Below are 144,179 nucleotides of genomic sequence, written 5' to 3' on the forward strand. Positions count from 1 at the left end.
TCTATCTCTTCCCGATTAAAAAAAAAAAATGTTTATACCTTCCGGAAACCTGCCTCACCCAATGTGATACGGAATTGCTATTATTTTAAATTTTTAGAACACACTCAAGAACCTCCAGAAGCTAACTAGCTAACTAGCTACAAGCTATTTAGTCATTGTTAGTTTTTTAACCTGGATAACACTCGCCAGTCCAGCTCCCCTGCCCCATCCACCGCTGCCCCCGGACACTGATCACTTGGCTACATAGCTGATGCACGCTGGACTGTCCATTAATCACGGTACTCCATTCTGCTTGTTTGTTTTATCTGTTGGCCCCGTTGCCTAGTCAACGCCATTTTACCTGCTGTTGTTGTGCTAGCTGATTAGCTGTTGTCTCACCTACTGTTTTAGCTAGCTTTCCAAATTCAACACCTGTGATTACTGTATGCCTCGCTGTGTCTCTCTCAAATGTCAATATGCCTTGTATACTGTTGCTCAGGTTAGTTATCATTGTTTTAGTTCACAATGGAGCCCCTAGTCCCACTCCTCATACCCCTGATACCTCCTTTGTCCCACCTCCCACATATGCGGTGACCTCACCCATTACAACCAGCATGTCCAGAGATACAACCTCTCTCATCATCACCCAGTGCCTGGGCTTACCTCCGCTGTACCCGCACCCCACCATACCCCTGTCTGCGCATTATGCCCTGAATATATTCTACCATGCCCAGAAACCTGCTCCTCTTATTCTCTGTCCCCAACGCTCTAGGCGACCAGTTTTGGTAGCATTTAGCCGCACCCTCATACTACTCCTTCTCTGTTCCGCGGTTGATGTGGAGGTAAACCCAGGCCTTGCATGTCCCCAGGCACCCTCATTTGTTGACTTCTGTGATCGGAAAAGCCTTGGTTTCATGCATGTCAACATCAGAATCCTCCTCCCTAAGTTTGTTTTACTCACTGCTTTAGCACACTCTGCTAACCCTGATGTCCTTGCCGTGTCTGAATCCTGGCTCAGGAAGGCCACCAAAAATTCAGAGATTTCCATACCCAACTATAACACCTTCCGTCAAGATAGAACTGCCAAAGGGGGAGGAGTTGCAATCTACTGCAGAGATAGCCTGCAAAGTAATGTCATACTTTCCAGGTCCATAACCAAACAGTTCGAACTACTAATTCTGAAAATTACTCTCTCCAGAAATAAGTCTCTCACTGTTGCCGCCTGCTACCGACCCCCCTCAGCTCCCAGCTGTGCCCTGGACACCATTTGTGAATTGATTGCCCCCCATCTAGCTTCAGAGTTTGTTCTGTTAGGTGACCTAAACTGGGATATGCTTAACACCCCGGCAGTCCTACAATCTAAGCTAGATGCCCTCAATCTCACACAAATCATCAAGGAACCCACCAGGTACAACCCTAACTCTGTAAGCAAGGGCACCCTCATAGACGTCATCCTGACCAACTGGCCCTCCAAATACACCTCCGCTGTCTTCAACCAGGATCTCAGCGATCACTGCCTCATTGCCTGTATCCGCTACGGTGCCGCAGTCAAACGACCACCCCTCATCACTGTCAAACGCTCCCTAAAACACTTCTGTGAGCAGGCCTTTCTAATCGACCTGGCCCGGGTATCCTGGAAGGACATTGACCTTATCCCGTCAGTTGAGGATGCCTGGTCATTCTTTAAGAGTAACTTCCTCACCATTTTAGATAAGCATGCTCCGTTCAAAAAATGCAGAACTAAGAACAGATACAGCCCTTGGTTCACTCCAGACCTGACTGCCCTCGACCAGCACAAAAACATCCTGTGGCGGACTGCAATAGCATTGAAAACTTCAACAAGCATTTCTCAACGGCTGGCCATGCCTTCCGCCTGGCTACTCCTACCTCGGCCAACAGCTCCGCCCCCCCCCCTGCAGCTCCTCGCCCAAGCCTCTCCAGGTTCTCCTTTACCCAAATCCAGATTGCAGATGTTCTGAAAGAGCTGCAAAACCTGGACCCGTACAAATCAGCTGGGCTTGACAATCTGGACCCTCTATTTCTGAAACTATCCGCCGCCATTGTTGCAACCCCTATTACCAGCCTGTTCAACCTCTCTTTCATATCGTCTGAGATCCCCAAGGATTGGAAAGCTGCCGCAGTCATCCCCCTCTTCAAAGGGACCCAAACTGGACCCAAACTGTTACAGACCTATATCCATTCTGCCCTGCCTATCTAAGGTCTTCGAAAGCCAAGTCAACAAACAGGTCACTGACCATCTCGAATCCCACCGTACCTTCTCCGCTATGCAATCTGGTTTCCGAGCCGGTCACGGGTGCACCTCAGCCACACTCAAGGTACTAAACGATATCATAACCGCCATCGATAAAAGACAGTACTGTGCAGCTGTCTTCATCGACCTTGCCAAGGCTTTCGACTCTGTCAATCACCATATTCTTATCGGCAGACTTAGTAGCCTCGGTTTTTCGGATGACTGCCTTGCCTGGTTCACCAATTACTTCGCAGACAGAGTTCAGTGTGTCAAATCGGAGGGCATGCTGTCCGGTCCTCTGGCAGTCTCTATGGGAGTGCCACAGGGTTCAAATCTCGGGCCGACTCTTTTCTCTGTATATATCAATGATGTCGCTCTTGCTGCAGGCGATTCCCTGATCCACCTCTACGCAGACGACACCATTCTATATACTTTCGGCCCGTCATTGGACACTGTGCTATCTAACCTCCAAACGAGCTTCAATGCCATACAACACTCCTTCCGTGGCCTCCAACTGCTCTTAAACGCTAGTAAAACCAAATGCATGCTTTTCAACCGATCGCTGCCTGCACCCGCATGCCCGACTAGCATCACCACCCTGGATGGTTCCGACCTTGAATATGTGGACACCTATAAGTACCTAGGTGTCTGGCTAGACTGCAAACTCTCCTTCCAGACTCATATCAAACATCTCGAATCGAAAATCAAATCAAGAGTCTGCTTTCTATTCCGCAACAAAGCCTCCTTCACTCACGCTGCCAAGCTTACCCTAGTAAAACTGACTATCCTACCGATCCTCGACTTCGGCGATGTCATCTACAAAATTGCTTCCAACACTCTACTCAGCAAACTGGATGCAGTCTATCACAGTGCCATCCGTTTTGTCACTAAAGCACCTTATACTACCCACCACTGCGACTTGTATGCTCTAGTCGGCTGGCCCTCGCTACATATTCGTCGCCAGACCCACTGGCTCCGGGTGATCTACAAGGCCATGCTAGGTAAAGCTCCGCCTTATCTCAGTTCACTGGTCACGATGGCAACACCCATCCGTAGCACGCGCTCCAGCAGGTGTATCTCACTGATCATCCCTAAAGCCAACACCTCATTCGGCCGCCTTTCGTTCCAGTACTCTGCTGCCTGTGACTGGAACGAACTGCAAAAATCGCTGAAGTTGGAGACTTTTATCTCCCTCACCAACTTCAAACATCAGCTATCTGAGCAGCTAACCGATCGCTGCAGCTGTACATAGTCTATTGGTGAATAGCCCACCCATTTTCACCTACCTCATCCCCACAGTTTTTATTTATTTACTTTTCTGCTCTTTTGCACACCAATATCTCTACCTGTACATGATCATCTGATCATTTATCACTCCAGTGTTAATCTGCAATATTGTAATAATTCGCCTACCTCCTCATGCCTTTTGCACACATTGTATATAGACTCCCCTTTTTTTCTACTGTGTTATTGACTTGTTAATTGTTTACTCCATGTGTAACTCTGTGTTGTCTGTTCACACTGCTATGCTTTATCTTGGCCAGGTCGCAGTTGCAAATGAGAACTTGTTCTCAACTAGCCTACCTGGTTAAATAAAGGTGTTCTCAACTAGCCTATCTGGTTAAATAAAGGTGTACTCAACTAGCCTACCTGGTTAAATAAAGGTGTTCTCAACTAGCCTACCTGGTTAAATAAAGGTGTTCTCAACTAGCCTACCTGGTTAAATAAAGGTGTTCTCAACTAGCCTACCTGGTTAAATAAAGGTGTTCTCAACTAGCCTACCTGGTTAAATAAAGGTGTTCTCAACTAGCCTACCTGGTTAAATAAAGGTGTTCTCAACTAGCCTACCTGGTTAAATAAAGGTGTTCTCAACTAGCCTACCTGGTTAAATAAAGGTGAAAGAAAAAATGGAAAAAAATGGCCAGATCCAACAAAACCTGAGGAAACGATATTAGCCAGTTCCCCCTGAGCAAGCATGGCTTCGAGGGCTTTCTTTTGTGCTTGGAGTCATCTAGTACTCTCATATCACTCATTGGTTCAATGTATGAAGCAAAAAAAAACACTGTTTGTGAACCTGACAATCTGAAGCAGTGAAAGGTTTGCCTGACGACTCCAACTGAATTATTTAGCTGCTTTATCCTTCGCTACATGCTGTACTTCATTGCGGAGAAAACTAACGTTTGTGGGCGTGGCGTAGCGTTTGGCAGGAGCAAGAAGTTAAGGCAGGCAGGTAGGTAGGTAAAAAGTTGTCATAATAGGATCAGTCAGTTTAGGAATCAGTGGGACAGTGTCACTCAACAAAATATAAATACTAGTCACTGACATGAAGCCTTTCAAAAGTGCCCTAATCTATCCTCCTAGTGTTAAGATTGATTTTGTTCAGTAACTTATTTGTATTTAGGCTGATTTATTTCACATAGTAAGACAGATGGAGTTATGTTTGGCTTGACTGACAAACTTCCCAATGTCTCAAGTTACTTACCTCTTTAAAATAGCACATTCTTCTCTTTGGAAGCAATAATGATGGACAGTGGCATATCGCCTTGAGTGCACATCAGAATGCAGTATGTATTTAGAATTGTAGACCCCCTGTAGCTGCTGAAATGGTGGGAAGGCGTGTGATGTGTGGTTTCTTGGCATTTTGCGCTTCCCCCTTCAAACAAATATCTGAATGACAAAAACACAGTTGGAGTGTCAACTGAAGTTGTGATGATGTAAGGTCAGTCAGTGTTACTGTGGGGTTCAACATTACTGTTAAGAGTGTGGCAGGATTGTTTTCTTTTAGAATTAACTTCCACCTTTTCGTTGTATGAAATTAATGACTTTTGCCAAACTGCAGGCTTTCCAATGGATCTTGTGTGCAGGAGCATAAGGAAAGCCAAATTAACCTCAATGCCCTATGCACGTGTGGAGATCTGAGAGGATTTGAAAGGTGTAAGCAATATCATAATAGCTCTAACTTTTCCTCTGATAGGCTAGGTGGAAGTTTCACTATATTTCTTATACCAATCAAAGTGTATCAGATCTCCACAAGTGCATAGGGCATAGGGTCTAGTGGTTCATTTGGGATTGGGCCGTAGAATGAGTGGCCATAGCCTAAAGTTCCCAGGCCCTCCTTCATGCCACAGCCTGTTTCAGGACAGGTTGTTACTGGGTGGGAGCTCATCTTTGAAAAGTAGGCTAACAGATTTGGACCACTGCACTTGTTGTAACCTCACTAGGCCCTATCTAATCATAGATAAGGATACTCCATAGTAATGCCTTCATCCTTGCCAGGGCCGGCTTCAGGCATAAGCGACATAAGCAGTCGCTTTGGGCCTCCGGCCGCTAGGGGGCCCACATCCACAAAAATGAAATATGTCCCCCTTGATTTTGTTAGTCATTCTCACTCAGATATCATATTAACATGCCATAACCCACTGGGCAAAAACTGTTTGAACCAATGTTACTTCCACATCATTTCAACCCCCCAAAATCAATGTGATGACGTTGAAACAACGTGGGAAACTGATTGTATTTGCTAAAAGTCATCAACATAAGGGCATATCATATTATTTTCACCTAAATTTTACCCTAAATCCAATGACATGGCGACATTTGTTGTTGATTACACATTGAATTCACATTAGTTGACAACTCAACAAATGTAAATAAAAACTAGACTTTGAATGTTGAAGTCATGTCAAATGGATAAAATTGCATGAATTTAGCTTTAAAATGGCAAAATCGTAATTCCCAAACAAATCATGCTTAGGGCCCCCAAAAGGCTAGGGCCGGCCCTGATCCTTGCCAACTTTCCAAAACCTAAACAAACATTGGAGCACATGTCTTTACAATGATGAGAGAAGGCCTCTAACTTGAATTCTGTACCAGTGGTAGCCTATGCTTTTCGACTATGTCTACTGCCATAAAGACTGCCTGGTTTGGCATAATGCCAAGAGTATATGAATAGCAAATGATGAAGTGATAGTAAATCACGATATAAACAAATACTGAAATATGAATCTCGTCATGGACGTGGTATCTTGAATGTGGTTAGAAATACATACAGGTCTGTCTGACTGACAACAGAATCACAGTACCTGGTTGAGATTAGGTATTGTATATGATTTCAACCCATTCAATGAAAAGTTTCCAATATAATAAGGATATTATGTACTTTTAAAGATGTTTCCACTTCAATTGCTTGAATTGACATTGGGCTAGTGTAAAGACATTCTAATCAACTGTAATATTCTAATTTTGTACCCCAAATGGTTATTTTGTCATCATGACAAAAATGTGTGTTCAGGATTTTTTAAAACCTTTGTATTAATTTGAGCAATTTCTTGTCCTAACAGGTACGTACCAGGGGCAGTGGACAGGAGGGATGCGACACGGATATGGTGTGCGGCAAAGTGTACCTTACGGGATGGCTACGGTTATTCGCTCACCTCTTCGAACCTCGCTGGCCTCGCTCCGCAGCGAACAGAGCAACGGCACCGTCCTCCATGCCAACCTCGACCTGTCAGACAACCTTGCCGGCACCAGAGGAGGCTTTGTTCTCAACTTCCACAGCGAAGGCGAAGGTGAGAAGAAAAAAGGCCTGTTCCGAAGAGGGTCCCTGTTCGGCAGCCTCAGAAACCTCAGAAAGTCTGACTCCAGGTCGTCCATATCAAGCAAACGCAGCTCCGCCCGCAGCGATGCCGCCAGCTCCATCAGCCGAATCAGCTCCAGTGATGCCAATTCCACCATCAGCTTCGGAGATGGAGTTGATGAGTACATGCCCCTGGAGGACAATGTAGATGCCACCACCACTGAGTCCTACATGGGGGAGTGGAAGAACGACAAGCGGAACGGCTTTGGTGTCAGCGAGCGCACCAACGGGATGAAGTATGAGGGAGAGTGGATGAACAATAAACGCCACGGCTACGGATGCACATTGTTCCCAGATGGCACCAAAGAAGAGGGGAAATATAAAAACAATGTGTTGGCGCGAGGCATCAAGAAACAGCTCATTCCTCTCAAAAACACCAAAACTAAACAGAAAGTGGATCGGGCTGTGGAAGGAGCCATACGGGCAGCAGCTATTGCCAAAACAAAAGTAGAAATAGCCACTTCAAGGTATTCATTTTCTTAATGTGCATGCTTGTGTCTGAAATGACACCCTATTTCCTATGCAGTGGACTACTTTTGACCAGAGCTTTAAGGGCCCTGTTCAAAAGTAGTGCACTATTTTCGGAATAGGGTGCCATTTCGGACGCAGGCCATGTTGTGGTGGTGGTGTTGGTGGTGATGGATCCTACTGCTACGTGGGCTTCCAGTTCAGGTCTACTGATTGGGTTAGGTTGAATGGCTGACAGGTTGGGGTTCTCAACTAGGGTCAGGTTTTTATTGGTGTCACCTTATCCTACCTCTCTCCAACTTTCTCCAACGCTCTCTCCATCTTTCACTTTCTCTCTCTCACACACACACACACACACACACACACACACACACACACACACACACACACACACACACACACACACACACACACACACACACACACACACACACACACACACACACACACACACACACACACACACACACACACACACACACACACACACACACACACAGTAAAACATGTTTTGCACATACATGTGGCACACGTAACACATGGTACAGACTTAACGTTCAGATGATGAACTTCAGTACATTGTAAATTCAGACAGTTGCTCAATGACACAATGGAACAATTTGATACACACTGTAGTGATCCAAATAGTGAGGATCAAATCAAGACAAATCATGGTACAACCATATTGTTCACATCATTGTGAGGGTGTGACCCTGTGACACATGTAATTGTGAATATTGGCAGGTGAGAGACTGTCAACAATTGCAAGAGTTCTATAAAGAATTAGGTTATTAATCAGTGTTCATAGTCGATTGAGCCACATGCTCTTGTTTAAACATATTCAAGACATAAATCTCAGAGATAGCTCAGTCTTAAAAAAGATCTCTCAGACCAGAATACTGAGTGTGTATTATAAGCATGGAAATCTAGCTCGTCTGAAATACATTTGATTGCAATCAGGTGGAACACCGAAACCATACACAGCTACTTGTTGAACGAAGTCAAGCTCTTTGCTGGAAAACTACATAGAAAATATTGTTCTCCTCGTCTTAGGCCTACATTCTGTGCCTACTGCCTTTTCAAAAGCAAGGGGTGACAATGAGTAATTTGCCAGGGCATGGAATAGCAAGGAGAAAGCTGTTGAACTTTTGAAGTGGTAGTTCTCTTAGACACCCACATCAACTTGAGCCAGCCAAGTAATATCTCTGGTTCATGTTAGAACATGTGAGATAGCTAATATGAAGTACAAAGCCATGGTCTATGAAGTCCTTATGACATGGGTTGGACTTGGAATTATTCCAAATAAAGTTCAAGTTGAATCAGAAATAAAGACTCAAGAGAGAAAAAATTGCAACCATATTGTTAGTAGCCTTTCACTTCTTTCAACACTTCATTAAGCAATAATATTCATTAAACTGGGCTATTGTCCTTTGAATGCAATGCACAGAGATATACTACCATGTGAAACACCCACCCCCTATCTGTTTACAGTATCAAAATAGTCACTTCATTGCCATATCATGCCCACCCATCCCCCTTTCCTTGTAATCTTCTTGAATGAGAAACCATCATTAGCATGTTCTTTATCCTGATTTTCTGGCATCTGTATACATTTTAATGAGGGCTCTCATATCTAGGCTCACCATCACAGCAACTCCTCCTGTCATGAAATAGAAATATGTCCCTGCAGCGGCAGAATGTCTAAAATGAAGGCCTCTGCCTTTGAAGACTGTTGTGTGGCTGAGTTGATAAGTGTGGTAAGAGCTTTGGAACGTGCGGACCGGGTTCGGCTTGCGTCACTTTTCCCGTCATCTGGGTGGAAGCCCAGGGGAGCGAATGAGAGAGGGAGGGGGAGAGAGAGAGAAAGAGGGAGAAACGAAGGAGAGCAAGCAGTTCCTAGACCAGACCGGACGGTGTGTGCTTGCTCGGCTCTCCTCACATGTAAAGCCATCAGCCTCTAGTGTGTCAGTCAGCACTGAGCTCTGACTAAATAAGGCAAGGCAGGACTTGGCTTATCAACACCTGACAGGAATACAGCCTAGCAGCAGCAGCTGAGCTGATACTGTAGCCCTTCTCTGTCCCGCCATCCACTATCATCTGGTGAATTACTCAGTCAGTCTATCTGGCTGGGAATAGGTGTTGGGTAGGTGGTTTATTGCTCATCTTCCCTCCGAGCTCTCCTAGACTTGCTAACAAGCCCCCATTTAAGCTTCTTAAACTTGGTTCAAGACGCCTTTTTCAAATGTGCCCTCGTTCGCTCTCTTTTCTCCCCGGGCCATGTGATTTGGTGTAGCCTATGGCCCCAGGTTTGAAAGCTTTCGGGAAGCCTACATGAAAACGTATGATGATATAAGTATAACTTGTTGTACTCCTCATTGTACAGTACTGTAGCTATGTGAGCCCATGGGTGGGTTAGTGCACGATGACTCAATCAAATATTTGTCAAATCCTCCTGTACTCCTCTATAACAGATTAATGGCATGATTCATTCAACAGCACATCTGCACTATATGCATATGGAGTTCACATGGTTCACAGTGATTCACTGACTGCGAAACTGTCAGATGTCTACATGAGGCAAAGCCAATTGCACATAATGAAGACTTTCCTCAATGCACAATGTAAGCTTCTGTAGTCATGTGCCCCCTAAAGTTGTTAAAATGCAACTGCAGAGTCAGTCGTTGAAAAAAAAGAGAACGTCCACACTTCAAATTAAGGTTGAAAAAGCATACGTTTTATTCAATTGCAGACAAGGACCAGGTGTTTTGTACTTGTCAGCTTAATCGGTTTCAAACACTCCCTTTTATCCACCTGCATTTGAAAAGTTAAGACTTTCTTAAAGTTGTTGAAAGGATACATTCATTTCAAGAGACACCATGTAAATCCTCCTGTACTCCTCTGTATTCAGAGGCCCTGAATGACACTCGCACAGACAGTTGTAATACCAACTACCTCTTATTGGACTGTTTTTATAAAGAAACACTATTGAATTAATCTTGTACCATTGAAATACTGTACATCTTGATAAGTATAAAGAAGTATATCATGGTATTCTGTATGTTAATGCATGTAAATAGTTTGTTTTGAAAACAATTTTACTTGAGCGAAAGGAAGTAAATGCAACATAAATATCTAACTTGAAAAAAAGTTTAATCAGAAATGACAAAAATGATGGTTGTGATGAATGACACAATGCCTTCTATTGAATATCACACAGTGGATATGCATGTCAAGCCATTTAATGTTTGCAACATGCATTTTACTGCTAAGAGCATGAAACTGCACGATAACCATACTATTTTATTATTTAATTCTCTACTTCTAAAATTATTTAATGTTGGAAAAACCTTTGGCTCCAACAATATTTATTGGCAACACTGTAGCACCACTGAGCTCTCCAGTCTCAACCCTATAAGACACTAAAGACAGTGTCTATCTGGAAGGCCCAGAGCCATGTAGTGCTTCACCCTCCCAGACCTGGCTTCAAGTGGTATTAGATATATTTTGTATAATTTAGCTGTGTCTTATTGGGCTTGTCTGGAGAAATAAAAAACAATGGAACAGTCCCAAAAGTGTAAACTCTGTCGCTCTTGGACTCTCAATCAACATGCTCAAAGAAATGCTAAAAGTATTTAAAAGTAAACCAATTGTATTTGAACCCAGGTATGTACCCTTCCAAGTCTAACCGGCTATAATTCTGCTTTGCCTTCATCCAGAACGGCTCACGCCAGGACTAAAGGTGATGCTGCTGACCAAGCCGGTCAGTCAGCCAGTCAGGATTCAGACATCGCCAGGGCAGTGGCCAGGGAACTGTCTCCCAACTTCCATCAGCCAGGTAAACCAAAGTACCCAACCTACCCAACCAGACCCCAGCATCTATTTATCTCACAGCCCCTTGTTATAATCGCCTTTGTCCAATGCCTTTTGTGTCTGGGTTGTGTGTTTTTCTTTATTTTCCGTCTGGGGCAGATGTATATGCAAATGTTCCAAATGTAAATGAAAATCTGTTTAGGGAGGAATAAATTAGCATAATTTACCTTGGGGTCTTTTTCATCCTCAGAAAAATACAAGGTCAGTGTTTTTTGGGATAACAAGTGTCACATATTTATGAGTACAATATTTTATATTACAGTGAACATGTTTCTGCAGCATCGATGTACAGTCAAGTCCATAATTATTGTCCCCCTTAAGCAAAAAAGACTAAAGACTGTATAAAATAAATAAATAATAAAATAATACTGAAGTACTCTATAAGAAAAAGGGAAAGTATATGATTTTATACTCATAAAATTACTCAGAGGAAGAGATTTTGTTTCTAAGGTCATTTATTTAAATCTACAAAAGATAGGGTTAACAATGATTGGCACCTCTGTTTTCAATACTCCCAGCACCCTCCCCAACACTGAGCCTTTCTCTAAAATGTTTTATCAGATTGGAGAACACATTGGGAGGGATCTTAGACCATTCCTCCATACAGAATCTTTCCAGAGCCTTGATATCCCCAAATCCACCACTGGTGTGTGTGGCCAAAGAGCTCTATTTTTATGTCATCTGACCATAGCACCGCCTGGAGTTAAACTGCATGGCACTTGGAACTGGTGCAATGCTCAGATGACATAAAAATATTGCTCTTTGGCCACACATACCAGTGGTGTGTTTGGTGTTGAAAAACAGAAGCCTATGCAGTAAAGTACCTTATACCTACGGTAAAATATGGTGGTAGATCCTTGATGTTATTGGGCTATTTTGCTGCCTCTGGTCTCGGGGCCCATGTTAAGGTCAACGGGGTCATGAACTCCACCAAGAACCAGGAAATTTGAACCAAAAACCTGGTTGCCTCTGCTAGGAGGCTGAAACTTGGACACAATTGGTACTTCCAGCAAGACAATAACCCCAAGCACAAATCAAAATTGTTAACTGACCACAAAATCAACATTTTGCATCTCAGTCTCGGGACATGAACCCCATTGAAACCCTGTGGTTGGAATTGAAGAGGGCAGTTCATAAGCACAGACGAAGGATATCAAGGATCTGGAAAGATTCTGTATGGAAGAATGGTCTAAGATCCCTTCCAATGTCTTCTCCAATCTCATAAAACATTTAAGAAAAAGTCTCAGTGTAGCTATCCTCACAAGGGGAGGGTATTGAAAACAGGGATGCCAATAATTTTGACCCCTATCTTTTAAAGATTTTTTAAAATTACTTGTTAAACAAAATCTATTTCTCTGAGCAATTGTCAAATAAAATAATATAATTTCTAAATGTTCATATTCATCAAGGGTGCCAATAATTTTGGATCTGGCTGAATGTCTACATTGTACGGCACAACATATTCTTGTACAAAAAAACCCCCCCAAAAATTCAGCTTTTGTCAGCCTGCTTAGTTTTGTAAGAGGGTGGTTCTTCAGTGTGATCAGAGACTGTAGTGTTTGTGTTACGGTCTCATGCATGTTTAACTCCTGTATGCATGTAGGTTTCTGATCTTATGTCATCGCTGGGCATTCCTCTTTTTACCACATGGTCTTGCTCAGGTCTGGACCATATAGGCTCTTTAAACCTTATACACTTGACCTGACACCAGGATAGTGTATATCACCGACTATTAATAATCGTGTTCCATAGCCAGCCAGCTTGCAAGCTCACAGTTTACTATAGCATACTACAATACTTACTATTGAATTCTGTAGTAAACTGTACTATACTGTTGAATACTATACTACACACTGTAGTATCTCTCGATCATGTGTAATATTTAGTATATAATTTTGTAGTATACTGTAGAATACAATAGTAAATACTACAGTATTATCCCCGTCAGAAAAACTGCAGTAAATACTAAAGAAATATCAGCAAAATCACTACACTGTTTTTTTTACTATAGTAAATAGTACAGTATTTCCTTTGCATATATGCTGCCCTTTCCCCTTCCCCATATCCCAATTTGTGCCACCCATAAGTGAGAAACTTACATGCCACATATACACCACATGTTGTGTTCCCTATGGTTATAGAAAAATCTCCTTTCAGACTCCAGTCCTACCTACCTACAAAATGTGCCCCTTTAGTATTTCTCCAGTAGGTTTCTTCAAGGAGAAAGCCCCCCACTTCTATGTCAAAGATGATCAAACAAAAACACTTTAGTAAATACAGTAATGTCCCCCAAAACACTACAGTAAATACTAAAGTATACTACAGTCCGCAAGAACACTACACGAAAACACTACAGTCCACAAAAACAGAAGAGTAAAAACTACAGTATATTACAGTCCGCAAAAACACTACAGAAATTAGTATATTATATACTGCTACTTTTTTTACTACAGTATTTATACTATTGTATTCTGTAAACACTACAGTGACTACTACAGTAAAGCCAGCAAAAACACTACAGTGAATACTATAGCATTCCTACTATAGTATTTTTTCATGTGTGCTGTTCTCTTTTATTTCAATAATTTCTTATTACTGTTTGTTAATGCCATATAAATGTCTTATTAACAATGATTTATCTTTGTGATTTGATTGGCTTTTCACGAACAACTGCTGAGGATGTAGAGATTTAGTAAGGGATCATAGCACTTTGATGCTATTAATAGTATAATAAATATTATGAACCATGATTCCATTTGATAACACTGCTTGCGTCAGAAAGGTATCAACTTTGTTGGCTTGCGAACTCCACTTGTGTCAGCTGTGTGACAGTGTTGGCCTCACCAGTGGTCAGGAGAATGTCGAGAATCCTTCCAACCTTTAATAATAAACCAACTGGGACAGCTTTGAAACTTCATTAACCTCTGCAGGATCGGTGTCCCCCCGTGGGACGGTTGAGCTAACATAGGCTAATGTGATTAGCATGAGGTTGTAAGTAACAAAAAACATTCCCAGGACATAGACATATCTGATATGGGCAGAAAGATTAAATTGTTGTTAATCTAGCTGCACTGTCCAATTTACAGTAGGAATTAGAGTGAAAGAATACAATGCTATTGTTTGAAGAGAGTGCACAATCATGAACTTGACAATGTATTAATAAACCAATTAGGCATATTTGGACAGTTTTGATACAACATTTTGAACATATATGCAATGGTTCATTGGATCTGTATAAAACTTTGCACATACACTGCTGTCATCTAGTGGCCAAAATCTAAATTGCGCCTAGGCTGGCCTTTCTCTTGCATTTCAAAGATGATGGTACAAAAAAACCCCCACAAAAAAACGTGTTTTTTTCTTTGTCTTATCTTTTACCAGATCTAATGTGTTATATTCTCCTACATTAATTTCACATTTCCACAAACTCCAAAGTGTTTCCTTTCAAATGGTATCAAGAATATGCATATCCTTTCTTCAGGTCCTAAGCTACTGCAGTTAGATTTGGGTATGTAATTCTAGGCGGAAATTGAAAAAAAGGGTCAGATCCTTATTAAGGAACAAATATGTTAAATCATGGATGCAGAAAAGGCATCCTAACCATGATATAACTGATAGTGAATAAATGTGAATTTACGATTTACCAAAAACAACACAAAATAATATTTAGGTGTATGTTTATATCCGTATCTGAAATTGGGATTTAGCACTAAGTGCTTATTGAAGGGGGAAAAAAACAAATTTGTGTTGATTGTGATATAAACACATGGCATTAATTCAAACATTGTGATATATTAGATCACTGTTTACATGGACTTAGTATAGCTAAAGACTGTATGATAATAATGTCCTTCCATTTTCTAGGCCCTGATTATATAAAGCAGAGGTTCAATGAACCTATTGAACCTATTGTCCAAGAGGAGAAGAAAGAGAAGTCCTCCTCAAGCAGCCCTCATTTCTACCGTAAAGGCACAACCCCAGACCACTCTCCCACTGCGACTCCCCAGCCCTCTCCCCCACCAACACCCCCACCAGCGCCAGCCCCAGAGCCCAAGAAGAGCCTCTTCAGCAAGCTCACCCCCAAGCCAGGGAAAGAGAATAAAACCCCTTCAGCAGAGAGCCAGGCCCCGGTCATCACAAAGGCAGTCTCTAAGACATCGTTGAAACAGGAAGTAAGACAAGAAGTGCCTCCCCAACCGAAAACTTTCAAGATGGCGGAGTCGGTCCCCGTCAGCCCTGGCAATGGACAGCTGCACACTGACACTGAGTACCACGGCTACTACATGAAGGCAGACGTGAAGATCCCCCCAGATGAACCTGAGGGAGTAGAGGAGGAGCATGTTACCCCGTCCACCTTTGCCCAGATGCCACAGCCCGCAAAACCTATGACGCAATACAGGACACCCACCCCAAAACCTGGAGCGCCAAAGTCAGCAGCCAAAGAAAGCAAACCTGAGCTAACACTTAAGAAACAAGATTCGTATAAGCCAAAAAGCCTAGCGGAAACTAGGAAACAAGCCAGCTTGGAGATCACCACGGATTTCGTAGAGGAAGAGTCAGTAAGTAACTCATACTGTATGATGATGAAAATGGGAAAACTGAAGCAAAGAGAAAGAAAGGTGTCATTTCAGAACAACGTATGAAACATCAAAGGTAGTCTCATATTTTCTGTGATAATGCCTAGCTAACTTTCAAATGCTGTTATTGAAATGTTCTCCTGAAGCTTTGTCTTTCCTACTTCACAGGGTCCTAACTCAATACTGGTTGCCCTTGTAATGCTGTTGAATATTGGTCTAGCAATAATTTTTATCCATTTTTTAACCTGACGGAATCTGAACTGAGGTAAGAGTCAGCTTAATAACATTTATTCAGATGTTATGAACTGTAGAGCATTGTGATACAGTAGTTTTTTCCCATTACATTTTAGAGTGTAAATTGCAAGTTTTACATGACATTAAGATACAGATGAGCCTGAATGTGATTCAACATAACTATTAACCCTCTAACTGTTTTGACCCTTCAGTGAACTCATCAAAACTAGTGGCATAGGTCCCTAACTCTCTGCATTTGCGTCAACGGCCTTTAAAAATGGCACCGGTCAAGCACAGACACAGGCAAAGGAGGACTGTAAATAGTGTGAAACATTGGAGAAAGATGAGACCAGGACCATTCGGCCCAGACGCTGCCCAGTTTCGCTGGCGATGATTTGTGACTCGCTTTGGTTCTGTGAAAGCTGAAGCAAGCAGTCATTGGGAAAGCAACAAAAAAACAATCTGCTGATCCAAGCTGTTTACCAGTCAAGTGCGTTGCCACTTCATATGCCCTGACAGGGGGGATGTGGAGGGGGGTGGGCAGGGGGGATATGTTCAGAGATGCACTTTTAGTTGACAGAAGCTAGCAGCTGCCTTACTATTTTACCATCTGACGTTTTAGTGGGGAGATGCAGTGCACAAGGCTGCCAGAGGAATGTGTTTCGGCAGACTTTGCTGCCTTGGGAGTGCGTCTCGGTGTTCACTATACTATTCACTTGGTCGATAAGAAATCATACATGATTCGAAGTGGCACTCACCAGTCTTATTCCATTCCCCACTGCTAAAGCCTTGTCTAACTTCTCATGTTAGGACATGCTTGTGCATGGGGCTGTTTCAACTGCATCTGTTTTATGTATTAGTTAGTAACTGTTAGGTTTTCATAATTGTTTTCCCTTTGTCCGTTTATCCTTAGGTATTACAAATTATTAAGATAAGATAGTATTTATTTAAGTCTAGTCCTTGCATTTCTCAAACTTTTTGAAGATCCTTCAAATTCAAAGGAATTTCCATAAAGCCTATGTTACACAAATCAGTTCATTTGAGGACATATTTCTAAATAGTCAAATTTGAGAGTAATTTATATGCAATTGAAGTATCTTAGCAGTATACAGGCACAGATGTTTTTGACTAATCAGCTATTGGCTGGAGGCTGGCTACATATAACACAAACAAATAAGATGACATAGTTAACCAACACTGAGATAAAAAAAAGTATACTTTATTTGAAGATGTTAGTAATTTAGAGCTAAATTTGGGATATTGAATAATTTTCCGACTGATTCAATAAAACACATTTTTATCTATCTATCTATCTATCTATCTATCTATCTATCTATCTATCTATCTATCTATCTATCTATCTATCTATCTATCTATCCAGTGATAAAGTTTGTTAACATGGCTAGTCATTCACACAGTGTACTTTATGTATACTGACCCTACAGTATATTGCACCAAATTGGTTGCTTGTAATTTGATTGATTTTAAGGCAAAGGACTGTAGTTTTGGGTGTGGTTTGCACTTGCAGATAGATTTTGCCAGTTTTTCTTGTGCAATCAAGGATCAATGTGCAAACATTTTTTAGTCTAAAGTGTTTTGTTAAATAAAGGCATAATGCTTCATTTTCAAATGGAAGCATATGACTTTCCAATTTCTTATTTTTTTCCTATTTTGTAGGAAATATGGCGTCCAACATTGATTTATTGCCACATGAATATAACATACACAGTAGATTGGCACATGAAGATAATACATAAGAATAAAGTGATTTGTTTGGTTTGATTTTAATTAGAAAATATGCAGTTGCATCTTGTAGAATAATGTTGAGGAATTGTTAGATTTTAAATAAATAAAAACTGTGTGCACAGGTTGGTTGGTTGATGCATGTCAAATTGTTTCCTTAATAGTTTGGCGTCTTTAATTTGGCCAAGCCAACACCACAGCTAGCCTACCAACACTGGACCTCATACTTACTAACTTGCACGGTTGTGAAAGCAGCCCAATGCTCGAAACCTACTCCGCAATAACACCTTGTTATGTGTGTTGAATACATTCAGGTAGAGTAAATGGTTGGCTAAATGTCGTAACATTAGCATGACGTTCCCGTTTACTATGGATAAGACAGTAGAGAGAGAGTCATTGTCTTAAATATGTGAAAGTCTAATTACTGTATTCAATGTCATCAATATAATATTTTATTTTTGTTGTGACTAGTTAGCTAAGCATGCCTATTCGGTTTTATTTTTTGAATAATAAATATGTTCTGTTTGCTCAGTTAAAATAGAATTAAATGTATTATATTTATAAAACTACATTTTGGTAAACTGTTTGATAGGTGTAGGAGATGCATTTTCACTGGTTATGGTAACATTTCCATTTGCAACAATGCAGAGAGTATGGTATGAGGAGGATATGAAGGATGCATCAGTTGGAATTCAGGGCAGTAACATTGAGATGTTTTACAGAGGTTTGGTCAGACAGACTGCCACAGAGAGAATGTGAGATTGGAAGAAGAAAGCATCAGAAGGGGAAATGGCTCCAGATATGTTTATTACTACTTTTCTGCGTGTAAAGTAATAAAGAACATTTAGAGCACAGAGTTAAAGGGCAATTCCGGCACTTTATTCCCCCTCATATTCATGATCTCTTGCACCATACCACCCACTGGGCACAGATGTCAAGTCTGAGCACATAGGTTCAATGTAATTTCATTGAAATGACATGGAAACAACGTTGATTCAACCACTATGTGCTCAGTGGGCATTGTCTACATATATGAAAACGGTGCATTTCTATGATCCGTGGTTAAAAAGAGGAAATGCCTAAAAAAATGCCTCTCCATGACATCACAGGGTAGGACTAAAAGTAAGAAAAACTGTGATTTTCAAAAACTTGTAACGAGTTTGTAGCCAGAGGGAGGGTATTTTCTTGCTCCCAACGTCAACACAAATCTCATAGTGTTTGAAAATCACTGTTTTTAAACTGTCTTAACTTTTGATGTCATCAGGTGGAGCTTTTTACTTCATATTTTTTCTACTAAATATAGAAATGTGCCGTTTCCACATCTGTAGACACTGGTATTGTGCTGGAGATAATGAAAATGGGCTTGAAAAGTGGGTGGAGTTGCCCTTTAAAGAGCACAGGCAAAGTTCAAAGTTGAAAGAACCACAATGAATGATCAATAATTTATTTTTCTTGTCTAAACTGTATTTGCACACAGCTATGTATAAGGCTATTTTCTACTAATTGTACCTGATGCTACATACATTTTTTTGGCCAAAATTCTGAGCTGTTATTACTGTTTAAAGGCAAAGGAACAGTCTATTTATGTATGATTGTATTTTTCTAAAATGTTCTAAACTATATTTTGGAAAACTGGCCTGTAAACTTTTGGAAAATGTAACTTACAATTTGATAGATATTTTTAATTAGTGATTTTAATATCAATTCAATATTTGTGAACTGCTGCCAGGCTTACAAAGAATATAACTGAATACAAAATAAACAACATTAAGCTATATTGGGCAATTTGTTTGGATATTTATGATCTTCTGACAACAATGACTTTAATGGATTTTGGGACAGTTGTCTCTGTCCAATTTTGCGTGTGATCTTGTGTGAGTGGGGGCCAGGTTTTTTCTGTCCTTTATCAGAAGTCGGATCAGTGAAGGTAAGGAGGTTATCTGAAAAGAGGCACATCAGATTTGACCACAGATCTAAAGGTGTTAATACTCAAACGACAATGATATTCCAGTCAGTTGTTGACATTGTATGTTTTATAGTTCTCACTCCAACACCCTGACATAACACATTGAATTATCTCTAGTTTTCACTCAAGCATACTGATGTAATACTTCAAATGATTAAACTTCTTATTAAAACTGGTGGTCAGAGGAAAGGGGGAATTCCTCTTTGCTTAAATTGATTTGCCATAGCAGGAGCAGCATACTATTTAAATTAAGAGCAGTCTAACCTCCCTGAGTGTGAAAATTGGCCCTTGTCTGAGGGATTTCTGCAGTTATCCTGAGACTAAAATAGTGTACAACAGCTGCTGCTGGTAGTGTCACATTTGAAAGCCCTAGAAGAGGTTGTGGATTTCGTTCTGTATGTACTCTGCTCACATCGCAGTGTGTATGAGTGAATGGAAGGACTGACAAACTGATTTTTTCCCCATTATATTTGTGTTTCCAGACAACCTCTGTACGGGACAGTGGTTCAGAGGAAATGGCCCCAAATAATGAATATATTGCAGCCATGGCAACTCATACTGTTCTTCTAGGGGAGAGCGCCTACCGAGAGTCCATAAGCTTTTGAAGCACTACAACGTTTCCCACTTAAGAATAGTATTCTATTTTTCAATTTTTTTAAATGATGTCTCCAAATTTCTCAACCGTTATTACGCCATTACTCCAAGCATAAGCATGGACTGGTAGACCATACTGATATCACAACAGGAGTATTATTAAAAATACTTTTGTGCATACGCTAACCACAAGGAACACTTTAGAATGTGAAAATACACATGGAAACTGGAGAGAAAAAAACAAGTAGGATTCTAGCTGATTCTGGCATTGCATCAATGAACTTATGCCAGAAAACAGAATTGCGTATTGCACTTACACTTTGTTGTCGGAAGGAGACCTGTTTCAGACAATAAATCCTATGCGGGTGTTATATTTCTCCCCAATGCACTCCCAACCAACAATCTCTTAATGAATCTACTCTATGGTACTGCGCTCATCAGATATTTGGTCTCGACTGAGATCTCGTAATGTATAGTCGTAAATGTATAGCCCGTGCGCAATTTCAGATATATTTTTGTCAGAATAGACAAGGATAAACAGTGTTGGTTACAGGTATATTGCTGGCATGTGAACGGGAGACAGTGTCAAATCCCAATCATCCCAATACACACACTCATATTTCAAGTTAATATATACCTTCAAATCATATTAAAAGTCAATAAATCAATATCAACACACACATTTCATATGTATTCATTAGTTGAAGGTGTTCCACGCTCGGAAAAAGTTGCATCTACTATGCCCTGGTCAAAAGGGCAGCCGTTACACCTGTAATACACGCATTACAGGTGTAATAGAGCTAAATTGGGGGGGTCAGCGCTCTGAGGTCGTCCCGTCCGCCCAGTGGCACCTGCTCTTCCCCGTCAGAAGCGCAACATTGCACCCACCCAACGGCTGCTTGCGGGCTGTTTGCTGCCACTTCAAACCCAGCTAGACTGTCAAGTTCCTCACAGCCAAGGCCCACTTATATATAGACCACCTTGTTGGATTGCCACAACCAAGTACGTCATTCAGTTACATATGGTTTCACCTGGCAGGCAAGGGCTCTAGCATTGCAATTAAATAAACACAGGCTGAATATCATTATCATTGTTACTAAAAAGAGGAAGGAGCTGCAGCTACTACTTAAATCAAATCATGTCATATGAAAAGAGCAGAGATATGTTAAATCAGATCTCAAAAACATTGTTGAATTAAATCAATGACCCAAACATTTGTGGTAATGTTCCCTAGCAATCACACAAACATTTGCAGTAACATATACACAGCCAATTTATCTGATCATTACAATTATATCAAAAAGGTCCAAGACAGTATTGTGTCCTGGAGTTTTTTATATCTGAATATTGTTCCATCCTTTCATGTTTGGTTAGAGCAGTGCATACAGAAATCAGATCTGTATCAGGTCAGTTCCTCAATGAATGACAATACTCAGCAGCTGATAATGTGCATCCCCATGAGTCACAGCGGAGGACCAAAATGTTCGGCTGGCAGGCTTGGGTGGGGAGTTAGGGAGGAGGTAGTGTCTCAGGCTTTCCTGTCTGGCTGATCCTCACAGGCTGAAAATACAGTAACATATACACAGCCAATTTATCTGATCATTACAATTATATCAAAAAGGTCCAAGACAGTATTGTGTCCTGGAGTTTTTTATATCTGAATATTGTTCCATCCTTTCATGTTTGGTTAGAGCAGTGCATACAGAAATCAGATCTGTATCAGGTCAGTTCCTCAATGAATGACAATACTCAGCAGCTGATAATGTGCATCCCCATGAGTCACAGCGGAGGACCAAAATGTTCGGCTGGCAGGCTTGGGTGGGGAGTTAGGGAGGAGGTAGTGTCTCAGGCTTTCCTGTCTGGCTGATCCTCACAGGCTGAAAATACAGTGCATTCAGAAAGTATTCACATCCCTTGACTTTTTCCACATATTTTTAATGGCTACCTCCTCTCTGTACCCCACACATACAATTATTTACATTACATTACATTTAAGTCATTTAGCAGACGCTCTTATCCAGAGCGACTTACAAATTGGTGCATTCACCTTATGACATCGAGTGGAACAGTCACTTTACAATAGTGCATCTAAATCTTAAAGGGGGGGGGTGAGAGGGATTACTTATCCTATCCTAGGTATTCCTTAAAGAGGTGGGGTTTCAGGTGTCTCCGGAAGGTGGTGATTGACTCCGCTGTCCTGGCGTCGTGAGGGAGTTTGTTCCACCATTGGGGGGCCAGAGCAGCGAACAGTTTTGACTGGGCTGAGCGGGAGCTGTACTTCCTCAGTGGTAGGGAGGCGAGCAGGCCAGAGGTGGATGAACGCAGTGCCCTTGTTTGGGTGTAGGGCCTGATCAGAGCCTAAGGTCCGACACCTTAGTCCCCCCCCCCCACACAATTTACCGGTGCAATTAATGGTCAGCTGTGGCGCATGCCAAGGGTGGGACAGTTCTCCTGGTGAATGGGATTGTAAGGCATCCGACACGCGGTTAGACTGCTCCGAACGCATCCCAGCAATGTAAATATAACTTACCTGATCCACATAATGACAAGCACGTCACTCACACACACACACACACACACACACACGTGTACCACTCACTCACCACTCATTATCTGTAAGGTCCCTCAGTCGAGCAGTGAATTTCAAACACAGATTCAACCACAAAGACCAGGGAGGTTTTCCAAAGGACACCTATTGGTAGATGGGTGAAAATTTTAAAAAGAAGACATATAATTTTACTTTAAGCATGGTGAAGTTATTAATTACACTTTGGATGGTGAATCAATACACCCAGCCACTACAAAGATACAGGTGTCCTTCCTAACTCAGTTTTCTGAGAGGAAGAAAAACGCTCAGGGATTTCAACATGAGGCCAATGGTGACTTTCAAGCATAGTGGTGGCTGCATCATGTTATGGGTATGCTTATAATCTTTAAGGATTGGGGAGTTTTTCAGGATAAAAAAAGATACGAAATGGCGCAAAGCACAGGCAAAATCCTAGAGGGAAACCTGGTTCAGTCTGCTTTCCACCAGACATAAAACACAAGTAAAACTATATACTGGAGTTGCTTACTAAGACTGTTATGCAGGTGAATGAGGACCCAAAAGCGACTTGGCGAAAACAGAGTCTTTAATCCAGTTAAAGGAAATAGCAATACTCCTAGACAAATTGGAGCGGTAAATAAAGCATAAAAAACAATTCCACTCGTAATCACGAGAACTGACTGGAGACTCGATAATAAACTGCAGGTTGCCTCGGGAAGGCACTTGACCGTAGCAGACTCAGACACCTGCTCACCACGCAGCATCTGAGGGAAACACGACACGACAGGGCGATACAAAGACACAGCACGGTGAACAATATACAAGGATCCGACAGGGCAGAAACGGAAAACAAGGGGAGAAATAGGGACTCTAATCAGGGGAAAAGATAGGGAACAGGTGTGGGAAGACTAAATGATTGATTAGGGGAATAGGAACAGCTGGGAGCAGGAACGGAACGATAGAGAGAAGAGAGAGAGAGGGAGGGAGAGAGAAAAAGGGGAACGAACCTAAAAAGACCAGCAGGGGGAAAACGAACAGAAGGAAAAGCAAAATGACAAGACAATATAAGACAAAACATGACAAAGACAACATTGAATGTTCCTGAGTAGCTTAGTTAGTAGCTTAGTTACAATTTTGACTTAAATCAGTTTGAAAATCTATGGCAAGACTTGAAAATGTCTGTTTAGCAAATCAACAACCAACTTGACAGAGCTCGAAGAAATGTTTTAAGAATAATGTGCAAATATTGTACAATCCAGGTGTGCAAAGCATAGAGACTTACCCAGAAAGACTCACAGCTGTAATCGCTGCCAAATGTGATTCTAACATGTACTGACTCAGGGTCGTGAATACTTACGTAAATTTGACATTTCTGTATTTCATTTTCAATAAATTTGCAAAAATGTCTAAAAACATGTTTTCACTTTGTCATTATGGGGTATTGTGTGTAGATGTGTGAGAAAAAGGGATATGAATACTTTCTGAAGGCATTTTTTTATTAACAAGATGACATTTCCTGAATGACTAATTCCATAGCTACATAGTCCTATAAGATATTTTGTCATTTGTTTCATGAGTATGGGACACCACACTGGCTTGTTTCCATTTTCACTCCTTTTACTGGACTTACAGTGCACCCTAGTGGATTTAGTCATCACAAACATTTGTGACTCAATATTCTGACACAAGTACAGTATATGACGTTTGTTGGCATGTTAGGTTGGATTTGCCAAATTAGAACCTTTGAACGCTTGAGTTACTTTGTCTTAGTTATGTCTGATCAGGAATAGCATACATCGTAATGAAGTAGTATTTAAAAAGCTTAGCTGAATGCAAACCTAACTATACCTATTTTACACTACTCTAACAAAATGATGAGAATGTCCACTAACATGCATCCCCCTTCTTTCACTTCAGCTGTGATGTTGACTTTCAAGTTTTTCACAGATCGGGTGTTGTCTAAATTCCACAGTTCGAAGAAGACCTCATAATTCCCCTGTAATGATGATAATGGGACAACACAATAAGTCAGATCCTTATTAATGACATGTCGCAGAAACCCTTCACAGGGAGGTGTACCGTGGGAGGATGACTAACCATGGAGGCAAAGCTATTTGTGTCTGAGAAAATATGTACAATCAGGTAAAAAATTATTGGCACCCTTGACAAAGATGAAAAAAAAATACTGTATAAAATAAATAACACAAATACTGATCTATATTATATGCATTTTCATTTAATTATGATATTTTATGGGGATATTTTCTGCATATGCATCTATGTTTTGAGCCAAAACCCACCACTGGTGTGCATGGCCAAAGAGCTCTATTTTCTATTTTCATATCAACCAACAAATGCAAACACTTGTAGTATGCTAAATGGTATTTGCACTTGGATTAAAACCAGTGTTATCGTCAGATGACTTGAAAACACAGTGGTGGGTTTTGCGTCGAAAGAAAGATGCATACGCAGAAAATAACCCAATACCTACTTTAAATAATGTTTCTGCCACCATATTTTACTGCAAAAAGGAGCTTCTGGATATCAGGACAGCGAACACTCACCTCGGATTAGAGTAAGATTTTTTTCTTCAACAAGCAGGAAGCACAGGATATACTGCGAACACCCGACAAGGCCGACATCCCCGTTATTTGCAAGAGAAAGAGACACAGGTACAGAGTACACAGAGCGGGTGTCACGTTCTGACCTTAGTTATTTTATTATTTCATTGTTTTAGTATGGTCAGGGCGTGAGTTGGGTGGTTTGTCTATGTTAATTTTTATATGATTAGCTATTTCTGTGTTTGGCCTGGTATGGTTCTCAATCAGAGGTAGCTGTCAATCGTTGTCCCTGATTGAGAACCATATTTAGGTAGCCTGTTTTCTATTGTGTTTCATGGGTGATTGTTTTCTGTTGTGTGTCTTCACCAGCCAGAACTGTTTTCGGTTGTTTCTCTTTGTTATTCCCGTGTTCATTTGAATAAATATGGACACGTACCACGCTGCACCTTGACGAGGGGGGGGGGGGCGGTCTGTGCATATTTGTAAACAACCACTGAAACAACCAGCACGAAATCTACGGAATTCTCTAGATTTTGCTCGCCTGAAGCAGAGTATCTTATGATAAACTGTAGACCCCACTATTTGCCAAGAGAACTTTCATCTATACTTTTCGTGGCTGTTTATTAACCACCACAGACAGTCATTGGCACTAAGACCGTGCTCAGCTGTATTAGGAAATAAGCAAACAGGAAACCGCTCAGCCAGGGGTGGCGCTCCTAGTGGCCGGGGACTTTAATGCAGGGAAACTTAAATCAGTTTTACCTATTTTCTATCAGCATGTTAAATATGCAACCAGAGGGAAAAAATCATAGATCACCTGTACTCCACACACAGAGAGGCATACAAAGCCCTCCCTCACCCTCCATTTGGTAAATCTGACAACAATTCTATCCTCCTGATTCCTGCTTTCAAGCAAAAATGAAATCAGGAAGCACCAGTGACTCGGTCTATAAAAAGTGGTCAGATGAAGCAGATGCTAAACTACAGGACTGTTTTGCTGTCACAAACTGGAACATGTTCCGGGATTCTTACAATTGCATTGAGGAGTACACCACATCAGTCACTGGCTTTATCAATAAGTGCATCGAGGACGTCCCCACAGTGACTGTACGTACATACCCCAACCAAAAGCCATGGATTACAGGCAATATTCGCACTGAGCTAAAGGGTAGAGCTGCAGCTTTCAAGTGCGGGACTCTAACCCAGAAGCTTATAAGAAATCCTGCTATGCCCTCCGATGAACCATCAAACAGGCAAAGCGCCACTACAGGGCTAAGATTGAATCGTACTACACCGGTTCCGACACTCGTCTTATGTGGCAGGGCTGGTAAACTATTACAGACTACAAAGGGAAGCACAGCCGAGAGCTGCCCAGTGACACAAGCCTACCAGACGAGCTAAATCCCTTCTATGCTCGCTTCGAGGGAAGCAACACTAAGACATGCATGAGAGCATCAGCTTTTCCGGACGACTGTGTGATCACGCTCTCTGTAGCCAACGTGAGTAAGGCCTTTAAACAGGACAACATTCACAAGGCCGCGGGGCCAGGTGGATTACCAGGACGATTGCTCCGGGCATGTGCTGACCAACTGGTAGGTGTCTTCACTGAAATTTTCAACATGTTTCAAGCAGAGCACCATAGTCCCTGTGCCCAAGAACACTAAGGCAACCTGCCTAAATAACTACAGACCCGTAGCACTCATGTCCGTAACCATGAAGTGCTTTGAAAGGCTGGTAATGGCTCACATCAACACCATTATTCCAGAAACCAATTTGCATACCACCCAAACAGATTAACAGATGATGCAATCTCTATTGCACTCCAGACAGCCATTTCCCACCTGGACAAAAGGAACACCTACGTGAGAATGCTATTAATTGACTAAAGCTCAGCGTTCAACACCATAGTGCCCTCAAAGCTCATCACTAAGCTAAGGATCCTGGGACTAAACACCTCCCTCTGCAACTGGATCCTGGACTTCCCTACAGGCCGCCCCCAGGTGGTGAGGGTAGGTAGCAACACATCTGCCACGCTGATCCTCAACACTGGAGCTCCTCAGGGGTGCATTTTCAGTCCCCTCCTGTACTCCCTGTTCACCCACGACTGCGTGGCCAAGTTCCTTGGTGTCCAACACCATCATTAAGTTTGCAGACGACACAACAGTGGTAGGCCTGATCACCGACAACGACGAGACAGCCTATAGGGAGGTCGTCAGAGACCTGGCCGGGTGGTGCCAGAATAACAACCTATCCATCAACGTAACCAAGACTAAGGAGATGATTGTGGACTTCAGGAAAAGGAGGACCGAGCACGCTCCCATTCTCATCGTCGGGGCTGTAGTGGAGCAGGTTGAGAGCTTCAAGTTCCTTGGTGTCCACATCAAAAACAAACTAGAATGGTCCAATGGTCCATGGACCGCTACTTTGATGCAGACAAGAAACAGGGTTTACGTGAAATGTTGCATACACAGCTGGTCAATATGGAAACAGACAGTGACACTGCGCACCGAGGAAGAGAGGCCACGGACAGAGAGAGCTGAGAACAAGTTCTAATTTGCAACTGCTACCTGGCCAAGATAAAGCAAAGCAGTGTGACACAGACAACAACACAGAGTTACATATGGTGTCCCTATGGGGCTCCCAATCACGGCCGGATGTGATACATCCTGGCTTCAAACCAGGGACTGTAATGATGCTTCTTGCACTGAGATGCAGTGCTTTAGACCGCTGCATCCATGTGTGTGTGTTAACTATTTAACTGTACTAGAATGCTTGAAAGGCCACTACATTTTAAATATGGGTATTGTTTTTTTCGGCAAGGAAAATATCAGATATCGGTGCATCACTAGTCAACAGGTCACTAACTTTACCCAGTACCAGAATATTTTTACCAAAAACCTGGTTGCCTCTGCTAGGAGTCTGAAACTTGGCCACAAGTGGATCTTCCAGCAAGTTAATAACCACAAATCACAAATCAACATTTTGCAATGGCCATCTCAGTCTCGGGAGTTGAACCCCATTGAAAACCTATGGTTTGAATTGAACAGGCGAAAGATATCAAGGATCTGGAAAAAAAAAAATGTTTGAAGGAATGGTCTAAGGTCACTCCCAATGTGTTGTCCAATCTCATAAAATATTTTAGAAAAAGGCTCAGTGCGGTTATCCTCAGAAGATGATATTGAAAACAGAGGTGCCAATCGTTTTGACCCCTATATTTTTGGGAAAAAACAAATATTTCTCTGAGCAATTGTATTAGTATAAAATAATATAATTGTACTTTTTTGTTTGTTGCATAAAATATTGCTCAGTATTTGTCATATTTTATAGTCTTTTTTCCTCATCTTTCATTTTTTAAATGTATTTATTTAACTAGGCAAGTCAGTTAAGAACAAATTATTTTTTTCAATGACAACCTAAGAACAGTGGGTTAACTGCCGTATTCAAGGGCAGAACAGATTTGAATCTAGTCAGCTCAGGGATTTGATCTTGCAACCTTCCAGTTAGTAGTCCAACACTCTAACCACTAGGCTACCTGCAGCCTTTGAGTTATCAAGGGTGCCAATAATTTTGGACCCGACTATATTTTTTTACAATACATAAAATGTGGTTTTCCACAGTAAGAACAGTACTCACTTTTGGGAACCCACCATGGGCCCTGAGATAAAAGGGAACGGTATCATGCAGGGATCCTGCAAAGAGGTATGGAGTATCTCACACGCAATAACCAGAAGTTAAATTAAACAGCATACAATTTCTAAAAGCTGGACGAGAGGATCGATATAAATGTTAGTTTTCTGATACATACCTCCTTTGAGAATGTTACATATTTTCAGATTCCGGCAAAAGTAATCTGTCTCGGAAAATTCGATGTACTTCCAATTCCTATACCAGACACACACCCGGAAACCAATGTGGCTCAACTGGAAGTTAAACTAAAGGATAGTGTGTTAGCTATGGGTTAGGCCCAAGGCTGTTTGAACTGTCATGAATGCAACAAGACTAGAAAGTGTTTACAATGTATATTGAAAAATAAATCAACTTAAATTCTCACATAAAATCAGAGTAGGTAACTGCAAATATTGTCACTCCATTGTTGCAGGGTGACATTGTCAGAAGATTTATACATTGACCCTGGTAAAAGTGTGTCAGATTAAATATAGCAAACACAACTTCCAGACACCTAATAGTTCTGGTATTACCTTACTAGATTTATCTAAATGTTATAAAATGTTGTACATTCTTCTCTATTTGGTCACACGAGATAAGTATATGGAAAGTGCTGTCCTACCATGCCAAGTATACCAGGCTTTGATACATTCTGAAAAGCAAAGCAATCTCTGTCTATAAGCAGCCAAAACACTTAAAACAATACCCAGGATTTGAAACATCATAATAATTATTGCAACTGAAATTGAAAGATACTCAATGGTTTGACTGCCGGTCTCCTGTTTTCATGCCATATACAAACTGCTAGACAGTGCTCAAAACATAAGTAGGAACTTGTCATTTTTCCATCAGAAAACTGGCAGTGTTTTTCTGAGAGGCATTGTTTGAAGCAGAAAAACACAAAAAAAAATCAAAACAGTCATGTCAGGCAAAATGTACTTTTCCAGCAATGACATTATCCATCAGCCTTTTTTAAACCATAATACTCCTCTACATCTGTGCATGACCTCTTCCTAGTCACCAACATTTCAATGGTTCTCTTTAATATGCTATTGAGACTACACTAAGTTAGTAGTACACATACACACACACACCATTCAGCAGTTTAGACTGCCATTGGCATTATCTGTCAAAATCGATTAACTTTTATTTGGATTATCATCCAAGTCTTCCGTATCAAATGAAAAGGGCTTATCGTAACCCATGAGGTGGTTATAGTCATGAGGAAGTGGGAACAGCATCGGGTTCACAAGCATAGACTTCTTGTCGGCATAGAATGTGGTTAACATTTTGCTGACACTCGGTATCTTGACCTCACTCTGACGGAACACAGTCTTTTTCTCCATCAGGAGGACATTGTAAGTGACAGCTGTATATGTGTCAGTGTCCTGGTTGTGGTACAGGCGGACCACATAGCCTTTGGTGATGATGTGGAGGAGGATGGGAGTCAGGAATGTAAAGAAACCGATGACACCGCAGAAGGCACCTTTCAGCACCAGACTCTGAACACCGATGCCCGTCTTCAGAAGGATGTATGGCATCACACAAAGGCTGGCCCCGCTACTGGTGTAGGAGAACATCTTCACACCTGCAACAAACAGACAGAAAATACAGTATTATTAAAAAGGTGCAATTAATGTTTAGTTATGCAGTGATATCACCGATGATGGTAATAATGAGATGATAATAAAGTAATACCTCGAACAGCGTTGCCGAGGCTCCCTGAATAGATCAGCTTCCCCTCTTCAGAGTGGCAGGTGGTGGATGTAGACGAGTTGCGGTCCATCCGCTGTATAGAGGCTAACTGTACCTGGGCAGAGATGGACACAAATGGTAAAGTATTTATTTCCATTCAATGTCTGCTACAATTTATAACATAGAATGTATCCATTTAAAATAACCTCCATTCAAGAATGACCTTTTAGAATGAGGTCTTGAAGAAATTGTTATAATATTTCATCATTCAATTATGCACAGGAGTTGTAGATTTTAATTGAATACCTAACGCACTTTAAAAGTTAACGCACTGGCCTGTACAACCAGGCTAATCTGCAGAGCATGAAGTCAGACATAGTGCTGTAATTGATAAGTTATCGAACGCAGAGCCAATAACTAGCTAGTCAGCTAGCGAACATGACATTTCATATGGAAAAATGGCTGATAGGACATATATTCATTGAATGGAAGTAGCTGATACATTTGAGAGAAAGGAATAAAGCCAAATACCTTGTTAGACGCATCATTGAGAACCGACCTTTTGGCAGTGTGATACAATTGCTCTTGGGTCTTCAATGGCAGCCTTCTACACGCGTGAGAAGCAGGCCACCCACGTCGGAGGGCAACAAATTGGATACTAAACGTTTGCGAAATACCAGTACGTAATCCACGTGCAAAGTGAAGCTGAACCATTGTAAAATAATAAAGTTAAGCCGCCTTGGCTAGCTTCTTTACTGACTATCTAGTTAGCTAACTGAAACTAGCATTCACAACAGAAGCCTACAAACCCAACCCACTTTCTTATTCTGTGAGAAAGGTTATACGGACACGAGACCATAGAGACCCCCTAGTGGCCAGAAGGCCGCACCATTTTAATGTAGTCAACTGGGTGGGACTTCCAACTTCATTGGCTAATCCCTCCTGGTGACCCTCATGTCCAACCGGGTCAGTAGAATAGATCAGGCGATCGTGAATAAGAAAATAGACTACTTAGAAATTGAGATAGATCAATGTCGCTGTCCTTGGATGAAGGAAGATAACGGAAGTGGATGCTGAGTTCGAATCAAGCAGCACGTTGAACAAAGTTGGTGAAGACGAATGTTCCGAATGGACAACAGTAGTATCGAAAACTGGAACAAAAAGGAAATTGATAAATTTATGAATGATAATGAATCGCTTCTTGTTGGGATGCGTTTGTTGGGTAAGAATGCATATGTGAGAGGCCCGTTTGAGGTGTCAAATGGTGAAGTAGGCGCTGGGAAAAGTGGAGTCTGTCAGAGTGACTAGGAGCGGTCTTATTTTGATTAATTGTATTTATGAAGAATATAGGAAGATTGCAGCGAACCTCAAAATAAACAGAAAACAGAAGTTTTGTGTTTTGAACTTCGGAATAGAGCACCCGTCAACGAAGTCATCTCAATCTCGGGAGTGACGACAGATGTTCACGTAGAATGTCTGAAGATAATTCCTGGTGTGGTTGGTGCCAGGCATCTGACCTGCTGGTTAAAGAAAGAAAATGTCCGTCGGCCCTGTTGTTTTTTGTTCAAGAGAAAATACCTACACATTTGAAGCTTGGTTATGTAATTTAAGCTGTAAGAGCTTTTGTCCCCAAACCATTGCAGGTCAGAATTGTAAAGGATTTAGCTATGTTTCAAGTATGTGCAGATGGACAGAGTCTACTGAAGAACGGTTTGTAAAAGGACAACAGTGTTGCAATTGTGGTGGGGATCATGATTCCGAGTTCCTGGAGTGCCCTGTAAGGGTAAATGTTTACTGCCAGTCAAAAGATACCCTGTGTGTTAAAAAAAAGTGGATTTTGTGGGGTTCATTGTCACAGTTATGAACTGAACGGCACAAGTATCAAAGAAGTCTAAGAAACTACACATAATATTGTGGCTGCGGCAGAAACGTTTTTGAGACTTAAGGATTTTACATCTGAAGACATGCCAGGGGTACTGCTGTTGGAAGACCCTCCCAGGTTCCCCTTGAGCCTGTGTAGGGATCAGATCTGCTTTATTTTTATTATTATTATTATTATTATGAATGGTTATATATTTAAAAATATATTTTACCCCCTTTTTCTAGGTAGTTTGGTCATATTTGGTAGTTTGTTCCATTTTTTGGGAATCGTGTTTCCATCCCGCACGGTAGGTGGTGGGATGCACATTAAATTGTGCGATCGCTAATACAGTGCATTCGGAAAGTATTCAGACCCCTTGACTTTAGCCTTATTCTAAAATGGATTGAATTATTGTTTTCTGTGACGTGTAGGCTGGGAATCGGGAAGCAAGTACAGGTAGTGAAAATGTTATAATATGCAGACCAGCTGGCCGGTGTGTTTACGGACATATTCAATCAATCCCTATACCAGTCTGCTGTTCCCACATGCTTCAAGAGGGCCACCATTGTTCCTGTTCCCAAGAAAGCTAAGGTAACTGAGCTAAACGACTACCGCCCCGTAGCACTCACTTCCGTCATCATGAAGTGCTTTGAGAGACTAGTCAAGGACCATATCACCTCCACCCTACCTGACACCCTAGACCCACTCCAATTTGCTTACCGCCCAAATATGTCCACAGACGATGCAATCTCAACCACACTGCACACTGCCCTAACCCATCTGGACAAGAGGAATACCTATGTGAGAATGCTGTTCATCGACTACAGCTCGGCATTCAACACCATAGTATCCTCCAAGCTCGTCATCAAGTTCGAGACCCTGGGTCTCGACCCCGCCCTGTGCAACTGGGTACTGGACTTCCTGACGGGCCGCCCCCAGGTGGTGACGGTAGGCAACAACATCTCCTCCCCGCTGATCCTCAACACGGGGGCCCCACAAGGGTGCGTTCTGAGCCCTCTCCTGTACTCCCTGTTCACCCACAACTGCGTGGCCACGCATGCCTCCAACTCAATCATCAAGTTTGCAGATGACACAACAGTGGTAGGCTTGATTACCAACAACGACGTGACGGCCTACAGGGAGGAGGTGAGGGCCCTCGGAGTGTGGTGTCAGGAAAATAACCTCACACGTCAACGTCAACAAAACTAAGGAGATGATTGTGGACTTCAGGAAACAGCAGAGGGAACACCCCCCTATCCACATCGATGGAACAGTAGTGGAGAGGGTAGCAAGTTTTAAGTTCCTCGGCATACACATCACAGACAATCTGAATTGGTCCACTCACACAGACAGCGTCGTGAAGAAGGCGCAGCAGCGCCTCTTCAACCTCAGGAGGCTGGAGAAATTTGGCTTGTCACCAAAAGCACTCACAAACTTCTACAGATGCACAATCGAGAGCATCCTGGAGGGCTGTATCACCGCCTGGTACGGCAACTGCTCCGCCCTCAACCGTAAGTCTCTCCAGAGGGTAGTGAGGTCTGCACAACGCGTCACCGGGGGCAAACTACCTGCCCTCCAGGACACCTACACCACCCGATGTTATAGGAAGGCCATAAAGATCATCAAGGACATCAACCATCCGAGCCACCGCCTGTTCACCCCGCTATCATCCAGAAGGCGAGGTCAGTACAGGTGCATCAAAGCTGGGACCGAGAGACTGAAAAACAGCTCCTATCTCAAGGCCATCAGACTGTTAAACAGCCACCACTAACATTGAGTGGCTGCTGCCAACACACTGACATTGACACTGACCCAACTCCAGCCACTTTAATAATGGGAATTGATGGGTAATGATGTAAACATTGCTACCTTATATAATGTTACTTACCCTACATTATTCATCTCATATGCATACGTATATACTGTACTCTATATCATCGACTGCATCCTTATGTAATACATGTATCACTAGCCACTTTAACTATGCCACTTTGTTTACTTTGTCTACATACTCATCTCATATGTATATACTGTACTCGATACCATCTACTGTATGCTGCCCTGTACCATCACTCATTCATATATCCTTATGTACATATTCTTTATCCCCTTACACTGTGTATAAGACAGTAGTTTTGGAATTGTTAGTTAGATTACTTGTTGGTTATTACTGCATTGTCGGAACTAGAAGCACAAGCATTTCGCTACACTCGCATTACCATCTGCTAACCATGTGTATGTGACAAATCAAATTTGATTTGATTTGATTTGCTAGAGTGCCAGACTGAAGCCACACCTCAGTAAAAGGCACATGACAGCCGGCTTGGAGTTTGCCCAAAGGCACCCAAATGACACCCAGACCATGAGAAACAAGATTCTCTGGTCTGATGAAACCAAGATTGAACTCTTTGGCCTGAATGCCAAGTGTCACATCTGGAGGAAACTTGGCACCATCCCTACGGTGAAGCATGGTGGTGGCAGCATCATGCTGTGGGGATGTTTTTCAGCGGCAGGGACTGGGAGACTAGTCAGGATCGAGGGAAAGATGAAAGGAGCAAAGTACTGATCCTTGATGAAAACCTTCTCCAGAGTGCTCAGGACCTCAGACTGGAGCGAAGGTTCACCTTCCAACAGGACAAAAACCCTAAGTACACAGCCAAAACACAGGAGTGGCTTCGGGAGAAGTCTCTAAATGTCCTTGAGTGGCCTAGCCAGAGCCCGGACTTGAAATCGATCGAACATCTCTGGAGAGACCTGAAAATAGCTGTGCAACGACACTCCCCATCCAACCTGAGCTTGAGAGGATCTGCAGAATAGGATAAACTAGCCAAATACAAGTGATCCAAGCATTTAGTGTCATACCCAAGAAGACTCGAGACTGTAATCGTTGCCAAAGGTGCTTCAACAAAGTACTGAGTAAAGGGTCTGAATACTTATGTAAATATGATATTTATTTTTATACATTTGAAAAAAAATTCTAAAACACAGTTTTTGCTTGGTATTTATGGGATATTGTGTGTGGATTGAGGGTGAAAAATATAATTTAGTCAATTTCAGAATAAGGTTGTAACATAACAAAATGTAGAAAAAGACAAGGGGTCTGAATACTTTCCGAATGCACTGTATATGGTTCAATCATCAGCATACATTGACACACATACTTTGTTTAATGCCGGTGGCAGGTCATTGATAAAAATAGAACATAGTAGAAGGCCTAGAGAGCTGCCCTGGGGTAACACCACACTTGACGTGTTTGACATTAGAGAAGCTTCCATTAAATAAACCCCTCTGAGACCTATTAGATAGATATCTCTGAATCCATGATGTGGCAGAGGTTGAAACTCAACAACAGGTTATGGTCAACAATATCAAAGGCTGCACTGAATCTAAGAGCAGCTCCCACAATCTATTTATTATCAAATTATACATTTCTTTCAACCAATCATCAGTCATTTGTGTCATTACAGTATATGTTGAGTGCCCTTTTCTATAAGCATGCTGAAAGCCTGTTGTTAATTTGTTTACCGAGAAGTAGCATTGTATTTGGTAAAACACAATTTTTTCCAACAGTTTGCAAAGAGCTGGCAGCAAGCTGATAGGTCTGCGTTTAGAACCAGTAAAGCCCGCTTTATCACTCTTGGGTAGCGGAATGACTTTGGCTTCCCTCCAGGCCTGAGGACAAAGACTTTCCTCTAGGCTCAGATTAAAGATTTGACAGATGGCTATAGTCCCCTACCGTAGCTTTCAATCTAAGTTGCCAATGTCAAGAGGTTCGTTATTATTGTTCGATAACAATAATTTTTCCACCTCTCCCACACTAACTTTACAAAATTCAATCTTGCAATGTTTTCTTTCATTATTAGTTTTTTTTATGCATGAGTACGATAGCTCACTCTTCGTTGTTGGCATTTAATATAATAATATATAATAATAATATATGCCATTTAGCAGACGCTTTTATCCAAAGCGACTTACAGTCATGTGTGCATACATTCTACGTATGGGTGGTCCCGGGAATCGAACCCACTACCCTGGCGTTACAAGCACCATGCTCTACCAACTGAGCTACAGAAGGACCATTTCCTGCCTAAGTTTGCCCACTTTGCCAATGAAGTAATCATTAAAATATTTGGCAACATCAAATGGTTTTGTGATGAATAAGCCATCTGATTCGATGAAAGATGGATTTGAATTTGTCTTTCTGCCCGTAATTCAATTTAAAGTACTCCAAATATTTTTTCCATCATTCTTTATGTCATTGATCTTGGCTTCATAATACAGTTTTTTCTTCTTTTTGTTGAGTTTAGTCACATAATTTCTCAATTTGCATTAAGTCAGCCAGTCAGTTGAGCAGCCAGACCTATTAGCCTCTCCTTTTGCCCCATCTCTTTCAGCCGTACAGTTTTTCAACTTCCTCATCAATCGCTGGGGCCTTATTAACAGTTATACCAGTCAGTTTTTTACCTGGTACATGTTTAATAATAATTGGAAGAAGCAATTTAATACATTTCACAAGTGCAGCGTCTGGATGCTCCTTATTAATCACATCAGACCAACAAAAAATTTCAACATCATACAAAATGTTTTGTATGATCTGTTATACACTATTTTAGACCCAGCTTTTGGAACTTTGGCTGTCTTGGATATAGCCACTATATTGCGATCACTGCATCCAATGGGTACGGATACAGCTTTAAAAAAAACTTCTACAGTATTAGTAAAGACGTGGATGATCTTGTTCCTGTAGTGTTTTTAAACACCCTGGTAGGTTGATTAATAACCTGAACCAGATTACAGGCACTGGTTACAGTGAGACGCTTCCTCTTGAGCGGACAGCTTGATGAAAACCAGTCAATATTCACTTGCCCAAGAAAGTAGAAAAGGCTTTAGATGTGCCAGGTTAACCGACAACCACAACACTTCAACAGCAATTGACATAAGTTCTTCTCTAAGCATTACAGGGATATGGCTCTGAATTAAATCAAATCAAATGTATTTATATAGCCCTTTTTTTACATCAGCCAATGTCACAAGTGCATACAGAAACCCAGCCTAAAAATGTAGAAGCACAGCAAATGTAGAAGCACAGTGTCCAGGAAAAACTCCCTAGAAAGGCAGGAACCTAGGAAGAAACCTAGAGAGGAACCAGGCTCTGAGGGGCAGCCAGTCCTCTTCTGGCTGTACAGCAACACCTCCCCCATAAGCATTCCTTTCTCTTCTATAGATGTTATATCCTTGTATTGCTACTATGTATCATCAAATGAATAATCTAAGTGAGTCTCAGAAATGGTTAATACAGTGGCTTGCGAAAGTATTCACCCCCTTGGCATTTTTCATTTTTTTTTGCCTTATTACCTGGAATGAAAATACATTTTGGGGGGTTTGTATCATTTGATTTACACAACATGCCTACCACTTTGAAGATACAAAATATAAAAAACAAGAAATAAGACAAAAAAAACTGAAAATGTGAGCGTGCATAACTATTGGGGTGTGTCTCTATCAGCTTGGCACATCTAGTCACTGGGATTGTTGCCCATTCTTCAAGGCAAAATTGCTCCAGCTCCTTCAAGTTGGATGGGTTCTGCTGGTGTACAGCAATCTTTAAGTCATGCCACAGATTCTCAATTGGATTGAGGTCTGGGCTTTGACTAGGCCATTCCAAAACATTTAAATGTTTCCCCTTAAACCACTCAAGTGTTGCTTTACCAGTATGCTTAGGGTCATTGTCCTGCTGGAAAGTGAACCTCCGTCCCAGTCTAAAATCTCTGGAAGACTGAAACAGGTTTCATCCATCATTCCTTCTGACCAGTTTCTCAGTCCCTGACGATGAAAAACATCCCCACAGTATGATGCTGCCACCACCATGCTTCACTGTGGTGAAGTTGTTCTCGGGGTGATGAGAGGTGTTGAGTTTATGCCAGGCATAGCTTTTTCCAAAAAGCTCAATCTTAGTCTCATCTGACAAGAGTACCTTCTTCCATATGTTTGGGGAGTCTCCCACATGCTTTTTGGCGAACACCAAACGTGTTTGCTTATTTTTCTCTTTAAGCAATGGCTTTTTTTCTGGCCACTCTTCTGTAAAGCTCAGCTCTGTGGAGTGTACGGCTGAAAGTGGTCCTTTGGACAGATACTCAAATCTCCGCTGTGGAGCTTCAGGGTTATCTTTGGTCTCTTTGTTGCCTCTCTGATTTAATGCCATCCTTGCCTGGTCCCTGAATTTTGGTGTGCGGCCCTCTCTTTGCAGGTTTGTTCTGGTGCCATATTCTTTCCATTTTTAAGTAATGGACCTAATGGTGCTCTGTGTGATGTTCAAAGTTTCGGATATTTTTTTATAACCCAACCCTGATCTGTACTTCTCCAGAACTTTGTCCCTGACCTGTTTGGAGAGCTCCTTGGTCTTCATGGTGCCGTTTGCTTGGTGGTGTTGCAGACTCTGGGGCCTTTCAGAACAAGTGTACAGTGGGGAGAACAAGTATTTGATACACTGCCGATTTTGCAGGTTTTCCTACTTACAAAGCATGTAGAGGTCTGTAATTTCTATCATAGGTAGTACACTTCAACTGTGAGAGACGGAATCTAAAACTAAAATCCAGAAAATCACATTGTATGATTTTTAAGTAATTAATTAGCATTTTATTGCATGACATAAGTATTTGATACATCAGAAAAGCAGAACTTAATATTTGGTACAGAAACCTTTGTTTGCAATTACAGAGATCATACGTAGGAAAACCTGCAAAATCGGCAGTGTATCAAATACTTGTTCTCCCCACTGTATATGTATACTGAGATCATGTGAGACTTAGATTGCACACAGGTTGACTTTATTTAACTAATGATGTGACTTCTGAAGGTAATTTTATTTATTTATTTTATTTTACCTTTATTTAACCAGGTAGGCTAGTTGAGAACAAGTTCTCATTTGCAACTGCGACCTGGCCAAGATAAAGCATAGCAATTCGATACATACAACAACACAGTTACACATGGAATAAACAAAACATAGTCAATAATAGAGCAGAAGAAAATAAAACAAAATGTCTATGTACAGTGAGTGCAAATGAGGTAATAAATAGGCCATGGTGGCGAAGTAATTACAATATAGCAATTGAAACACTGGAATGGTAGATGTGCAGAAAATGAATGTGCAAGTAGAGATACTGGGGTGCAAAGGAGCAAGATACATAAATAAATACTATATGGGGATGAGGTAGGTAGGTGGATGGGCTGTTTACAGATGGGCTATGTACAGGTGCAGTGATATGTGAGCTGCTCTGACAGCTAGTGAATGAGATATGAGTCTCCAACTTCAGAGATTTTTGCAATTCGTTCCAGTCATTGGCAGCAGAGAACTGGAAGGAAAGACGACCAAATGAGGAATTTGCTTTGGGGGTGACCAGTGAGATATACCTGCTGGAGCGCGTGCTACGAGTGGTTGCTGCTATGGTGACCAGTGAGCTGAGATAAGGTGGGGCTTTAACTAGCAGAGACTTGTAGATAACCTGTAGCCAGTGGGTTTGGCGACGAGTATGAAGTGAGGGCCAACCAATGAGAGCATACAGGTCGCAATGGTGGGTAGTGTATGGGGCTTTGGTGACAAAACGGATGGCACTGTGATAGACTGCGTCCAGTTTGTTGAGTAGAGTGTTGGAGGCTATTTTATAGATGACATCACCGAAGTCGAGGATTGGTAGGATGGTCAGTTTTACGAGGGTATGTTTGGCAGCATGAGTGAAGGATGCTTTGTTGGGATTATAGGAAGCCAATTCTAGATTTAATTTTGGATTGGTGATGCTTAATGTGAGTCTGGAAGGAGAGTTTACAGTCTAACCAGACACCTAGGTATTTGTAGTTGTCCACGTATTATAAGTCAGAGCCGTCCAGAGTAGTGATGCTGGACGGGCGAGCAGGTGCGGGCAGGGATTGGTTGAATAGCATGCATTTAGTTTTCCCTGTGTTTAAGAGCAGTTGGAGGCCACGGAAGGAGAGTTGTATGGCATTGAAGCTCGTCTGGAGGTTAGTTAACACAGTGTCCAAAGAGGGGCCAGAAGTATACAGAATGGTGTCGTCTGCGTAGAGGTGTACCAGAGAATCACCAGCAGTAAGAGGAACATCATTGATGTATACAGAGCCCGAGGATTGAAGTCTGTGCCACCCCCATAGAGACTGCCAGAGGTCCGGACAACAGGCCCTACGATTTGACACACTGAACTCTATCAGAGTAGTTGGTAAACCAGGCGAGGCAATTATTTGAGAAACCAAGGCTGTCGAGTCTGCCAATTAGAATGTGGTGATTGACCGAGTCGAAAGCCTTGGCCAGGTCGATGAATATGGCTGCACAGTAATGTCTCTTATCAATGGCAGTTATGATGTTGTTTAGGACTTTGAGCGTGGCTGAGGTGTACCCATGACCAGCTCTGAAACCAGATTGCATAGTGGAGAAGGTACGGTGGGATTCGAAATGGTCAGTAATCTGTTTGTTAACTTGGCTTTCGAAGACCTTAGAAAGACAGGGTAGGATAGATATAGGTCTATAGCAGTTTGGATCTAGAGTGTCACCACCTTTAAAGAGGGGGGTGACCGCGGCAGCTTTCCAATCGTTGGGAATCTCAGACGATACGAAAGAGAGGTTGAACAGGCTAGTAAATAGGGGTTGCAACAATTTCGGCAGATCATTTTAGAAAGAGAGGGTCCAGACCGTCTTGCCCGGCTGATTTGTAGGGGTCCAGATTTTGCAGCTCTTTCAGAACATCAGCTATCTGGATTTAGGTAAAGGAGAAATGGTGGGGGCTTTGGCGGGTTGCTGGGTAGGGGTAGCCAGGTGAAAAGCTTGGCCAGCCGTAGAGAAATGCTTTTTGAAATTCTCAATTATAGTGGATTTATCGGTGGTGACAGTGTTTCCTAGCCTCAGAGCAGTGGACAGCTGGGAGGAGGTGCTCTTATTCTCTATGGACTTTACAGTGTCCCAGAACTTTTTGGAGTTAGTACTACAGGATGCAAATTTCTGTTTGAAAAAGCTAGCCTTGCGGCCTCCCGGGTGGCGCCCAGGCTCTGTTGTAACCGGCCGCGACCGGGAGGTCCATGGGGCGACGCACAATTGGCCTATCATCGTCCGGGTTAGGGAGGGCTTGGTCGGTAGGGATGTCCTTGTCTCATCGCGCACCAGGGACTCCTGTGGCGGGCCAGGCGCAGTGCGCGCTAACCGAGGTTGCCAGGTGCACGGTGTACCCTCCGACACATTGGTGCGGCTGGCCCGCCGGGTTGGATGCGCGCTGTGTTAAGAAGCAGTACTGCTGGTTGGGTTGTGTATCGGAGGATGCATGACTTTCAACCTTCATCTCTCCCGAGCCCGTACGGGAGTTGTAGCGATGAGACAAGATAGTAGCTACTAAAACAATTGGATACCACGAAAATTGGGGAGAAAAAAATGTAAAAAAAGAAAGCAAAAAAAGAAAAAGCTAGCCTTAGCTTTCCTAACTGCCTGTGTATATTTGTTCCTAACTTCCCTGAAAAGTTGCATATCACGGGGGCCTTTCGATGCTAATGCAGAACGCCACAGGATGTTTTATGCTGGTCAAGGGCAGACATGTCTGTAGTGAACCAAGGACTATATTTATTCCTAGTTCTACATTTTTTGAATGGGGCATTCTTATTTAAGATGATGAGGAAGGCACTTTGAAAGAATAGCCAGGCATCATCTACTGACGGGATGAGGTCAATGTCATTCCAGGATACCCCGGCCAGGTCAATACCCCGACCAGGTCAATTAGAAAGGCCTGCTCGCAGAAGTGTTTTAGGGAGCGTTTGACAGTGATGAGGGGTGGTCGTTTGGTCGCAGACCCATTACAGATGCAGGCAATGAGGCAGTGATCGCTGAGATCTTGATTGAAAACAGCAGAGGTGTATTTGGATGGCGTGTTAGATACTATGACATCTATGAGGGTGCCCGTGTTTACGGATTTGGAGTTGTACCTGGTAGGTTCATTGATAATGTGTGTGAGATTGAGGGCATCAATCTTGGATTGTAGGATGGCCGGGGTGTTAAACATGTCCCAGTTTAGGTCACATAGTAGCACATGCTCAGAAGATTAGATGGGGGGCAATCAATTCACATATGGTATCGAGGTCTCAGCTGGGGGAAGAGGGAGGTCTATAGCAAGCGGCAACAGTGAGAGACTTGTTTCTGGAAAGGTGAATTTTTAGAAGTAGAAGCTCGAATTGTTTGGGTACAGACTTGAATAGTAATAGAGAACTCTGCCGGCTATCTTTGCAGTAGATTGCAACACCTCCCCCTTTGGCAGTTCTATATTGGCGGAAAATGTTATAGTTAGCAATGGTGATTTCAAGGTTTTTGGTGGTTTTCCTAAGCCAGGATTCAGACACGGCTAAGACATCCAGGTTAGCAGAGTGTGCTAAAGCAGTGAGTAAAACAAACTTAGGGAGTAGGCTTCTAATGTTAACATGTAATTAGTTGTACCAGATCTTATTTAGGGGCTTCATAACAAAGGGGGTGAATACATACGCACGCACCACTTTTCCGTTTTCTCATTTCTTTTATTTTTAAAAGCAAGTTCATTTTTAATTTCATTTCACCAATATGAACTATTTTGTGTATGTCCATTACATGAAATCCATTTAAATAAGAGGTTGTAATGCAACAAAATAGGAAAAATGCCAAGGGGCATGAATACTTTTGCAAGGCACTGTATATGAATGTTATTTGATGTTAGCAAGTTCTTGATTTCATGAACTTTATTTCTAAGGCTATTTCTATGAATAAGGGCAATTTTCATCCCTTTCCTGTATAGCCTATCAGAGATAGACATAATATGGAAAAGAGCAAACAAAGCAAGAGAAAGAAATTTGCACTCAGCAGTCTGTTAATCAGCTGGTGTGTGTAAATGTGTGCGTGTGCTGCAGGGTTGAAGCTACTAACCCCTAGGCTTGGCTCTCTCATCCCTTCCAGGCTTTTGGGAAGGAGAGTGGACAATGAGCCTGTCATTGCAGATGTAAGCAATGTCCTTCCAATTCTTTCCTCTTCTGGCGCACAGCTTCAGAATAGTCCTCGTTGAGGAAGATATACGTACGTTCCTCTCAAGTTTCTGTCTCTTTCCAGCAACCTTGTTTTTGAACCTCAGGAACTTGACAACTATCGGCATGGGCCTATCACCTGGGCCGGAGGTGGGTTTTCCAGTCCTGTTGGCATGCTCCACCTCAATCTTCCTGTGGTCCATCTTCAGTTTCTCCGAGATAACTTCCTTCACTTTGTCCTCAGACTCTGTCCAGGTCTCATGTGGAGATTCTGCAATTCCATCCACAACTATGTTGTTCCGCCTTGATTGTCTCAATATAATCTAATTTCTCCATCATTGTTATCATGGATTCACATACAGAACTGATGTCCTCTCTCAATGACTTACTGATTTCTGTTATCTTGTCGTTCTCCTGTTTAAATGCATCGAGCTTACCCTGGGAGAACTGCAAACTGTTCTTCAGGTCCTGGACCACTGGTTAGGTTGTCCATTTTTTTGTTGACTCCATCAGTATTTGGACTAAACACTTGAAGCTATTTTATTGTTGTTGTAACAACTATAGGTTACACAGTTACTCCTCGCAGTTCCAGACAGGGCAGGTCACAGGGAAGGTTAAAAACAACAACAACGAAGAGCAGGGGTCTAGACAGCCACAAGCCCGGGACAATCTGCGGTCCCAGCCACAATGGCTAACCGCGTTACGGGCTGTGTTCAAGCCCTCAAGAAAACCCTGCTAGTTGCTAGGCCAAACAGCTCCTCAGACCCGGGATTGGTCGGCAGGATCACTGGACAGATAGTAGCGGTCACAGCAGTTGATGCCAAACGTGTTGCAGGATCCAAACTCAAAAAGGTAGCTAGCTAGTAACTTTTTTTAAAAGACTTTACAAAACAACAATCCGAGCTCTCCCTTGTTCTGCATTCAACAGGAAGGGACAAAACAGCTAATCTCCGAACCTTAAGTAGTTAAACAAACTCTGTAACTTGGTTTCCAATCATAGCTGGCAGACCGGACTAGTTGGCGCAATGTAAGACAGTCTCGTGTTCCAATTGTTTGTTTTCATAATGTGAATTGTTCCTGTTCACACTGAGGTGAAGAGCGGAATAATTGAAGCAATGCATCCGAGCATCACGCTTATCGCCTGTGGAATGCGGGTCTTCCAGCGAGGCACAGATTTCATTGGCTTTATCAGGGGTTCATTTAGATCTTTCAGCCAAAGTCCCGATAGTATGTTGTACAGAAGTTGACGGACTGAAAGGGATCTAGACTTTACACATCACTTCACTTTTGTGAAAACTGTTCCAGCCACTATCATTAGTTCAAATAAAGAAAAATGATGTACTAATATGAAAGTGCAATTGTAAACTATAAATTGTAAACCCACAAACTCGCCTGGTGCCCAAATTGATGTTGTATGTTGTGCAGCTGAGAGTCGAGTGTGGAGACGAATGAATTCGGTTCAGTAAGCATGACCTTTTATGAATTGTGAAGCCGCAGTCCTCTGTCTATAGTTTTATGAAGTCTTGAAATGGTAATTATAGAAATAGTTATTCTGTTCAGGTCAGTGACAGTGCTGTCACATACTGCACATGTCTGCAGATGAGTATCTCATTGTTAATTGCTTAGCTTTTGTTTCTCTTTTGTATCCCAAACAGAAATTGCTTTCAGCGATGTCGTCGCCTGGAAGGATCCCCAGAAATGAACACACAAGTTATGCACACAGGGGCAGCATTCTAGGGAGTGTCCACATTCAAAAACATGTGGCACTTCGAGTGAAAGGACTCTTTCCCCAAAAATCTGTTTTCTAAATGAAGACATTCTACACAAAACTCATTTATACAATGCAAAATACAAAAAACAATTTAATGACTCAAAGGCAACCAGAATAAGGCACTGCATGAGGAATGATCAAGCCGGCCACCATGGAACAAAGCGCGGGATAGGGCTACACAAAACAATTACATTTACACATTTACTGTCAATTATTATGTTTAAAACAAATACAAAAACTGGTTTCAAGAAACCAAAAGAACCAATGTGAACCCTTAATAAAGTACACAGCATATGTAGTTTGTTCCAGAGGGACAATGTGGTAAACCTCTCCATCTGATAAATCGGAGTTTCAAAGGGTATATGTAACATTATTTTTTCTCCAGTGGCAGCTGCATGATGGCAGGCAGCTTGGATTCATTGTTGTTCATGGACTCTTTCCGGTGAGCCAGGAACGGGTACATGCATTTGTCTGCTCCAAGAAACTGGTACATGCAAACGATGGCGTCAAAGGGCAAGACACTGAAATAGCCAGGGATACAGAAAAGAATAAACAATCAGTAAGCGCATAAAGCTATGGCTCCCATGATATACATTTGATGGTGGCAAGAGGAGGAAAAATCAGAGAATATATAATGATGTCATTAAGTTCACCTAAAAGAGCTGTTTGACAAAAGCTGGGTATCTCAATATTCATGTTGTGTACTACTTACGTCTTCATGAAACTAACCATGTACATAATCCGAGGCGTACAGATCATGGGCTGGTCTGTTAGGATAGCCCTCATTGCCTGTTGCACACACTGCTCTGGCTTCAACGGAGGGAAGAGTGGGGCAATCTCTTTCCTGATGGGACAGAAGTAGTCAACAATTAGTTTGTGTCTTTGCATGAGTTCACATTTGATGATGCCAAGAAGAAATGAGCATTGTGTTCAGATTTGAATACACTTGTTAAATGTAACACTTTACCAACCTGATTTTACACCCTTTGAACATGTCAGTATCAACTAAGAAAGGACAGACCAGCGTCATTTTTATCCCGTCTTTCTCAGCTGCTTTCAGCTCGTGGCTGAGGGACTCATGAAAACCTATAGCACCAAACTTGCTGGCACAGTAGTCCTGGTAAAAGACAGAATTTGCAATAGATAATGGTTTGACCGGAGTTTTCAGATAAAAGACTCGGGTACACTGTAGGAAGGTATACGGTAGCTTTATCAGTGGAGAATATGCTGCTAACCTCAACACCAGCAGTGGTGAACAGACCCAGGGAGCTGGCTACCGTCACAATGTGTCCATGGTTCAGCTCGAGCATCTTGGGAACAAAAGCCTTGGTAGTCTGAATTTGAAAAACATGCCAAAAGAATCTTTACGGTAAGAATATAAAGGTTGCATGGCAAGTGACAATTTACATTATGGTGTAATAATTTGTCCTAAGCAGATTTTCATATAGGTTTATTCCATCTACCTTTGGAAATACACTTCATTGTCACTGGACTAGTCCATGTGAAACTAAGTGATCAGATTGAGTGCAATGCAACTGACCCAAAAGTGAGCATGGCAGTTGACCATCATGGTGCGCTCTAGGAGTTCATCTGGACACTCCAGCAGGTGACGTCCTGAGACCACCCCGGCATTGTTGATCAGGATATCAATGTTGCCCACTTCACGTTGCACCTTATCTGCGGTCAAGTACACCTCCTCTCTCTTGCTTACATCACACAGATAAGTGTAGACCTTGGGCTGAATCTGAGATATATCTCCCTCCTCACCATCCACTGAACCTGTAGAGCAGGGGAGATGGTCCTTGTCTGGTTTAGTGGAACAATATTTCAAGGTGCATTCCGTAACATTTGCAAACACAAACAGCACTTTATTTTGGGATATCCCTCAATCTTTAGGGTTAAAGTAATTAGAATAGAGATACATATTTGACCATCATATAATTTGAAACTAAATAGTGCAGGCCTACCTAAATGTCCTATGACAACACAAATGGATTATGTCCTAGTTTTGGGGTTGTAATGTAAATCATAGTATGAACCACAGGCTTCTCTTTTTTAAATCACGAGTTCTACATTGAAAAGACCAACGCTATAAATACTGGATTGCACCTTTAAAATGGCAATTTATCAGTTTCAGTAAAAAGCTGAAGGATGGGGCTGGATAAATGCAATCACTCAAATTCATTGAGCTATGAATGCAAGGACCATCCATGATATCAAAAGTATAGTTTTAACCATGTTTTGATTCTATACAGTGTTACTTTACATTTACCTTTGGGATGATGACAACAGTTAAACTAAGCCCATGAAGCATGTCATTTATAAGTTATATTATTCAATGGGTACATATTAATTTATAAGTCCAAACATTGATGTAGCAACTCATGATTTCCCCTTTAAAAGTAAAGTAGTATAATTGAATAAAGCAGCAGTTTGCCAACCTTCGGGGTTCCTATTGGTAATGTCGCTGTAGATTTGTCGCACCATCTCAGCAGTCTCTTCGTTACTTTCCCAATTGATGTCCCAAAGAATAACCGTAGCACCTCTTCGGGCAAACTCCTTGGCAAAGTGTCTTCCAAGACCGCTTCCTGCCCCAGTGATCACACAAACCTGACCCATTACATTCTTCTCTTTTGGACGCACGAGCCATCTCGTTCCAGCCAACACAAAAGTCCAGAGAACTTTGCACGACACCAAGCAGAATTCAACAAAGATATTCATGGTAAGCAACAAAAGAAATATGCCTTCAGAAAGATTTCCTGACCATGACAATTTCGAGGAAAGATGAGACAACAAAATGTACGTTGATAGCCTATTGTACAGCTGTTGTGCTAATTATTGCTAGTTGCTACTTTGTTGTGAGTACTCATGCTTGTTCACGAGGGTTAACTTGCACAAGGCACTGCGCATGATTCTTATTTTCTTCTTCTTGGAGTTTAACGGCGGTTGGCATCCAAACACACATACATACATATATACATATATATATACATACACACATACATATAATATAAATATATAATAATAAATATATATGAAAATAACAATTTAAATAAAAATAAACCTCTAACAAACCCTACACTGATTAAAAAAAACCCTATCCCATTCCACTACTTTGCCCCATCTACTTCTGCACCATGCCAACGGCCTGGGAGGACGGGATACCACCACTCAACACACACTATAACTCTTCTGAAGTCAAATCTCGTATACCCAAATACTTCTCTGCAGCTGCCACCACAACATATATTTTCTGTGATTTATGTTCCATTTCTGTGGTAACCACACAATTTTCACAAGTCCACTACGGGTTTCTTTCACTGACTAATCTGCACCCAACTCCTTTCTCACCCACCCTGAAACCACATATGAATCTGCCAAAAGCCAAGGATCCACTTTCTCCAAAAATGTTACTCCTACTAGACCGGATTTTTAACATGTCCACTGATGCCAGAGCTTTACCACACCTTCCACCTTACTTAACTCACACTCATTCACTTCCATTTCACCTCTAGAGCTCGGTCTGGAACACAGCTCACTCTGTTTGCACTTGACACCAATCTTCTTCAACACACCATCTCCCTTTTTAATTGCCATATTCCTCAAATCCAACCTCTGCTTTCCTCATTCTCTTTGACCTCATTTCCCCCCTTCATTAATCCTCCAAAATCAACCTTTTAGTGACCCTGTCCCAATATTCCTCTTCTCCCAACTTTGCTAGGAAACATGTCTTCTCCGGGCACAAAGCAGTGGCCACACAAAGAAAAACGACCTGAGACGGTTTTATGAATCCTCTCCCACTGCGCACTCTTGCTGACAGTTGTCTCTACCTTCTTGCCCTTTGTGCTGTTGTCTGCCCAATAATGTTTGTACCTTGTTTTGTGCTGCTGCCATGTTGTGTTGCTACCATGTTGTTCTCATGTTGTGTTGCTACCATGCTGTATTGTCATGTGTTACTGCCATGCTATGTTGTTGTCTTAGGTCTCTCTTTATGTTGTGTTGTGTTGTCTCTCTTGTCGTGATGTGTATTTTGTCCTATATTTTTATTTTGGCCTTTTGCCTTTTGGTAGGCCGTCATTGTAAATAAGAATTTGTTCTTAACTGACTTGACTAGTTAAATAAAGTTTGAATTAATAAATAAATACATCTACAAATCACCTCCTCCTTCTTCTTCTTCTTCTTCAAGGTTTTATTGGCCGATTGCAACCAACTGACATGTGCATACACTGCCACCTACTGTACTGAAGTGTGAGAGCAGTCATGGCATACCTACTTTAAATTCTGGTAATACAAAATTGGGGAAAGGGCAATTACCCTGCCAACTAGTAGCCCTCACAAAAAAAAATATTATAATATATATTTTTTAAACACCAGCCCACCAGCCCAGGCCAACGATCTGAGGGGACAGAACACTACCAGTCAACACCCTCTGCAAATCTTCAACAGTGAAACTTCATAATCCCATGTACTTCTCTGTAGTTGCCACCACAACCTCTATTTTCTGTGACTTACATTCCATGTCTGCAGTACAGTTGACAACCATGGCTATGAATGCTAAGAAATCCACCTCACTGGTGGTCCTTCTGTAGCTCAGTTGGTAGAGCATGGCGCTTGTAACGCCAGGGTAGTGGGTTCGATTCCCGGGACCACCCATACGTAGAATGTATGCACACATGACTGTAAGTCGCTTTGGATAAAAGCGTCTGCTAAATGGCATATATTACTCAAAACATATTCCACTTTTCTTCAACCTCACCCCTCTGACTTCCATGTGTAATGATTATCCTTATTGTTAGAAGACTAGCGTGTGTAAATCAGCCCCGGCTTCTTCCTAAAATCCTGCATGCAGGAAGTAAACAGAGAATTCTGAACCTTAGGTCAAGTGTAAGGTACATCTATTGCTGTTGCATTATCATTCAATGATCATTCAATGATCACTAAAGCACTTCCCCTAAACATATCCCTGGGTTAATGCTTTTTATTATTTTGTGTTCACTTGACAACAGCCAGGGATTGACTGATTATCACTGAATTGAGAGCTCCCCGATGGACTTGGTTGGATGGTTCATAGATAGGGCTACTACAGGGCCATTCCATAGAAGGGAATTTGGCACATTTGCCCCAGAAAACGTGTTTTTGTTCTCTGCTCTCATACTGTGTACGTTTGGTCTATTCGCCTTATTATTGAAAATGTCCATGACATGTAAAATAAGAATCTTGATGACCCCTCTGTAAACACACAATTTCAAAGGCAAGGTCACATGAGCACATTTTTATTTGTCTTGCATATGGTAATCAACTTATTGGAAACAATAAGTTACTACTCATTCACTATCAAGTTATGTTGACTTACAATTAAGATGACTATGGTCACATACCTTTAAAATAACTAAAGAAAATGGGGTATATGGAGGGAACATCACACAAAGCAGGCTGATGAGGAATTGACCCTAGAGTTACCTACATTACGCTGTGGTTGTCAGTATTGATTTGAGGATATGAGTAGGATAGAGCTAACTGTACAAAAGAATGTAAGATAATTACAACCAAAAGTACAAATGGACATTGAGGTTTTACAGATGTCTTGGTGAATGAACTGGTGTTATATCATGGAGTGTCAGTGCAGTCACTTTTCCAGTTGCCCTGACATCTCAATCATGAACTAACATAAGCCTACTGTACTGTACATTACTGACAACAAATGGTACTTTGAAAGGAGGATGTGAGCCATGATATGACAAAACTTTCAAGTTATACAAAACTTGATAACTCCGAACAATAGCTATTTGCATATCATCACTTCATATATTTCCCTACTAGAAATACATTCTTTATAGATCTCTATGAACCAGCCAAATTATGTAGGTTTTCGCCTTCTCATAAATGTCTATTTATGAAAAGGCACACAATTCATACATTTACCAGGAAATATTACAGTCCTGATCCATTTTATCTTAGAAAAATGGAATCAATCATACAAGCAAACAAACAAAACATAATATGGTAACATGTTCTACTTTAAATAGAATATAAGCACAGTAATTGATATAGTGAATATACTGTAGTATTCAGATTGTCTGCAGATGGCCCTCCTGATTCAGTTCAGATTTATAAGTATAGTTTTATTAAAGATGCAACAGTTGAGATGTGCCATGCAAAACTTGAAAATGCTCAATAAATTGAATAAAGAGGTTATTTTCTTCAATATCAACAGGAATTCCAATTAGAGATATGCATGAATTCTTGGATGAATTAAAATGCCTTAAAATCCTCTGTCTTTAGAGGGCAGTGTTACACTTTCTCCCTGAGTGCTGTACTGTATTGCAGGGTTTCCCAACATCAGTCCTAGTCCTCCCCCTGGTTTTTGCCCTAGCACTACACAGCTTATTCAAATAATCAACTTGTCATTGAGCTTTGATTACGTGAATCAGCTGTGTAATGCTAGGGCGAAAACTAAAATGTGCACCCAGGGGTGGCCCTTGGACTGATTTCGGGAAACCATGCAGTATTAGACCTACTGTGACCACAATCATCCCCATACAATATAAATTAAACTTGACACATCAAACATACACATTATTTGTTCCAACTAGCATACGCACATGTACATATCCAATACATTTTTTCTGCACTTCTCTAAGCAAAAGGCAGCATTACAACAACATAAATACAGTGAGGAGTGTAACAACACAGATTTCCTTGGATCATGATGGATCTGGAAGTTAGCAATAATACATGTCCATTTTAGTGAAGAACCTGAATAACCATTCAGTTGATTTGATCCGTATCTAAGTGAATGAAGTGCTGCTGTATGATAATATTTGTTTTAAAGTATAATGCCATTATCTAATCAATTTTGTCATAGTGTAAATACCAGTACTTATATGGCTTGTCCATTTCCCATTCCATCAATGCAGGGTTGCACCACAGCAATGCTAAACATAGAAATGAGAGACATAAGCTCATTCACATGAACAGAATATAACATAGTAGAATATAAAGTATTTAAAAGCAATCATAGATAGTCATGTATAGGCTATTATTAAAACTGTTTTTTCTTGTTGGTCTATTTCCATATAGGCAGATGTTTACGAATTGCTATATAATATGCTTCACTTTCGTTTTCTTTTTGCTTAGATTCATTTCTCATTTCCCTGAACTAGGAGGCCCTTGCTTGTTCCATATACAGTATGTCTCTCGGTTGACTTGATTGAGAACGGTGCAAAATCTAAACAGATACAATAACATGAGATGGAATTGAAACTTTGCTAATTAACGCAGGCCATATCAAGTGCAGAATATGACATGACATTGATACTGCTCGACCAATGATGAGGCCTTATATAAAAATCCCCAAGTCTTTCCACATTCCCCTCTTCAGTCGATGTCCTTGTCCCACCACACTTCAGAAAAAAATATTCAGCAAGCTAAAAAAAGAAACTTGCAATGTACAGCTAGCTGCGTAAAAAGTCCAGGACCATAAAGTACAATTTATTCATAAATGTCCTCATTCATACTAGGTTGTTTTTTTTTGCTCACATTGGAGCCTTATAGTAAAAGTCACTGTTAAAAGTTCAATGTCTGCAGCAAGCAGCAGTTCTCATAGGTCTTCAGAAACAGTGATGTTATCAGAAAAAATTATTGTCAAGCCATGCAGACAACTTATTTTTGAATACATTAGTGTGCTTCATCTTTTTGTTCTTCACAGACAACAGAGAGTCTGTTCAATCTTTCCTTGACCTTCCACCTATACTAGTCACATGCTTGTTTCACAAGATGGAGATAGACTTCCATCCAGAACTATGTGGTTTTCCTTTTGGCTGTTGCCTGCCTCTCCTTCACCGTTGCCAGCAACAACCACTTCCTGAGTTGTGCAGTTGGTTGATTTAGGTGACAAAGGGCTGAAGACAGCGGCCCTGTCCATGTGATTTCCCCTGTGGCTTAAGCTGGAAGGCTGACCTTCGCCCTCCAAGCCCTTGGCTGCATCCTCGCCTTGGCCTGACTCTCCTGGAGCCCATGGGCTGGTCACCGGGACCTGGCCTGGGGGTGGGGAGGGCTGGTATCCTTGTGGAGACAGAGTAGCACAGGGAGGCGTTGACGGCATCTCTGCCTGAGATTCAATGAAATTCACTTTTAGAGCTTTCGTCTTCTGTGGGTTGCCTCTGAGAGAACTGCGGATGTTTTCGACGCTCATGTCAAAGCTTTGATTATCCTCCCCCTGTGACGCCCTCTCTGGATTGCTTGAGACAAACTCATAAAGACCCTCCTTGATGATGGTAGCCGGCGGAACTTTCTCTTTGGTTTTTGGTTCCATAGAGCTGATCTGGCTGAGGTCAAGGGGAGGAGGTGCCTTCCGTCCTGCTACGTTAGGGAGGAGGGCACTGCTTTCTGCCACACTGAACTCTGTAGTGCAGCTGGCGAAGCTGTCTACGCTGGATGGGCTCCTGAGGTCACCACTGGCTCGTTCCCTAATTAGGGGGGGCTTTAGTCCAGAAGACACCACCCTCATTTCCATTTCCTCCTTAAGCTTCTGTCCTTGTTCATGTGGAGCTCCCGAGCCAACGTTGGCAGTGGTCGTCATCTTGTTGTACATCTCCTCCAATATCTTGGCATTTAGGTGCTGTGGGCTGGTTCTTAGAGGATTGACCCTATCTGGAGATCCCAGTTGAGCAACCTCTTTATACCTCGCCTGGGATTTTGGACTAACCTCAGAGATGCCTTGCCTACTGCTCCACCTACTAGGTGAGAGATGGTTATCCATTGGCCGTTTCTCGTCACCTTTCTCCACCATAACATCCGTCAGCTCCATACTGCGAGCAAACGCATCCTTCAGATTCATAGACACAATACTGCCATTCCTCTTGGCCCGCTCCAAGGCCTCTCTCCTCTTGATGGCTTTCTCCTGTCTCTTCTGCTCTCTGTAAAACTCTGAGAAGTTGTTCACAATGATGGGGATGGGCAATGCAATGACCAACACACCTGCAATACAGCAGAGCCCACCGACTATTTTACCAAGAAGAGTTTGTGGATAAATGTCCCCATAACCTACAGTTGTCATGGTAATGGTAGCCCACCAGAATGAAGCAGGAATACTAGTGAATTTGGTGGCATCTTCGTCTTTTTCAGCAAAGAATACCAGGCTGGAGAAGATCATGATGCCCATAGCCAAGAACAATATCAACAGACCCAGTTCATTGTAACTGCGCCGAAGGGTGAACCCAAGGGACTGCAGTCCAGTGGAATGTCTGGCCAGTTTTAAAATTCTTAGGATTCTCATGATACGGAATATCTGGACCACTCGTCTGACATTCTGGAACTGCAGAACACTCTTGTTGGATTCAGTCAGGAAGAGAGTTACATAGTAGGGCAGGATAGCGAGTAAATCAATGACGTTCAATGGGCCTTTGCTGAACTGCCACTTGTCAGGAGAAGAGAGGAAGCGGAGGAGGTACTCCATCGTGAACCAGGCGATGCACACAGCTTCAACATGCGCTAGGCTGGGATTGTCATTGACCTGTCCAAACTCATCAACGACTTGTAGCTCTGGCAAGGTATTGAGTGATAATGAGATTGTTGATAGAACGATGAAGAAGACGGAGACAAAGGCCAGGAACTGAAAGACAAAGAAACAAAAAAAATAGAACATGAGTCATGATCAGATAGCTGAGACAACACTTATTACACACAAACATCAGTGTATGTGTGTGTGTGTGTGTGTACTGGTTACTTATTCTAGTTAACCTGGTTTCTCAGGACTAAGCCTTCCTTACTAAGATGGATGGAAAACATGAATTATGCCTTCAAGTGAACAGATAGTAAGTGAGATTGATATTTGCTCACATTTAATGTTGCCAAGGGGATCATTAAGAGCAGGTGCTGTATTTGCAGCTAAAAATCATCAAGCAGTAAGTCCACTGCGTACTGTGCTTAAGGTCTAGTGATGTTGTTTAAGTAAATCAACTGTACTGCACCTCAACTGTCATTTTTGTCTTCATTAGCTATATTGCCTAGGCCAAGGGTTGTTCTCCCCATGCAACCACTTAACTCTACAGTGTCCTGGTGGGGTGGTCTGACAGAGGCATCAGACTTGTAAGGTGCCCTGACCTCACGAGAGAGATTTCTTAGCGCATCCAACCATAAAGTAATTTTGATATTGCTAGTAAGTTACTTAGTTACTTAGAATACTTAGTTACAGTATTCACTCAACACCACTTACACCAAATGTGTCTTATTTACTACACAACATCCTTTGATTAGATGGTTTTACAACATTACATGTCTATATACTGTCCTGTATAAGCCAATGGATAAGATGATGTGAGCAATACCAGAAATGGTTGTGTAAGGCACAGATGACAGAGCAGAGGGCAATATTTCCTTACATCCATCTAAATGTGGGCGGCAGCAGAGGCTCTATTATGGATTGATAATCAATGTTTAAAGCAGATATCCTCTCAACTCAGCAGCACATTGGCCACTCCTTCCTTAACCGAAGAAACACTCAAATCAGAGATATCTGATACAGGAAACAAACAAATCACCACTTATCACATCAGTTAATTAACAGCATATAGATTTCTGTTTGTTATTTCCTCTATGTCATGGTTCTAAGAAGTCTTTGCCAACGGCCATTATGCTCAGGTTAAATTAGCTCTAACGTGTAAATACCAAAGGTTGTTGTAGGTCAAACCTGTGAGGTGTGTGTGTGTGATTGCGTGTGTATGTTCACTTCTTCATCAAGACAAGGGCACAGGCTTAGTTCCCTGTGGAAATAATCAAATTCTTATTATATCTCTCTTAGCTATCCCTGGTCGGTCCAGCCGCCTTCCTTCCCTTGCTGGGTCCCCAAGGCTGTGACGCTGTCATCGCATGGGCCTGACCTCCCTGCAATACTCTCTTAATCACGGCTATAGAGGAGAATTAACCCCAGGTTACAAAAGAGTCAGACACCATAATAGATCTGCATCTCCAACCCCTTTGTAGAAACACAATCAGTTGTGATTAGCAGACAGAGCCCAAAAACTATGACATGAGAATACAGTATCTGTGGGAGATTCAATCACACAGACAGTGAAAGACAAAGAAAAAGTTGCCGATTTCATTTGAACTCGTCTTAAAGGATTCACAGGTGTTTGAATGAGATAACTAATTCAATAGAATGACAGATCCCTCATTGTAGGTAATAGAGTTAGGAGTTAGAAGTAACTTTTCAAGATGTGATCATTATTTTGCAAATAAAATGCACGGACACATTTGCCGACACAAGGTATATCCAAACAGGTCGGGCCATACTGTAGTATTTAGCACAGTTGATGTTCACATGACAACCTTGCTGCAGTGCTGCAGGACGTAACACGACTAATTGACATAACTGTGACCGCTCTCCACATCTCCAAGTGCTTTATGCAAACAAGCCCAATTTGCATATTGTGAAATGAGCAATACTGTATGCGTGCAACAAAGATGTGAGAGTATGAGCTTAAGTCTCAATATTGGCATAGTGGCTGTATTGGCAAGCACCTGTAGTGTTTCAGTGTCATTAGTCCTTTAAAATATGAGTGCAATGAAAGTGAAATGCAGTCTTGCCAGGGACAAGTGGGGGAGCTCAAATGCCTGGCTTAGAGAGCTATTGATGAGACTCTTGGCCTTATGAGAGATGGCTACACAGAACACTCCCTTTCTGGAGGGGTTTCCCCTCATCCCATGAAGCGAATGCAAATATAGAATGTATAACCTGTCATGGATTCTCTTATCATTTCAAACATAAATATAATAGTTGTAGGCTAATACATGCTAACTTTTAAGTTCCTGCACATAGCCTATAGCCATACATACACATTGTATGGATCACAATGCGTTGCATTAAATCAATGATTATGCACAATCAGCTTTCTATGCACAATATCCTGTCTGCGGCTTGCATTTTTAGTGGGTGTGTTCGGAATGACAATGTTGACTGAATAAGAAGTATCAGATTATTGGTTGATTCTTCCTGTTGAGGAAAGAATGAGTAACCACTTCTAACCTCTCTCTATCCTTACTATAGATAGCCACCAAATCCTATTACAATTATCCTGAAATGTCCTCCTCACAGAGACAAGCACATGTTGAAGCTCCCATACTTATGGCCCTCTGGAGAAGGGGAGGGTTTATACAGACTTATTATACCCGCATCTATATATTAAGTGAATAAATCACAGATATGTTAAAGAATGAAAAATGTCCAGAAGAGCACCTAAGGTGACTTACGGTGGAGAGTGGCCATAGCTGTGACAGACTGTCGATGCCACGTGAGTCATTGACAACCGCCTGCATCCGTTGCCAGCTACTTCTGAGAAAGCCTCCTGCCAAGACCGAGCCAAGGACTAGCTAAGAATCTACTCTATCACACCTGAGCACTGATCCATCAGGCAAATGGACACTCTATAATCATGATATACTGTAGGGTAGTTTGGCTTGTAAATATAAATATAAAATAAAATACAATTGTGCTTAAAATGAGCTACAACTGGTGGGAAAACATATCTGTTGGTTCCAGTAACAAAGTACCGTGATCCATACAAGTATTGGTATTGCTGATTTTTCAGAGCAATTATGTGGTTAGTAGCAATGGGTTGGCCTACTTCCTGGTATTTTGATAGTTATATAGTTGTCATGGTGCCTAGTGGCAGCCAAGGTAGAGGGCTAATGTACATTCTGTACATATATAATCATATTTAATGCATGCAGAGTTGGCAGTGGGACAGTTTGTCATTGCACAGGAGGATACTTCTGAACAGGGCTTTCACCAGGGTTTGAGTTTTAGTGAGGTCCAGAAGGGGGTGGTGTTTTTAACATTGAAGCTAATTTACTGCATTCTATACAATTAAAACATATCTTATTTGGAGAACAGCAAAAACAAGGAAAAATGACCCCAGCCATTATCACCTTGGCTGCTGTGGGTTCTATCATCTCAGTCAATCTACAAAAGCCTATTATTTATACAATTGTAATGTTAAACCCCTGAAAGGGGGGGGGGAATATGATAAATGATTCACACTGACACGTAGCATCAGCGACTGCTCAGTCAGTTGTAATGATGAATTGCTCTTTACCTAGATATCTATTTTTTTTTTCAAATTGCATAGTGTTCACATTTGTATTTCTAGGCATTACCAATGAAGCTCTGGACACACAGACATCAATGGAGCACATAGATTATTTTATTTATTAAGCTTTATTTAACTACTAACTACTTATTCGGTTACTAGTCCAACGCTTTAACCACTAGGCTATCCTGCCGCCCGATTACCGCTTTCACAATAATTATTACAATATTACTTAAGATTCCGTATGAATATCAGTGATGTAATGGTAAAAAATGGTAAGTAATGGATAAGACGAACAACCACCAATATAAACAAACACGCATTACATTATTATTATACTGTATTGTTTGCATTTTGATTATATTTTAATGTAGGCCTATAGGGAAGATAGGCCATGTGGAAACGTTAATATTGAAACACATCTTCTTTTTTGAGTTCCTAACAGGGGAGCCCACACGGGGCCCTGTCCCCAAGTTTGGGAACCATTGTACTAACCTCTCTCTCTGCTTGCTTCCTCCTTTTCTGTCTCCTATGCTTCCTCCTGCATGCATTGTAGCCTGCCTCAGCCTCACCACTGAGCACCACATTACTGTCTGTGTTTTGATACACCATCCAAAGTGTAATTAATAACTTCACCATGCGCAAATGGATATTCAATAGGTGCTTTTCTTTGCGAGGCATTGGAAAACCTCCCTGGTATTTGTGGTTTGTGTTTGAAATTCAATGCTCGACTGAGGGATCTTACGTATAAATTGTATGTGTGGGGTAGTCATAAAACAATCATGTTAAACACTATTATTGCTCACAGAGTGAGTCAATTTAACTTATTATGCGACTTGTTAAGCCAATTTTTACTCCTGAACTTATTAAGGCTTGCTGTAACAAAGAGCTTTTAATTTTTAATTAATTTGATGATTTTTTCGAAAAACATCTGTTGTGTGTAGACCAGTAAAAAAACAAATGTAAATTTAAGCCATTTTAAATTCAGGCTGTAACACAACTAAATGTGGAAAAGGTAAAGGGGTGTGAATACTTTCTGAAGGTACTATATCTATAAGCGACTACCAGTTGTGCACTCATTCTCCGAGAGTCGGTCTTTCTTTGTTTGGGTGATGTCCGTAGACACGGCAGGAGATGCGGGATCATTTAAAGATGGCCTTTTGTCCGGCATCTCACAAACACACTGTCAGCAGCACCTCTAGTGTTGCCTACTTCTCCAGTGAGCCGTCTCCGAGCTGCGGTAGTTTGTTTCACGTATCAGACCCTCGGGCTGTGCAGCAAGAGAGGGCGGAGTGAGCCGTTTGAGAAGAGTGGTGAATGTGCTGCTTTAAAGGCAAATCCGGGAGACAAATCCAGGGGACGCAGGCGAATATAACGAACATTCCACTGTTCATGATTCCACTATTTCGCAAAGAGGCGTGATTAGCATTCTGAGCTTTGATCAAAGCTTAGATATTGACCCATAGTTAATTTTCTTTATTGTGTACAAAATATGTATACTTTTTTTATTCTAAAAATGACAGAAGTCCGGACCTCGGTGTCCTCATAGTTACGTCCATGCTTCTGAAGTAAGGAGTGGGCTGTACTCTGTGGGGAGCTCAAACTTCACCGGATCCCAATACAGAGAAGCTGCAGACGGTGGAGATGCACTGATAACATTGAGCTGCCTGCCTGTCTGCCTGCCCTTGGACATGCTGACCTGACCACCATCTCCGCTGACCATCTAGCTATGAGCGTCTAGATCCTCTCATGACCGCAGCTGCCCATCCGCTGGAGGCTTCGAGAAGCACTCAAACAGATTTGATCGATCTGATCTAGCTACTGTTGTAGCCTCTATTTCTGTCTAAATACTTGGTATTGTTTATTTTGCTGAACAAGCGCTTTGAGATTTTGTGAGTAATGAAAAGTGCTATAAAAGTTTAATAAATAATAATAATAATAATAATAATACACCATCAGTAGCTACCTTCAGGTAGTATCCATCATACTTGTGCTTGGTTTGATGAATCCTAAGGGGGGGAAGTAAATATCTATGTAACAACTATTTTACTACAGTTCTAAGTAAATACCAAAGAACCCAAATAATTTGAAAGATACTAGATGTAAGAACATTTTAAGCACTTTTAACTGAAACCACTTCAAAGAAAGGTGTTTTACATTACACTACAGAGACCTAGAGAGGGAGTCTGTCATTGTGTGATGCAGAGGGATGTATAAGACAAAGCCTCTGAAAAGCCTTGGCTGTAGCCATCGCGTGCTGCAGGGATTGTCTCGGGCATGTCAGGATGAACACCCAGTCTGGCCACAGTCATGGCTGCTGAGGTCAAGTCAATGGTCATGCAGCATTATGCCTATTGGCTGTAATGGCAGAGCTGCTGAAGGTCTCATTGGTCAACTGTGACCTGAACTATCACCCACACAGGTGAGTTAAAGGGCAATTGGGATCGAGTTATATGAAAGTCCATTTTGTCAACACTTACTAATGTGGCATAATAGCTGCCAAATGGTAGGACCTTTGCACCTTGGCCTAATCTAAATCCATGCTGCTTCACATAGAAATGAGTAATAACCTTGAGTGACTTGTTGCTTTGTACAAGAAGAAACAACATAAAGGAAAAGACTATGCTGAACAGTTTGACTATTTCACAGGCAGGACACTGACGTCAACATTCATCATTATACGCTTACATGACTTTTCTGTGAAAACCACACTAGTGGGCCACTACCACGTGTCTTTGTGTTCTCTATGAAAAAAACATGGCTTTTATCTCATTGAGAACACTCTGCCTTCTTGAGCAAACACTCTATAAACTACACCCTCACAAAAAAATAATAATAATAATAATAATACAAAAATTGTTAACTGACATTTACTCCTGAGGTGCTGACCTGTTGCACCCTCTATAACCACTGTGATTATTATTATTTGACCCTGCTGGTCATCTATGAAGGTTTGAACATCTTGGCCATGTACTCTAACACCCCTCAGAGCCTGGTTCCTCTCTAGGTTTCTTACTGGGTTCCTGCCTTTCTAGGGAGTTTTTCCTAGCCACTGTGCTTCAAATCAAATGACAATTTTATGGGCTTTCCTCTGACATCGCCTATTATATAGGTCCTGGATTGCAGGATGCTTGGCACCAGTGATGTACTGGGCGGTACGTACTACCATCTGTAACGCCTTACGGTCAGATGCCGAGCAGTTGCCATACCAGGCGGTGATGCAACCGGTCGAGATGCTCTCAATGGTGCAGCTGTAGAACTTTTTGAGGATCTGGGGATCCATGCCAAATCTTTTCAGTCTCCTGAGGGGGAAAATGTTTTGTCGTGCCCTCTTCACGACTGTCTTGGGGTGTTTGGACCATGATAGATCGTTGGTGATTTGTGACATTTGCTGATGTAAAAAGGGCTTTATAAATACATTTGATTGAATGATTGCTATGTGATATACTACCAAAGCACTTAATACAGAGTAATTCACTCATGGGCCTTGCGTGCGTGTAGTGCATTTAGATATAGTCTAGGTCGACAGACATCATTGGTGAGGTTGTGGGGGTGGAAGGAGTAGGATTAGCTTCCTCCTGACCTGATCTGTAGATCTGCAGAAACGTAATCACGTGAACAGTGATCTGGATACAGAGAAATCGCTAGCCCACGTCTTGAGAAGATTCCAGGGCAGGGCATGCGTGTGCAAACAGGGAGCGAACGCCAAAGGATCAGCAAATACTCTGCCACAAAACACCTTTGTGATTCAAGTGTAAGGGTGTTCGTTGATATGCTGTGAAACAGTCATAAAACACCTGTATTGTTCTTCTCCTGCATTACATCCTGGATGGTTTTATCCTCCAACAGTCCTGACAGACAATCTTTACCCACTAAAAGAGCACTGTCTGTTGCTGCCAAATCTCTCATTAAGCACTGCAAATGACAGTCTCCTCTTTGGCCCTGGAGCTCTCAGTGGAGTTGAACAATTACCATTGAGACACATTGGCTGTGTTTTTATTGAATTTCTAAAAAGGAACTAATAAGGTGAATTATAGACAACATACACTAAGTACATGTACAGAATATGTTACGGTACTTCATTACTTTCTCAAATCAGATATGGTTATGGGTATCTACAACAGTTATTGTACAGTATTACCATATCCGTCCATAGTCTTGTACATTAAATACCTTTTTCACTGCAATAACAATTTACAATGTTCCATATAGATAACATATATTTTCATATAACACTACAGATTACTTTTTTTTCCCCTCAGGGGACAATAAAGTCATTTGCATTTGAGGTCAAATAGATGTAGCCATGTTCTGTATTTAGAAACGACCCTTTGGATATTTTAAGATCCAACAAAGGAATCCATTCCGGGGACCCAGTCTAAGACCTTTGAGTATTATACTCTGCTAATCCACATTTTCATTCAAATATGCTGCAACACTAAATCCTTTTATTCATACACAGAAATCCCTCAAAACAAAACCAAGAGTATGATGATTGATCATGACTCAATCTGAGCATGATGCTCTATGTTTATGAGTGGCGGAGGTGTCCAATACATTAGGTGAGAGGTGGGACTGCGGGACAATGGGGCTAGTACACAGGCTGAGCTGCCTCTGCTGTGTGTCTCTCTGTCCCAACCAGGCTCCATGCATGTGTGACCTGGACCGGCATGGTGCAGTCCTTGGGAACATCTGGCTACTGAGAGGTAAGCAGATTAATTGAAAGATCTGGATTTCCCCCTCATTAAGCCCTGGCCAGGTCCGTCCTCCCACTCAGTTACGTTTAGCTCTTGGTTTGCTGCTAAACTTCAAACAAAGGCTCCGAGGAAACGGACAGAAAAAAATCCAGTGAAGATTGTTTGTAGAGGTTCAATCAGGCAAAACACAGGGATTTGTCCAGCTATAATCTGTGACAGGAGTTTGGATTTACAGCAACATCTGAGAGGAAATGAACACATGTGGAAGGCAGAGAACTGAGGCTTAACATCACAAATGTTATGGTGATGACATAAAAGAGAAACACCACAGTCAAACAGTGTTACGTTTCCACACTCGCCTCAAACCGACCTCACCTCAAGTCCAGTAGCATTATCGTGATCTGACTGCCAAAGGCTAAATGTAATCAACTAAACAAAATTCATTGAGATGAAAGTATGCCTGTAAAATGTATGCCAGTACACAGCCAATAAAATTAATCCTATATAAAATATTTATTCTGAGCCAACCAATAGCAAAATGGCTGACCATACAGAACATTCCTCTGAGGCAGGCCATACAGCAAAGAGCCCACAGCTTATAGATCTGATAGACAACGAGACAAAAAAGCAACAAGACAAACAACACACTGTAAAATTCCCGAGGAAGAAAAAGGAAATACCACCTCAACGCAAAGGATGTAAGGCTTGAAGGTTAGATTATTTCTGGCAAACATTATCACTGCTGCAGGCCGTCCTCGGAGGGGAAACTAACTCGGCAAGGAAACCCAAGAACGTCTTGATCAATATCAGGAGGTATTTATGGAAAAGTGACATGGGATATATTGGATTGGCTGTGTTTTTATATGGGAGATGTAGCTGGAACCAACCCACCACATTTTTCAAGGAGCTTCTGCTGAGTAAGGGACACAGTGCAGGAGTGCATTTTCATTTTATATGCCATTGTACAGCAATACCAACTAGAAGATGGTTATATAGCCTTCTAAAGACCATTACTAAACCAATATCAAGCCTTATGTGTTTGCGTGTATGTATGTGTATATTTTCACTATTGATTAGGGATGTACCACTGGATTGTAATTAAACCTAAAATATGACACTTCCTTAGAAACATAATGACACAATTTTCAATTATCAATAGACAGTGAAGCTGCATATAGACACACGTTTTTAAAAAATCAATATAACATTGCGGTATCAAGACAATTTGCATAGATTTCACTGTTCATTACTATGGTGACACACACCATGCTATTACCTCCCAAAAGAGGCTTTATTTAGACCGTGTTGGCTCAGGCTACTGTTTCTGACTGTGATCCATGTAGACCAGAGCCCACTGGATTGTGCTCAGTGAGTTGCTGATGGTGGGATGGTTTCTCTTTGTGTGAGGGGAAAAGGGAGAAGGCCATGATTATAGTAATTAGTCAAATAGATGCGCCTGATTGGTCATCACGACGTACAGGCCAACCACAAGCTTGGTAATTAAGGTGACATGACCATGTGACAGATTCAGACGACATGATGATTGGGCAACCTGTAATTAAACACAGTGTGTAAACTGAACTGATATTTAACCAAATAAACTAAATCAAATATCCAAGGTATTCTGTTTTAGGGACAAACATTGGATCCTGCAATGGCTACATGCACACCACACACTATCGCATGGAGGAGAACAGACTGCCACAGCATACTTACACATGTTTTTTTAATGTGATGTTTGTGTCATCTGCTAATGCAGAGCTAATTTGCATATGACATACAACTATAATAATTTGGTATTTTATTAGGATCCCCATTAGCTGTTGTGAAATCAGCAGCTACTCTTCCTGGGGTCCAGACAAAACATGACATCATATATAACACTAATAGACAAGAACAGGACTACATCCATTTAAAAATGGCACACAGGCTACATATCAAGACATACACACAATATCTAGGTCAAATAGGAGAGAGGCGTTGTGCCGTGAGGTGTTGCTTTATCTGTTTTCATAAACCAGGTTTGCTGTTCATTTGAGCAATATGGGATGGAAGGGAGTTCCATGCAATAATGGCCCTATATAATACAGTGAGCTTTCTTGAATTTGTTCTGGATTTGGGGACTGTGAAAAGACCCCTGGTGGCATGTCTGGAACAGATTAACCTGTTCGTCTCATGTGTTGTAGGCCTACAGCCTGCCGACTGCCATCAAATAAATCATATTACACTCACCACCCTCGAGCCATGCAATCAATTGTACACTCTTAGAAAAATGGGTTGTTCAGCTCTCCCCATAGGAGAACCCTTTTTGATTCCAGGTCGAACCCTTTTGGGTTGGAACCTAAAAGGGTTCTACGTGGAACCAAAAGGGTTCTACCGGCAAACAAAAGGTTCTACCTGGAGCCAAAAATGGTTATTTAAAGGGTTCTCCTATGAGGACAGCCGAAGAACCCTTTAACGTTCTAGATAGCACCTTTATTTCCCTAAGAAAGAGTGTATGATTTTTTAAATGAACACCATTTTTTTTTTAAGTACAGATATAGGATGTTAGTTTGACCAAATTCTCACAGCGGGAAAATAATCCTGCAGCAATGGATTATAATTGTATGGATTATAATTGTATGGATTATAATTAATGAACATTTTTGTAGAGGTTGAAACATTTTTGTTAGGACAAATCAAGGTTAAAAATGTTAAGTGGATATTACAAACTTTAGAAGCCTTTTTAAACCTTGAATACAACCCGATGGGCACAACAAGTCATTTCAACATGGAAATTTGGGTAAGATTTGGTTGAGACGTTGATCAATGAGCTTTCAACCTTTATTTATCCACGCAAAAAGACAGACAGAAATGTGTTGAATTCTCAGTGTGTTACCACTATGCTTACAACCATACAGTCAGGGCCAAAAGTTTTGAGAATGACACAAATATGAATTTCCACAAGGTTTGCTGCTTCAGTGTCTTTAGATATTTTTGTCAGATGTTAATATGGAATACTGAAGTATAATTACAAGCATTTCATAAGTGTCAAAGGATTTTATTGACAATTACATGAAGTTGATGCAAAGAGTCAATATTTGCAGTGTTGACCTTTCTTTTTCAAGACTTCTGCAATCTGCCCTGGCATGCTGTCAATTTTACTTCTGCGCCACATCCCAACTGATGGCAGTCCATTCTTGCATAATCAATGCTTGGAGTTTGTGGGTTTTTGTTTGTCCACCTGCCTCTTGAGGATTGACCACAAGTTCTCAATGGGATTAAGGCCTGGGGAGTTTCCTGGCCATGGACCCAAAATATCGATGTTTTGTTCCCTGAGCAACTTAGTTATCACTTTTCCCTTATGGCAAGGTGCTCCATCATGCTGGAAAAGGCATTGTTCGTCACCAAACCGGTCCTGGATGGTTGGGAGAAGTTGCTCTCGGAGGATGTGTTGGTACCATTCTTTATTCATGGCTGTGTTCTTGGCAAAATTGTGAGTGAGCCCACTCCCTTGGCTGAGAAGCAACCCCACACATGAACGGTCTCAGGATGCTTTACTGTTGGCATGACACAGGACTGATGGTAGCGCAGGGGATTCATCAGAGAAAATGACTTTACCCCAGTCCTCAGCAGTCCAATCCCTGTACCTTTTGCAGAATATCAGTCTGTCCCTGATGTTTTTCCTCGAGAGAAGTGGCTTCTTTGCTGCCCTTTTTGACACCAGGTCATCCTCCAAAAGTCTTCGTCTCACTGTGCGTGCAGATGCACTCACACCTGCCTGCTGCCATTCCTGAGCAAGCTCTGTACCGGTGGTGTCCGAGCCAATTTCAAGTCTTGCCATAAATTTTCAACCCATTTACAACAAGCCCAAACTGTAACTAGGCCACTCAGGAACATTCAATGTCGTCTTGGTAAGCAACTCCAGTGTACAGTTGAAGTCAGAAGTTTATAGACACTTAGGTTGGAGTCATTAAAACTAATTTTTCAACCACTCCACAAATTTCTTGTTAACAAACTATAGTTTTGGCAAGTTGGTTAGGACATCTACTTTGTGCATGACACCTGTAATTTTTCCAACAAGTGTTTACAGACAGATTATTTCACTTATAATTCACTGTATCACAATTCCAGTGGGTCAGAATTTTACATACACTAAGTAGACTGTGCTTTTAAACAGCTTGGAAAATCCCAGAAAATTATGTCATGGCTTTAGAAGCTTCTGATAGGCTAATTTACATAATTTGAATCAATTGGAGGTGTATCTGTGGATGTATTTCACGTCCTACCTTCAAATTCTGTGCCTCTTTGCTTGACATCATGGGAAAATCAAAAGAAATCAGCCAAGACCTCAGAAAGAAAATTGTAGAGTCTGGTTCATCCTTGGGAGCAATTTCCAAACGCCTGAAGGTACCATGTTCATCTGTACAAACAATAGTACGCAAGTATAAACACCATGGGACCACGCAGCCGTCATACAGCTCAATATGGAGGTGCGTTCTGTCTCCTAGAGATGAACGTACTTTGGTGCGAAAAGTGCAAATCAATCCCAGAACAACAGCAAAGGACCTTGTGAAGATGCTGGTAAAAAAGGTTAAAAAGTATCTATATCCACAGTAAAACGAGTCCTATATCGACTTAACCTGAAAGGCCGCTCAGCAAGGAAGAAGCCACTGCTCCAAAACCTCCACAAAAAAAGCCAGACTATGGTTTTCAACTGCACATGGGGACAAAGATCGTACTTTTTGGAGAAATGTCCTCTGGTCTGATGAAACAAAAATAGAACTGCTTGGCTATAATGACCATCGTTGTGTTTGGAGGTAACAGGGGGAGGCTTGCAAGCTGAAGAACACCATCCCAACTGTGAAGCACTGGGGTGGCAGCATCATGTTGCTTTGCTGCAGATTGGTGCACTTCACAAAATAGATGGCATCATGAGGCTGGAAAATTATGTGGGTATATTGAAGCAACATCTCAAGACATCAGTCTTCCAAATTGACAATGACCCCAAGCATACTTCCAAAGTTGTGGCAGAAAAGCTTAAGGACAACAAAGTCCAGGTATTGGAGTGGCCATCACAAAGCTCTGACCTCAATCCTATAGAAAATGTGTGGGCAGAACTGAAAAAGTGTGTGCAAGGAAGGAGGCCTAGAAACCCGACTCAGTTACACCAACTCCGTCAGGTGTAACTTATTGTGGGAAGCTTGTGGAAGGCAACCTGAAACTTTTGAAAAAAGTTAAACAATTTAAAGGCAATGCTACCAAATACTAATTGAGTGTATGTAAACTTCTGACCCACTGGGAATGCGATGAAAGAAATTAAAGCTGAAATAAATCACTCTCTCTACTATTATTCTGACATTTCCCATTCTTAAAATAAAGTGGAGATCCTAACTGATCAAAAACTGAGAATTTTTACTCTGATTAAATGTCAGGAATTGTGAAAAACTGAGTTTAAATGTATTTGGCTAAGGTGTATGTAAACTTCCGACTTCAATTGTATTTTATTTGTGACATGTTGACATAATCACAAAGTCTGAAATAGGGAGTCTAATCAGGGAAAGGATCGGGAACAGGTGAAAGGCTAAATGATGATTAGCCGGAACAGCTGGGAGCAGGAACGGAACGACAGAGAAGAGTTGAGTGAAGTGGGAGGGGGAGAGAACCTAGAACCAAACAAGACCAGCAGAGGGAAACGAATAGCATGGGGAGCACAGGGACAAGACATGACAATAAATGACAAACATGACAGTAACTGAAGCCTCTAAGGCACTGAGACCATAGTTGAAATTTCAACAACAGTTAACTTTTTTCAATTCCAATGTCTTTTCCGTGTAGATTTCATGTCACAATACGTTGACAAATAACGTTGATTCAACCAATTTGTGCCCAGTGGGAAGTTTGCATTTTTTAATTAAGATCTTACATTTGTACATTTAAAGCACATTTATGGATCACATTATCTTGACTTTCCAGTGTTCATTAAAGAGGATCATCTCTGACTCATTCAATCTGCACCCCTTCCAAAAAGTAGGAAAATCACATTACAGTAGATCAAACTACTGTCATGTTTTGTCATTTATTATCTTGTCTTGTCCCTGTGCTTCCTTCTATTCGTTTCCCTCTGCTGGTCTTATTAGGTTCTTTCCCTCTTTCTATCCCTCTCTCTCCCCCTCCCTCTCTCACTCTCCCGCTCTCTCTTCTCTCTATCGTTCCGTTCCTGCTCCCAGCTGTTCCTATTCCCCTAATCAATCATTTAGTCTTCCCACACCTGTTCCCGATCCTTTTCCCTGATTAGAGTCCCTATTTCTCCCCTTGTTATTCGTTTCTGCCCTGTCGGTTCACCGTGCTGTGTTTGTGTATCGCCCTGTCGTGTCGTGTTTTCCTCAGATGCTGCGTGGTGAGCAGGTGTCTGAGTCTGTCTGGTTCAAGTGCCTTCCCGAGGCAACCTGCTGTTCACCTGCTGTTCAAGATCGAGTCTCCAGTTTGTCCTCGTCATTTCGAGTGAAAGTTGTGTTTTTTTGATTGTATTTACTTTACTGGATTAAAGACTCTGTTTTCGCCAAGTCGCTTTTGGGTCCTCTTTCACCTGCATGACAGAAGGAACCGACCAAGGAATGGACCCAGCGACTTCAGACGCTCGTTACACTGCCGTCAAGATCCAAGGAGCCATGCTCGGCAGACACGAGCAGGAATTGTCTGCTGCTCGCCATGCCGTGGAGAACCTGGCCGCTCAGGTTTCCGACCTCTCTGGACAGTTCCAGAGTCAGCTTCGTCTCGTGCCACCTGTTACTTCCTGGCCTGCCGAGCCTCCAGAACCTAGGGTTAATAACCCACCTTGCTACTCCGGGCAGCCCACTGAGTGCCGCTCCTTTCTCACGCAGTGTGAGATTGTGTTCTCTCTCCAACCCAACACATACTCTAGAGAGAGAACTCGGGTTGCTTACGTCATTTCACTCCTTACTGGCCGGGCTCGAGAATGGGGCACAGCTATCTGGGAGGCAAGGGCTGATTGCTCTAACAAGTACCAGAACTTTAAAGAGGAGATGATTCGGGTTTTTGACCGTTCAGTTTTTGGTAGGGAGGCTTCTAGGGCCCTGGCTTCCCTATGCCAAGGTGAACGGTCCATAACGGATTATTCTATTGAGTTTCGCACTCTTGCTGCCTCTAGTGAGTGGAACGAGCCGGCGCTGCTCGCTCGTTTTCTGGAGGGACTCCACGCAGTGGTTAAGGATGAGATTCTCTCCCGGGAGGTTCCTTCAGATGTGGACTCTTTGATTGCTCTCGCCATCCGCATAGAACGACGGGTAGATCTTCGTCACCGGGCTCGTGGAAGAGAGCTCGCATCAACGGTGTTTCCCTGCTCCGCATCGCAACCATCTCCCTCCTCTGGCTCAGAGTCTGAGCCCATGCAGCTGGGAGGGATTCGCATCTCGACTAAGGAGAGGGAACGGAGGATCACCAACCGCCTGTGCCTCTATTGCGGAGTTGCTGGACATTTTGTTAATTCATGTCCAGTAAAAGCCAGAGCTCATCTGTAAGCGGAGGGCTACAGGTGAGCGCAACTACTCAAGTCTCTCCATCAAAATCCTGTACTACTTTGTCGGTCCATCTACGCTGGACCGGTTCGGGTGCTACATGTAGTGCCTTGATAGACTCTGGGGCTGAGGGTTGTTTCATGGACGAAGCATGGGTTCGGAAACATGACATTCCTTTCAGAGAGTTAGAGAAGCCTACGCCCATGTTCGCCTTAGATGGTAGTCATCTTCCCAGTATCAGATTTGAGACACTACCTTTAACCCTCACAGTATCTGGTAACCACAGTGAGACTATTTCTTTTTGATTTTTCGTTCACCGTTTACACCTGTTGTTTTGGGTCATCCCTGGCTAGTATGTCATAATCCTTCTATTAATTGGTCTAGTAATTCTATCCTATCCTGGAACGTTTCTTGTCATGTGAAGTGTTTAATGTCTGCCATCCCTCCCGTTTCTTCTGTCCCTACTTCTCAGGAGGAACCTGGCGATTTGACAGGAGTGCCGGAGGAATATCATGATCTGCGCACGGTCTTCAGTCGGTCCCGAGCCAACTCCCTTCCTCCTCACCGGTCGTATGATTGTAGTATTGATCTCCTTCCGGGGACCACTCCTCCTCGGGGTAGACTATACTCTCTGTCGGCTCCCGAACGTAAGGCTCTCGAGGATTATTTGTCTGTGTCTCTTGACGCCGGTACCATAGTGCCTTCTTCCTCTCCGGCCGGGGCGGGGTTCTTTTTGTTAAGAAGAAGGACGGTACTCTGCGCCCCTGCGTGGATTATCGAGGGCTGAATGACATAACGGTTAAGAATCGTTATCCGCTTCCCCTTATGTCATCAGCCTTCGAGATTCTGCAGGGAGCCAGGTGCTTTACTAAGTTGGACCTTCGTAACGCTTACCATCTCGTGCGCATCAGAGAGGGGGACGAGTGGAAAACGGCGTTTAACACTCCGTTAGGGCATTTTGAGTACCGGGTTCTGCCGTTTGGTCTCGCCAATGCGCCAGCTGTTTTTCAGGCATTAGTTAATGATGTTCTGAGAGACATGCTGAACATCTTTGTTTTTGTCTATCTTGACGATATCCTGATTTTTTCTCCGTCACTCGAGATTCATGTTCAGCACGTTCGACGTGTTCTACAGCGCCTTTTAGAGAATTGTCTCTACGTAAAGGCTGAGAAGTGCTCTTTTCATGTCTCCTCCGTTACTTTTCTCGGTTCCGTTATTTCCGCTGAAGGCATTCAGATGGATTCCGCTAAGGTCCAAGCTGTCAGTGATTGGCCCGTTCCAAGGTCACGTGTCGAGTTGCAGCGCTTTTTAGGTTTCGCTAATTTCTATCGGCGTTTCATTCGTAATTTCGGTCAAGTTGCTGCCCCTCTCACAGCTCTTACTTCTGTCAAGACGTGTTTTAAGTGGTCCGGTTCCGCCCAGGGAGCTTTTGATCTTCTAAAAGAACGTTTTACGTCCGCTCCTATCCTCGTTACTCCTGACGTCACTAGACAATTCATTGTCGAGGTTGACGCTTCAGAGGTAGGCGTGGGAGCCATTCTATCCCAGCGCTTCCAGTCTGACGATAAGGTTCATCCTTGCGCTTATTTTTCTCATCGCCTGTCGCCATCTGAGCGCAACTATGATGTGGGTAACCGTGAACTGCTCGCCATCCGCTTAGCCCTAGGCGAATGGCGACAGTGGTTGGAGGGGGCGACCGTTCCTTTTGTCGTTTGGACAGACCATAAGAACCTTGAGTACATCCGTTCTGCCAAACGACTTAATGCCCGTCAAGCTCGTTGGGCGTTGTTTTTCGCTCGTTTCGAGTTTGTGATTTCTTACCGTCCGGGTAGCAAGAACACCAAGCCTGATGCCTTATCCCGTCTGTTTAGTTCTTCTGTGGCTTCTACTGATCCCGAGGGGATTCTTCCTTATGGGCGTGTTGTCGGGTTAACAGTCTGGGGAATTGAAAGACAGGTTAAGCAAGCACTCACGCACACTGCGTCGCCGCGCTTGTCCTAGTAACCTCCTTTTCGTTCCTGTTTCCACTCGTCTGGCTGTTCTTCAGTGGGCTCACTCTGCCAAGTTAGCTGGTCATCCCGGTGTTCGAGGCACTCTTGCGTCTATTCGCCAGCGCTTTTGGTGGCCGACTCAGGAGCGTGACACGCGCCGTTTCGTGGCTGCTTGTTCGGACTGCGCGCAGACTAAGTCGGGTAACTCTCCTCCTGCCGGTCGTCTCAGACCGCTCCCCATTCCTTCTCGACCATGGTCTCACATCGCCCTAGACTTCATTACCGGTCTGCCTTTGTCTGCGGGGAAGACTGTGATTCTTACGGTTGTCGATAGGTTCTCTAAGGCGGCACATTTCATTCCCCTCGCTAAACTTCCTTCCGCTAAGGAGACGGCACAAATCATTATCGAGAATGTATTCAGAATTCATGGCCTCCCGTTAGACGCCGTTTCAGACAGAGGCCCGCAATTCACGTCACAGTTTTGGAGGGAGTTCTGTCGTTTGATTGGTGCGTCCGTCAGTCTCTCTTCCGGGTTTCATCCCCAGTCTAACGGTCAAGCAGAGAGGGCCAATCAGACGATTGGTCGCATACTACGCAGCCTTTCTTTCAGAAACCCTGCGTCTTGGGCAGAACAGCTCCCCTGGGCAGAATACGCTCACAATTCGCTTCCTTCGTCTGCTACCGGGTTATCTCCGTTTCAGAGTAGTCTGGGTTACCAGCCTCCTCTGTTCTCATCCCAGCTTGCCGAGTCCAGCGTTCCCTCCGCTCAAGCGTTTGTCCAACGTTGTGAGCGCACCTGGAGGAGGGTGAGGTCTGCACTTTGCCGTTACAGGACACAGACTGTGAGAGCCGCCAATAAACGCAGGATTAAGAGTCCAAGGTATTGTTGCGGCCAGAGAGTGTGGCTTTCCACTCGCAACCTTCCTCTTACGACAGCTTCTCGTAAGTTGACTCCGCGGTTCATTGGTCCGTTCCGTGTCTCCCAGGTCGTCAATCCTGTCGCTGTGCGACTGCTTCTTCCGCGACATCTTCGTCGCGTCCATCCTGTCTTCCATGTCTCCTGTGTCAAGCCCTTTCTTCGCACTCCCGTTCGTCTTCCCTCCCCCTCCCGTCCTTGTCGAGAGCGCACCTATTTACAAGGTACATAAGATCATGGACATGCGTTCTCGGGGACGGGGTCACCAATACTTAGTGGATTGGGAGGGTTACGGTCCTGAGGAGAGGAGTTGGGTTCCGTCTCGGGACGTGCTGGACCGTTCACTCATTGATGATTTCCTCCGTTGCCGCCAGGATTCCTCCTCGAGTGCGCCAGGAGGCGCTCGGTGAGTGGGGGGGTACTGTCATGTTTTGTCATTTATTATCTTGTCTTGTCCCTGTGCTTCCTTCTATTCGTTTCCCTCTGCTGGTCTTATTAGGTTCTTTCCCTCTTTCTATCCCTCTCTCTCCCCCTCCCTCTCTCACTCTCCCGCTCTCTCTTCTCTCTATCGTTCCGTTCCTGCTCCCAGCTGTTCCTATTCCCCTAATCAATCATTTAGTCTTCCCACACCTGTTCCCGATCCTTTTCCCTGATTAGAGTCCCTATTTCTCCCCTTGTTATTCGTTTCTGCCCTGTCGGTTCCTTGTCTAGAATTCACCGTGCTGTGTTTGTGTATCGCCCTGTCGTGTCGTGTTTTCCTCAGATGCTGCATGGTGAGCAGGTGTCTGAGTCTATCTGGTTCAAGTGCCTTCCCGAGGCAACCTGCTGTTCACCTGCTGTTCAAGATCGAGTCTCCAGTTTGTCCTCGTCATTTCGAGTGAAAGTTGTGTTTTTTTGATTGTATTTACTTTACTGGATTAAAGACTCTGTTTTCGCCAAGTCGCTTTTGGGTCCTCTTTCACCTGCATGACAACTACGGTACAACAAATCAAGTCACCTTTGTTTGGCAACTGAGTAATATTGAACAACCTCACCGAAGAGTGTAACTGATGATTCACATCTGAAAAGGTCCAGATGGACCTCTGCCATAATGGAATGAATTTCTCTCAAAGTTGGTATAAATCTGGGATAAAAAGGTGCGTCGTCATTTGAAAGGTTTAACCAGCAATTTCAAAAAAGAAAGGGGATGGCTCATGCTTAGAATTTTAACAACTGGTTACTGTAGTGGAATGTGAAGGACATTTAAATGACTTAACACCACAATGTATACTGTATATGAAGTGACACATAGTATGAGAAGTGATGGGATTATTGCTTCCCTGGAGATAGAAAATCAGCTAATTGTGGCTTTTAATATCAAGGTAGTTGCAGATTGAGGAGAGGGGAAGAGGGATGAGAAATAGTTATATAAATGGCAGCAAATTACCACACAGATGCCTGTGGCATTTTCCTGTGCCTCACACTGCCATGCTTGGGTACACGATCTGAAGGCAAAATGGATTATGCTGAGAGGTGCAGTTTCCTTGCCAAGACTCAAAATCCCTCATCCAATATATCAATAACAGGATAACATCCTTGATGTGAATATACTCATATATATATACAGTAAATGCCCAAAATATCAAGAGCACTTAAGATGGGTAATGTGACAGGAAATCAATCCATTTCCATTTGAAAATGGATAATAAAGTATTGCTCTGAGTTGACCAGGTACCCATGTACATTTTGTTGACTTTTTCTATCCAGTGTGTTAATTGAGGTGGATTGAAAGATGCCTCTCATTTTAGATTGAGAGGTAGACAGCACTCAGTGGGAGATAGATTTCTGTTCAAAACAATCATGTGCACGCAAAATCTGTGGAGAACAGTTTCAGCATGTACAACATTCCAATCTAGTCAAGGTTAAAATAACCATGTACTGCTATAGTGCATGTCCAGATTGCAACAACGGAGCCACATGAGTTACAGGTGAAAAACCTGTACCTCTATTTGAAAATAATGCCCTATGACATATTCAGCTCCAATTGAAGGTCAATTGATATAAATGGGTGAAAGAATCCAATTTAAAAGACAACACATTTGGGAAAAACGATTATGCTATCCAAGCATTCTGTCTAACCTGCCAAAGGGACAAATTAATCTCACTCAAGCTTTTTAATCATTCTTCAAGATTAAATTGAGCGTGATAAGGAGACATGCTCCTGCCGTCTGCACTATCTCACAGTCATTAACTCAAATTAACCAGTGGGCACTCAACCTGTATCTATTCAACAAGTACTGAACAGGAACTAATCATGAAGAGAGGAGACTGCTTTTACGTCATTTGTTAATCTTATAGCAGCAGCCAACCCAACTGCAGTAATTGCTTAACAGCTCTACCGCACACGTGACCCCCGCCCGGGCCGGTCGGCATATTGCAAACCCAGCTCGCTGTGAGCCAGACGGTGTGCAGCCTTCACAACAGTCTATTTGCAGAAGCAGCCTGGGTCAAACCCCCAAAGAAGATTAAGTCTCACTTCCATCCCTCCCTACAGTACTGAGCCGCACAACCAGGCCTCAGCAAAACCAGGGACACACCCCATTATGTAGTAGGCCTACCTGTATGAGAACCTGATTGCTGTCATGGCATATAAAAGTATGTTAAAACTGACTGATGTGTAGAATTGAGGAGGTGGTGAACAGTGGTAGGACAGGTAGGACTTGGTAGGACAGGGCAGGACACAGTAGGCTGTAAGCAGCTGACACTCACATGGAAGTCACACACGTTCTGTGTCAAGGAGTTATTCACATTTGCTCAAGTTTCCAATGTTTGTTTGTATCATCGGAAAATCACACAGAATTATCTTGAGACCCATTGGAAAGTTGTTTCCAATATTTTAAAAATAAAACATTTCGATTCTATACGCATACCAAATCAAATACTGTACTATAGGTAACAAACTGGAAATAATATTTGACAGTATTGAACAGTAGCCTCACAAAATTGTGAATGACACTTCTTCTGGAGTAGTAATTTGATTTGGTCAAGCAAGGCCCCTTTCCGTTCCTGTCAGCAGTTGTGTGTGATGTAATGACAAGAGCCCTGAGTGGATGCTGTGTCATTGTGCTGACTCACAAAATATAACTGACTGGGAGCCAACCATAACATACTGCTCTGTTGTGACAGGCTGGGTATATCCCATGGCCACTCCTCCGGTATCTCGAGTTAGCGACACACACAGCCAGTGTCCTTCCCTGTGCCTTATGCTTTTCCATGTCCTTTCTCAGGCCAAAGGAGGCAACACACCCTGGCATTACCCCTGTACTTTAAGCACTCCCTAAGCTCCATGTGCTAGTTAGTGCTACCCCCATGCTTCCTTCCACAAGCCAACAGGAGCTTAGTGTCTGTCATTGGGGGGTAAGGGATGCCCTATCTTACTTCACTGTTCACTTCATCGTTACAAATCACCAAGCTCATTTCACAAAGACCTTTGGTCTGATGGCACTGCACCCATCTCTGGGTAGTCAGGTTTCAATGTTACAGTTAATAAATACAGTACGTGTATGTGAAGCGGAACATGTTTCAGGTTTTGGAACCCGTCAGCTTGAATTACATGATGTCCATAGTGACTCAAATATTGCACAAGGACAAAATTCAATTAAAATGATTTCCCAGTCGGCAGTTGCCCATATGATTGACAAAATCAACTCAGCATTTGTCTCCATTCATCCATGTTTCTACATGCTGGCCTATATTAAAGTCACATGATGTGACGACTGGTACAATTACTACCTTGCCTAGTCAATGAGCGACCTGTGATGTCACTCTGATGAATGCGATCAGGAACTGACGCCAACCCTCTGAGCAGAACCTAGACAACCCCTACATAACACGTGTAACCAATGTTCATAAAACACACTGCAGTCTGTTGAGTGTCCTGCCAGATTACTGAAGCAGGATAATGGGGACTGACCCGTGTGTGAGCCAACAGTGGGTTCCCCTGACCATCTGTCACCTCCAGCACCTCCTCCTAAAACATTTTCCTATCAGGCCTACTGCTAAAACTCCTAACAGACACTAAGCACCTCCTCTTGAATTAGGTGACTAAATGTTATTAAAAGAAAATAAAAACGTGTACACTGCGCTTACTTATATCACTTGTGTTTATTAGCATAACTAAATCTAGTCTCCCTAAAACTCCAGCATGGTTCTTCAGAAAACCTCCTGTTTAAATATAATAATATAATAATAATAATAATATATGCCATTTAGCAGACGCTTTTATCCAAAGCGACTTACAGTCATGTGTGCATACATTCTACGTATGGGTGGTCCCGGGGGATCGAACCCACTACTTGAGGTTGTTAGTGGACTGAACCATTAGATGCTTTAGATTTTTCCCATAGAGAGGACAAATGTGCAATTGTGGGAATACAATGCATTACACTTCCCCACTCTAGTAAAAAAAGAGATAAAAGCATGCACATTAAACCGTTACTAATGGGTCAATTGACTGCTTTTCTTGGACTGAATTCTGGGAAGCACAGTACACATGGTGTACCATTGGGAGTGTGTATGCAAGACAATAAATAAAGCTGCTGTCTGTAAAATATTATTTAACACTTTATCACATTAGACAGATTCATATAAGACCTTAGTCCCGGAGACATAGATCCAAGAACTAACTTGAACATGAATACCAAACCATAATACCTAACTTTACACTACAGGCATTTGGTACAGGAATTCATATGATCAACTGATCAGCATATACTCAAATTAACTACACCAAAGAAAAATATAAACACAACATGTAAAGTGTTGGTCCCATGTTTCATGAGATGAAATAAAACATATCAGAATTTTTCCATATGCACAAAAAGCTAATTTCTCTCAAATTCTGTGCACACATTTCATTACATCCCTGTTAATTAGCATTTCTTCTTTGCCAAGATAATCCATCCACCTGATAGCTGTGGCATATCAAGAAGCTGATTAAACATCATGATCATTACACAGGTACACCTTGTGCCGGGGACAATAAAAGACCACTCTATCATGTGCAGTTTTGACACACAACACAATGCCACAGAGGGAGCGGGCAATTGGCATGCTGACTGCAGAAATAACAACCAGAGCTGTTGCCAGAGAATTTAATATTAATTTCTCTACCGTAAGCCTCCTCCAACATTGTTTTAGAGAACTTGGCAGTACATCCAACCGGACTCACAACTGGAGACCACGTGTATGGCGCTGTGTGGCCAAGCGGTTTGCTTACGACAATGTTTTGAACAGAGTGCCCCCATGGTGGCGGTGGGGTCATGGCATGGACAGGCATAAGCTTCAGACAACAGTCACAATTGCATTTTATCAATGTCCATTTGAATGCACAGCGATACCATGACGAGATCCTGAGATCCATTCTCGTATGATAATTCACTGCCCCATGTCAGAAGGATCTGTACACAATTCCTGGAAGGTGAAAATGGCCTAGTTCCCAGCATACTCACCAGACATGTCACCCATGGAGCATGTTTGGGAATGTCTGGGTCGACGTGTACGACAGCGTCAACCAGTTCCCGCCAATATCCAGAAACTTCTCACAGCCATTGAAGTGGAGTGTGACAACATTCCACAGGCCACAATCAACAGCCTGATCAACTCTATGCGAAGGAGAGGTGTCATGCAGCATGAAGCAAATGGTGGTCACACCAGAAACTGACATTTTTTTAATCCATGCCCGTACTTTTTTTTTTTTACAGATGCATATCTGTTCTCCCAGTCATATGAAATCCATAGATTAGAGCCTAATGAATTCATTTCAATTGTCTGAGTTCCTTATATGAACTGTAACTCAGTAAAATCTTTGAAATTGTTGCATGATGCGTTTATATTTTTGTTTAGTATACATGTATTGGTTAAGAGTGCAAAATACTGTGCATCAATATACAGCATGTGTGATATTATTCATATACTGTATTTGTTTAATGTATCATCTCAACTGTACAACACACAGAGCAGTATGCACTAAGCACACATTCACCATAATCTTCCGGGTTCTTTCTTATCTGATTACTTCATAGGTTAAAAGAGGATTAAGCTGCTGGTGGCACAATATTCTCCTCTACTGTTTTGATTGAGTTGGAAGTAAAGAGATATCTAAAGACAAATTCAAATTGGGACACAAGATCTGTTATTAATAAACGAATTGATCAAATTCCATATATCTGATATATTGAGATTCACTTCATACCGAGTTTTGCCAGCAGCTGAGCTGAAGTTGAAAACGGGTTAAGGAGGTCTAGCCTCTACAGTACTCCCCTACTTTACTGCAACCAAGATCATAAATTATGAGACTACATTATGAAATTAGAGAGATTCCTGCAAGCAGCTATGATACCATGGGATGGGATGGATTTGGACTGACCCATAGTCAGTAGGCCTAAACTCAACCCAGGTCAACGCTTTGGTCTTACCTTAGCAGCAAGAGAAGAGCTAGGCTTCTCGAGGAGGTCCCACAGCTTCTGTCTCTTGTCTGGACAGCAGCCTTCTTCCGGCTCCTCCCCGTCCTTTTCTCTGAGCGACTCGGCCTCCCTCCTCAACTCCTCATTCATCTGCTCCTTCTTCTGGTGGTACCTGGCCTGGCAGCAGGATTCCAGGTAGATCTCATCTATACCCCAGTAGTCGAGCTCCTGGCCGAAGGACAGGGCGCACATCTCCTCCATCATGTGCAGCTTCCCTGTTCTGTAAAAGTTCAGAATGGAGGAGAATGCCCCTGGGTGCCTATCGAAGAAGTATTCATTATCAGTCAAGCTGTAATCGTCACAGATCTCCATTAAGGTTTCATGGGTATTGCAGTCTCTGAGTTTACCCAGCCTGGTCCTGGGGAGACGGTCCAGGGTCCTCCATAGGACCTCGTGGACCAGCCCCCCAACATTGATGCGGACTCTTCTGGATCGAGCCTTAGTACGGATGATGTCGATCGGCTCTGGTGGGAGTGAGCCTACAGGACGCGAGTTGCTTTTGGGGATCCCAAAGCTAGCTCTCTCCGCCATGATGGTCACAGTTCAGGTGTTATGCTAGGTCAGGTCAAATCCACTGACCCCTCAATGAGGATTGGGCCCAACAACTTTGAATGTGAGATGAACTTCAAACCGGTTTCCCCATGGCTTCAACTGAAAGAAAATAAAAAAACATGGACACTAATTTTACCATTAGTTGAGGACAAATGTGCATCTGAATGCATCATCATTTTTGAATCCCTGATTTTAAAATATCCCCATCAGTTTATAATGACTACATGTAAGCAGTGAAATAATTTACTAACTAGTGCTCATCAAGCCTGGTCATGGGGACCTACAGGGTGTGCATGCTCGTTGTGCCCAGTAGGCCTCAACTAATCAGGTAATCGACGCGCCCTTGACTAGTTAAATCAGGTCTGTTAGTATAGCATGAAAATCCAGACTGAATTATTATCCTTAGCGTGACTCAGTCTAGATAGTGTTATTACATGGCTGGAACAAAATCCTACACACCCTGTGGTTCCCCAAGACCAGGTTTGAAGAACAATATAGCCAATCCATTAAATAAATGTTATGTGAGCTCATGGTATTGCAGAACCACCCTGAAAAGTGATTCTTTATCAAATCAAATAAAGAGTGCTCTATGCATTGAAGGCAATAGACCTCAGATTTAATTGTGTTGGCTTAAGTTAACCATAAATCTCACCGCAAGTAGCCTATTACACTTAGCTGCATTCTTAGAAAAATGTGCTATCTAGATTTTAAAAGGGTTCTTCGTCAGTCCACATAGAGGAACCCTTTGAAGAACCCTTGTTGGTTCAAGGTAGAAACCTTTTGGTTCCAAGTATAACACTTTTGGGTTCCATGTAGAACCGTTTCCACAGAGTGTAGGCTACTGTTCATGACTTCATAATAGCCTCTAAGCTATTTATACAGGAAACTCTAGGGCACTCGTTTTAACCAATTTACACTAGATTTGGAGGGTGTCACTTGGAGGGTAAATTTTACCCAACTCTGTCTTGATAGGTCTTGATAATAAGGCACTTTATTATAGCCTAGGATCAATTCTAAGAGGTAACATAGTTGTACTTGTATCACCCCAAGGTTACTTATGTAATACACAGAAAACCTCATTCAAGATCAAATGGAACCAATATATGATTTGGTATCCTACCCAATATACCCAATATACTATAGGTAACCTGAACTTTTCGAACATCTTATCTGGTAATCAGATCCTTACTGATCCTGTATTTCACTGTAATCAAACATAATTTATTTCACATTTAGTCTATTATGACCGTCTTTGCATTTTACACAACCTAAATAATAGAGCAGTAGATAGGCTAAAAATGTAAGATATTATTCTTTTTAAACAACATTTCAGAAAAGATATGAAAAGTGAACATTTCAGAAATCTAATAAGCCTAATAAGTCTAATATAAGAAGTCTAATATAGCCTAATAACAATCCGTGGCCTACCTTTTTGTATCACTCTTATCTTTCAAACCAAACTCCTCTCCCTCGAAGAGAATTGAAGAGGCAGGTTATCCGTGATTAGGCTACCCTCCCATCTGACTAGTACCGCAAGCCGTCTGTAACTGGAGTAGAGGATATCTTCCACATTTTATCTTTGTCACATTTAGAAATAAACAGAGAAATTTCGTCCTTGTAGCGAGAAAATACTACTACCAGTAGTAAAACTGCAAACGACACACTCCATGGGGATATGATAAAAGAGGTTGTCCTCGGATATCGAACATGTAAAAATAAACGGATGAGCGCACCATGGGGCTATCTGTATAGCAAGACGCACAGGATCGAGTAATAGGGGGGAGCTTTTTTCCACCCGTTGGCTGCAACACAGCCCGGAGGTGAAAGCTAATTGGATTGAGATGTACATCACCAAGGACAGCTCCAGATCAACGAGAGCGAGCCCGGGTAGATCTACGAACTCTAGTCAGTGCAAGACCTGTGTCAACGAGGGAGGTTGCATGTTGTAATGTGCTAGTGTCTAGTCAAGCATTCAAAGTTTTTCTGAAGACTTTGATGAGAAAAAAAAGAAAAAACACTGTTGCGGTTGAATGAAAATGTTAGCCTATACATTTCGACTTTTGGAATAAACTAGAACAACTTCCTTTTCCTCATATAGTTATGTAGTGTTACGTGTTACATTAGTTAGAAATAGGCTAGTATTGCCCAGACAAAAATAAAGCATAAAGTATTACAAATAAATCAGTAAGTATATTTTTATATATTTATAAGTCGTTATGGGAGCAAGAAGACCAGAGAAGAACCAAACCAACACTGTCCCCATGGGCGAACAGGATCTTCTTGGCTCCATGAAAATGTTAACTACGTATGTACCTCAATTATACTGAATGGAACATCCTTATACAAAATTCAACCAAGTAAGGCTCGTTGTAAAATAATGGGATCAAAGAATCCGTGCTTGAAAATAACCACAACAGAACTATTTTTACAGTTTGCACATGATGAATTCCAATGCCCTCAGTTTGTTCCTTAAAACAGTACTTTATGACTTGTTGTCACCTGGGATGAATGATATGATAATGTGTATTTTGGAGTTGCCTTTCCAGGCTCACCAGACCAGTTACATTACCAGGCTGCGGCAGGGACATCCCACATCCTCAATACAATAATAGATTGGGACTCCTCGTCCTTCCTTAGTACATTGGAATATATAGACCATTATCAGCCAGGGAACCTACATATCTCACGTTAGAGGTTTATTCTAGAAGGCTATTTCTGGTGAGCAGCCAGATGCAATCTGCCGCTGCCACCTCCAGCCAAGGGGAGGGTACCCTTTAGTGATGGGTCGTACGCCGCAACAACGGCCCTTTTTGAATCGCTCTTTTTTGTGAAAGTTGGGAACCGAATTACATATGTGAAAGAGCCGTTTATTTGGCTCCCTGATTTGCATACTGTACTGTTATTATTGCTTTTTGAGATTCAGACATAGATTATCTGCAGATAAATTATAAAAACATCATCTGAAGATGGTAATTCCTCATTGCAGGAACAAAATATTGAGGAGAGAGCCACATTCTGGTCCACACCGTATTAGATTTAGGCATCCAATATTGGCCTACGCTGCCTCTGTTGCAGGTTGCTGGCAAGATAATAGGGACAGGTCATTCTTCCCTAAACCAAATGACAAGTCACGACAGTTTTCCAGCAAAGGCTACAGTAGTCTACTGCTAGTATGAAAACAGCATTGTTCCCCACACAATGTTTAAGATCTGACTGATAGTGGGGACATTGATGACTTCATAACGGAGAAGAGAAATAGCTGTTTCAAACGTGACCACAAGAGGGGGTATGTTGCTTATTCAGAGAACAAAATATGTTCCACAGTATAAGCATATAAACTTCTACTGTTCTCTGTAAGAACATTATTTCGCATTGACAAAGTTTGACATTCAATCCAGTGGCGTACTTACATTACCACTAAACAAATCTGTCTGATTTTCCATTGACTCCTGTCTTACCCCAGTCAAATGAATATGAAATGAAAGTAGAAAATTCCACTAAATTAAATACCTTACATTATTATTTCATTAAATACCTCATAGTATCATACATTTTAAAGCAATGTTTCATGACATTTATGACTAAGAACTCTGTACAGATGTATGTTCTTAATTTGATCACCCTGTTGCAGGAGAACATGTAGTGTATTTAAGATTTAAAAGCTTTCTGAAGTTGGTAATTTCCACTTAGACATTTCAGACTATATTTTCCATTATGAAAAATGTATCAACCCATATAAATGTCCATTAATTATAATCCATATAATAATTCACATTCCCTGTTGCTGCAGGATTCTTTTCCTGATATAGAAAACTGGTTCAAATTAAGATCCTACATGTGTATGTGTTGGGACATTTATAGCTCAACTATATTGGCAATCAATCAAACATAGTAACACATTTCCAATTAAAAACACAATAAACTAGATGATGGCCAGGGACCATGCTAACCAAACAAATATTGACTGTGATTGGACTCAATAATAGAGGTCCCTATCTTTATTGAACATATTCTTGAACATATAAATGGTTCATTGCCCAGGTTCCCAAAGAGAATTGTTTCAAGAGAAAACATGAACGTCTTATGAAAGCCATTAAATTTTTTTTTTTTTTTTTTTTAAACAACCATGAAGCCCGAAAAAGAAAGGAAATTCACGAGAACCAACATGTGTACTTCAACCATGCTCTACCAAGGGTTTCCAGCACACAGCTTTGACCTAGTACAGTAGCTATGCTAGTCTATTTGTATTTACAACGCTGTGTAGGCAGGTTGTTTAGGATTCAAACCTTCTCAAACAGCCTAATTCATATGCTCCCACAATAATATGATTTGTACCACATACAAGGTAATGTATTGAATTCTTTCCACCCCATACTAAGACATTACTCCATTTTCAAGCTTTTCTTATTATTATATGAAAGCAAGCTTTGTTTTTATACTTACAATGCCATCAGGCTTGATTGAGTGAGCTGTTTTGTCTTGAAGTAATGTGGTGCCTGCCTGTATTTCCTTAAACATTTACTTTAACAGTACATGTCATTGAAAAAAACATACATATTTTTTCGTCAGTAGGTACCCAACATAATAGGTGGTGGTGTGTTTGACACAGTCACTCATATAGATATAGAGGTCTATAGGGTCTGTCTGCATTCCTTATCTCTATAACAGTTAGCTTACCTATGTAACATTGGCATACTGTAACATGGCCTTGTTTTATCAAATGGGCAATTCATTACCGCTGTAAAATGACTATGTAGCTTAAAGTTGTGTATTGTATTTACTTTTGCAATAAAGATGACGCTACAATAATACACATTCACAAACAAAGCAAAAAACATCAGCGGCAGACCTGTGGGCGAAAACAGCGCGTTGATGAGAAGTCGAAGAATAATAGCAAGAATCGTGCAAACTAACAGGCAGGTCACAAACAGGCAAATAACAGGGCATTGTAACAGTGGTGTGCAGAACAGCGTCCCGGAATGCACAACTCGTCTGTCCTTGTCACAGATGGGCTATTATAGCAGACGACCACACCGGGTTCCACTCCTATCAGCTAAAAACAAGAAGAAGTTGCTCCAGTGTGCATGTGACCACCAACACTGGAAAATTGAGGATTGATGAGTAGAAAATACTAGATGGTGTACCTAATAAACTGGCCACTGTGTGTACTGCGTACTTTACCCATGCTCTACCAACGTTTTCCAGCACACAGTGTTGAAGTACTACAGTAGCTATTTTGGTGTATTGTACTTCAACAATATGTAGACAAGTTGCATAGAATTCAAACCTTCTCAAACAGCCTAATTCATACTCTGAGGGATGTGGACGTTATAGTGTCATGCTAAAAAATATCTAAATATTATATAATATATATGTATAATATATACAGTTGAAGTCGGAAGTTTACATACACATTAGCGAAATACATTTAAACTCAGTTTTTCACAATTCCTGACATTTAATCTGAGTAAAAATACCCTGTTTTAGGTCAGTTAGGATCCCCACTTCATTTTAAGAATGTGAAATGTCAGAATAGAATGATTTATTTCAGCTTTTATTTCTTTCATCGCATTCCCAGTGGGTCAGAAGTTTACATACGCTCAATTAGTATTTGGTAGCATTGCCTTTAAACTTTATGTCAACTTGACACTATTCAAATGGACAGTCTGGTGATGATAGCACGTGTTAATTCCAAAATGTTTTGTTCATTCACTCAGTACTGATTGAATGTTTATTTATCTTGCTTGTAAAGCATTTTTTTTGTCTAAAACAGTTTCATTTTATAGCCAACCAAGCATGGCATTGTCTATTGAATGCGCACATGTTGCACAAGCTAGCATGCAATGATCATTATGATGTTGTTGTTTTAACTGGATGCTTCGTGTGCAACTCACACTCCTGCTACTTTCTAGTTGTGGATGGTGATTTCGTTTTTTGGGAGATTGACTCTGTGTTGATCAGTCACTGCAAATTTGGATTATAATGACAAGACGGAAATTGTATTGACAGAGGAGGGAGCATACTGAATTAATGCATAAGGCAAGGGATATAATTCAGTGGAGAGTCCTCAGAGGAGGAAGGGGAGGACCATCCTCCTCAGTGAGTTTTATAAAAATAAAAATAGTTACGAAAAAGGAGAGCGATGGAGTGCTGCATCATATGACCTGGCCTCCACAATCACCCAACCTCAACTCAATTGAGATGGTTTGGGATGAGTTGGACTGCAGAGTGAAGGAAAATCTGCCAAGAAGCGCTCTGCATATGTGGGAACTCCTTCAAGGCTGTTAGAAAAGCATTCCAAGTGAAGCTGGTTGAGAGAATGCCAAGAGTGTGCAAAGCCATCATCAAGGCAAAGGGTGGCTTCTTTGAAGAATCTCAAATCTAAAATATATTTTGATTTGTTTAATACTTTTGTGGTTACTACATGATTCCATATGTGTTATTTCATAGTTTTGATGTCTTCACTATAATTCTACAATGTAGAAAATAGTAAAAATAGAGAAAAACCCTGGAATGAGTAGGTGTGTCCAAACATTTGACTGGTACTGTATAGCAAATGCAGCTAACTAGTTTAGTCTACTCCAACACCCAATTCAAACAGATCAAATGCTATGTTAGCTAGCTGGCTATGGCTATCCAACACTCTTCCAAGTCAAGATAAGCTTTTGGTTTTATTCATTTATTGCCACGAGGGTCCGCCGGGATAACTGCTAAATTGCATGCTGTACACTGCAATGCATGATTGTAGCAGGTTTACTACCGCATTAGTTCTAGTTGTTATGTTGACTATGACGTTAATATGTTGTTAATATGTTGACAACGATGTAGGCTGTGTGTAACGGTTAGCTGTTATGGTATGAAAGTCTGGATTGGAAAGTTTTTTTCACCTGGTCACCGACAGCTGTTGTATTGTGCACTGAAGTCCACAAGAAAAGGAAAAAGGTGAGAGGGGGAGAGAGTGTAGAAGCGAGAAGGATTTATATATACAACAAGCAAAGTGATCATGTGGTTTATACTGTATGTGGCTGCTAGTTCTGTGTTTGCATGTGATCAGCGGTACATTCATTCCAGCCAATTCTGTAGAAAAACATTTCTTCAACGGAAGAAAACGGAATGAAACAGGGAAAAATATACCTGAATGTGTCCACTTAAAACTGCTGGACTAATGATGACAACTTAGGTCAGCTAGATGCATGCAAAAGTGTGCAAGGTGTTATTGAATGTGTCACTATCTGTCACCTTGACTACTCAAATTTCCCTCGACCTATGCATCTAAGTTGCTAACTTTCATTCGTCGGCTTTGTTGTAGCAACCTCATGATGGGTTTGGGGAAAATTGAAGTATCATGTCTAAACCTATCAATGTAACATTGAGCTGGGTGAATGGAATATGAATGACAGTCATCCAATATGTTGTAATATAAATAAGGCCATGCCCATTAAAAAAAGTCCTCCCTCATCTTAAACAGCAGTGACTGCCACTGATAGGATTTTCTTCTGATCGTCTAACAGCCACACATCTGTTCTGTGCATAATTGTTTTGTTTTTTAACCTTTATTTAACTAGGCAAGTCAGTTAAGAACAAATTCTTAGTTACAATCACGGCCTACACCGGCCAAACCCAGATGACGCCGGGTCAATTGGATTCGAACCAGGCTGTCTGTAGTGACGCCTCAAGCACCACCTTAGACCACTGTGCCACTTGCGAGCCCCTTTGCATGCATTATAAATTAGCAGTGTTGCAGTTTTACCTAAATTTGGTGCATCTAACTGATTATAATAGCAGCCAAGAACATTCACTAGCTTATTTGTTGGTGCTCTGATTACACAGAAGTGTCCAGGTCAGCAGTTTAGGGGGGAAAGGGGGATACGTAGTCAGTTGTACAACTGAAATGTGACTTCCGCAATTAACCCGACCCCTTTGAATGAAAAGTGCAGTGTGCTGCCTTAATCAGCATCCACATTTTCGGCACCCAGGGAACCCACTGGTTAACTGCCTTGCTCAGAACGACAGAGTTTTACCTTGTCAGCTGGGGGATTTGATCCAGCAAACTTTTGGTTACAGGCCCAACACTCTTAACCACTAGACTACCTGCCACCCCATGTTTACACAGATTACTTCAGCCATATGAAAACCCTTCCATAGCAAAATATACTTACCTAGCTAGCTAGTTAGCTACCTTCCTTTTGCTTCTCACCCAACTGGTGATTTCTAGCTAGCTACAGCTGCTAGCCTACAGCTGCTAGCTAGATTTTAACTTAACACTGAGCTTCAACCAATGCATACTATAGTCGAACCAACCAGAACAACTATAATATAATAAAATAGTTCACAAAAACTAAAGTCAGTAAATGACAAAAGAGTTGTGAATACATTAGTTGTATTTTTTTAAACAGCAGACTTTGTGTAAAAGCAAGCATTGTGAAAAAACACTATATGTTAAGTTTTGAAACATCTAGGATCACAGAGCTAAATTAGCACATTTCTAAAATCCATGTAGATTGAATATCAGCTTTGATAGAAAATGATGTAATTTCTTGGTTTTTAATCACTCTTTATGGTAATGGTATGACATTATAAGATGATGTGAAAACATAAGTGAATAGGACCATTGCATTGTGGTCATTACACAATTAGGAACAAAGAAAGAATAATTTAATTTATTTGAGTTTACTACTGGAAAATCATAGGACCATAGTGCTGTAATGAGCCTGTGATTCTCATAGGTTTACACTAAATAACAAAGTTACCCCTCATTTTCAACTAATGTTGTTTTTCAGGAAGGACTGTTTTTCCAATTAACTCGCAATGGACCAGATGCATTTACATTAGGATAATAACCCTCTCCAGTGTCAGTCCAAAGTCTGACCAACCAAGAGGCAATGTCATTCGATCTGTTTGCCAAATGTCTCTATATAAACCCCCTCCCTAATAACAGCAGACACCAGAAAGCTCATCTCACACCCAGAGAACATAAAGGTAAGAACATAATGTATTATATCTTATTGGTTGGTCTCATTGGTATAATACAATTAAAATAAACCTACTATAATATTTTACAGCAGATTATGCAGCCTGCTGGATGTGTTTATTTGCAATACTGTATGTTTTTTATGTATACTCCTTGCTCATGCATTGACAGATATTTGCTGTAGATATTAATATGTATGTTGAAATTGAAATTCTCTGCTCTTACCCATTGCAGAATATACTATTATTCTATGCATTCTGTCACAAGCCAAACCACATGTAATGTTGAAGTCCTTGTGGACATGAATATAAAAGCTTGACAAGCCCCTTAATAAAGACAGGCCTGATGCAGGACAAGACCTATCAGTCTGTGGTGTACGGAGATGATGCTACACAGATTTCTGACAAAATATTTGAGGTAAGTAAAAAACAATGTACATTTTATACCATATCTTTTTTAATAGAATATGAAGGCTATCGTTTAAAAAAAATATAGAAATATTTATTGTACTGTACATTTTTGATTAAACATATGTTTTATTCTGGGTTTAGAGCAGATTCAAATGTATGAATAATGAATAATCTGACTAAGAATTCAGTTTGTAGATGTGGTAGTGTAGACCATATCGTAATATAGTACTGTTCTGTGCTGATGTTGCCACAGTGGGCTCTACAAGGTGACTCGGCAGAGTTGGAAAAGCACTCAGCCCACCTGGGTGTCCGTGACCATGCCAATGCCAGCCCTCTGCACTATGCCACCTCACACGGGCACATTAGCACCATAAAGCTCATTGTGCAGTTGACTGGTCCAGATGGTAAGACTTACATATTTACTTATGTATTTATGTTAATATAATTATTATATTAATAAAACTTGAAACAATTATTTATATTTTTTATTTATGCAGTGGTACCACGGTTCATAGGGAATATCTTCCTTATTGTCCCCACATTTTCCCGCAAATCTGGACTTTTTTAGTTTTATCAATTGTATATTATTGATGTATTGAAGAAGAAAAAAAATCTTATCTGTGACCTTGGTGAAGAACTGAGTGCCAGTGATGAGGAGGGCAACACGTCATTACACTGGGCTGTGCAGAGGACCCAGAGAGAGAGCTGTGCTTGCCTTCTGGACCTGGGAGCCAACCCGAACATCCTCAACCGCCGCCTCATGTCTCCCCTACACATGGCTGTCAGCCTTGGACACAACACTCTCATCGAGGTCCGTCCCCTACCTGACCCCCATTCACCTCTACTCTACTACACCGCAATTATAGCACACCTCTATTATTTAATACACCTCTATTATACTTCTAAACTTCTAGCTAGCTCACCTCTATGTAGGATGCTATTATTTATTCAGTCTAATAACATATATTATATGACATTAGGGGTGGCAGTTAGCCTAGTTTTTAGAGCGTTGTGCCGGTAACAGAAAGGTCGCTGGTTCGAATCCCAGGGCCGACTAGGTGAAAAATCTATCATTGTACCCTTGAGAAAGGCACTTAACCCTAATTGCTCCTGTAAGTCGCTCTGGATAAGAGTGTCTGCTAAATGACTAACATGTAAGAAGAAAAGTCTAATGTATATGATACTATATTATATGTAATTGTGTTTTTCCACAGCTATTGCTGTCTCACAGCAACACGGATGCCAACCTGGAGGGAGACCTGGGGAACACACCTGTAATGTTGGCCTGCTGTGTTGATAACCATGAAGCTCTCCATCTACTTGTGTGTGAATATTGAATATATGGCCACTGTATAATTTTTGAATGGTTTGTTCTTGCATGTTTGAACAAGGAGACGTGTGTGATTAATTGTTCATTATTGGTGTCCTACATTAGTTTTTGTAATGTAACTGCTACTAAACTGCACTAATTTCACCTGCTGTTCTCAGTTTAAATATGGAGCCAGACTATGTCAACAGAACAAGCTGGGGCATTATCCCATTCACGCAGCAGCCTTTGCAGGGGCCATGAAATCAATGCAGATGGTTCTTCAGAAAGGTAAATAAGAAACATATGTCTCCGAGCCCCAATGTCCCTCCTACTGTACATATTGTTTTATATTTTGGTAATCAAACAATATTCATCAGATAATTCCTACTCACTCATTTTCTCTGCTGAAGGTGAGGAAGTAGGTTACTCAATTGAATCGCACATCAACTATGTGGACAAATCATTCAGTACTCCTCTTCATCTGGCCGTCCGTGGAGGCAACCTGGAGGTGATCAAACTCTGCATAGAACAGGGAGCTAAAATGGACCAACAACAGGTATTTCGACTGGTGATGATGAAGTTAAGAAGCTTTTTGACATGTAAATAATCATTCAAACTGCACCTACAAATATCATATACTGTATACTCATGTGTCTGGATTTCAAAATCTAACACAAAAATAACTTTGGTTCTTCCTCAGAACCATAGACAAAAGCACATATATTTAGAAGGCTTCTGAGTAATAAAAAATACCAATTAGAAACCTTAATGATAATTTTCTTCCAATAGAAAACAATGTAAATATCACAGGCATACATTCAAAAGGTTCTTAGAACTGAGATTCATACAATGTGGTACGGTAAGTAACAATAGGTTATTATGCATCCATAATCATCCACCCATAATTAGTACATTATCAGTTCATGTTACTCCCATGAGACATTGGAAGATGACCACTAAATCTAATCTGTAATCTGTCATATCCTGACATCATTTCAAATTGGTCTGATTGATTGTAATCTATTTATTTTTTATTGAACCTTTATTTGAACTAGGCGAGTCAATGAAGAACAAATTCTCTGTCATGTCTTTGTGCTTCGCTTTACAGTGTGACAAATCCACAGCCCTCCACTTTGCCTGCACCCAGGGAGCAACCGAGGCCGTCAAACTCATGCTATCAGCACATGATAGAGTCTGTGATGTCATCAATCTCACAGATGGCACTTGCCAAACTCCACTGCATAAGTAAAATACTGTAGTGTACACCGTATGCATTTTAATTGGACAATGTTTTGGGGTAAAAATGATATCCCGCTTTCTTAATTTTTTATCATGTGTTTCACCAACAGGACAACAATATTTGACCATGTTGAATTGGCTGAATACCTAATTTCAAAGGTAAACAGAACATGAAAAGAACCACCTGAAAGAGAACAGAATTAATATTTCTGGTGTTTCATAATCTTATCCTATTCATATTTCTTATTTGACAGGGCGGAGACATTAATGCCATTGACTGTAAGGGTCATACCCCACTGCTTTTGGCAACAAGTTGTAGCGCATGGAAAACAGTGAGCCTTCTTCTTACACATGGTAAGTATCTCAAAGAAAGGCGTACGGTATGTCTCCCACATTTAGTTTACACTATTGTATGGTTTGTTATAACCATGTTCATGATCTCCTATTTTAGGGGCTAATTTGAAAATAAAAGACAAACATGGCTGCAATTTCCTTCACCTTGCCATCTTGCAGCCTAAAGGTCTGACAAACCTTCCTCCAGAATTCTTAAAGGTAATATTCTACCATTCATCGACCTGACAGAACTTTTAATAACAATGATGAAGCCTCCAAAATGACCACAAGGTCCATGTTCATTTTTAAGGCATAGTCATAAGTTCTCAATATTGCAAAGATGAGCTCATATTTTTCTATTCTTGTGGGGATCTTGTACAAAGATGTAGTGCATTACTGCCACCTATTGTAGAGAAGTTGAAACAAACGCAACACTGTTAGGCATTGTATTGAAGGTAAAATATTGAGACCATGTATTTTCTAGTAACATGTAGAATCAAACCATCACTATTTGCAAATCATTGTTCGATCTAGAGGACAGTTTACACTTGGTTCGTTAAACTCCTGAGGTGACAAAGTTCTCATATCATCTGTTCCTACACAGTGCAGCAGTGTGAGAGAGCTCCTGGATGCAGAGGACAATGAGGGTTGTACTCCCATGCACTATGCCTGCAGACTGGGCATTCCAGAGTCAGTGAAGAACATGCTCAGACTGAACGTCTCACTGGACCAGAAGTCAAAGCAGAAGAAATCTGCACTGCATTTCGCAGCCGAGTGAGTTACTTCTGAATAAATTCAACCCTCTAAACCTTTAATACATGACTGACCAGTTGACTTACCTTTAAAGCAGCAATCAGCAGTAGAAACGATAACAAAGCAGCCTCCCCTTCCCTGGTTTGGTAAAAAGCTGAGGGATTGGGCTGGAGAAATGTAATCGCTCTCAAATTCATAGACAGAGGAATGGATGCAAGGCTTGACCATCTATGATATCAACATTATAGTTTTAACCATGTTTTGGGGCTATATAGTGTTTGTTTACATTTTCTTTGTTTACAAACATTGGAGTAAAACACGCTTATATTTTGCATTCTGATGGGGTACGACAGTTGAGCTAAGCTCATAAGTTATATTCTTCAAGAATCAATGGGTACATATCATGAATGTATAAGTCCGAGAATGGATGTGCATATATTATAGAATATTTGTCTTTGATAACATCTTCATGAGCAATCGTTTCTATTCCAGGTATGGGAGGATAAACACCTGCCACAGACTCCTGGAGAGCATGACCAACACCAGACTGCTGAATGAGGGAGATGAGAGGGGTATGACTCCCCTCCACCTGGCGTCCCGTGGCGGCCATGTTATAGTGGTGGACCTGCTGCTACGGAAAGGAGCGCTGTTCCACAGGTACAGTACTTAAGACCTGCTACACACACACACACCATTATTACGCTCATCAGCACCTGTAGAGGTCCCCAACCTCAATTACACTACGGTCTGTTGAGTGAAAACCAGCGTCTTTATCTTTTTACTACTTTTCCCATTTTGAATCAACTGCAGTAGTAATGAATGTTTACTGTATGCCATTGCAGTGATTATAAAGGTTGGACATGTCTACATCACGCTGCAGCAGAGGGATACAGCCAGACCATTATCATACTCCTGGCATCAAATATCAAACTGCTGGACAAAACAGATGAAGACAGGGTTTGGTTTCTCTCATTTTCTACATTCCCTTACCCTGAGGTGTGCTCATCCTTGTCTTTTCCCTTTTAATTTTGCTTAAGGGTTGTAAGATGTCTATGTTGAAATACAGAGGAAGTATTTCACTTATACAGATATTCTTCTTTCTAAAAAAGTTCATCTATATATTATAGTTGCAGGTACATACAATCCTCTGTTCTGATTTCAAAGTGCTATGTTTTACTGTTGGTGCAGAACACAGCGTTACATCTGGCTGCCAGAGAGGGCCATGTGGCTGCAGTGACACTGCTCCTGGACAGAGGGGCCCAGATAACGCTCAACAAGAGTGATGCCTCCTTCCTCCACGAAGCTGTTCTCAACGGCAGGAAAGACGCAGCCATCGCTGTCATCCACAATGAGAGGTTGGTCCAATGTTGTAAAATACAGTGGATACTTATTCTCATAACTACTTACAGTATGTGCTGTTGTGATGCTTTGACAGTACAGTGATGTGTTTGACGATTGGTAATTGAGTTGAATTGCATGACAATGTCATGTTGACATGTACAATGTAACCTGCTTGTTTCAGATGTGCTGAGGCTATGCTATTGTTCGAAGTGAAGTCAACTAAGCGATGCGTTGTCATCGACATGATAGAGTTCCTGCCAGAGTCATTCAAGGTTAGTTGTATCCAACAAACTATGCATGAAGGAAACTATCATAAAGGAAATGGATACAAATCTCTCCCATTTCCCAGTCAATGTTGCAACGGTGCAGTGTTTCTCCACAGCATCTTTTGGACACTTGTGTAAAGGAGTCAGATGATGACATAAATAGTACCAACTACTCTGTAAGTTTGTTCTCTCTATTCTATATCTGATATGACTTGTTTAAAACTCAGAATCATTATTGCTTAATCAAATTCTAAAAAAAGTTCCAGTTAGGGTATGTGTTGTAATATAATACTTTTTTTTTATACAACAGATCGAGTACACTTTCAGATGGCTACAAGCTCCCATGCATGTCATTAAGCTTGCAAAAGCAGACAAAAGCTTTGACTTCCAGCCTCTCACTGCTCTGAACGTGAGTATCCACTGTAATACTGTAGACTGAACTTAACAGTTTTCAAACGTGGTATTTTGCTCCAGAGTTAAGGGCAATGAAGTTACCCCAACTAACATTTTAAAACAAAACAGTACAGTATCAGGAACAGGTCATAGGTGTATTTGTCATTCCCACAACACAACATTGCTGGATAAATTAAAAGAAAACATAATTATCTGATGTGTTGTCAAAGTGTGTGTATTGTTTTTACTAGTACATGGTGAAATTTAACCGCATAGAGCTTTTGACCCATCCTGTCTGCAAGAAGTATCTGGAAATGAAATGGTGAGTGACAATTCTAGACTGCATATACCTGTATATAGTGTACGAACGTTAGCATCATACTACTGTCTCCAACACTGTACATATTGGCACCATCAAATGAAAAGTTGTGTATGCCATGCTACTGAATATAGTAGGTCATATACAGTGGGGAGAACAAGTATTTGATACACTGCCGATTTTGCAGGTTTTCCTACTTACAAAGCATGTAGAGGTCTGTCATTTTTATCATAGGTACACTTCAACTGTGAGAGATGGAATCTAAAACAAAAATCCAGAAAAACACATTGTATGTTTTTTAAGTAATTAATTTGAATTTTATTGCATGACATAAGTATTTCATACATCAGAAAAGCAGAACTTAATATTTGGTACAGAAACCTTTGTTTCCAATTACAGAGATCATATGTTTCCTGTAGTTCTTGACCAGGTTTGCACACACTGCAGCAGGGATTTTGGCCCACTCCTCCATACAGACCTTCTCCAGATCCTTCAGGTTTCAGGGCTGTCGCTGGGCAATACGGACTTTCAGCTCCCTCCAAAGATTTTCTATTGGGTTCAGGTCTGGAGACTGGCGGGGCCACTCCAGGACCTTGAGATGCTTCTTATGGAGCCACTCCTTAGTTTCACTGGCTGTGTGTTTCGAGTTGTTGTCATGCTGGAAGACCCAGCTACGACCAATCTTCAATGCTCTTACTGAGGGAAGGAGGTTGTTGGCCAAGATCTTGCGATACATGGCCCCATCCATCCTCCCCTCAGTACGGTGCAGTCGTACTGTCCCCTTTGCAGAAAAGCATCCCCAAAGAATGATGTTTCCACCTCCATGCTTCACGGTTGGGATGGTGTTCTTGGGTTTGTACTCATCCTTCTTCTTCCTCCAAACATGGCAAGTGGAGTTTAGACCAAAAAGCTCTATTTTTGTCTCATCAGACCACATGACCTTCTCCCATTCCTCCTCTGGATCATCCAGATGGTCATTGGCAAACTTCAGACGGGCCTGGACATGCGCAGACTTGAGCAGGGGGACCTTGCATGCGCTGCGGGATTTTAATCCATGACGGCATGGTGTGTTTCTAATGGTTCTTTGAGAATGTGGTCCCAGCTCTCTTCAGGTCATTGACCAGGTCCTACAGTGTAGTTCTGGGCTGATCCCTCACCTTCCTCATGATCATTGATGCCCCACGAGGTGAGATCTTGCATGAAGCCCCAGACCGAGGGTGATTGACCGTCATCTTGTACTTCTTCCATTTTCTACTAATTGCACCAACAGTTGTTGCCTTCTCACCAAGCTGCTTGCATATTGTCCTATAGCCCATCCTAGCCTTGTGCAGGTTTACAATTTTATCCCTGATGTCCTTACACAGCTCTCTGGTCTTGGCCATTGTGGAGAGGTTGGAGTCTGTTTCATTGAGTGTGGACAGGAGTCTTTTATACAGGTAACGAGTTCAAACAGGTGCAGTTAATACAGGTAATGGGTGGAGAACAGGAGGGTTTCTTAAAGAAAAACTAACAGGTCTGTGAGAGTCGGAATTCTTACTGGTTGGTAGGTGATCAAGTACTTGTGTCATGCAATAAAATGCAAATAAATTACTTAAAAATCATACAATGTGATTTTCTGGATTTTTGGTTTTAGATTCCGTCTCTCACAGTTGATGATTTATTCTATGATAACAATTACAGACCTATACAGTGTATCAAATAGTTGTTCTCCCCACTGTACAAAATATATGTTCATGCATAGTCACCTGCGAATACTCACCATATAGTTTATTTTATCTGTTTAGGAATGCCTATGGTATGAAAGTGCACCTGCTAAATCTGGCCATCTACTCACTTGGTCTGGGGCCTCTGACACACATCATTCATACACTGAAGCCTGTCCTCAACACCAATGTCACCAATACCACGTCACCGTCACCATCACCATCATCATCAGTCAGCATGGTGACCACAACCCTTGACGAGGTGCAGTTTAAGATCTGATTACATCCACAAGGCATTAGACGTATTTTTAAGTGAATGTGTCTCACACACCAGTTCAATAATAACTTCTTCATCTTGACAGCAATGCTACATAATCACCACATGCATGTTCCTGATTCTTGCCATGAGTCTGTACGCAGTTGGCAAGGAGCTTGTGCAGATAGTTCAGCAGGTAATCATAGGCATCTAAAGCTGTTCTAAATACTGTAGCCCTAAGCCATGATATGTGATTTATCCGGTAATGCGAATCAACATGTCAAATATATTGTAACGTTAACCCAACACCTGGCGACCTTGTCAAGGGGTTTGGATCTCTTTGCTTAATGGCTAAGGTGTTGGGTTGACAGTTTCTGGAGCGGGGTTCGAGTCCCAGTCAGTGCTACCCCCTGGAATTTGCTACAATATTGAAAAATAAGTTGATGTAATTTGTTTCTATTCAAGGGTTCAAAGTACTTCTATGATGTGACCAATGCATTGGATTGGGGTGCTGCCATCAGTTCTCTGTTGTTTGTGATCCCTTTACTGATGGACCTGAAGGAAACATGGCATTGGGAGGCTGGGGTAGTGGCAGTTCTTCTATCCTGGATAAACTTTCTGCTCTATTTCCAACGGTATGGACACTGAAAGTTATTTTTGCCATAAAATAGTGTAGGTTTACTGAGACCCATCTTTGAAGTAACATTTATATAAATTGATGAAATAAATGTATTGATCAACAAAAGCAATTTTAACAAATACATTTACTCTTGGTCCACAGGTTTGAACGTGTTGGGATCTACGTGGTGATGTTTTTAGAGATTGCAAAAACTCTTATAAGCATCATTGTACTCTTCTTCTTCCTGCTGCTGGCATTTGCCTTGGCGTTCTATGCCCTGATGCTAGATCATGTATGTTTACAGGACCATATAGATATACAAATGTGATGATTGAACATTGTATTGTGTCTGTGAAAAACAATGTCTATGAAAATCTGTTTAAAATGACAGATAACTTGTACCTGTATTTGTATAATGCATCCCTACAATTACTTGTTCTTACATTGTTGTTCCCAGAAACTTTTTGAAAATAGAGCTAGCATACCGCTAGTAATCATGCAAACATTTGTCATGATGGCTGGAGAACTCAACTACCAAGAAAATGTCCTGAAGCCATTTCTGGGAGGGATTCTGCCGTTCCCATATTTGACCTACTGCATTTTTGTTATGTTCACCTTTGCTGTGCCCATTCTCCTCATTAACCTAATGGTAAGTCCTAAAATGCTACATGAAGCCATTTACCTATACTGCGTTTATAAACTACTGATGCTTCATTACAACTGCATATTGTGTGACAGATTGGTTTGGCTGTTGGTGACATAGCAGAGGTACAGGCGAATGCTGAGCTGAAGCAAATTGGAATGCAGGTGTGTTTTGTCTTCTTTGTTGTGGTTTTTCAAACTCATAAAGCATTTTCAAAATCTCTACTAGTGATTGACTGGCAGGATCTTAAAATAAGACATACAGTGCGTGAAAAAATATTTGTCACCTTTCTGATTTTCTCTATTTTCTCTATTTTTAAAAACGGAATATTATCCGATCTTCAAGCAAAACCTAATATTAGACAAAGGGAAGCTGAGTTTACAAATAGCAACAACAAAAAAGTACACTTATTTTATTTATTTAACAAAGTTATGCAACACCAAATTCCACTGTGTGAAAAAATAATTGCCTCCTTACACTCGATACCTGGTTGTGCCACCTTTAGCTGCAATGACTACAACCAAATGCTTCCTGAAGTTGTTTATCAGTCTCTCACATCGCTGTGGAGGAATTTTGACACACTCTTGAATGCAGAACTGCTTTAACTCAGTGACATTTGTGGGTTTACAAGCATGAACTGCTCGTTTCAAGTCCTGCCACAAAAATAGAGAAAATCAGAAAGGGGGCAAATACTTTTTCACGGGACTGTATATTATAAATCATTATTCAACAGATTGAGCTTCACACTAGTCTGGAAGAGAAAATGCCATACTGGTTAATGAAGAGGGTTGATCAGATCTCACTCACTGAGTACCCTAACAGAGCCTGTGACGGAAAGGTATGTCCCTTCTGATCATTTTTTTCAAGAATATGTTGCTAACCGTCATTTGAATGTTTGTATAAAATTGAAGGGCTTTCAAACTAAAGAACATAACAAATATTTTGAGATCTTCTCAAAGGACTTTCTTTAGTTTATAAATTGATGATCTATAACATTTTTGAATCACTTAGTTTAAAGGATTGTTTAATCAACTAATATTCCACATAGAAATATTAATGGAGAGACGTGGAGGTTGCCCAAGCCCATCATAGGACACTGTTAGTATTTGGTACGGGAGGCGCTTGGTAAACAACATAGTCATGAATAGTTTGAATCTCCTTTAACAGAGAGAAATGTTATTTTCAATGTTGGGTATGGCGCATGAGAGAACCACTCTCAACCTCACCTCCCATCCACCTACACCTATGGAACAGGAAATCAGTAAACAGAAGTACAGGTATGTACTTAGTTCACACCAGTTGTTTGTTTGACCTTATTTAAATAAAACAGCAGAGCAATACACTACAAGTATTAACATTCAAATGTTTATCTGCATTTAGTTTATCAGTATTAAAAGATGTATGAGTATTTAGTGCATTCTGCAAATGTCTTTTTAAGTGCTTCCATTCTACACTCCTTTTGAGACTATTCAAATAGATCATCTATTCATTCTCCAGGTTGAAGGAAATGTCTAATATTATTGAGAAGCAGCACAACCTTCTGAAGCTGATCGTTCAGAAGATGGAGATCAGTTCAGAGGCAGAAGAGCACGACGGTCCTCAGCTGTTCCAGGGCTACAGGGACAAGCCCCTCCCCTGTCAGAGCAAATGGAACCCTCTGCTGAGGGCACTGGAAGCCAGGAAGTAACAGCAACATATATTATCATGGGCTGTTTCCTACTAAATGCACTGTACACAAAACCATGGGTTGGATTAAGAAGGAATGTCGGGGTATGGTATCACCATTGTTAACAAAAGAAGACGTGGTGCATCCTCCTTGATTTGGACTATTATTAATACACATAACCACCCCCCCTGTAACTACCACCACCCTTAAAACGTATCATATTTTCACCCCTGCACATCACCCATCCAATATTGCAGTTAAACTAATTGACATAGTGTTCCTTTACTAATGCACATTACAGTATGTAAGGAAACACAAGTGTCACGATTTAAAATCATTTCAATTGTAATTGGCATGGTTTTCTGAATCATTTGGTCAAATATAACCACATGGGGATGTTTGCTCTTGGTATTTTCAAATGGTCATAAGATAGTATATATACTAGAAAAGTAGTCAGGATTATACATTTATAGTATGTGTGCATGCTTGATAAAGAGCTTTTAGCACCCCATATTTAAGTGTCCTTTAAACCATATTACTTGTTACGGGTGTATTAATGACATGTTGTTTACGTAGCTGACTAGAAGGACAAGGATCTGATGTGTATACTGAATCCATTATGTTTTTCTCTTTTTGGCATCCTCTGTGGGCTCGGGCATGGGTTTCTTCCTCTTGTTTTCACTGTGTCCTGGAGAGAAATACATTTTTTTTTTTAAAGGACAACTTATTTGAGTGTCAATCCAATGAGTCCAGGACCCGTATTCACAAAGCATCTCAGAGTAGATGTGCTGATCTAGGATCAGGTCTCTCCATGTCTTATTCATCATGATTTAAAAGGCAAAAGGCTTTGTGAACACAGGCCCAGAATTACAGTATGAAAACTATTGATAACACATTATTACACTTTGAGAATTGAATGCCTACCCATGTTCTCCAATCAATGAATCTTGTAAGTAAAACAATAGCCCACTGTACTATTATGGTAATGTTTGGGGGTCATGTATTAAAATGGGTTCTAACCTGAAGCAGGGCTCCTTCCCTCCTCTCTGTCTGGATTGGGACTGTGGGAGGAAGTCTGGGAGGTAGTCTTTACATGATGAGGAGGACGGGAAACAGGGGACCGGGAGGCGTGTGCACTAGAGGAGTGTGCAGTAACAGTTTGTCTGCACTCCTCCTGTTGGACTGCGGCATTAGGCTTTGTCCCTGGAGAGAGGAATGGGGGTGTTGTAAGTACCAGTTACCTCCTACAGTACATACAGTCTTCAATAGGAAACCCTTCAATGGATTTCCATGCATGGATCAGGACAGACATGGAAATAAATTAACCTAAACAGGTGCAACCATCGATGGATAATGTTGAACTGGACAGTTAATTGAAAAATGCATAAAAAGGGACATGGCAGAGACGTTGTAAAATGCTGCAAAATCTTGAACAGGCCGTATTGTCGTGAAAGTGGCGGCTTAGTCAATAAGCTGCATTATTTTGGGGCATGGAAACACAGGAGAGAGATACATGCTGTATCGTGTGTGTAAGAGAAAGAGATCAGTCTTATGTTCTATCTTGCATCTTTTTTTTATCTGCAACAACGCTAAATATTTCCCTGTAAATAATAATCCCCAGTGCCGGCACTGGGCATACGAGTTTGTTTTTAGGAACTTACTGTTAATTAGGAGTTAAAATACAAGGTTTAATTTCAAAATGTGGTAATGTATCAGCAGTTTTTCTCTTGTATTGTAATGTCAGTCACTCAATTAAGATGTCAGCTTAAAAAAAAAAGTGAGTCTAACCAGCTATCTACACCTTGTAGTAATCATGGCCGAATTACTGACCAGGCACACCCAGGACATGTGCCCAGGGGCTCTGACCTCCAGGCAGCCCCAATTGATTTTGTTAGTCACTCTCACTCAAGATATCATATGAATATGGCATAAGTCATGGCAAACTGTGTAGAATTTCAGGAAATTTGCTTTAAAATTTGTTGAAAATTATCTGTAAAACTGCAACATTGTCTCTGTACCCCGTAGCTAAATGTGTAGAATTGCAGTAAATGTACATAGAAATATAACTAATAATAATTCTCTCAGCTGTCAACAGGGGGACCAATAAAATGTTTTTAGCTGCAAGGTGGGGGGGGGTGGGTGGCACCTAAACCAAATCTCGTTTGGGCCCCCAAAAACCTAGGGCTGGCCCTGGCCTGAAAGTGTAAAAATGGAGAGTTGATCATCTCAGAGATACATGTGAATGAGGCGAAACAATAAATGCATGGAACTTTGTCAAGTTGCCTTTACCCAAACTACAATAAACTGATTATGGTCCTAGTAGCTCCCATGCCACTTTATTATGGACTCAGCTGACCCATTGATATTATGCACATGGCAATAATATCCCCCATTGATTATGCCTTCACACCACAAAGATAAGTAAATGACTAAGCCATTTCAAGCAAAAGACTAAAGAGAGAACACACGTAGAAAGATATCTAGAAGATAGAAAGCACATCCATGCAGTTAGTATAGTAGCATGCAATCACACAGAGTGACCTATCCTCTGTAATTAAAGTAGCATTTAGCAACTCATGACGATGAATTGCTTGTTCTGTTAAAATAAACCGTACACCACGCCACCCAAGACTGTTCGTCCCATCCCCAAAAAGGATGAAATTCATATTTATTGAATTTAAATTGTTTTACAAAGTACACAAAATTTGTTGTATATTCATATATAATTTATATAATGAATCATTAATTTGTGCATGGTTATGCAATAATAACATTAAGATTGAGGAACATTTATTGGCATACATGCTGAAATGAACAAAAAAAATAAAAAATACACTCGTATTAGAACAAATAAAATCGCATATTAACACTTTCTACACGCATTTCACAAAAAATGTTTTACTAACAAAGGTTAGACAAGCAATTAGGTCGTAAACAGGGTTTTAAAGCAAGGGTTAAGTTTTCCAGTTCAACACTCATATTAATGTCAAGACGAAAAAGCCAAGTCATGCTTTATCTAAATGCACAATGCGTTCCTTGTCCAAAACACTATCAAAGGCAATAAGCCCATGAGACTGCAATAGAGCGAAGAAGTGCATACAGAAAGACAGTACAAACAAAAGTTGTCTGGTCCTAACTTACCCAAACGCAAGTAAAAACACACCATCCTAAGCCAAATTGTTGACAGCTCCAATTCATAAATACATTAACAAAATGCATAGAACATTTTATTTTCCTAATGGACACCTTGACCTACAAATGCTAACAAGGGAAAAACCAAAGGTACATACATCCAAACAATGGTATAACATTGTTTTGTTAAGCTCAAGTTTGTGCTGGTAATGTTCCAGGAGATTACTTGTTATCCAGTCGCAGTAGTTGTTCCTTACCATTGATGGTTAGTGATCTTAACTGTCCGTCTTCTTCCACCTCTACTCGTTCCTGTCCATTCTCCACAATTCTAAAGTATGGGGGAATTTAAGATACATTTTAGTATTCCTTTTCTAAATCAATGCACTTCTAAAAGAAGCCATGGTAAAGGACACACTATCATCAGATGCTATCTAGCCTAATTGCAACTAGCTATCTACTGTTCCATTCCCTCTTGAAACCATCACAATTAAAAACAAAAAAATATCAACTTCACTGTGTGGTTAGAGAGCTACTACTAATCTAAAGTACCTTTTTGTTGTGATTTTCCTGCCGTTGATGAATTTGGTGGAGGTTGACACAGAGCGGAAGTTGCCCATCCCACCACCTCCACCCCCACCTCCACCCCCACCCCCAAAGGAGGTGGAGAAGGCAGTGAAGCCGCCGTGGCCGCCGCCTCCTCCCAGATGGCCCATGTGGCCCATGTGGCCCATGTGACCCATGTGACCCATCTGACCCATGTGACCCATCTGACCCATGTGTCCAAAAGAGGTAAAGCCTGTCGGAGAACAGAGAAATGGCATTCACGCATGGATCCATAACAAACATATCTAAATGCTATGCATTGATAGCTGTAGGGGAGAGAGGGGTAAGTTTTGCCAAATAATTAGTGAAGCCCCTTTATTTCTAGGAAATCATACAGAAAAATGAATCATGTCACAAAATATTTAGGAAAAGGTAATCATGGAGTGTGAAGGAAGAAGCCACATGAAAAAAAGTGGTAAGCAAGTTAGGTCCAATAAGAAGATTCTCAAAAGTCAAATAAATGTAGTGTATTATAGGTTTCATGATGTTTTTATCTAAACCAAAGTAGATCATTTTAAGACCGTTTTACACATCAGCATGAAAGTGCATCCTTGTAGCTGTGTGGGCTAATATAGTCAGAATAGTTACTTTGGGGTAAATTGTTCCATTTGGCCAGGGCCAAGTTGAGCCATTGGCTAATCGATATACTCCATAATAAAATGGTCAGTTTTATACATAATATGCACAGTATTTTGAAGACATTTGTGTGATTAGTGGGTGAAATTGGGGAGAAAATATATATAAATGCCTTCCTCGGTTGGGTTTGTCTTAACTGACTTGCCTAGTTAAATAAAATGTTTAAAAAAACATCCTGAAATATGTAGATATCTTTGTTAGAAATAATACAATATTTCTCTTGATGTAGTGATAACGAATGTTTAAAAAAAAAAAATTTAAAGGCTAAACATACCCGACTCACCCCTACACAGTTTGACAGTACAGACAGGACCTGGTATTTCCCAAGAAAATACAGTGTGAACTGGTAATTAGTTACATGTAATAACGTAATTTAAAAGGTTTGTTTCTTTGGAATACATTTTTCAAAAGAGGGACCAGTGTTTCCTGACCTGGTTCAAATGCTGTAAAACCTGCACCAAAGGGTGGAAAGCCTCCGAATCCCCCGAAGAAGGGACCCCCCGTCCGACTCCTGCTCACCCCCCTGTGGTGCCTCCGCCCTCCACCAAAAAACTCATCCCCAAACGGATCCCCTCCTGCATGAGAAGAAAATAAAAAACGAGAAGAGAAGAAAGACTTCAGTTTCCAGATGACAACTCAAGCTATAAACAATGAGAAATAGACTGCAAGCTGTCAGCTATAGGTCAGCAGGTAAGTCGCTAGTTTGAATAATTTAGCCAACAAGGTGAAAAACTGCCCATGTGCCCAAGGCACATAACCCCAATTGCGCCAGGGTTGACGTTGCTAATGGTAGACCCTGAAACACATTTCTGAGGGTGTCCAAGGGGGAGTTGGGATATGCAAAAAACACATTTCTGAGGGTGTCCAAGGGGGAGTTGGGATATGCAAAAAACACATTTCTGAGGGTGTCCAAGGGGGAGTTGGGATATGCAAAAAACACATTTCTGAGGGTGTCCAAGGGGGAGTTGGGATATGTAAAAAACACATTTCTGAGGGTGTCCAAGAGGGAGTTGGGATATGCAAAAAACACATTTCTGAGGGTGTCCAAGGGGGAGTTGGGATATGCAAAAAACACATTTCTGAGGGTGTCCAAGGGGGAGTTGGGATATGCAAAAAACACATTTCTGAGGGTGTCCAAGGGGGAGTTGGGATATGTAAAAAACACATTTCCTTTTCAGGACAAATGTACAGTGCCTTCAAAATGTATTCATACCCGTTGACTTATTCTACATCTTTTTGCGTTACCGCCGGAACTCAAAATGGATTAAAATTATATTTTATACACAATACCCCATAATAACAAAATTAAAACATGTTGAAAATGAATGAAAATGAAATATAGAAATATCTGATTTATACAAGTATTCACACCCCTTAGTCAATACATGTTAGAATCCCCTTTGGAAGCAAGTCTTTCTGGAGAAATCTCTAAGAGCTTTGCACACCTGAATTGCACAATATTTTTTTATCTCGGCCACTTTGGAACATTCACTGTCTTCTTGGTAAGCAACTCCAGTGTATATTTTGCCTTGTGTTTAAGGTTATTGTCCTGCTGAAAGGTGAATTTGTGTCCCAGTGTCGGTTGGTAAGCAGACTGAACCTGTTTTTCCTCTAGGACTTTACACGTGCTTAGCTCTATTTGGTTTCTTTTTATCCCCCAAAAAACTCCCTTGTCCTTGTTGATGACAAGCACACACATAAGATGACCATTCTTGGAAATATGAAGAATGGTATTTAGTGACGTGTTGCATTTACCCCAAACATAAATTAATTTCTTTGCCACATTTTTTTTACAGGTTTACTTTAGTGACTTATTGCAAACAGGATGCTTGTTGAAGAATATTTTATTCTGTACAGGCTTCCTTACTTTCACTCTGTCATTTAGGTTAGTATTGTGAAGTAACTACAATGCTGCTGATCCATCCTCAGTTCTCCTATCACAGACATTAAACTCTGTTTTAAAGTCACTATTGGACTTCTCTCCAGCAACGGAGTTAAAAAGGACACTTGTATCTATGCAGTGACTGGGTGTATTGATACACCATCCAAAGTGTAATTAATGACTTCACTCAAAGGGATATTCAATGTCTGCTTTTATTTTTTTACCCATCTACAAATAGGTGCCCTTTGCAAGGCATTGGAAGGTAGTCACTGGCATGTTTTATCATCAGACCCAGCTTTGCCAGCTGAATTTAAGAATCCACCACTTACTGTATATAGGAGGTCGCAATTTACACGATAAATTGGTTCATGCCAACTGCCAGCCACAACAACATAAAAATCAGCCAGTCTCATTTATGCCCTCTTCCGAATGGTAGCTATAAATGCAGAGGTTGTGCATATTGCAACAATATGATGAAGTGTGAATATTTCTGCCGCCCACATACAGGAAAACGGTGCCAAATAAATTACATTATTACGTGCTCCACCACCCATGTTAACTACATTATTAAATGTCCACGTGGGCTGTGCTACGTAGGTAAAACTTCTCGCTCTCACAGAGACTTTGTGAACATAAAAGTTCAATTAGGGGAAACGACAGGGATTATCCAGTCGCAACATGTAAATATTTGAGTACATCTTTTCATGTGACAACACTGAAGAAATTACACTTTGCTACAATGTAAAGTAATAAGTGTACAGCTTGTATAACTGTGTAAATTTGCAATTTTGACATTTTCACATAGGGGTGTACTCACTTTTGTTGCCAGCGATTTAGACATTAATGGCTGTGTGTTGAGTTTGTACACTTACTACTTTACATTGTAGTAAAGTGTCATTTCTTCAATGATGTCACATGAAAAGATATACTCAAATATTTACAAAAATGTGAGGGTTGTACTCACTTCTGTGATATACTGTATATGTTGTTGTAAATGTGAACATGAATTATGCCCCTATCAAGAGCAGTGAGCAGGTTTCTTATTTTATTCAACTGTTACCATGCACCTGCAAAAAAGATAGGTCAGATGTGCGAGTGCCTTTTGAAGATAGTCGTTCAGACATCATGTTAAACATGAGTTTTGCACAGTTTGAGTCAATGCAACTTGTTAAGCACATGTATACTGCTGAACTTATTTAGACTTGCCATAACAAAGGGGTTGAATACATATGGACTCCAGACATTTCAGCTTTTAATTTTTCATTCATTTGTAAAAAAAAAAATCAAAAAAAAAAAATCATTCCACTTTGACATTATGGGGTATTGTGTGTAGGCCAGTGACACACAATCCCAATTTAATCCATTTAAAATTTAGGCTGTAACACAACAAAATGTGGTGGAAACAGTCAAAGGGTGTGAATAATTTCTGAAGGCACTGTAAGCAGGACATAAATAAGTAGCCACCAAATGATTTGTATTATTATATAAATAGATCTAATAATTGAAAGTGAATGTAATGCAATTTACTAACCATAAAACTCCAATTTAGTAGATGCTCTGAACTAAATGATTAATATTATCAGTTGCTAGAATAAGCCTTCTAAGTCTATAGTAACCAACCCAACATGGTCCTAATAAAGGACGACTGGCTCCCTCTTTCCTTCTCTGGCTCCCTCTTTCATCTCTGTCCTTCATTCTCTTTGCTCACCTCTTTCCTACTGATTGTCCCTCACTTCTGTCTGCAGCTCACTCTGACAACAATACGTATATTTTCACAATGTCTTAACAATACTCAAAAAACAATACTCAGAAATGCTCACCAAAGAAATCAGCAAAAGGATCTCGACCCCCAAAGAACTCCCTGAAGACGTCTTCTGGATTGCGGAACGTGAACCCTTCATTGAAGTGATCACCATTGTGGTAATGTCCACCTAAATTAAAACAAAGGTTAAATATGGTTAGTGGAAATAATAATAAAGTGTTATGATTGTTTATTACAGATTTACAAAATTAACACTTCCACAAAATAAATGCATACATTTGAGATATCCGCCAAGAGCCTAATAAAGAAAGGACTCACCACCTCCGCCGTTGTTTGTTGTTAGACCTTCTTTACCATAGCGATCATACATGTTCCTCTTGTTGGCTACAACAGAAAATAAAACAAGAGTCAACTCCCATCAAAACAAAGTGAAATTACTCAAACAGCATGATAACAAGTGTAAAACACTATGCTTGCCAAGCGTTCAGGTGGGAATCATTCTGGGTCAGTAACTGCAGATCATCGTACATCTCTTATTGGATTATTAGGGGGAAGTTCAAAAGGAATCAAATGCAATCTTTATCAACCTCAACTACTCACATTGCATTAACACATAGTTCAACAATAGCATAACTGTTGTGGGCGCTGCTATGATATGTGAACAAACCATTTCCTTGACGAGAAAATCTATATATATTTTGGTTAGATGGACCTTACATGTCACGGATGCCGATATCAGTGCAGTATTCATAAATACTGAACAAAAGTTTAAAAATGCAACAGGTCAAAGATTTTACCGAGTTAGGGTTCAAAAGGAAATAAGTTCATTAGGCCCTAATCTATGGATTTGACATGAATGGGAATACAGATATGCATGTTGGTCATAGATACACTACATTACCAAAAGTATGTGGACACATTTGTCCGTCAGACTGCCAGATGGAGAAGCGTGATTCATCACTACAGAGAATGCATTTCCACTGCTCCAGAGTCCATGGAGGCGAGCTTTACACCACTCCAGCCAACGCTTGGCATTGAGCATGGTGAACTTAGGTTTGTGTGTGGCTGCTCAGCCATGGAAACCCATTTCATGAAGCACCCAACGAGCAGTTCTTGTGCTGAAGTTTCTTCCAGAAGCAGTTTGGAACTGGGTAGTGAGTGTTGCAGAGGACAGACAACTTTTAGACGCTACGCGCTTCAGCACTCGCCAGGCCTGTTATGTGAGCTTGTGTGGTCTACCTCTTCACGGCTGAGCCGTTGTTGCTCCTAGACGTTTCCACTTCACAATAAGAGCACTTACAGTATATCGGGGCAGCTCTAGCAGTGCAGAAATTTGACAAACTGACATGTTGGAAAGGTGGCATCATATGATGGCACCACATTGAAAGTCACTGAGTTCTTCAGTAAGGCCATTCTACTGCCAATGTTTGTCTATGGAGATTGCATGGCAGTGCCCTCAACACCTGTCAGTAACGTGTGTGGCGGAAATAGCAAAATCCACTAATTTGAAGGGGTGTCCGCAGACTTTTGTATATATAGCGTACCTTTAAAAATATTTATTTAAGTTTGAGCGTGGATCATAAAACCAGTCTTGCTGGTGTGACCACCATTTGCCTCATGCATCACAACACATCTCCTTCGCATAGTATGCAGGCCATGGAAGAACTGGGACATTTTCAGCTTCCAGGAATTGTGCACAGATCCTTACGACATGGGGCCCTGCATTATCATGCTGAAACATGAGGTGATGACAGCGGAATGGCACGATAATGGGCCTCAGGATCTCATCACGGTATCTCTGTGCATTCAAATTGCCATCGACAAAATGCAAGTGTTCATTGTCCGTAGCTTATGCCTGCCCATACCATAGCCCCACCAAGTGGCACTCTGTTTACGACATTGACATCACCAAACCGCATACCCAAACGACGCTGGCTTGGTAACATGTGGTCTTCGGTTGAAAGGCTGGTTAGATTTACTGCCAAATGCTCTAAAACAACGGAGACTGATTATGATAGAGAAATTAACATTACATTTTCTGGCAACAGCTCTGGCGGACATTCCTGCAATCAGAAAGTCAATTTCTCACTCCCTCAAAACTTGAGACATTTGTGGCCTTGTTTTATATGACAAAACTGCACATTTTTAGGGTGGCCTTTCATTGTCCCTGGCACAAGGTGCACCTCTGTAATGATCATGCTGTTTAATCAGCTTCTTGATATGCCACACCTGTCAGGTAGATGAATTATCTTGGAAAATTAAAAATGCTGACTAACAGGAAGGTAAACAAATGTGTGCACAAAATTAGAGAAATATACATTTTCGTGCATATGGAACATGGGATATTTTATTTCAGCTCATGAAACCAACACTTTACATGTTGCGTTTATATTTTTCCTCAGTGTATCATAAATACTGTTCTCTTGACTTCAAACACCTTTCAAAATGTATGACTTACCATCTGACAGAACTTCATAGGCCTCAGAAAGTTCCTTGAACTTTTTCTCTGCCTCTTCCTTATTTTCTGGGTTTTTATCTGGATGCCATTTTAGTGCCAATTTTCTGTACCTGAAAGTTTAGAAATACATTAGACAGCAACTCAAGAGGCCTGTTTCATACAAAATGTCATTATCCCAGTATAGATCACACATTTAAAATATCAGAAAAAGCCATCTACATCTAGTGCCAGTCTATTGCAGGGATGGGCAACTGGCAGCCCCCTTTTGTATGTCCGCGGATCAGTAATCCAAAACATTTATGAAAAATAAAAATAGAATAGCAGTTAGAATAATAGAATGCAATTTCCAAACGTGGTTATGCATCAACAGTTTCTCTTATGTCAGTCACTCAATTAGTTACCTGACGACAAACTGAAGTCTTCCACTGCTTCATGTTCACTACAAACTGTACTTCAGTCAGACTGCCATTGTTGAAGTCGTTTGTGGTGAGTTCAAAATGAGGGGTGTGATACAAAAAAGTCATCAGCAATTCGATCATCTCTATCCAATCAGTCTCAACGCCAATGATGCATTTTCAAAATGCCGCTTCTCCCAAGTGTGTTCTGGCTCTGGCCCAACCCACTGGTTTCTGGGACCAACCAGAATGGTTAGAATGTGTTTGTTCTGGAAATTGTCGGGGAGGCACTCAGATCCAGACTCATTGCGAACTCCGGAACAAGGAGTTTATGTAGCCAGGCAACTCAATTTGCCCATGTCAGCTAAAATTATTTAGATTAATGTATCAATCTAAACTTGTAGTAATCATGATCAAATTATGGACCGGTGGGTCTCCATTGATTTTGTTGCTCGCACTCAGATATCATATCATAACATACCATGAGTCATGGCAAAATATCTCTTAGGGGCCCCCTCTGACTGCATGTGTGGGTACACAGACCCGCAAACCACTGCAGCCCCTCATGATGAGTTCAGATCAAAGTTGACCCTTCCTGACCTATTGGAATACATACAGTGCCTTCAGCAAGTATATATACCCATTGGCGTATTCCACGTTTCGCTGTGTAACAGCCTGAATAAATAAATACAAATTCTCACCCATCTACACACAATAAATAAGAGCTTTGCACACCTGGATTGTACAATATTTGCAGATATATATATATATATATATTCAATTCTTCAAGCTCTGAATTTGGTTGTTGATCATTGCTAGACATCCATTTAAGTCTTGCCATAGATTTCCAATTTCCCCAAACATAATGCTTTGTATTGAGGACATAAAGTTAATTTCTTTGCCACATTTTTTGCAGTATTACTTTTGTGCCTTATTGCAAACAGGACGCATGTTTTGGAATATATTTATGCTGTACAGGCTTCCTTCTTTTCACTCTGTCATTTAGGTTAGTATTGTGGAATAACTTCAATGTTGTTGATCCATCCTCAGTTCTCCTATCACAGCCATTAGTTTTGATGTCACCATTGGCATCATGGTGAAATCCCTGAGCGGTTTCCTTCCTCTCCAGCAACTGAGGTAGAAAGGAGTCGGACATCTGTATCTTTGTAGTGACTGCGTGCATTGAAACACCATCCAAAGTGTAATTAATAACTACACCATGCTCAAAGGGATATTCAAGGTCTGCTTTTTTTTTACTAATAGGTGCCATTTGCGAGACATTGGAAAACCTCCCTGGTCTTTGAGGTTGAATCTGTGTTTGGAATTCACTGCTCGACTGAAGGACATTACAGATCATTGTTTTGCACACAGAGTGAGTTCGTGCAACGTATGTGACTTAAGCACATTTTTAGTTCTGAACTACATTTTTAGTTCTGAACATATAACAAAGCAGTTGAATACTTATTGACTCAAGACATTTTAGCTCTTCATTTATTTAATTTGTACAAATGTATAAAAACATAATACCACATTAAGGGATAATGTGTGTATACCAGTTATACAAAATCTCAATTAAATCCATTTTAAATTCAGGCTGTAATTCAACAAACTGTGGAAAAAGTCAAGGGGTGTGAACATTTCTGAAGGCACTGTATACAGCACTTGACAAGGATACTTACGCTTTTTTAATGTCTTCCTGGGATGCATTTCTTTGGACACCTAAAATGTGATAATATTCCACCATGGTTTTGTAGAACTTTTTCCAACCTGTGTAAAGAGGAAACAGTAAAGTATAAGATGCAGGACTGCACATCTTAAACTAGTTGAGTTTCTCAAATCCACTATATATGCATCTCGGTGGAGTTGGGTTGCGACGACTGTGGGCGGAGCATACCTACGACTAGATTGAGTTCCTGTCAGTGGTTGCATTTGACAAATGTTTTAGTAAAAAGCAATAATTTCAGAAATCAAAGAAAAGCATGCAGCTCGGGTGGAAAAACAGAGGTACACAGAAAGGGTGTAAGATGTTTATTTTGACAAGTTATGACTGACAGAGACTCGATCTAGTTGTCTCCACTCAACTCCATTGATGTGATCAGTGGTGTGTATTCATGGATGCCAATGAAAACCAGGTTTCCCCAAATATTTCACCAATAAATAGATTAAAATTAACAGAATTATCTTTAATCTCTCTGTGTTTCCAAAATGTTCTGTCAATTTGCAAGAGGCTGAATCTCACTGGAGAAATCATCCAAGCTAGGGAAACAGCACCCCTCTGTCTCAGTATGTGTAGCCCATGTATCTATGTATTCTAATCCATCCATAAATGAGTATGCTGTGCCACTGGACTGAGATGATTGAAGTTCAATATGTAGCCTATTAACTAACTAGCTAGCCCATGAAAGGAAGTCAGGATAGCATGCATTTCAGCTAGCTAGTCTTTGACAACAAAAAGAACAAGTGTACTGTATGACAGAGTCATAGACCGTTTTGCCAACATGAGTGAGAAGGATGGCATTGGTATTCAACTAGTCTACAAGTAGGGCGAGTCAACATTTCTTGTTTTAATTGCACGCACACACACTATTTAGCATCATTGATTAGACTCAATTGTTTTTGGTATCTAAGTTAGCTTAATAAACCGAAAACAAAGCCTATATAGTCTTGTTGATTTGATGATGTTTAAATGATTAAGTTGAAATGGTGCTGGAATAGCAGAGGCAGTGCTCCTGTTGTCTTTGTGCTGACTTATAGTAACTCCATGCTTCTAAATCAGTAGTTGTTTAGTAAACTGTTGAAAACATTAACTTGCTTGACCATGCTGCAGGTGACATAACTGTTTGTATGCAATATTTGCTTTTTGGACTTCACCGGACAGATGTTGCTCTCTGGTTTTGTGATGAAACAAACGTATATGCGTTGTTGAATTTATTCCATCACTGTGTGACTTGTCTTTTTGTGGTCACTGCCTTATTGTATATCATGGTGGTGTATGAACTAATGGGTTATAAAGCAAACAATGCAATTATCCCAACATTGGTTGTAAATATGGCTTTTTTACTGGCTTCGCTTGTTCAGTGATTTTACCCACGCACCGTTACTGGATATGATGTACATCATGGAGTTGAGAAAAACGTGGCTAATCTTATACAAACTACGGTGCAAATGGCCAATCATTTCCGCGGGATTCAGGGAACAAAATATCCAAGATAACAATGGAAGTACCAAAGCACCTTAAATGGGCTAATCTTAGACTCCAATTACTTTATCCACCCGAGACTGGCCTGGCAGTTGTCTAATAACTAATTTGTATGTCTGAGTGACAGCTGGAGGGTTACGGTGCCATAAGGTCAACGCTTTATCATCCAAAGAGGTCACATTCTGGCGCAGCGTTGAGTTTAACCCCTGGTACAATAAAACAGGCTTGATTGACAAACCCCCCCCCCCGAGTCAACCACAGGGGGAAAGCTACAATAGTAAGTATTATGAAACTCCAGGTCTGTACTAAGATGTACTAGTAGTGGGAAATGACGCGATGTGCTACGCCTGCTAGCCAGGTATGTGTCAGCTAGCTAGCTACAGTTTAGTTATGTAGCTATTTTTTACACTTCAAAATAAATGTAACGTTATAGAACTTGGTAGTCTCATATTTCTCTCTTTCCACCATATCTAGCTAATGCGTGTGTGCTGTTCATTATGATAACGTTAGCGCGACAGCATAACCAGGGGTGTATTCATTACGCTAATAGTTGTAAAACGTTTCGTCTGTTGAAAACCGTTTTACAATAGAAAACGTTTCGCACCGAAGACGCATTTCTATTGGACAAATTCCGTTTCGTTACGCTTGCTCTGTTTCCGTTTGGTTCTTAAACTGTTTCCGTTGCAAGACGTAATGAATACACCCCCAGTTTTGTTCGCCGTCCTGACTGTGTCTCCTTGCATGAAACATTAGCTAGCAACTCAACACTAATAACACCAAAGCGAAAGAACATACGGAGTGTTCTAGCCAACATCTAAATGTTGCGGTAACTCGCGTCGCTGTCAAAATGACCATTATGACTAGATAGGTAATGCTAACTAACAGGCCAACAAGCTACTGCTAGCTAACGTTAATGTTTTTGTGATGGTGATGCCCAGCAATCAAACTCAAAGTAATGTGTCACTTGTAAAACAAAAGACGAAGTCAAATTACCTTGCTCTTCAGCGTCCCAGTTCTTTTATAGACGGATAAATTCCCAGTGCTGATTTATAATCGTTTTCCACTTAGGGTTATTCCAGAAAATGCTGCTTTGCTCCAGAGAAATTTCAGCAGCCTTGGGTTGTTTGTGGATTTGACGTAACATCCGGTTAACGACTGCTCTTCTTCTTTGGTGTTTGGTGACGACGACCAGACTATCAGTTGGCACAACCTCGCCCCCACATCTTTTTATGAGGGGTATAACCAACGATATACATTCGTATTTACTGTAGACGGGTTGATTGTTTACTAACAAAACCGACGCGTGCACAAATATGCAGGCAAACCAGATGGTTTTGGCTTAGATAGTTTACATGTTGCCAACAATGTTTCGTCTCCAATGTTTATTGAAAATATAAATACACTTGAACAATGAGCATTTGTTGACTCTAAAATACATAATTACAGTTTTTAGTTAGTTAGCTAGCGAATTTTAAACCATATTATAGATTACATGAAATCAGTCAAAACGGCTCAAAACATGACATGGAATCAAGAACAAGATTAAACTAGCTGAAACGAATCACTTACGATTCACCACATGGCAGTTTTTGTCATTGTTGGTGACTATCTGGCCATCCAAATTCACAATAACTCGTGGAATTCTGCCCCAGTGAAGCATATGCATCGTTTTCGTGACGCTGTCAGCTTTACCTCAATAATATAAACATGGCAAATTCTGTGAAATAACAGTGAAATAATAGAAGTTGAAACCTTATTTGCCTTTTTTTGTAAACCTTTTTTTTACATGCATTTATTTGTCTATCTTGCATGATTAACAAGAATGAAAAGGGGGGAAAAAAGAGTGAAAAGGAAGGGGGGAGTATTTTGCCACTAGAAACACTGTTTAGCCCAAATACATCCTTGCCCTCTCTGGGAAATTCTTACTAAATTCTTACTTCTCACCAATATTTACGGTCTCTATACAATGAGCACCAAAAGTATTGGGACAGTGACACATTTTGTTATTTTAGCTCTGTACTCCAGCATTTTGTATTTGAAATTATACAATGACGATGAGGTTAAAGTGGAAACTGTCAGCTTTAATTTGAGGATATTTTCATTGATATCGGGTGAATCGTTTATAATTACAGCTATTTTTGTACACAGTCCTCCCATTTTAAGGGACCAAAAGTGGGACAAATTCACTTATGTGTACTAAAGTTGAAGTAGTCAAAAGTGTAGTATTTGGTCCCATATTCCTAGCACGCAATGATTGCATCAAGCTTGTGACTCAACAAACTTGTTGGATGAATTTGCTCTTTGTTCAAATCAAATTTTATTGGTCACATACACATGCTGAGCAGATGCTATTGTGGGTGTAGTGAAATGCTTGTGTTTCTAGCTCCAACAGTGCAGTAATATCTAACGATCTCACAACAATACAAACAAATCTAAAGTACAGGAATGGAATAAAGAATATTTAAATATTTGGACGAGCAATGCGGAGAGGCATTGACTAAAATACAATAGAATATAATAGAATACAGTATTTATATATGAGATGAGTAATGCAAAATATGTAAACATTATTAAAGTGTCCAGTGATTTCAAGTCTATGTATAAAGAGTAGCAGCCTCTAAGGTGCTAGTGATGGCTATTTAACAGTCTGATGGCCTTCAGATAGAAGCTGTTTTTCAGTCTGTCGGTCCCAGCTTTGATGCACCTGTACTGACCTTGCCTTCTGGATGATAGCGGGGTGAACCGGCAGTGGCTCGGGTAGTTGTTGTCCTTGATGATCTTTTTGGCCTTCCTGTGACATCGGGTGTTATAGGTGTCCTAGAGGGCAGGTATTTTGCCCCCAGTGATGCCTTGGGCAGACCGCACCACCCTCTGAAGAGCCCTGCTGTTGCAGGCGCTGCAGTTGTCGTACCAGGCGGTGATACATCCCAACTGGATGCTTTGGTTGTGTTTCAGATTATTTTGTGCCCATTATAGATAGTCCTGAATGAATCGTGAATAATGATGAGGTATAAAGTTACAGACACACAAATATCATACCTCCAAGACATGCTAACCTCTCACCATTACAATAACAGGGGAAGTTAGCATTTTGTGGAGGGATGATATTTATGCCTCATGAAATTCTCACTAATCATTATACACGATTCATTCAGAACTCTCCGTAATCACGATAGCATCCACATTAATGTAGAATTGTTTAGAACCATTCCATTATCATTTACAGTAAATGTGTCACTTTTGGAGCTCACTGTAACTCTCCCTGTTATTCACACTCAGCATCATTTTCTTCTTGAAAATCAATAATAGATGAACCAAGAAAATGATGATCACCCCCGAACCTTAAAAAGTCCACTCCTTCGTTCCCTCCCTCAGCTCCTCAAGTACGGTTCTATTTCTATTTTTATCTCTAGTCATTAAATAACAGCTCATAAGAATGAAGAGTCAGAGTCAGTCTGAATAATCGATTCTGCCATCCTCAGTCGCCCAGTCTTATAAATAGAGTCAGGCCCGGTGCTGCATTAGTGGGAGAGGGACTGATTGGACTACATTTGCTGTGTGAAAAAAAGAGCTTAGACCTCTTGTAACAAAAACTACTCCTGATTACCTTGGTTGGCTAAAACAGTGGGCTGCAAGCTACTTGAACCAAGACCTACTGTATAATGATTACATTACCTTTCCAATGATTACACCTTAGAAATAGATTTAACTGAAAATAACCCCTCTATGAATTTAAAGAGATAAGTAAATTACTCAGCAACACACATCTAAAGTATTGTCTAGGCCTGCATCTTACATAAACCAAGTGAAAATGATGGGTTTATTAATTCATAATTCCCTCTTCATTCAATGTTTTGGAAAGCAAGAGAAAGCATAAAGGAGAAGATGAGACTGGAGTGAGAGTTATAGGCTTTTTATAGACACTGCCTTGAATGAATTACTTCCAATGAGCAGCAGAGTCAGATTAGAGTCTTGTAATAGGGCTTCCAATTAAGCCTGACAGACTGCACTGGGGAAAGCAAATGGCGTCGAAGCGATACCCTCTCCAGATTAAAGGAATAGAATTTCACATTGTGACACTGTGCATTGCATTACATTGCACATACAATGTACATCGGTATATACCAGATATAGGATTGTAAAGCATGTGATCCTTTAAGCGTCAACATTGTATCAGCGGCTTCATGAGTTCCCTGAATCAAATTGTTGCAAATTGTCATTCCCTCACATTGATGCTGTCAGTGTTTTAGTACTATAACTCTTGACACAAAGATGAAAATAATCATGGCCTCTAAACCTTCAAGCTGCATACTGGACCCTATTCCATCTAAACTACTGAAAGAGCTGCTTCCTGTGCTTGGCCCTCCTATATTGAACATAATACACGGCTCTCTATCCACCGTATGTGTACCAAAATCACTAAAAGTGGCAGTAATAAAGCCTCTTTTGAAAAAGCCAAACCTTGACCCAGAAAATATAAAAAACTATCGGCCTATATCGAATCTTCTATTCCTCTCAACATTTTTAGAAAAGGCTGTTGCGCAGCAACTCACTGCCTTCCTGAAGACAAACAATGTATACGAAGTGCTTTAGTCTGGTTTTGGACCCCATCATAGCGCTGAGACTGCACTTGTGAAGGTGGTAAATTACCTTATAATGGCATCAGACCGAGGCTCTGCATCTGTCCTTGTGCTAATAGACCTTAGTGCTGCTTTTGATACCATCGATCACCACATTCTTTTGGAGAGATTGGAAACCCAAATTGGTCTACACGGACAAGTTCTGGCCTGGTTTAGATCTTATCTGTTGGAAAGATATCAGTTTGTCTTTGTGAATGGTTTGTCCTCAAATCTGTAAATTTCAGTGGACCACTATTGTTTTCACTATATATTTTACCTCTTGGGGATGTTATTCGAAAACATAATGTTAACTTTCACTGCTATGCGGATGACACACTGCTGTATATTTCAATGAAACATGGTGAAGCCCCAAAATTGCCCCCGCTAGAAGCATGTGTTTCAGACATAAGGAAGTGGATGGCTGCAAACTTTATACTTTTAAACTCCGACAAAAGAGAGATGCTTGTTCTACATCCCAAGAAACAAAAATATCTTCTGTTGAATCTGATAATCAATCTTAATGGTTGTACAGTAGTCTCAAATAAGTGTGAAGGACCTCGGCGTTACTCTGGACCCTGATCTTTCTTTTGAAGAACATATCAAGACTGTTTCAAGGACAGCTTTTTTCCATCTACGTAACATTGCAAAAATCAGAATATTTCTGTCCAAAAATGATGCAGAAAAATTAATCCATGCTTTTGTCACTTCTAGGTTAGACTACTGCAATGCTCTACTTTACGGCTACCCGGATAAAGCACTAAATAAACTTCAGTTCGTGCTAAATACGGCTGCTAGAATCCTGACAAGAACCAAAAAATTTGATCATATTACTCCAGTGCTAGCCTCCCTACACTAGCTTCCTTTCAAGTCAAGTGCTGATTTCAAGGTTTTACTGCTAACCTACAAAGCATTACATGGGCTTGCTCCTACCTATCTCTCTGATTTGGTCCTGCCGTACATACCTACACGTACACTACGGTCACAAGACGCAGGCCTCCTAATTGTCCCTAGAATTTCTAAGCAAACAGCTGGAGACAGGGCTTTCTCCTATAGAGCTCCATTTTTATGGAATGGTCTACCTACCCATGTGAAAGACGCAAACTCGGTCTCAAACTTTAAGTCTGTACTGAAGACTCATCTCTTCAGTGGGTCATATGATTGAGTGTAGTCTGGCCCAGGAGTGTGAAGGTGAACGGAAAGGCTCTGGAGCAACGAACGGCCCTTGCTGTCTCTGCCTGGCCGGTTCCCCTCTTTCCACTGGGATTCTCTGCCTCTAACCCTATTACAGGGGCTGAGTCACTGGCTTACTAGGGCTCTTTCATATCGTCCCTACGAGGGGTGTGTCACTTGAGTGGGTTGAGTCACTGATGTGACCTTCCTGTCTGGGTTGGTGCCCCCCCCCCCTTGGATTGTGCCGTGGCGGAGATCTTTGTGGGCTATACACGGCCTTGTCTCAGAATGGTAAGTTGGTGGTTGAAGATATCCCTCTAGTGGTGTGGGAGCTGTGCTTTGGCAAAGTGGGTAGGGTTATATCCTTCCTGTTTGGCCCTGTCCGGGGGTGTCGTCGGATGGGGCCACTGTCTCCTGACCCCTCCTGTCTCAGCCTCCACTATTTATGCTGCAGTACTGCAGTACTGCTGTACTTCTCCGTCTCCTGTCCTATCCGGTGTACTTCCCCTGTCCTATTCGGTGTTCTGTGTGAATTTAAGTATGCTCTCTCTAATTCTCTCTTTCTCTCTCGCGGAGGACCTGAGCCCTAGGACCATGCCTCAGGACTACCTGACATGATGACTCCTTGCTGTCCCCAGTCCTCCTGGCCGTGCTGCTGCTCCAGTTTCAACTGTTCTGCCTGTGATTATTATTATTTGACCATGCTGGTAATTTATGAACATTTGAACATCTTGGCCATGTTCTGTTATAATCTTCACCCGGCACAGCCAGAAGAGGACTGGCCACCCCACATAGCCTGGTTCTTTGAGATATCAGCTTATGTACGAAGGGCTATATAAATAAATTTGATTAGATTGTAATTGTCTTTATGTCTCAGACTTTGGGTAAGAACTAGGTGATATCTTTCAACTTATTTGGGAGAGGGGAGGAGCTGCTGCTAATGCTGTAGGTGGTGGTATGGAGGTTTAGGCCTAGCTAGTATTGATTTATCCCTCTTCATATTGTACCTTTGGGAGATTTAGAGAGGTGCAGAGGCACTTAGGATATTAAACAGGTTGCAAACTTTAGTGGGCCAAACCTTTTAGTGATGTCATTAATTAAACTGGCATTGTGTACACGGGCACTGGCTGGCAGCAGAGGCAGACAGCGGGGGCATGCAGTGTAGCTGGAAGGCTCACTCTCAGAGAACAACCAGTGCCAATTAATGATGCAATGGCGCTAAATTCCCATAGATGCAAACTTTTCATGAGTCTTTCTCAAAAGACTCCATTACTGTAGACCTTGACTGTTTTTTTAATAGCATGAGGTCCAAGTGGGTAACCATTCTGCTGAACTACACTAACACATTTTTCACATTTGGCCATAACCTTTCACAAGCTCATGAATATGCTGGGAAAGCTATACATCACTTCCTCTTCCGAAGACTTTTCCCGCCTTTGAACACCATAGCAAAACCCACTCCGGAGTCACACTAACATATCTTACATCAAATGTTAACATGATGCCCCCAGGCAACATCCATGCCTACATGATCATTATCCGGCTTGAAGGACCATGAAAAAGAGTGTATCGTGTGGCAGACCGCCCAGAAGTTTTACCAATATTTTCACTCAATATAGTCATGTAAATGTCATTTTCTCTCAATATATGATTCTTGCCCTCAAAGTAATGGAAACTGGAACCTGTTCCTTCTCCAAGACAATGAACAATCAATATAGCTTCTAGGAACATGTTATCTGAAACATTCAATCATAGTTTCTGCCATTACAGCAGCCAACAGCTCCTGTATTTGTCCAAGCCTGCAGTATGAACAAAATAAATGATTTCTTTTAGCACATGATATGCTCACAATCATAAATGTTTTATGTGCTATTAATGGTTGTTTCAAAATCTATTAACACCCATTCCTGGGAGGTTAATTTGTCATAAAACGTAGATCAATATTTTACAATTAAATACTTTTTTGCCACTGTATCATTTTCTAATGGATTTTCCATTTTCTTTCCTCCATGTTAATGAAATGCTGCATTAGCAACCAATTTTATACTTTGAAGAATGTGAGGTACTTTATTCCTGATGTACAGTATAAGGAATAAAATCACTGTATTTAAATTCAAGCAAATTTGTAATTCTGTACACAGGAATCAATCACTCAATTTAGTCCAATGGCTTCATATGCACACTTGCACACTTCCTTAATTCTCTTCTCACTTTGTGCCTACCACCCTGTCATGCTTTCATACATCACACAATGTTGTTTGCCAATTCGCTTCAGCTTCTTGTCAATAGTAAATCAAGCAAGAAACCTATAAATACCTGACAGTTTGAGAAAAGCTATAAGAGAAGGATTATAGCATTTTCAACATGTCTCAATTAGCATATCATATCAAAATAGCATATCAACACAATACACTAACATTTTATGTGGACTTAGTACAAGTATCTTGTGTGCAGCACTGAGAACATACTGGCTCATGTCAGATTTATAGTCACTTAAAACTACTATGGTATTTTTCCTACGAATTCATTTGAGTTACCTGTCCTATAGCAAGGTGACTGTTGAGCGACCACTGGTCTCAGACCAGATAATTGCAGAGAGACATACACGGGCGTGTGAGTTTGATGGTCTACTATCTGCAACGTTATGAGGCACTTCAAATTAATGATATATCATGTCAATTGTGCTGTTCTTGAGCTGCTTGGGTAACCATTACAATCCATTAAAAGGGAAATACAATGACTGTAATAGAGTACTATGACTGGTTAAATGGACGTTCTATGTATGGTTTCTTGCAATTAAAATAAAAAAATCAAGAACAAACATAGGCCCACACATACTTTAAGGTGGACCATGCTGCTCTCGATTCCAAGTGGTCTTGACTTCTTAATAAAAAATGTCATGGTACAGATGTAGTAACCTAATTTGATCGCCCTTTTGTTGCTGAGAATTGAGGAAATTCTGATGAGATTCGTGATTTGCATCAATTCAGTGAAAACATACATTCAAATCCTGTTGCTACAGGATTATTTTTCTGTGACAATATGGGTCAAATTAAGATCCTACATCTGTATGTATATTTTAATAATTGCTAGCCGTAGCTTCTTTATGGTCTGCCAAGGAAACAAAGGGCTCCTAAGATGTATATATTTTTAACTATAGTAAATACTACAGTATTTAATTTACATATACCCTGCCTATTTCAATCCCCCATATCCCAATTTGTGCGACCGTAAGTGAGAAACATACATGCCAGGTATAGACCATATATTGTGTTCCCTACAGGTTATAGTATACTGTAGTATTTACTAAAGTATTTTAGTTTTATTATCTTTGACATAGTAGTGGGGGACTTTCTCCTTGAGGAATCCTATTGGAGAAATATTAAAAGAGCACATTTTCAATAACCTGTAGAGAGTTCTCCTCTTTCTATAACCTGTAGCGAAGATATAAACACGATATATGTTCTATACATGTAGGTTTCTCACATCATCTGATGGAGTCTTGGTTGCTATAATGGACAGAAAATGATGGCATCAATCTTAAAGGTAACTAGACTCAATTAAATTACATTGCCACGAGCAGCACCGTAGATATTGAGATGAGCGAGATGCAAAACTGCTCTCACACAGTCACACACAGTATCTGTGCATGTGCACGGGTTCGCTTTACGCTGTTCACAGCAGGACCAAAACCGCAGAGAAATTGAGCCTCGCGCTTCAACACCAGTTGCGGAAATTGACCCACTATAGTCCGGCACAGTGGACGTGTCATAATACCCATAAAACCTAGTGGTAAAATCCGGTAATCGTTTCAATCGTTTTTTTCCCCATTCATTTTTGCATCTGGGATTTTAAAACTACTTCAAATAAGGTCTGTGTGTCGTGTAGACTTACCCTGCGGTGACGTTTTGATAGCCATGTAATTCTCTCTCGGACAAGGTGAGTTTTATCAATATATTCGCCTCAATTTACTCAAAAATATGAAATGCTTATTAGCAACAGAGAAGTCCTCAGTAAGACTACAAATTCCAGCAGGAAGCTCCTGCACGTCATCTCTAGCCAACACTGTCATGCTGTGTTCTAAACAAGTGGGAACACTGTCATGCTGTGTTCTAAACAAGTGGGTCAAATCATGACGTCAGTGATCTAAAGGTCGGAAAGTCAGAGCTCTAGAAATTGGCCCGAGTTCCCGAGTTGGAATTCTGAGTTGGATGACCGTTCAAATACATTTTTTCCCAGTCAGAGCTATTTTCCAGAGTTCCTAGTTGTTTTGAATGCACTTTAGTCGGAAGTCTGAAATTTCCCAGTTCCCAGTTGTTTTGAAAGCGGCATCAGCTACTGTTCACCAGCGATCAGAGACCCCTGTCCAAACCATTAACTCTTTCCGTTGCTTTTATTTTTTTTCATACAATTGTTTTTTCTTACTTTTACCCCTTTTTCTCCCCAATTTCGTGACATCCAAATGGTAGTTAGTCTTGTCCCATTGCTGCAACTCCCCTACGAACTCGGGAGAGGCGAAGGTTTAGAGCCAAGCGTCCCCCGAAACACCACCTTGCCAAGCCGCACTGCTTCTTGACACACTGCTTGCTTAACCCGGAAGCCAGCCACACCAATGTGTCGTAGGAAACACCGTCCAGCTGGCGACCGAGGTCAGCTTGCAGGCGTCTGTCCCACCACAAGGAGTTGCTAGAGCATGATGGGATAAGGAAATCGCGGCCGGCCAAACCCTCCCCTAACCCGGACAATGCTGGGCCAATTGTGTGCCGCATCATGGGTCTCCCAGTCACGGCCGGCTGTGACACAGCCTGGAATCAAACCCGGGTCTGTAGTGACCCCTCAAGCACTGCAAGCACGGATACCAGACTTAGATGAGTCGTAACTCAATTCTACTATGTTGTCTAAAGAATCTGACTTTTGTAGAACATCCCGCCTGTATTGTAGTTTCATGCATTCACACAGTCTTGATTTACAGTGGGGCAAAAAAGTATTTATTCAGCCTCCAATTGTGCAAGTTCTCCCACTTAAAAAGATGAGGGAGGCCTGTAATTTATCATAGGTACAATTCAACTATGACAGACAAAATGGGAGAAAAAAAAAGAATATCACATTGTAGGATTTTTAAGGAATTTATTTGCAAATTATGGTGGAAAATAAGTATTTGGTCAATAAAAAAAGTTTATCTCAATACTTTGTTATATACCCTTTGTTGGCAATGACAGAGGTCAAGCATTTTCTGTAAGTCTTCACAAGGTTTTCACACACTGTTTCTGGTATTTTGGCCCATTCCTCCATGCAGATCTCCTCTAGAGCAGTGATGTTTTGGGCCTATTAATGGGCAGCACGGACTTTCAACTCCCTTCAAAGATTTTCTATGGGATTGAGATCTGGAGACTGGCTAGGCCACTCCAGGACCTTGAAATGCTTTTTACGAAGCCACTCCTTCGTTGGCCGGGCGGTGTGTTTGGGATCATTGTCATGCTGAAAGACCCAGCCACGTTTCATCTTCAATGCCCTTGCTGATGGAAGGATGTTTTCACTCAAAATCTCACGATACATGGCCCCATGCATTCTTTCCTTTACACGGATCAGTCGTCCTGGTTCCTTTGCAGAAAAACAGCCCCAAAGCATGATGTTTCCACCCCCATGCTTCACAGTAGGTATGGTGTTTGGATGCAAGTCAGCATTCTTTGTCCTCCAAACACGACAAGTTGAGTTTTTACCAAAAAGTTATATTTTGGTTTCATCTGACCATATGACATTCTCCCAATCTTCTTCTGGATCATCCAAATGCTCTCTAGCAAACTTCAGACGGGCCTGGACATGTACTGGCTTAAGCAGGGGGAAACGTCTGGCACTGCAGGATTTGAGTCCCTGGCGGCGTAGTGTGTTACTGATGGTAGGCTTTGTTACTTTGGTCCCAGCTCTCTGCAGGTCATTCACTAGCTCCCCCCGTGTGGTTCTGGGATTTTTGCTCACCGTTCTTGTGATCATTTTGACCCCACGGGGTGAGATCTTGCATGGAGCCCCAAATCGAGGGAGATTATCAGTGGTCTTGCATGTCTTCCATTTCCTAATAATTGCTCCCACAGTTGATTTCTTCAAACCAAGCTGCTTACCTATTGCAGATTCAGTCTTCCCAGCCTGGTGCAGGACTACAATTTTGTTTCTGGTGTCCTTTGACAGCTCTTTGGTCTTGGCCATAGTGGAGTTTGGAGTGTGACTGTTTGAGGTTGTGGACAGGTGTCATTAATACAGGTAACGAGTGGAGGACAAAGGAGCATCTTAAAGAAAAAGTTCAGGTCTGTGAAAGCCAGAAATCTTGCTTGTTTGTAGGTGACCAAATACTTATTTTCCACCATAATTTGCAAATAAATTTATTAAAATCCTACAATGTGATTTTCTGGATTTTTTTTCTCTCATTTTGTCTTTCATATTTGAAGTGTACCTATGATGAAAATTACAGGCCTCCTCTTACACAATTGGTGACTGATTAAATACTTTTTTGCCCCACTGTATCTAGCTAGCTAACATTAGCTTACCGTTCATCTAGTCAGACTTTTTAAAGTGGTAGCTAACCACCTATCCATGCCATGGTGCCGGCCTAACGTTTGCTAGCAAGTCTGACTATGCGAACGGTGAGTTAACGTTAACTAGCTAACGTTAGCTAAATATCCCTTCCTTGGTGGGTCAACGCTAGCTAGCATGTCCCCACGTGAAAAGGTATGACCTACAAACCGTGAGCTAATGTTAACTAGGGGCGGTAGGGTAGCCTAGTGGTTAGAGTGTTGGACTAGTAACCGGAAGGTTGCAAGTTCAAACCCCCCGAGCTGACAAGGTACAAATCTGTCGTTCTGCCCCTGAACAGGCAGTTAACCCACTATTCCTAGGCCATCATTGAAAATAAGAATTTGTTCTTCACTGTCTTGCCTAGTTAAATAAAAGTTTTAAAAATATATTTAAAAAAACTAGCCGGCTAGCTTACTAAATACTTGTCAATAAAAAGGTCACAACAGTCTGCTGGTTTTTTTACTTGTAAGGGAGGTATCGTGTGTTGTACACCTAACGACAGTCGGTGGTTATCTAGATAATTTTCATAAGCACCTAGATAACCACAGATCTTTGACCTAACCCAAACAGCTTATTAGCAGCTAGCAAACAGGGATTACCTCATGACACGGCTCCAGCGACACCTCTCGATTACAGAGTTTGGAAAATGATCAAATGCACGTGTACTTATCAGAGTAGAGGTTACAAGCTGGTACATAGCACAGACCCATCCTGGCAGCTGGCTTCAGATTGACGGACAGACCTAAGTTTCAAGTCCTAACAATAGAGAGTCCTTATTTTCTATGGTGGAGTAGGTCAGGGCGTGACTGGGGGGTTAGTCTAGTTTATTATTTCTATGTGGGTGTTCTAGTTTTCATGTTTCCATGTTGGTGATTTGCATGATTCCCAATTAGAGTCAGCTGGTATCGTTGTCTCTAATTGGGGTTCATATTTAAGTAGTGTTTGTTCCCACCTGTGTTTGTGGGATATTGTCTTTTGAGTAAGTGCACGTAACACCTCTGTAGACACGGCTTGTTTATTGTTTTGCTAAGTTTCCCATTCAATAAATTATGTGGAACTCAACATCCGCTGCGCCTTGGTCTGTCTCTACAAACAACCTTGACACTAAGTTTAGCTAGTTCTCTACAAAGGGTAATTCTAGTAAGGGTAATTCTAGTAATAAAAAATGCTAAAGTAGCTAGATAGGTCATTTAAAAAATGCTAAACAAGAATACACATGAGAAACACACAATATCAAACTTACAAGGCTACAATATCTGCTTGCTAGGTTACTGCATGGTGAAATGTGTCTTGAAGGATGACCTCAAAGCTTGTGACAGGATGCATAGTTTTGTATGATAGCCACATTAGCGGCTAATTTGCATTTTATTTTGGGGGGGTGATTACAGGCAAATACACTGATAAAAGTTTGTCCAGAGAGATTTGTAAGGCTATCAAAACATCACACCAGGGTAAGCATATATGAAACATAGCCTTTATATGAAGTAGTTAAAAAATCCCAGACACAAAGAATGATGAAAAAAACGATTGGAACCACGTCCGGGTTTTACCAATAGGTTTTATGGGTATTATGACTCATATTGTGGTACTCAATGCTCTTTACTTTCTGCATCTACGTCGTTTCGCTGTGTCTACTTTTAATGTTAACCTGAATTAGCCAGCTAGTTAAGGTTAACTCACGGTTTGGTAGTCATACTTTTTCACGTGGTGACATGCTAGCTTGCGTTAGTCCACCAGGGAAAATATATTTAGCTAACATTAGCTAGTTAATGTTAACTCGCTGTTAGTGTAGTTAGACTTGCTAGCTTCATTCACTACCCAGTAGGCAAAAGGACGCTGGAAATACATATAAAATATCAGTTAGGTTAATTTTAGGTTCTGAATGAAAGGTGAAAATACATATTTTCGGGAAGTTGAAAATATGTATATTCCAGACATTGAATTTAGATTCATTACTAGTTTTGAATGAAAGAAAATATGTATTTTCCGATCTTTGAAAAGACATTTCCATACGTTAAAAAAAATTTTTTTTTACAAACGCTGAAATCAGAGTAATCTTCAGTTCTGAATGAAACAGATGTTGAAAATGCATCTTCTTTGGTAATGGATTCTATGGCCAAAATTCAACTGCATATACAGTGCATTCAGAAAGTATTCAGATCCCTTAACATTTTCCCCCTCATCAATCTACACAAAATATCCCATAATGACAAAGCAAAAACAGGTTTTTAGAAATGTTTGCAAATGTATGAAAAAATAAAAAATGAAATCACATTTACATAAGTATTCAGATACTTTACTCAGTACTTTGTTGAAGCACCTTTTGCGATTACAGCCTCAAGTCTTCTTGAGTCAGGTTCAAGTCCTGGCTCTGGCTGTGACTTGTCCCGAAGCCACTCCTGCGTTGTCCTGGCTGTGTGCTTAGGGTTGTTGTCCTGTTGGAAGGATATTCTTCGCCCCAGTCTGAGGTTGAGAGCGCTCTGGAGCAGATTTTCATCAAGGATCTCTGTACTTTGCCTCGTTCATCTTTCCCTCGATCCTGCCTAGTCTCCCAGTCCCTACCTCTGAAAAACATCTCCACAGCATGATGCTGCCACCACCGTGCTTCACCATAGGGATGGTGCCAAGTTTCCTCCAGACGTGACACTTGGCATTCAGGACAAAGAGTTCAATCTTGGTTTCATCAGACCAGAGACTCGTGTTTCTCATGGCCAGAGTCCTTTAGGTGCCTTTTGGCAAACTCCAAGCAGGCTGTCATGTGCCTTTACTGTGGAGAGGCTTCCGTCTGGCCACTCCACCATAACGGCCTGATTGGTGGAGTGCTGCAGAGATGGTTGTTTTTCTGGAATGTTCTCCTATCTCCACAGAGGAACTCTGGAGCTATGTCAGAGTGACCATCGGGTTCTTGGTCACCTCCCTGACCAAGGTTCTTCTCCCCCAGCTGCTCAGTTTGGCCAGGCAGCCAACTCTAGGAAGAGTCTTCGGTGGTTCCAAACTTCTTCCATTTAGGAATGATGAAGGCCACTGTGTTCTTGGGGCGCTTCAATGCTGGAGACATTTTTTTGTGCCCTTCCCCAGATCTGTGCCTCGACACAATCCTGTTTCGGAGCTCTATAGACAATTCTATCAACCTCATGGCTTGGTTTTTGCTCTGGCATGTGCTGTCAACTGTGGGACCTTATATAGACAGGTGTGTGCCTTTCCAAATCATGTCCAATCAAATGAATTTACCACAGGTGGACTCCAATGAAGTTGTAGAAACATCTCAAGGATGATCAATGAAACAGGAAGCACCTGAGCATTATTTCGAGTCACATAGCAAAGGGTCTGAATACTAAGGTATAAGGTATCTGTTTTTTATATTTAATACATTTTCTAAAAATGTCAAAAAAAATTTTATTTGCTTTGTTATTATGGGGTATTGTGTTTAGATACACAAATATTGATTTTCATTTTTTTTTAAAGGATTTAACGTTCCGAATGCAACGTATACACTGAATGTAGAAGAAATTATGAACTACATCTCTTTCCATGACATAGACTGACCAGGTGAAAGATGTGATTCCTTATTGATGTCACTTGTTAAATCCACTTCAATCAGTGCATGGATTTTTAAGCCTTGAGACATGGATTGTGTATGTGTGCCATTCAGTGGGTAAATGGGCAAGACAACATATTTAAGTTCCTTTGAACGGGGTATGGTAGTAGGTGCCAGGCGCAATGGTTTGTGTCAAGAACTGCAACGCTGTTGGGTATTTTATGCTTATGCTCAACAGTATCCCGTGTGTATCATGAATGGTCCACCACCCAAATGACATCCAACTTGACACAACTGTGGGAAGCATTGGAGTCAACATGGGCCAGTATCCCTGTGGAACACTTGACACCTTGTAGAGTCAATATCCCTACCAATTGAGGCTGTTCTGTGAGCAAAAGGTGGGTGCAACTCAATATAAGCAGGGTGTTCTGAATGTTTTGTACACTCAGTGTATTCTCAATTAAATAAACATCATATAACAAATTATTTTTCAATCCATTTAATATAGGAAACAGGAGCTGAAGATTGCAACATATATTATGTATTATTGCTTCCATCTGTCACAGGCACTTATGTTTTGTTATTATTAATACAAAAAATAAAATAAATTACAGCTTTAAAACTGTCAGTGATGATTTTCAAAGTAGTCCAACCTCCAGAATAAACCAACAGAGCACTTCAACAACAATCACATTCTCAGTATCGGTAACATAAATATGTTTTCCTTGCTATGACTGTGATATGTTGTTATTTATCTACCTTAGTTGACTGTAAGTCGCTCTGGTCAAGAGCGTCTGCTGTATGACAAATGTAAATGGATATTATTCTAATGAGCTCCACCCCCAAACAAGTACACATTTGGTCTTCCCGGACCTGACCAAATCTGAACAAATAATAGGCTTATAGACAATGTTTTAGAAGCTTGAACAGCACAGCACAGTACAGTAGAGTACAGTATGGAACAGGGCAGTAGAGTTTTATTCAGCAAAGTAGGGTAGAGTACAACTTAATTCAGTAGAGTGCAGTACAGTAGAGTACAGCAGAGTACAATAGAGTACAGTTTAATTCAGTAGAGTACAGTTTAGTTCAGTAGAGTTGTGTATATTATAGTAAAGTAGGGTGCAATACAGTACATTATACTGTACTATACTCTACTGTGCCCTTCTGTACTGAACTATACTTTGCTCTACTGTATTGTACTGTACTTTACTGTACTGTAATACAGAAGCTCCCAAAATGTTTCACTCAGGCATTGGGGAATATACAGTACCAGTCAAAAGTTTGTACATACCTACTCATTCCAGGGTTTTTCTTATTTTTAAATATTTTTTATATACATTGTAGAATAATAGTGATGACATCAAAACTCTGAAATAACACATGGAATCATGTAGCAACCAAAAAAAGTGTTAAACAAATCAAAATATGTTTTTTTTAAATGTATTCTTCAAAGTAGCCACCCTTTGCCCTGATGACAGCTTTGCACACTCTGTCTATACAAATATGATTCAACTGACGCTTTATTGGTAGAACATCGATTTTAACACTGGTTGGTGATGTCGACGTGAAAGGTTATGAGGTTCATATGCTGATCCATTGAATGGTGGCTGGGAAAAAGATTATGAAATAGAAATTAATCTCATTTGTGGCAAGAATTAGCACAAATTCCTCTGCACATTTCCCATAAAATCCTCTTTTGTTAGTCGTTCAGTGCAGAGTTGAAGACACTCTGTGTTGTTCTCTCTAATGGGCCATTTAAAGGGCCCTAAAGTCACGCTGATGAGAAAGTAGTTTTGACCGAAACAAGATAACATATTTTATCTGAATGTTTGTAAAATGGCGGTGTTGTTTTTTTCTCGTAATATCATTGCCTAGTAGTTGCTTGCATTGGAAAGAGAATTAGAATAATTTCATACTCTAGCTCCATGTTAGAAAACTCTACACAAACACAATTTCAGCCACATTTCTAGTGATATCCAATTTCCAACAGTTAACTAAAATGTTTCCTTAATGTTAGATTGATTACTTATTTAGTGTAGACACTATGTGGTTATCACATTTACCAGTAAATTGTTAAAGATTTTTCCAAATGCAAGTACATTGCTTACCCAACAAACCCTGTTGTGGATTTGCAAAATGATTGCCTTAATTAGCATGTAACTGTTGCAAAAGGCTTGTCAAGAACATTCTGGAACCTATGGTGACCTTTTCTCCCCTTCAGCAATAGAGAATGTGTCCGACTTAACTCGATATCTACTGTAAAGCGAAAGGAAAATGTCCCCATGAATGAGCTTTGTGTGGAGGATTTATTATAACAATCTTCACTTTCCTCCTATTTCTTTTCTTCTTAAAAGACAAGGACCCGAGCATAATACATCACTTGTTAAAAAGAACCGCATACATGAGGCTAGCACAATACGTTTCTAATACAATACATCTACAATTACGTCATGGAAGGGCCATGACCACAGGTGTCAGTCAGAAAGGAGAAATGGTTTGCTGAAGGGTTTTTTCTGTCTAAATTGTTTTACTTTGGTGGAAGTGTTATATTTCTTCACACTGTTCTGGCTCCTGCTCTAGAACATGAGACAAGACTCAACAGAGGAATAAGGTGTGGAATACTTGATATACTATAGCTGAGCAAAAATCCTGTGGTTGTGAGTTTTGGGTGTGTGAGTTTGAGGAACTTGTGTCAACATTGGCACATTTTAATAGGTTGCTCATCATTATGGTTATTGTCAAGCTTTGTAGGGCCTTTTTTAATAAATGATTTTGTATACTTATGGATGAGGTAGGTCTAAGTGGTGATAAATCTGAACAATTTATAGTTTGATATTGACAGTGATAAGCAATGCACTTTATGCAAAAACAAATATCAAACACTGAACACATTTCATACATTCGTATAGGCCAAATGAACATACACTTTTCTCTTTACTGTATCTGTGGTTCAGGTGGGAGGCATCTTTCAGAGGAAGGTTAATCTTCACTGTTAATCTTCATTATTCTTGGCTTTATTGATTATGTCTATCCTGCCCACCTCACAATGGTCTTTTCCTTCACCTTGTGGAATTGCCAGCCACTTTTCTTCCCGGCAAAGAGTGGTTGCTATAGCAATAGACTGTTCCATCTAACCACAGATCCAAGTTTTGATTGATGAAAATAGTACCTCAGTGTCTCCTCTCTTAACTGCAGTTGGCTTGGACGAATGGTTCTGAAGATTCACTTGCTCGTAAAAGGACAATATGAGGATGAAATGAGAAAGGAATAGCTGGAGAGGGTATAGAAGCAGCTGACCTGCATCCAGAATACATAAGGACTACTGACTTGCCTAGTTAAATACAATTGAGATGAGTTGTAAGGATCTCTTTACAAATAACACTGTACAAAGCAATGTCCATACCTGTAAGTGAATAATGCCTAAAAAACAAGCAGAATGGTGTCACTCAGAGGTTACCATTAATTCGGAACAATATTATTATCCTGCTAAGTAATGAGATTGTGAAATAATGGACACCATGGGCCACCCCAGACATCACATCAGACCCATGTTGCGTCCCAAATGGAACCCTATTCATTTTATAGTGCTCCACTATGGAATAGGGTGCCATTTAGGACCCCAGAACAGAACAGATGTAGACTGACCTCTGGAAAGACTATTTTCTCATGTTGTTCCACTAATTGAAAAGAACGCCTGGGATTTCCAGTTGACACAAATGACTCTAAGCCTCTTTATTGCCTAGGAAAAAGACTCAACATGTTTGCAACAGCTTAACCTTTCTGTCTCCCTATGGGTAATTTAGCACTTAAGTGCAAATTAGAGACAATAGTCAACTATTTATGGAGAAATGGTTGATTAGATGTTTGAGGCTGGAGATGCTAGTGTCAATCTACTAATGCAGAATAATGTATTACGGTTATTGAGGATATTCAAACACTTGCACCTTCATTTGGATAGAGGATTATGGTAAGTGAAGGAAGGAAAAAAACAACATGGAAACAGCTTAACATTTTTGACCTGCTAATAAGGGTTACGGACACTGTGGAATTCTACCATTTACTAAAATAAAACAAAGTAGTTTCAAAACATGATTAGATGATTTCTGATAAATTACCATGGAATTTCAAGGATAGGCCTATTTTTTTGAATTTCACCGTTTGTTGTGGCTGTTGGACATCATTGTTCTGTATGTGGTGCTACATGGCGCGCATTCATTCTGTTAAACTGGAGGTGTTCATTTTCATCCTGGTCCATGATGGATACATGTGACCAGAAGCAATGGAAAGGAGCACTGCAAACACAGATATGTCACTTTTGTAAATCTACAACTGGGTTTGTTGGATAAGCAGTGCACTGTTCACAGGACTGGACGATTATATAGTAGTTCCATTTGGGTTGTAGTCTGTTCCTAAATTGTATTTTCACCCAGTTGGAGCTGCTTTGTACGAGGCCAGTTATGGAGCCCACATCTAAGTGAGTCTGTGTATGTCTCTTCTGCCAACAAACCAACTACAGTACAGACAAACCTACTGTAGTAGACCTACGGTATGCCAATCACAGTTTTTCATATTACATTTTTTTCTAGACATTAGGCCGGCCCATGGTCACATTGAAAATATAATCCAATCTTTAGAGCAATATGCATATGGGGATTATATACAGTATTTTCTTATGTTTGTAGTATTCTGTTTTGTTATATGAAGCTAAACTTAAATGGTAGGTTGAAAGAATACCGTGTCCTGAGGTACCCTGGGACTTGAGGTGAAGTCTGGTTTTGCAGCAAACAGCCTTTAAATCACACACTTACTCAAGAAATGTTCAATCTGCAAATTGGCCTCTCTTTTTTATTTATTTATCTGTCTTTAATCGAGAGTAGTATCCTGTCTGAGCATTGGGGGTGATGTCATTTGTTTCTTAAGAGTGCCAGTGGTGAAGAGTATGGCTTACCTCATGCTAAAAGACTAATTCAAGCTAGACATGGTAGTTTTTGAGCTCGAATGACCAAGATATCTGTCTGTGTAAGTCTGGTGTCATGGCACACGGGAAAGGTTTCCAACCATTCTAGGCACAATCCAACCTAGAACACTTGAGATCCTTACACTCAATTCTTACATGTATTTTATTCGACCTTTGTCCCATGTGTTTTTATGTTCCACCACCAGTATACTAAAGAGTGTCCTCATTTGAAAATGTTACGGATTGAGTATTTGAGTCCTTCTAAGACTCTTAACATAGTTTGAGGATTAGGATCAATGTTGTTTTTAATCTGAACATTTTAACAATTTATTCCTGAATTCTGCCTCTTAATGACTCAAATGATGTCCTTTACAAATGAATAAAACATAAACACCGTAAATTTGAGAGATGGCCTACTGAGATATTACAGCTTGTTATATACTGCGTGTGTCGATAATGCAGAGCGTCTCTGCTGTTAGATATTTATTTCCTATTAATAAACGTACCGAGGCCATATGGTTTTAAAAAATCACAACATGCACCTAAAATGAACCTTACTAATAGCACTGTTGGGCGTTTTGGCAAGTCATAGTCAGTCAATAAATAGTATAATAATACTCGTAGGAAAATTGTACATCTTTAGCTCAAGATCTATGGGTAACTATGCGATTAGAAAGGTTAAAAAAATGTAAAACATCACAGAAAAATAGAAAAATATATGGCACATAAAAACCAATCGAGGGTGATCTATGGTGATAGGTGGGCTGAGAGTGGCTGAGGGGTGGGATTAAAGAGCTGAGGTCTATGGTGATAGGTGGGATGGGCTGAGAGTGGCTGAGGGGTGGGATTAAAGAGCTTATTTTTGGTAATGTATTATCGTTATGTGACTGCTTAATATAAAAGTACCATGTACAGTTGAAGTCGGAAGTTTACATACACTCCACAAATTTCTTGTCAACAAACTATAGTTTTGGCAAGTCGGTTAGGACATCTACCTTGTGCATGACACAGTCATTTTTCCAACAATTGTTTACAGACAGATTATTTTACTTATAATTCACTGTATCACAATTCCAGTGGGTCAAAAGTTTACATACACTAAGTTGGCTGTGCCTTTAAACAGCTTGGAAAATTCCAGAAAATAAGCTTCTGAAGCTTTAGAAGCCTCTGATAGCCTGAGTCAATTGGAGGTGTACCTGTGGATGTATTTCAAGGCCTACCATCAAACTCAGTGCCTTGACATCATGGGAAAAGCAATAAGAAATCAGCAAAGACCTCAGAATTTTTTTTTGTGGACCTCCACAAGTCTGGTTCATCCTTGGGAGCAATTTCTAAACAAAAGGTACCCTGTTCATCTGTACAAACAATAGTACGCAAGTATAAACACCATGGGATCACGCAGCCGTCATACCGATCAGGAAGGAGATGCGTTCTGTCTGCTAGAGATGAATGTACTTTGGTGCGAAAAGTGCAAATCAATCCCAGAACCACAGCAAAATACCTTGTGAAGAAGCTGGAGGAACCAGGTACAAAAGTATCTATATCCATAGTAAAACGAGTCCCATATCGACATAACCTGAAAGGCCTGTTATGCAGGTGAATGAGGACCCAAAAGCGACTTGGCGAAAACAGAGTATTTAATCCAGTAAAGTTACTTTACAAACAAAAGGCATAATACTACTCGTAATGACGAGAACAGACAGGAGACTTGATCAAGAACTGCAGGTTGCCTCGGGAAGGCACTTGAACGTAGCAGACTCAGACACCTGCTCACCACGCAGCATCTGAGGGAAACACGACACGACAGGGCAATACATAGACACAGCACGGTGAACAATAGATAAGGATCCGACAGGACAGGAACGGAAAACAAGGGAAGAAATAGGGACTCTAATCAGGGGAAAAGATAAGGAACAGGTGTGGGAAGACTAAATGATGATTAGGGGAATAGGAACAGCTGGGAGCAGGAACGGAACGATAGAGAGAGGAGAGAGAGGGAGGGGGAGAGAGAGGGATAGAAAAAGGGAACGAACCTAATAAGACCAGCAGGGGGAAACGAACAGAAGGGAAAGCATAATGACAAGACAATCTAAGACAAAACATGACAGTACCCCCACTCACCGAGCGCCTCCTGGCGCACTCGAGGAGGAATCCTGGCGGCAACGGAGGAAATCATCAATAAGTGAACGGTCCAGCACGTCCCGAGACGGAACCCAACTCCTCTCCTCAGGACCGTAACCCTCCCAATCCACTAAGTATTGGTGACCCCGTCCCCGAGAACGCATGTCCATGATCTTACGTACCTTGTAAATAGGTGCGCTCTCGACAAGGACGGGAGGGGGGAGGGAAGACGAACGGGGGTGCGAAGAAAGGGCTTGACACAGGAGACATGGAAGACAGGATGGACGCGACGAAGATGTCGCGGAAGAAGCAGTCGCACAGCGACAGGATTGACGACCTGGGAGACACGGAACGGACCAATGAACCGCGGAGTCAACTTACGAGAAGCTGTCGTAAGAGGAAGGTTGCGAGTGGAAAGCCACACTCTCTGGCCGCAACAATACCTTGGACTCTTAATCCTGCGTTTATTGGCGGCTCTCACAGTCTGTGCCCTGTAACGGCAAAGTGCAGACCTCACCCTCCTCCAGGTGCGCTCACAACGTTGGACAAACGCTTGAGCGGAGGGAACGCTGCACTCGGCAAGCTGGGATGAGAACAGAGGAGGCTGGTAACCCAGACTACTCTGAAACGGAGATAACCCGGTAGCAGACGAAGGAAGCGAGTTGTGAGCGTATTCTGCCCAGGGGAGCTGTTCTGCCCAAGACGCAGGGTTTCTGAAAGAAAGGCTGCGTAGTATGCGACCAATCGTCTGATTGGCCCTCTCTGCTTGACCGTTAGACTGGGGATGAAACCCGGAAGAGAGACTGACGGACGCACCAATCAAACGACAGAACTCCCTCCAAAACTGTGACGTGAATTGCGGGCCTCTGTCTGAAACGGCGTCTAACGGGAGGCCATGAATTCTGAACACATTCTCGATAATGATTTGTGCCGTCTCCTTAGCGGAAGGAAGTTTAGCGAGGGGAATGAAATGTGCCGCCTTAGAGAACCTATCGACAACCGTAAGAATCACAGTCTTCCCCGCAGACAAAGGCAGACCGGTAATGAAGTCTACGGCGATGTGAGACCATGGTCGAGAAGGAATGGGGAGCTGTCTGAGACGACCGGCAGGAGGAGAGTTACCCGACTTAGTCTGCGCGCAGTCCGAACAAGCAGCCACGAAACGGCGCGTGTCACGCTCCTGAGTCGGCCACCAAAAGCGCTGGCGAATAGACGCAAGAGTGCCTCGAACACCGGGATGACCAGCTAACTTGGCAGAGTGAGCCCACTGAAGAACAGCCAGACGAGTGGAAACAGGAACGAAAAGGAGGTTACTAGGACAAGCGCGCGGCGCAGTGTGCGTGAGTGCTTGCTTAACCTGTCTTTCAATTCCCCAGACTGTCAACCCGACAACACGCCCATAAGGAAGAATCCCCTCGGGATCAGTAGAAGCCACAGAAGAACTAAACAGACGGGATAAGGCATCAGGCTTGGTGTTTTTGCTACCCGGACGGTAAGAAATCACAAACTCGAAACGAGCGAAAAACAACGCCCAACGAGCTTGACGGGCATTAAGTCGTTTGGCAGAACGGATGTACTCAAGGTTCTTATGGTCTGTCCAAACGACAAAAGGAACGGTCGCCCCCTCCAACCACTGTCGCCATTCGCCTAGGGCTAAGCGGATGGCGAGCAGTTCACGGTTACCCACATCATAGTTGCGCTCAGATGGCGACAGGCGATGAGAAAAATAAGCGCAAGGATGAACCTTATCGTCAGACTGGAAGCGCTGGGATAGAATGGCTCCCACGCCTACCTCTGAAGCGTCAACCTCGACAATGAATTGTCTAGTGACGTCAGGAGTAACGAGGATAGGAGCGGACGTAAAACGTTCTTTTAGAAGATCAAAAGCTCCCTGGGCGGAACCGGACCACTTAAAACACGTCTTGACAGAAGTAAGAGCTGTGAGAGGGGCAGCAACTTGACCGAAATTACGAATGAAACGCCGATAGAAATTAGCGAAACCTAAAAAGCGCTGCAACTCGACACGTGACCTTGGAACGGGCCAATCACTGACAGCTTGGACCTTAGCGGAATCCATCTGAATGCCTTCAGCGGAAATAACGGAACCGAGAAAAGTAACGGAGGAGACATGAAAAGAGCACTTCTCAGCCTTTACGTAGAGACAATTCTCTAAAAGGCGCTGTAGAACACGTCGAACGTGCTGAACATGAATCTCGAGTGACGGTGAAAAAATCAGGATATCGTCAAGATAGACAAAAACAAAGATGTTCAGCATGTCTCTCAGAACATCATTAACTAATGCCTGAAAAACAGCTGGCGCATTGGCGAGACCAAACGGCAGAACCCGGTACTCAAAATGCCCTAACGGAGTGTTAAACGCCGTTTTCCACTCGTCCCCCTCTCTGATGCGCACGAGATGGTAAGCGTTACGAAGGTCCAACTTAGTAAAGCACCTGGCTCCCTGCAGAATCTCGAAGGCTGATGACATAAGGGGAAGCGGATAACGATTCTTAACCGTTATGTCATTCAGCCCTCGATAATCCACGCAGGGGCGCAGAGTACCGTCCTTCTTCTTAACAAAAAAGAACCCCGCCCCGGCCGGAGAGGAAGAAGGCACTATGGTACCGGCGTCAAGAGACACAGATAAATAATCCTCGAGAGCCTTACGTTCGGGAGCCGACAGAGAGTATAGTCTACCCCGAGGAGGAGTGGTCCCCGGAAGGAGATCAATACTACAATCATACGACCGGTGAGGAGGAAGGGAGTTGGCTCGGGACCGACTGAAGACCGTGCGCAGATCATGATATTCCTCCGGCACTCCTGTCAAATCGCCAGGTTCCTCCTGAGAAGTGGGGACAGAAGAAATGGGAGGGATGGCAGACATTAAACACTTCACATGACAAGAAACGTTCCAGGATAGGATAGAATTACTAGACCAATTAATAGAAGGATTATGACATACTAGCCAGGGATGACCCAAAACAACAGGTGTAAAAGGTGAACGAAAAATCAAAAAAGAAATAGTCTCACTGTGGTTACCAGATACTGTGAGAGTTAAAGGTAGTGTCTCAAATCTGATACTGGGAAGATGACTACCATCTAAGGCAAACATGGGCGTAGGCTTGTCTAACTGTCTGAAAGGAATGTCATGTTTCCGAGCCCATGCTTCGTCCATGAAACAACCCTCAGCCCCAGAGTCAATCAAGGCACTGCATGTAGCACCCGAACCGGTCCAGCGTAGATGGACCGACATAGTAGTACAGGATCTAGATGAAGAGACCTGAGTAGTAGCGCTCACCAGTAGCCCTCCGCTTACTGATGAGCTCTGGCCTTTACTGGACATGAATTGACAAAATGTCCATCAAATCCGCAATAGAGGCACAGGCGGTTGGTGATCCTCCGTTCCCTCTCCTTGGTCGAGATGCGAATACCTCCCAGCTGCATGGGCTCAGTCTCTGAGCCAGAGGAGGGAGATGGTTGCGATGCGGAGCAGGGAAACACCGTTGACGCGAGCTCTCTTCCACGAGCTTGGTGACGAAGATCTACCCGTCGTTCTATGCGGATGGCGAGAGCAATCAAAGAGTCCACACTGGAAGGAACCTCCCGAGAGAGAATCTCATCTTTGACCACTGCGTGGAGTCCCTCCAGAAAACGAGCGAGCAGCGCCGGCTCGTTCCAGTCACTAGAGGCAGCAAGAGTGCGAAACTCTATAGAGTAATCCGTTATGGATCGATCACCTTGGCATAGGGAAGCCAGGGCCCTAGAAGCCTCCCTACCAAAAACTGAACGGTCAAAAACCCGAATCATCTCCTCTTTAAAGTTCTGGTAATTGTTAGAACAATCAGCCCTTGCCTCCCAGATAGCTGTGCCCCACTCTCGAGCCCGGCCAGTAAGGAGTGAAATGACGTAAGCAACCCGAGCTCTCTCGCTAGAGTATGTGTTGGGTTGGAGAGAGAACACAATATCACACTGGGTGAGAAAGGAGCGGCACTCCGTGGGCTGCCCGGAGTAGCAAGGTGGGTTATTAACCCTAGGTTCCGGAGGCTCGGCAGGCCAGGAAGTAACAGGTGGCACGAGACGAAGACTCTGGAACTGTCCAGAGAGGTCGGAAACCTGAGCGGCCAGGTTCTCCACGGCATGGCGAGCAGCAGACAATTCCTGCTCGTGTCTGCCGAGCATGGCTCCTTGGATCTCGACGGCAGTGTTACGAGCATCTGTAGTCGCTGGGTCCATTCCTTGGTCGGATCCTTCTGTTATGCAGGTGAATGAGGACCCAAAAGCGACTTGGCGAAAACAGAGTATTTAATCCAGTAAAGTTACTTTACAAACAAAAGGCATAATACTACTCGTAATGACGAGAACAGACAGGAGACTTGATCAAGAACTGCAGGTTGCCTCGGGAAGGCACTTGAACGTAGCAGACTCAGACACCTGCTCACCACGCAGCATCTGAGGGAAACACGACACGACAGGGCAATACATAGACACAGCACGGTGAACAATAGATAAGGATCCGACAGGACAGGAACGGAAAACAAGGGAAGAAATAGGGACTCTAATCAGGGGAAAAGATAAGGAACAGGTGTGGGAAGACTAAATGATGATTAGGGGAATAGGAACAGCTGGGAGCAGGAACGGAACGATAGAGAGAGGAGAGAGAGGGAGGGGGAGAGAGAGGGATAGAAAAAGGGAACGAACCTAATAAGACCAGCAGGGGGAAACGAACAGAAGGGAAAGCATAATGACAAGACAATCTAAGACAAAACATGACAAGGCCACTCAGCAAGGAAGAAGCTCCAAAACCGCCATAAAAAAAACCAGACGACGGTTTGCAACTGCACATGGGGACGAAGATCGTACTTTTCGGAGAAATGTCCTCTGGTCTGGTAAAACAAAAATATAACTGTTAGGCCAAAATTACTTTCATTATGTTTGAAGGAAAAAAGTGGAAGGCTTGCAAGCCGAAGAACTCCATCCCATCCGTGAAGCATAGGGGTGGCAGCATCATGTTGTGGGGGTGCTTTGCTGCAGGAGGGACTAGAGCACTTCACAAAATTGATGGTATCATGATGATGGAAAATTCTGTGGCTATATTGAAGCAACATCTCAAGATATCCGTCAGGAAGTTAAAGCTTGGTCGCAAATGGGTCTACCAAATTGACAATGACTCCAAGCATACTTCCAAAGTTGTGGCAAAATGGCTTAAGGACAACAAAGTCCAGGTATTGGAGTGGCCATCACAAAGCCCCAACATCAATCCTATAGAAAATTTGTGGGCAGAACTGAAAAAGCGTGTGCGAGCAAGGAGGCCTACAAACCTGACTCAGTTACACCAGCTCTGTCAGGAGGAATGGGCCAAAATTTACCCAACTTATTGTGGGAAGCTTGTGGAAGGCGACCTGAAACGTTTGACCCAAGTTAAACCATTTAAAAGCAATGCTACCAAATACTAAATGAGTGTATGTAAACTTCTGACCAACTGGGAATGTGATGAAAGAAATAAAAGCTGAAATAAATCATTCTCTCTACTATTATTCTGACATTTCACATTTTAAAATAAAGTGATCCTAACTGACCTCAGAAAGGGAATTTTTAAATGTCAGGAATTGTGAAAAACTGAGTTTAAATGTATTTGGCTAAGGTGTATGTAAACTTCCTACTTCATCTGTATGTAAAATGTGTATGTAAAATGAATGTCGATGAAGCAAAAAAGCTATAAAAAAACAAAAATATTTGTCCTCTGAAGAGGGGTTAATAATTATATATATTTTTATTTTAAAAAAGAACATATGTAGGCCTACCTGTCAGTGTTTCCACAGCATTAATTTTGCTATGGTGCTGCAACACAAAAAAAAATCATTGCCCCATACACTAGTATGTGGACACCCCTTCAAATTAGTGGATTTGGCTATTTCAACCACACCCGCTGCTGTCAGGTGTATGAAATTGTCATACTGAAGAGCAAAGTGACTTTCAACGTGGCACCGTCATAGGATGCCACCTTCCCAACAAGTCAGTTCATCAAATTTCTGCCCTGTTAGAGCTGCCTCGGTGTGCTGAAGCATGTAGCGCATAAAATTGTTTGTCCTCGGTTGCAACACTCACTACCAAGTTCCAAACTGCCTTTAGAAGCAACTCTAGCACAAGAACAGCTCATCGGGAGCCTCGTGAAATGGGTTTCCATGGCCGAGCTGCTGCACGCAA

The 144,179-nt window shown here is 41.4% G+C and overlaps 6 protein-coding genes across 11 annotated transcripts in view; 2 read left to right on the forward strand and 4 right to left on the reverse strand.

The window, feature by feature from the left end:
• LOC124041825 (junctophilin-1-like) overlaps nucleotides 1–19,533 on the forward strand; it is a 22,083-nt gene extending 2,550 nt beyond the window's left edge. The window contains exons 2-6 of one of the 4 annotated variants that reach the window (XR_006839991.1): nucleotides 6,571–7,333; nucleotides 11,051–11,169; nucleotides 15,069–15,857; nucleotides 15,950–16,046; nucleotides 16,228–19,533. Coding sequence is in view for 2 of the 4 variants with exons in the window: in XM_046359879.1 (XP_046215835.1) it covers nucleotides 6,571–7,333; nucleotides 11,051–11,169; nucleotides 15,069–15,763; nucleotides 15,950–16,030 (1,658 nt within the window). In the remaining 2 variants the exon portion in view is untranslated. The remainder of the gene's footprint in view (nucleotides 1–6,570; nucleotides 7,334–11,050; nucleotides 11,170–15,068; nucleotides 15,858–15,949; nucleotides 16,047–16,227) is intronic. The other 3 variants (XR_006839992.1, XM_046359879.1, XM_046359880.1) reach the window with 3 other exon arrangements.
• A 9,895-nt stretch (nucleotides 19,534–29,428) lies between these two features.
• On the reverse strand, nucleotides 29,429–31,640 carry tmem70 (transmembrane protein 70). The gene is made up of 3 exons (XM_046358056.1): nucleotides 31,317–31,640; nucleotides 30,789–30,900; nucleotides 29,429–30,678 (listed from the first exon to the last, which is right to left on the reverse strand). Exons 1-3 carry the CDS (start codon nucleotides 31,497–31,499, stop codon nucleotides 30,230–30,232), a joined length of 744 nt encoding a protein of 247 aa, XP_046214012.1. The 5' UTR covers nucleotides 31,500–31,640; the 3' UTR covers nucleotides 29,429–30,229.
• A 13,877-nt stretch (nucleotides 31,641–45,517) lies between these two features.
• On the reverse strand, nucleotides 45,518–48,374 carry LOC124041826 (retinol dehydrogenase 10-B-like). The gene is made up of 6 exons (XM_046359881.1): nucleotides 47,893–48,374; nucleotides 46,992–47,230; nucleotides 46,687–46,785; nucleotides 46,423–46,568; nucleotides 46,164–46,295; nucleotides 45,518–45,972 (listed from the first exon to the last, which is right to left on the reverse strand). Exons 1-6 carry the CDS (start codon nucleotides 48,170–48,172, stop codon nucleotides 45,822–45,824), a joined length of 1,047 nt encoding a protein of 348 aa, XP_046215837.1. The 5' UTR covers nucleotides 48,173–48,374; the 3' UTR covers nucleotides 45,518–45,821.
• A 2,329-nt stretch (nucleotides 48,375–50,703) lies between these two features.
• LOC124041827 (potassium voltage-gated channel subfamily B member 2-like) lies at nucleotides 50,704–82,488 on the reverse strand. The gene is made up of 3 exons (XM_046359883.1): nucleotides 82,144–82,488; nucleotides 80,116–80,814; nucleotides 50,704–55,064 (listed from the first exon to the last, which is right to left on the reverse strand). Exons 2-3 carry the CDS (start codon nucleotides 80,692–80,694, stop codon nucleotides 53,208–53,210), a joined length of 2,436 nt encoding a protein of 811 aa, XP_046215839.1. The 5' UTR covers nucleotides 80,695–80,814; nucleotides 82,144–82,488; the 3' UTR covers nucleotides 50,704–53,207.
• Nucleotides 82,489–89,484: 6,996 nt separating this feature from the next.
• LOC124041828 (transient receptor potential cation channel subfamily A member 1-like) lies at nucleotides 89,485–101,122 on the forward strand. Its single transcript, XM_046359884.1, has 28 exons — nucleotides 89,485–89,694; nucleotides 89,921–90,103; nucleotides 90,350–90,500; nucleotides 90,732–90,907; nucleotides 91,311–91,418; nucleotides 91,585–91,693; nucleotides 91,816–91,961; nucleotides 92,514–92,650; nucleotides 92,755–92,803; nucleotides 92,899–92,998; nucleotides 93,096–93,196; nucleotides 93,582–93,751; nucleotides 94,223–94,387; nucleotides 94,573–94,687; nucleotides 94,919–95,085; nucleotides 95,253–95,343; nucleotides 95,454–95,513; nucleotides 95,648–95,746; nucleotides 95,982–96,052; nucleotides 97,834–98,014; nucleotides 98,115–98,204; nucleotides 98,474–98,643; nucleotides 98,790–98,919; nucleotides 99,085–99,276; nucleotides 99,366–99,434; nucleotides 100,004–100,108; nucleotides 100,438–100,547; nucleotides 100,768–101,122. Exons 2-28 carry the CDS (start codon nucleotides 90,032–90,034, stop codon nucleotides 100,955–100,957), a joined length of 3,324 nt encoding a protein of 1,107 aa, XP_046215840.1. The 5' UTR covers nucleotides 89,485–89,694; nucleotides 89,921–90,031; the 3' UTR covers nucleotides 100,958–101,122.
• On the reverse strand, nucleotides 99,673–116,189 carry LOC124041829 (dnaJ homolog subfamily B member 6-like). 3 transcript variants are annotated; one of them, XM_046359885.1, is made up of 11 exons: nucleotides 115,997–116,189; nucleotides 113,484–113,571; nucleotides 111,410–111,519; nucleotides 109,270–109,335; nucleotides 109,010–109,120; nucleotides 105,739–105,882; nucleotides 105,582–105,620; nucleotides 104,618–104,864; nucleotides 104,326–104,396; nucleotides 101,957–102,139; nucleotides 99,673–101,624 (listed from the first exon to the last, which is right to left on the reverse strand). In XM_046359885.1, exons 2-11 carry the CDS (start codon nucleotides 113,546–113,548, stop codon nucleotides 101,554–101,556), a joined length of 1,107 nt encoding a protein of 368 aa, XP_046215841.1. In that variant the 5' UTR covers nucleotides 113,549–113,571; nucleotides 115,997–116,189; the 3' UTR covers nucleotides 99,673–101,553. The 3 variants fall into 3 exon arrangements, with proteins under 3 accessions (XP_046215841.1, XP_046215842.1, XP_046215843.1); XM_046359886.1 differs by lacking the exon at nucleotides 105,582–105,620; XM_046359887.1 differs by lacking the exons at nucleotides 99,673–101,624; nucleotides 101,957–102,139 and having other exon boundaries at nucleotides 103,566–104,396.
• Between the last annotated feature and the right edge of the window lie 27,990 nt (nucleotides 116,190–144,179).

This window comes from Oncorhynchus gorbuscha, linkage group LG08 (genome assembly GCF_021184085.1).
Source record: "Oncorhynchus gorbuscha isolate QuinsamMale2020 ecotype Even-year linkage group LG08, OgorEven_v1.0, whole genome shotgun sequence".
Classification (NCBI taxonomy): domain Eukaryota; kingdom Metazoa; phylum Chordata; class Actinopteri; order Salmoniformes; family Salmonidae; genus Oncorhynchus; species Oncorhynchus gorbuscha.

Bases quoted from the DNA above. Each gene is read 5' to 3' on its own strand.
- LOC124041826 (XM_046359881.1), bottom strand. From the start codon at position 48,172: ATGAATATCTTTGTTGAATTCTGCTTGGTGTCGTGCAAAGTTCTCTGG. The intron at 46,569-46,686 runs GTTAGCAGCATA...GTCTTTTACCAG, and splicing joins TCACCACTGCTGGTGTTGAG to GACTACTGTGCCAGCAAGTT. The intron at 46,296-46,422 runs GTTGGTAAAGTG...CTGTCCCATCAG, and splicing joins TTCAAAGGGTGTAAAATCAG to GAAAGAGATTGCCCCACTCT.
- LOC124041829 (XM_046359885.1), bottom strand. From the start codon at position 113,548: ATGGTGGAATATTATCACATTTTAGGTGTCCAAAGAAATGCATCCCAG. The intron at 105,883-109,009 runs GTGAGCATTTCT...CTTCTCATGCAG, and splicing joins TCCTTTTGCTGATTTCTTTG to GAGGGGATCCGTTTGGGGAT. The intron at 104,397-104,617 runs GTACTTTAGATT...CCCATACTTTAG, and splicing joins AGGAAAATCACAACAAAAAG to AATTGTGGAGAATGGACAGG.
- LOC124041828 (XM_046359884.1), top strand. From the start codon at position 90,032: ATGCAGGACAAGACCTATCAGTCTGTGGTGTACGGAGATGATGCTACA. The intron at 93,197-93,581 runs GTAATATTCTAC...GTTCCTACACAG, and splicing joins TTCCTCCAGAATTCTTAAAG to TGCAGCAGTGTGAGAGAGCT. The intron at 100,548-100,767 runs GTATGTACTTAG...TTCATTCTCCAG, and splicing joins ATCAGTAAACAGAAGTACAG to GTTGAAGGAAATGTCTAATA.
- tmem70 (XM_046358056.1), bottom strand. From the start codon at position 31,499: ATGGTTCAGCTTCACTTTGCACGTGGATTACGTACTGGTATTTCGCAA. The intron at 30,901-31,316 runs GTATTTGGCTTT...ATCTCTGCCCAG, and splicing joins TCAATGATGCGTCTAACAAG to GTACAGTTAGCCTCTATACA. The intron at 30,679-30,788 runs GTATTACTTTAT...TGTTTGTTGCAG, and splicing joins CCTCGGCAACGCTGTTCGAG to GTGTGAAGATGTTCTCCTAC.
- LOC124041827 (XM_046359883.1), bottom strand. From the start codon at position 80,694: ATGGCGGAGAGAGCTAGCTTTGGGATCCCCAAAAGCAACTCGCGTCCT. The intron at 55,065-80,115 runs GTAAGACCAAAG...TTTGTCTTTCAG, and splicing joins GCTCTTCTCTTGCTGCTAAG to TTCCTGGCCTTTGTCTCCGT.